Genomic DNA, 144,179 nt, shown 5'->3' on the forward strand with positions numbered 1-144,179 from the left:
TCAGATGAAAAAGAAATAACCCTTATATGAGTCTTCCCTGTTTTGTATTCTCTGCTTTGTTAGTGATTTTTCACTTTTCTGAAGGGTTAGAGAGCCAATTACACTGAAAAAGTGAGCCATTATGTGTATATTTAAGATACTTCAGACCAGAACCTAGCTGTTCACTTTCTTCTTCAAATTTCCTGTCAGCCTTGGCTATTAATGATTCCACCAAGAGAATGCCTCACATTACAAATTAGACTCCAGTAATCTCGAGACTTGTAGAATATTAGAAGTGGACAGAAATTTAGAGGTCACTGAGTACAACCTCCTCATTTTACAGAATATGAGGCTTGATTTTTAAGAAAACACTTTCCTTCTTTCTTAGAATTGATACTAAGTATTGGCTCCAAGGCAAAAGAGCAGTATGGGATAGGCAAATGGGATTAAGTGACTTGCCTAGAGTCATATAGTTAGAAAGGTCAGATTTGAATTCAGGTCCTCCTGTCTCCAAGTCTGGCTTCCTATCCCTTGAGACACTTAGTTGCCCCTCCACTGTGCCACCCAGCTGCCCCTGAAACTTAATTGTTCTTTCTGAATCATGGGTCTTTTTATAATTGGATTTTCCAAATGAGTCACATTCTTGCTTCCCCTCAAAGATGCTGGATCTGATGGAACACTGATTCAAAATAGAAAGTAAGCCCAACAAGTACATTTAAAAGTAATTGTGCTTTTATTAAAAAAAATACAATCAGACACTGTCCTGCTGTGTTTTGGAAAGCATGGATCTCTTTAAAAACACTTAGTTTATTATTATTATTATCATCATCATCATCATTATTATTATAATATTAATCATATTAATTTCATCCTTACAGTTGAAATGGTATTGTTTTTCTGGTCTCTTGTCTGAAATGTAAAAAAAAAAGCCTTCCAATGACACGCTTTTAATTATAGCTAATAATAATGATAATTAATTGTACAGTTCTGTGTAAAATATGGCTGGTTCTAAAACAAACTACCAATGTACAACCTGCTCCCTGTGCTTCCCCAGAGCCACCCAAGAGAAAGATCATGTGAAACTGTCACTGGAAGAATTTTGCAGAAACAAAGAAACAAACAAAAAGCCCCTAATAAAACCCAAAAGAAAACCTTTCAGATCATTGTCTTTGGTGTGAAGGATTTTACCGAAGAGCAAGTGAGATCAGCACGATTGCTCATGATGTCATCAACATTGTGGCCCTGGCTGTGGTTGGGGCCAGTGGCTTTGATGCTTTGGTAAGATCCTCTGTATTTCTCTGGGTCTCCCTCCCCTCCCATAGATGGTCTTCCTTCTTGTCCATGAAGTATTTATGCCCGTTTTCTTCTGCCTTCTAGGTTCCGGAAGTTGCTGGGTCTTAGCTTCATTTCGGCAAACTGAATTGAGTGCTCGTGGCCCTTCCAGTGGAACCAGTTAACTCCCTGAGGAAGAGAAAATGGTCCAAGTTGGTTTCCATTGGGAAAACAATCACTCTATTACCACATAATTCACTATTTGATTTAGAGGTGGAAAACACCTTAGGGAGCATCAAATCCAATCCACCCCCCTCCTCACATTATATTTCAGTAATTGTGGCCCAGAAAGGAGATGTAGTTGCATTAAGGTGACATAGGTAGTAAGCCACAGAGTTAGAATGTAGAGCCTTGTCCTCTAAATGTCCTCTTTTTTTTTTTTTAATACTGGAAGTTCACGGATTGAACAGAGTGAGGTAGTCCATACTAAGCATTTCCTTCTACAAAGTAAGGATGGAAGGAGAAGATAGAACTAAAAGTGGTAATGTTTACTTTGTACATGGCTCAGAAAACATTTCATGCCAGGATAACTTGGTGGAGACCATTCAGGATAATTATTCCATATAGTAAATCTCACCTTGAGCTGCATCAATTCAAAAGTCCTACCCTGTCCACTGCTTGCCATCATTGCCTATCTATAGTGGGCAATACCAAGAAGTTATTGAGAGAGAACTCTGGGCTTTCAGGTCTTCAAAAACCTGTATATTCCTGTTACCTAGTCCTTGTATCATTCTTGTTGGGTTCACTTAGAAACTGCAGCCCAGAGAAGGGAAGTAAATTACCAAAAATTATACAGCTACTTAGTGATAGAGCTGGGACTATCATCCATAAACCTTCCCATTATATTATTTTGCCAGGACCTAGATTCAAAGTCATGGCTTTACTGATTATTAGCTTATGATCTTAGGTAAGTCACTTGATGTATTCAGGTCCTAGATTTCTTATCTCTAAATTGGATAAGTTAGTTGAATGCGCTATTTTTGGGGTCCCCTTTACGTTCTCCTATTCCATGTTCTATTTCTTTCAAATATAACATCCTCGATTCTAAAGTCTCTTCCAGCTCTGATATTCAACTTTGAGATACCTCTAAGATAAGCTCTAAAATCCCTCTCAACTCTCCTATTCTGTTTTTTAATCTCAGACCTTCCAAGCTCTGATATTCTCTCTTCTAAGATTCCTCCCAATGCCAATTCTATGTCCTGAAGTCATTTGAATGTAAAATCATAGAGCATTTATAAAACAAGCAACTATCCTGTTATTGCACTGATGCTAGAAGACAAGGTAAGGCAATGACTTTCTCTTGGATATGGTAGGATTATGCTTAATCTCAGTGAGTTGAAGTAGAACGAGCGCTGGCCAAACACTTGGGAGATCTAGACTCTAGAATCCTAACTATACCAATACTTCAGTGTGCATCTCTGCAGAAATCATTTTTCTTTTCTGGGGCTCAGTTTCTCAATCTATAAAATGAAGGGATTTAGGTAGATGATTATATAAGTTCTCTTCTGGCTTTTTTACCTCACTAAGGAGTATGAGCTGGCCAGCAAAGTCATTGAAGTCCTGAGATCCTGAAACACTTTTAAAATAAGTTTCCTTAACTAATACATTCTATCTTGTGCTAAGTATTTTCACTGGCTGGCTGCCATGCCTGGTGTGCTCTCCTTCCTCAGCTCTACCTTTGGACTTTACCAGTTGCCTTCATGCCCAAGCTAAAATCTCACCTTCTACATGAAACCTTTCCAGTCCCCCTTGGTTCTCATGTCTTCCCTCAATGGATTATCTCGTTTATCCTATATCTATCTTCTTTGTCCATAGGTGTTTTCATGTTGTCTCCCTCATTATCCTATATTAACGTATCCTTCATTATGAGCTCCTTGAGAGAAGAGGACAGTTTTTGCCTTTCTTTGTTACCTTAGCACTTGGTATAATGTCTGACATCTAAGAGGTAATTAATAAATGCTAATTGTTTCTAAATGAGTATCTCCTTTTTACATTTGAGAAAATTAAAGCCACAAGATAGGAAGGGATTTCCAGAGCCACAAATCCAGTAAGTAATAAAGCCTGAAGTCAAAGTGTGGTCTTATGATTTCCAGTTTAATGTTCTTTCTATTCTGATTCAGCACTTATTTCATCAGGCTCTCCTAGTGGAGGACACTGTGTCAGGTACCTCCATCTCCCTAAGGGTCATGGCTTTCTAGGAAAACTCACCTGACTATGATTGTTGTCACCATAGCGGCCCATAAGGTTGACTCGGTGGCAATTCTTGTACCAGAAAGCTCCTTTGTAGGACAGAGCACAATTTGTGATGGCTGAATCTGTGTCCTTATCATATGTAGAGAAGAACCTTCCATTGTGGTAGGCCATGGAATCACCTGCATGGGACAAAAAAAGATGAAATGAAAAATCTGAGCACACATTTCTCATTTTAATGGTGAATGACAAATTTTGGCACAGTTAGTTAGAGAAGCAGACAGATAGTTGACATCTGGGATAACTGGGTGGCACAGTGGAGAGCACTGGGCTTGGAATCAGGAAGACTCATTTTCTTGAGTTCTAATTCAACGTCAAATAATTAGTAGTTGTGTGACCCTGAGCAAGTCATTTAACCCTGTCTGCTTCAGTTTGAATGAACTGGTGAAGGAAATGGCAAACCTCTCCAGTTTCTTTGCCAAAAACACCCCAATCAGGTCATGAAGCGTCAGACAGACTGAAAATAACTGAATAAGTAAAGGTACTCATTTACCCAAGGTAGTAAGTGAAAGGCAAAATGTGAATCCAGGCATCCATGTAGCTAGTATCTTGGCTTAGTCAGAAAGGACTAGAGTTAAAGGTCATCTTTGAGGCTTATTATCTGTGTGACCCTGAATAAGTCATTTTAAAAAATAACTCATACTTCCCCCCCTAAAACCCCTACTTTCAGTCTTAGAATCAATACTGTGTATTGGTTCCTAGGCAGAAGAGTGGTATGGGCTAGGCCATGGGGGTTAAGTGACTTGCCCAAGGTCACACAGCTAGGAAGTGCCTGAGGTCAGATTTAAACTCCTAATTCTAGACCTGGTACTCTATCCACTCTACCACCTATCTACATCCTAATAAACTACTTTTTGTGCCATCAAGTCTATGGACTAAGTCTTAGATAAATTGCCAATTGGTTTTGGTATAAGGGATTCCCCATGAGCCTGCAGTCAGAGTACTTTTACATATTTGTCAGTGTATCAGATATATTTATTTATTTTATTACTATATCCTTATTGACAGTGCCTTGAGTTAGTAGACACTTATTAAGTGTTTGTTGAATTCATTTAAGACTCTGGTTTGTGGTTTCATCATTGTGGGCCTCCTTTCCACCAATGTGGATAACAGCGGAGTTCAAGCGAGCAAACATTCAAGTTGCTGTGGCTGAAAAGAATTTTCATCCTCCTGTGGTTAATCTGAGGTCGGTTCATCCACAGTTAACAGACATACATTTTGTAACTGGGCTCATGTGAGACTGTACCTGGCAGAATTTACAGTCTGATGTGCTATATAGTCTTGGGGAACTCATCAGAGTCCTCATCACACTCTGACCTGGAAGAGGATGTCCATCAATGAGAGAGTTTTGCAGGGAGCCATCTCTCAGCTCTCTCTGCTGATGCATTTGGTTACTGTTATTTTAAAACATCACACTCGCTAGATGATCTGTTTTAGAAGTTGATTGATGTGATATCAACCTCATCGACATGTGTGTCCTATTAGCGACTTGGGGGTCTCTCGTTTAATTCGTTATTTTCTAGTTAAATGCATCGATTTCTACAGACGCACCAGCTTCTCTTCTTGGTTCCACATAAAATGCCTGCAAACTCAATGATTTCAAGATGTGAGACGCTCTCCGTTGAAGTGATTGAGCAAGTTGTAACAGGGATTCGTAGACATTCTTAATAGCTGATGCCATGGAAAGCATGTGAATGACAGGCAGATATTGACGGAATAAGGGTCTGCTTGTGTCTGGTATATGCTTAAAAAAATTTTTCAATAGTTGTTCTGGAAAAAGCAGCCTTATGAGACTTAGCTTTATGAATGGAAACAATGCCGTGCATTTTCTTGTAGCTGCAGAATTGAAAAGACAAAGACAAAGAGCTAGGTGGAGGCTATATTTCTGTCTGCTCTGAACATTATACCTCCTGGGTAATGCTTCTTTATCATGCCTTAAGCCTGAAAATTTTCCATTAAAAAAAGATTTTCAGGGAGCAAAGCTAAGGGTACTTGGTTTAATTCTGTTGTTCTCAGTCTTTTTGAAGAGGACCTCTGACGTCATGGGGTGATGTCTTGACCTGCTCATGAATTGGATTTAAGTGAAGGTGAGCTGCACAAAGTCATCAGTTTTGATCTTTCTTCCAGAGTTATTAAAGCAAGACAAAAGCCAGGATGACGGCCATGGCCTGGGATGCAGCAGATGACCTTGGCCTCTTCCATGTCTGGCCAACTCTAAGCACTTCACAGCACTTGCTTCAACCGCTTTCATGGCTCTTGGAACAAATCTTTCTCATCTGACCCATTCCACAAGTCTTCACATTCTCTGGGTAAACACCTCCCTAATTTGCCAATGGTTTTGAGCTCTTTTAGTTAGCCTCCACCTATCTCCTAAGATAGTTTTACTAGGGTATGGCTACAGTTTCTTAGAGCCACATGTGGGAGAGAAGGTGGACACAAAAAGAGAATGAGCATCCCTGAAAAGGGCTCCACAAATCCTTACACCTGAGGTTCGAGTCCTCCCCCAATACCCTATACACTCTGGTGTAATGCTAGCACCAGAACGTCTCCTACTTTGGTCTTTAGTTATGACAGGGTACTATAGTGAAGTCTAATCCCCTCATTTCTTTCCACCCAACTGAATTCATCTTTGTATTTGCTCCCCAGCTAATATGCATAGGAACACTCTGTACACACCAAGAATATGGCTTTCCTTTTTTGGGGTTATAAAGTTCCAGTAGTACAAAAATAAGGCATTTCATCAGCCTACCAAATTCTTTTCATGCTGCAAAGAGGATCCAATGGAACCAGTTTTTACTGGAAACATGCATTTAACTTGAATTTTTTTTAAGACTGTTACCTTCTGCTTTAGAACCAATACCACGTATTGGTCCCAAGGTGAAAGAGTGGTAAGGGCTTGGCGATGGAGGTGAAGTGACTTGCCCAGGGTCATATAGCTGGGAAGTATCTGAGGCCAGATTTGAACCTAGGACCTCCCATCTCTAGGCCTGACTCTCCACTGAGCTACCCAGCTGCCCCTTTGAACTTGTTTTTTTTTTTTTCTAATGGGGGATGGCTTGTATGGTACCATCTATTAGATTCCTTTGTAATACCCATTGTGATTGCTGGCATACATTCTTCATTGTCCTTTGATTCACCATGCAACAGAATGAAGGCTGCTTCAAACCTCAGAAAACTTCCTCTGGCATTAAATGGTGTAAGATGCTTCTGTTGAATCTTTCAGGGAAGAACTTTTATCCTAAGTTCATTGGCTTGCAAAGTAAGTTCTCACTAGCTAAGTCACCCTAAGATTATAATTCTGAGTCTTAAGGTCTTAAAATGGCACTGCTCTTTGCCATTATAATATACTGTATATTCTTAAATGTCAATCTTAGTTTCTCTGGATTGAAAGGTTGAAAAGTTCTGCCCAGAAGTCATCCTTGTTTATGCATTAAAATCCACCACTTGGGGCTTACCTGCTGTTCCACTGTATCCATCCACTTTTAGCTTATAGCGGGACTTGGCATCTCCAACACTGAATTTATCATAGATGGCATAAGCTGTCTCACCACGATCCCGGAGGTCCACCCTTAATTCATACTGTCCCTGGTTAGTGATTTTGTGAATGTTATCCAGCCCTGTTGGATAAGAAAGGTTAAATGAATAAGCAGGAAATTAGAGGACTATCCTCTTTCCTATAATTTCTTTTACCTTCTAATGGAAGAAGAAGATGGCCAGTACTCTTAGAAATTTTAAGCCTTGGTCTCTGCACATATCAGGTATTCAATACAAGCATAAACGAATGGATTTAAGGCTGAATTCACTTTAAAAATCCCTAACCTTCTGCCTTAGAATGAATATTGCAAGGGTTGGGCAATCAGAGTTAAGTGACTTGCCTAGATCACAGCTAGGAAGCATCTGAGGCCAGATTTGAAACCTGGTCCTCCTGAATCCTGATTTGATTATCTATCAGCTGTACTACCTAGTTGCCCCTGAATTCACTATTAGGACTCTTTAAATGGCACTTTTAATTCTCAGTGGCTTTTAAATGGACTTGTTTTTAAAGGGATGTTTAGTCTTTGAATATTCTTTAGTGGTGGTATATTCCTTTTAGTAAACTTCTGTCTCAATACAGCAAATTGAAAAAAAAAAAGGTAAAAGGAAGATAGTATGAGATTTTTTGATGATAGTTGATATTCTCAGACATTAATCACACGATGTTCAGGGAAAGTTTACCAAGCCAAAATTCATCTCCGAGTTTCCCGAATCCAGTAGCATAGGTCCTCCAATTTTGGTAGAAATCTTGATGTCCATTACTACGTCTCAGAAATACCTATACAGGGAGTAAAAGTATCTTTGAATTTGTTTGCAATTGAAGGAAAGAGCTCACAATTATACAGTGTTTAAAGATTAATATAGGGCTTTTCTTAACAATCCCATGAGATGTATAGGTACTTTCATTCCCATTTACAGAAAAAAAATGAAGGCTCCAAAATATTGTGATTTATCCTTAGTCACAGAGTTCTTTCCTCTTTCAAGAAGGGGAAGAACTGAGATTTAAACCCACTTTTTCTGTTTCCAAAACCTCTCTTTTCTCTGTACCATGTTCCTCTCAAGAGACTCTCATTTTCTCATCTGTGGATTAGGAATGATAATACCTGATCTATCTCATGAATGGGGATGTTGTGAAACTCGTATGATATAATATATGTGAAAGCCTTTTGGAAAGCATAAACTGTAATATGAAAGTCACTTGATCAATCAGTCAAGTATTTATTAAGTACCTATTCTGTGCCAGGCACTGTGCTACATTATTGTCATTTCTATTGATTCTGAATTTGTGATAAAAGATGTGATTGAAGCCTTAGCCAAAAGAAAGCCAACTGCTCTCTTCCTGAAGAGCCATGACTTATATTGGCCCTTATTTAGGCATGAGCATCAAAACCCTATAAAGTGCTTTGTGCTATATCCAGGCATCTTTTCCTCAAATGACTGTAAAACTATGTTGACCCTGACTGACAAAGGTCCCTACCAATCTATGTCCTGTTTGTTTGTCCTTGACTCAGCATCATTGAGCTAAGTGCATAAAGTGATCCCTCCTCCTCTTCCTCTTATCTCAAGTTACCTCTCCCCACCTCACCAAGGCAAGAGTTTATTCAATAATTCAATAGTTACTATTCATAATTTTCTAATTAGAAATGTTTAGAGATGTGACTTTATTGGAATTTTTTGTAAATTTATTGCTATGGTTTTTAACTTCTACAATTCTCAGGGCAAATAGTTCTCTTGCTGTGTGTATATGTATGTGTTTTTAACCCTCTGAGAAGGACAAGCAGGTTTATTAATCTTTCAACTGCTTCCTTATGACTAAAATGAAATTTTATTCTGTGAACAATTGAGTCTGCTTCCCCAGAGTCTAAGCTATTCTAGTGTCACAAGGAGACCTTGGAGAGCCCATATGGATCAACCACTTGATCTGAGAATAAGAAAGCTCTCTGGGAAGTTTCAAAATGGATGTGGAAGATTCATTGGGAAGTAAACCCAGGAGAATAAGGTTCAGGGTTTCCTTCCTGACATCTTTCTGGGTCCCAGATGGCCTTCCCTTCAACTCCTGTGAAGATTGCTGTTGTCAGCTGGAACTTCATTATTCCTCTTGGCTTCTAATTATGGTGGCCATTTTTCAATTTCCTTTCTTCATCCTCCCTATCCCTCTGTTGTGGGAGCCTGTCCACCTAAAATTATCTTGTTTCTATTTTGTATGTAGTCATACCTGTACATTTGTCTCCTTTTGTCTCTCCCAACTGAAGAAATTTAAGTTCCTTGAGGATGGGGGATTTTTTTCTTTCTTTTTTTTTTGGTCTTTGCATCACAGTATCAACAACAGCACTTGACATCTACTAGGTGCTTAATAATTGCTTTCTGATGGATTGGTTAGTTTCTTTTCCCAGGCTATTATTTAGGATTAAAATTCTTTTAGCAGCTGAATAGTGGTTGTAGGGTCTCCTGGACACATCTGCATTGATAGCATGGCATTTCCCTGATGCCATTGCAGCCGGGAAAGCAGAGGTGAGATGTCATCTGTTTCATTTATTTTATTTAAAAAAATTTTCCCACGGTTGCATGACTCTTGTTCTCTCCCTCTCCTATTTCCTCCCCCCTCCTAGAGCTGACAAGCAATACCACTGGGTTATAAATGTATCATCACTCAAAACCTATTTCCATAGTATTCATTTTTGTAATCAAGTAATCGTTTAAAACCAAAATCCCCAAATCATGTACTCATATAAACAATGATCGTCTGTTTTATTTATACTCACAATCCATCCACCTCCATCAGAGCTCATGTCGCAGAAGACATTTAGTGCCTGGGTCTTATCCCCATTAATATAGATAGTATAGAGGCCAGAGGCTGTTTCTCCATTCAGCATTGTTTGTGAACAGTCCTTGGGATATGGGTAGAGGAGTCCAACTGTGAAGCAAGAACACAAAAGAAGTTCTTATGGAATGGATTGATTTAGATGAAGTGAGAAGACAGACGAACTAGGATGCATTTAACCACCTTAAATGTGGTTTATCATAGAATGAGAAAAATCTTCTTGGAAGAAACGTTAAAAGTCATCTAGTTCAACTTCTTACCCAATGATGAAATCCTTCCCCAAACCTCATTAATTCATGGAATCTTAGAGCAGAAATCATCCTGTCTGACACATGCCTAACCAATTATAATTTACAATATTTACAGTATCCCCAAAGAGTGAACACATGGCTTCTGCTTAAAGACCCCAAGGGAGGGGAGACCTTTTGCTTCTGAAGGTAGTACACACATTCTCCTTTTGGATAGCTCTGACTATTAGGAGGTTTTTCCTTACATCAAGCCAAATTCTGCCTTCCTGCAACTCATTGCTCATAGTTATGCCTTCTGGGCTTAGCCAGAGCAAGTCTAATCCTTCTGCTTTATGAGGCAGCTTATTCTATTTCTGAATAACTAATTGATAGAAAGCTGTTTATGCTGGAACAGAGGAACACCAACAGAATTAACCCCATCCTGCACACTCTTCTTTCCATTTGCATGAAATCTCCTTACTTGTTGTGAAAATGGTCTGAATGAGCTTGCTCCTTAGGGCTCCCTTCAAGGCCTGGATCTTGGCTGTATAGTGTGTGGAAGGGCTCAGCTCTGTGAGGCTGTAGGTGTCTGTGTCAGGTCCCAAGATGACTTCCTAAGGATTGCATGGAAGACAGGAAAACAACATGAGGCTTTCCCCCTTTTTCTTTTTCAAAGCAGATCTCTAATGAATAGAACTGATCATTAACTTGTGTTCCTAGAAGAATTTTTCTTTGATTATTGATAGCATTTTCTAGCTCTTTGTTTTCATTTTTAAGTTCCTGAGGCTTTAATTTTGTTGTTTCCCCTTGAAAGCATGTGTGGATATATACACAGATAGAGAGAGAGATTGTATACATAAATATATGTGCTCATGAATGCAGGTGTGGGTCTGTTATTTCATTTGTGTAAGGGAAATTCATTCATTGATGGAAATCAGCAATCCAAACATTCAATCACTCTTTCATCGGTTCTTTTCTCCCCATTCACACAGTCTATACCATACTTTAGTCCATTATTACCTTTTTCTTAAAACCTTTTTTTTTAAACCTTTACCTTCTGTCTTAGTGTCAATTCTAAGGCAGAAGAGAGGTAAGGGCTAGGCAATTGGGGTTAAGAGATTTGCCCAGGGTCATACAGCTAGGAAGTGTCTGAGGCCAGATTTGTCCTTATCATCACTTGCCTGGACTACTTTCATACAATCTCACCATGCTACCCTTTTCTGAAAAACTAGTGATTTCTTTCCATTTTTAGGATGAAATGCAAACTTCATAATTCTCTATAATCTAGTTCCAACATATATTTCTAGATTTCTTTCATATCATTCCCCTTCATCATATACTCTTAAAAAAACACTTACCTTCCATCTTAGAATCAATACCATGTAGTAGTTCAAGGCAGAAGAGTGATAAGAGCTAGGCAATGGGGATTAAGTGACTTGCCTGGGGTCACACATTTGGGAAGTATATGAGATCAGATTTGAATTTAGGACCTCCCAACTCCAGAATTGGCTCTTAATCTTCTAAGCCACATAGCTGCTCTTATACTCTGCAGTGTATCCCTACTAGATTGCTAGTTGTTTTTCCTGACCTTCACATTCTATGTCCCATTTCCAGGCCTTTGTACTGTCTGTTGCACCATGCCTGCAGTGTATTCTCTCCTCATTCTAGCATTGAGTGATGTGCAACTACCAATGATCTTGCATTCATCTGGTTCATGTTGTACTCTTTCTTAGTAGCTTTTAAGCTCCCTAAAGGCAGGCACAATTTTAATTTTTATCTTGTTGGTTTTATTTTCATATTTGCATTTCTCTGTGCCTATCACCTAGCTAGGATGTATAAATGTATACATAATTGAAGGATAAAAAGAGAGAAATAAAGTGAGAGGCAGAGACAGAAAGAGAGAAACAGAAAGAGACTTAAATAGTAGATTGCACACAGTCAGTGATCAATAAATGTCTGTTGAATGACTGAGTTTTCCAGCTGATTTTTTAAATACTAAAAGCTCTACTTTATATTTGCATAGCCTTTTCCATTTTTCAAAATACCTCATATAGTATCGTTTTTCACTTTCAAAACCCCCTCTGTGGTAAAAATGTAGCAATGCACAGCTAGTTGCCAAATCTCTTGACTCTAAATCGCTCTTAAAAAAAATCTTATTTTCTGTCTTCATAAAAACTCTAAGACAGAGAGGCAGGGGCTAAGCAATGAGGTCAAGTGATTTGCCCAGGATCACACAGCCAGGAAGTGTCTGAGGCCATATTTGAACCCAGTTCATCTCAATTCCAGGCCTGGTATTCTATTCACTGTGCCACCTAGCTTCCCCTTCTAATGCCCTTTCTACTGTATCCCACAGCTTGGGACCCCAATAAAATTTCTGTGAAGCCTGTCCTATCCCTAGAAATTATTTTGAAGGTTCTTCCCCCTCCAAAGACACTCTTCCTACAGGGACTGATTGGTCAGTAGTTGACTTGTTGCTCACTACAGAAACCATTCAAATGATTCCAATAACTAGTGATTATTTATAAAATTCTGGGCTATACTTAATTCAAACTCCATATACAAAAAATTAATTCTACTCCATTGGAACATAGATCTAGAAATGGAAGGATCATCAGAGGTCATATAGCCCAATATTTTTATTTTACAGATTAGAAAAGTGGCATCCAGGGTACATAACTTTTCCAAGGTCACCAAATTAGGCAGCATCAGAGGTGACATTTGAACCCAATTTCTCTGACTCTAGTTAGTTCTTTTTACACATTCAGTTCTGTATATATCATGGTTAAAAGGGGGAAAAAGGTATTTTGAAAACAAACAAATGAACTCAGCAGAGGTCATGGAGATAGTACTGTAATAATTCATGTTCAAATTATAGTGGCAGGGAAATGTTGCTAGAAAGAGTAGTCATCTTTGCCAAAGAGCTACCAGTCCTGATTGTGACTCCAAGTTTAGAAATAAGATGCCCTGTCACTTGGAATCCATGGCCACCGCCAATGCAAGCCCATATCACCACTTTCTCATTAGCCCTTAACTAGACTTCAATAGTTTCCTTAGTAAGTTCTATTGTCTCTTATCTTTCAAATCCAGTCTACACATACTTTCAGAGGAATCTCCTTGAAGGGCCACTATCCAGGATGTGAATCATTCACTTAGTTCTGTACCTTCTACTAGTCTGCAGAATCCATCTTTTTCTACCCTTCTACTCTTATCTCCTATTACTGTCCTCAATGCCTCCTCTATACCAACCTACATGCAAACCAATATAATTTATCCAATTACATTTCTTGACTAAAAGAATGCCGTTTTTGCTTTTCAAAACCCTACTTATCATTTCAGAGGTGAAATTTCAAATAAACTATAGCTTATTTTTCACTAATGCTATGGCTGTTCCCTCAAGAGATTGTTTTGTGACAGATGACTATCTAGATAAATATAGTGAATGGATTTGAGATCTTTCCAAGACTGGCTGAGTACTTCAGGAATGATGCTGGGGGGTAATATACCAGGAGGAGAATGAGCCATTGGCCCATCTCATTTGGTTTATTTTAATGTCCTTTGCTGTGATAATTGGCAATATCTAACAAATGCCAGTGATTGAATGTCTGTTGCATAAGTGCTAATGAATAACTTAATATAACTCTAGAGATGCTTTCGAGAAGTAAATCATCAGGTTGATGAAATTTTATCTCTGTCTTCTCCCTCCCCTCAAAAGAAAAAAAAAAACCAAAGGCTCAGAGGATTTTCCTAGGACTGCTGTGAAGCTCCTCTAAGAAATCACCCTATGTTATTCATTCATTATTCATTTATTCATTCATTCATCTACAATTCATTAAGCACTGAGTCTGTGGTAGGTGTTAGAGAGATAAAAACAAATTTAGAGAGGATAATGTCTCTACTCTCATGTTTCTTAGTTTAGTAGAGTAATAAGACAAATCCATATAGATAACTATAATGTAAAATATTATAGGAAATATATATTAGAGTTGATTCACACCATAGAAATCCTTTTTTCTAGTGTTTTTAAAAATTCATACTCATTAGCCTTTTCTGTTGTATAGAAATGATACACTATAGTTTCCTTCATATGTTATTTTTTTTTTCTGAATAAGATTTGCAACAGTGGGTCTTCTATATACCTGGTATAGGTTAGGAATAAGTAGAAAATGTTCCTGGCTATTCATTTAATATCCATGAACTTCCTGAGTCCCTCATGTCTGTTACCTTGGAGGTACAGGAATAAGCCACTCTGGTCTCATCATACTTATTACATTGTAATTGGATAGTTACTTATGAGTGGTCCATAGCTGTTTATAAAAAGTTTTTCTAAGCAGTTTATGGACAAGTTGACATTAGGATAATGGCCAAATGAAAAAATGACTCACTGACTGAATATTATTCTTTTTCATATGATTTTGTGTTACATGGATCTTGAAAACCATCTCTAGGTGTGGGATCTTATATAGCTTGGGTTACTGATATTCTTAGACTTTTAGCAACATTGACCTGTGGAAGAAAATTAGATGGGGGGAAAAGGCAATGGAAAGATGCATGATGGGTATAATAAGCTGAAGCATATAACCAATGATGCCCTTTCTGCATCAAAAGACAACATCAAAGGCATGTTTGATTGAAAAGGAGGTGGCCTGCCCATATAGCAAATATGAATGCAAACAGATGGACAGTTTCAACTAGAGGAAGGCTGCTAGGGCATTGGGTAAGATCCATTGACTGAATCCTGTAAGGAAAGGAAAATATTGCCATCCTCACAATTATCCTGATATTTATCTAATTGTATCATACCTTCTCTGGTTATAAAATTTTAAATAAGCAAAATAAGTAAAATAAAATAAGTAAATTTAAAAATAAGTAATAATTTTACTTAAAGTAAGTAAAATTATTATTTTACCTTAAAATCAATTAGCAATTTCCCCCTTAAAAATACATTTTAAAATTAGTGAAATTTCTTTTTAACAGCTTAAAAATATAAGCATGCATTTCTATAAAGGGGCAGAAGGAAAAAGTATTTGTCTTTTCTCAACAAAACATAAAGTGCCCAAGAGGGACCACAGATCCAAGGAGGACCCACAGGATCTGGAGTTGGGTAGGATGGAGAGTGCACTAGATTTTGAGTCAAGAGATTTGTGTCTGAGTCCTATTTCCAATACTTATTGGTTATGGGGACTTTAGCAAATCACTTAAATTTTCTGTGCTCCAGATTGGGGAGGATAGTTCTAAGGCTGGGGATGATGCTACTTATATTGCCTACTTCAAAGAGTTGCAGTAGTAATTATGATGATGATGATAGCTAGCATTTATATAGCTCTACAATGCACCAAACAGTTCTAAGTGCTCTACAATATTAACTCATTTCATCTTCTTAACAGCCCTAGGAGATATGTGCTATTATTATTCCCATTTTTATTTGAGGAAACAGAATCAGTTAAGTGACTTGCAGGTAAGTGACTTGCCTAAATTTGTAAGTGTCTATAGCTAGATTGAAATTCAAGTTTTCTTGACTCTAGTTCTAGCACTCCATTGACTACCACCTGGCTGCCTCAAGATAAGGAAAGTACTTTTTCTTAGTACTCTATAGAAGGATGAGTTACTGTTTCATAATAATAATAACATATTTTATAGAGTTTTAAGATTTGCGAACTGCTTTGCATATAGTGTATTATTTGGGTCTTACAACAACCCTGTGAAATAGGTATTATTCTTATCTCCATTTTCTAGATGAATTAACTGAAGATGAGAGAAGTTAAGTGATTTGCCTTGGGCTACACAGCTAGGAAGTATCTGAAACAGGATTTAAACTCAAGTGTTCTGACTCCAAGTAAATAATCTATCCACTCTATCCACAGCCTAACTGATTATTTCTATTTTATGTATGAAATGATCCAAAAGTTAAGTAATGTGAGTGATAAGTCATTCAGAAAATCCAAATCAAATTGTACCTTGATGGTTCCATCCACAGACTCATAGATGAGGAGATAACCGGTGACTGGTGCACGAGGAGCCCTCCATTTTAACAGTGCTGTTTCTGATTGAACCTCAGTTGCCACCAAATCTCTTGGAGAATCTAGGTCTAGAAAAAGATGAGGCATTTAATAACAAGGAAATTCATCCAAACAAATGAACCTGTGCCCTAGGTCTCATCTTGGTGGCTTTGATTAGTATCTAGTACCAAAAGGAATAATTGGCAGGACACTCACATGATTCCCTGGTTTAACTTTGCATTTCCAGAAATATATAGAATAGTAGGATCTTGGATCATATGAAGTACATGATATCTTAGAAATATCTTATTGAAATCCCTTGATTCTGCAAATGTAAAACATAAAGCCCAGAGAAGGAAAGGGCTTATCCAGGGTCATAGAAGGAGTCATGGAGGAGTCAGGACTAGACTTATCTGAGTTCCATGAATCCCTGTAACTACCAGAGGAGGAAATTCTTGAAACTTGGAATAATTAGTCTTTTGGGGGTCTTACTATATACATGTACAAATGGAGACATGAATTAAAATCTCCTTGAGTTCTTTCAGGAGCTTTACTACTTGCTACTTCTATGACCATAGGTCACTAACAACATCTTTGGACTTTAGTTTTCCTCATCTGTAACGTGAAGGGTTTGAGTTTAGTCATCCCTAAGGTCCCTTTCAGCCCTAAGCCCTCCAATACTGTGAGTCTATGGTGTTAAGGGCGGTGGAAATTGGCATTGTTACTTACCCCCAATGAATAAGAGGTAGGAGTCACCATTTTTATTAAAGTTCGTAAAAAGATTGTAATGTATAAAGGTCTAATGGGCATCTGGGAAAACTTGCTTGCAAAGATCCCTTAAAATGTTTTCCTGCATATAATATAAGTCTTTAAAATGCTAGTTTTAGGGTCAAAGTGGCTGGTTTTCTACTTAAAGGGCTTTTCCACTTATAAAGTTTCCCTAGTCCATTGAGAGAACAAGGTTATTTCAGCCAAAAGGTGAATAGATCTGTAGTGTATTTTTAATGTGTTTACAGAATAGTCATTAGTGATTTCAGTTGCTGCTGGTGTGTGCAGTTTAATATTGGATACAAGGAAGGATTGGTCTCTAGGCAAGGCTGTTGACATTAATTAGTACCTGTTGTGAAATGAGTGGTGATTATGGAACTTTTCTGAGGCCCCTTCTCTGCAAAGATCCTTAGCGTGTACTCTGTTGCAGGCTCAAGGTCATTCAAAGCATATTCCACTGTGTTTCCAGATACTGTTTGAGTCACTTCTGGCACTAAACATCAAAGACATGAATAGGGACAGTTAAAGTGAAGTTTGATACATTAACTCTACTGGGAAGCAGAAAACTCAGCTCCTTCGAAGATGAAAACCTTTAGTGACCCTCTGGGGAAATCCAATTTGATTTCTGAAGGGACTCATATGCCTACATCTCTCTCAAGTCAGATACAAAGGATTTATCGTAATAAAATTGGATTTTTCTGGGCATGAAATCAGAAGGTGAATTTGGGGACAGAAGATCCTTTCCACATGTTACAGTCCTGACTAACTCTTTAACCAGTAAAAAAAGGAAGGAAGACAGTAGAAAAACCTTTGAAAAAGATTTCCTAGTTCTTAGGTCCACTACATTTCAACTATTTCTTGCCTTCTCCCATGAGCCAATTCCTTCACCCTCCTTAATTATGAATATTATCTAATGGTTTGCCACTCTTAAATCAGCACAATAAATAGAAGCATCATAAACATCTTCTTGTGGAGATGGAAAGTCATCTGCCTTCATCTCCTCCAACTAAAAGCAAACCAACATGACATGAATGCTAGAGATGTATATTTACTCCTGCTCCCTGATATCTATTAGGTTCATCTTGATTTTTTTGGGTCTTGGTTATTATAATAAATATTTATTCTCTTAGTTTGGATTTCTGGGATTATGAAAAAATACCTCAGGCATTCAGAAATATCTCCCTTTTCCTGCTTGCACAGACCTTTCTCTTTTTGTTTTTCTTGGTCAGTCATTTCAGTTATATCTTGTTCTTTATGACCCCATTTGGGGTTTTCTTGTCGGATACTGGAGTAGTTTGCTATTTCCTTCTCTAGCTCATTTTACAGATAAAGAAACTGAGGCAAATAGGATTAAGTAGCTAGTAAATGAGGCTAGATTTGAACTCAGGAAGATGGGTCTTACTGACTCTAGGCTCAGCGCACTATGCTACCTAGCTGCCTCAGTTGCAAAGAGAAAGAAATAAATTTTTTTAACTCTTACCTTCCGTCTTGGAGTCAATACTATGTATTGGCTCCAAGGCAGAAGAGTGGTAAGGGCTAGGCCATGGGGGTCACGGGACTTGCCAAGGGTCACACAGCTGGGAAGTGTCTGAGGCCAGATTTGAACCCTTCTCTAGGCCTGACTCTCAATCCACTGAGCTACCCAGCTGCCCTGAAAGAAAAAATTTAAAAAAATTCAAAATTAAAGCTTTTTGCCATTGAATTCTTCTGGGGACTCCATCTGGGGCTGTAGTATAGTCTGGCTTTCCCAGATCAGCTTGGGATTGTGGGTCAAGCTTTTGGGTCTTCTACTTCCTTCACTGGAGTTGAGAGTTATCCAGAAAACTATGTTCCTTAAAGGGGTCCCTTCACTTTGATGAAGTGACATGATGCCCGAGAAGAAACTGGAAAACCCAAACAATTAGAGAGATGCTAGAGATATTCCTTTCTTTTATTCACCAATATGAAATGTTCCCACTGAATCCACGTGATGGAACCACAATATTATTCTACTTTGCGTTACAGAATGCAGAGTATGGATAAGATGCTCTTATCTTCGGATGGCCTTAGCCAGAGTTATTAAAAAAAATTGACTCAGGACCAATGTCCTATAATGCAAAATTACTACTGAACTCGGTGCACCAATTTCTTGTCCTCTCCTAAATATGGCAGTGAGGAGATGAAATTTGGGGGGTGATAAGAGAATTAAATTTGAAGTGCTATGGAAAGAAGGCTGAGAAACTCTGAAACCTGAAGTTACCTCTGTCCCCTGTGTAAGAGATGACATAGCTGTCCACAGTAGCAATGGCTGGCTGCCACATGGCCAGGGCTTCAGAGTCAGTGATATTGGCTGCTACCAAGCCTGATGGGCCATCCAGAGCTGAAAAAGAAAGAGGAAGCTTTATGAGGGACAACTGGAGAGTTATGGGCCTTTAGTGTCTGTCAAGTGAAGAGGTTGGATTTAACGTGATGTCTACTGGTCTTTTTGGGTTCGAGTATTCTCTGTCCTTGGGTTCCTTCCAGCCCTAATATTCTAAATGAGCAATATTTATAGAACTCTTTAAGGTTTCCAAAGCACTTGACATGTAGGATCACACTTGATCTACACAACAATCCCATGAGGCAGGTGTTATTGTTACCCCATTTGAAATGTGAGGAAACTGTTAACAGTCAATAAATATGTACTAAGAGCTACTATGTGCCAGGCACAAGAGCTGGAGAAACAAATACAAGTAAAAAGGAGAGTTGCCATCCTTAAGGAACTTATAATCAAATGGCAGATGAGGTGGAGTTCTTTACAGAAAGGAAAGCTGAAAAGGTTAGGGAGAGGGAAACATGAGAAGCCATTAGAGGTTAAGTGACTTACCCGGGGTGATAGAACCCTTAAGAGTCTAAGACATGATTTGAATTATTTTTTCTATCTCTCTAATTATTCCTGAAGGCAACTATCAATAAAGTGCTAGACCTGGAGTTAGGAAGATTTGGAGTTTAAATCTGGATTTATATCCATAGCAACTATGTGAGCCTGGGCAAATCACTTACCTCTCTCTGTCTCAGTTTTCTAAGCTGTAAAGTGGAAATAATAATAGCATCTACCCCAAGGTTGTTGTGAGGACAAAATGAAACATTATTTGTAAGGTTCTTAGCTCAGTGCCTGGCACATAGTAGGCACTTAATAAAGGTGTGTAATTAAAAGAACCCTATGCCTCGTAGCTGCCTTGTAGACTTCTCTGTGTCAGTTATGGTACTAAAAGCACATTTTTCTTCCCTGTAGTAAGCTTAGCCTTTTATGGAATACTGAAGTTGCAGTGGAATCTTGAGCCCAGTATGTTACCTATATTAGGGGTCTAATAAATGCCATTTGTTAAAATTTAAGGGTACAGTGAAGAGTTAAGGAATGAAAGATGTACTGGGTGGAAAATAGCCTCTTCTTTATGATATGGGAGAGGAAACTGTCAGAAAAAGGAGGCTAGAACCATGCTTGATGAAATGGTACCTGTTGTGAGAGTCCCTGTTACAGGCTCACTTTCCTCAAAGCCTTTGATTGAGATGATGCTGACAAGATACTCCACTCCAGGCATCAGTCTCACCAGCCCAGTCTGAGTCTTGCTTCCATCCACTGTCACCATCGAAGGCGTTCCTGGAACATGGCAAAAGACACAGGCATCAGATGAGCCCTGGTGGAATGGGTGGGCAGGATTTTGCAGTCTCTGATCCCTTTTAAAATAATTGTTCACACACACACACATACACACACATGCAGACCATTCTATCTTGGAAATGGAAATACATATTTATTTATTTATTTTTAGAAAAAAGTATTTTGTTGCTACATCTTCATCATATAATAGAACTACATTAACTCTCACTATGTAAATGTTTATTTTTCAACAGAAAAGAGGTATTTAATTTTTATCCCCAAAAGGATATTTGGAAATACATTAAAAAAAGAGAAATTATTTCCTTAAACTCCCATTTGCTCCCAGCTTCTCAGTAAATAAACTTTAGTTTCTTAAAATGATTTTCCATTGGTAGAGATGCCAAATAAACTTAGATTAGAGAGGAAAAAACTACAAAGTTACAGCAGTCTTAAAATGGCAAGTCTTCTTTGAGGAGTCGGCTGGCATGTGGTACAGTTTATTTTTTCTCACCCGCATGTCCTCCAAACTGGGTGTTTGCAGTAGATCTTCTCTCCACCCTATCCTGGGTCACACAGCTAAGAAGGCTAGATTTGCTATGGAGTTATTCTGTAAAAGTGGAATGGCTCTTTCTCCTATAGGTGGTCCTGTGAGTTGATAGGCTTTACAAGGACTAAAGAACAGAGTGATATCTAGGGAGATAAAACTGGTCTCCATTTAGGGATTTCCTAGAGAATTCTACTCATTGAGACAAATACAGTTTCCTTAGGTTAGGGGTCTTTAGGGAGACGGGAACCAAAATTAGTACCAAATTAATATCATAATTAATGGGTCCCATAATTAATACCAAAGCCCTTTTCTTACTAGTTTTTTTTTTTTTTTAATAAACCCTTATCTTCCGCCTTGGAATCAGTACTGTGTATTGGCTCCAAGGCAGAAGAGTGGTCAGGGCTAGGCAATGGGGGTTAAGTGACTTGCCCAGGGTCACACAGCTAGGAAGTATCTGAGGTCACATTTGAACCCAAGTCTTCCTGTCTCTAGGCCTGGCTACCAATTATTTAACTGCTCCCTTCTTACTAGTTTTAAATCATTGTAGTTTGGGTGTTTTGAATGGAAGCCTGTCATACATTCAACCTGTGAGATGCATGAGAAAAAGGTTGTAGTATCAGATCATATGCTGGGTAGAGGTTAGATTAAATGACTTTTATATAATTTTGAAATTACCCCCTAATCCTTGGCTTTCCTTAGTCTCTCCCTTGACCCAGGATTGCCCAGACTGGGGGCCTTACTTGGAAGACTGGCATGGCTGCTCACACCACTTTTCTGAGCTGGGAGTCACCAATTGTGGTGAAGAGGAGGATGACCAAACCCAGGCTCTTCTGGGTCTTACCATCTATAACATGCTTAGTTCCTCTAGACCCACAAACACTGAACACTGCCATCTAACCTGCTGATGTACCCTAACGATTCCTGGACCTTGCAATCTGCTCTGTAACTGAATCCTTTTAAATTTTTTATTTCTCTCGATTAGAGTATGAACTCCTTGAAAAGAGGGGTTAGCTTACTTTTTCTATGTTTCCCCCCAGTCCTTAACATAATTCTTGGCCCCTGGTAAGCTTTAATAAGTGCTTTTCACTCATTCATTCATTTACTCATTCATTCATCCTAAGATTCTAGTGTTTACCAAAGACCATTTTAATATTCGTTCTCTCAGAGTTAGTTTCAAAAGTAGGGGAACAAAAGGGACTTTCTTCCCTTTGGTAAAGATGGGAGGATGTGAGATCAAAAAAACATCAGTTCCTTTTACTGATTCACCCCAAATTTCCAGAGTCCCTCAACTTTTTCCTCTTTGCCCCAGCCTCTCTCACCTCCTTCCACAGGGACATATGTAATCCTGAAGCTCTCCACCAGTGAAGTGGGTGCTGTCCAGCTAACAGTGGCAGAGTTTTCAGTGATGTCCGAGAAAGAGATTTCTTTTGGTGAACCCATGGCTAGAAAAGAGAGAGCAGAACAGCAAATGCAAAAATAGTCTGACACACTGCTTGGCAGCCATTCTTCCTGTGACAGCTATCATTCTTAGCCTTTTTATCCTGTAAAAGTGAGCCATTAGAGATTTCTGTCCATTCAAGTCCTACAGATGCAAAATTTTATAACCTGATAATTGTACAAGGATTTTATCAAAATTATGGTTCCTTAGTTACAATTTGATGTTCATTTTTATTCAGGGAAAATGAATTCTATTACTATCCCATACATATATCTAAGAAAGGGAGGAAAATTTCAGGATTATATGGGAACACGTTTTGCTGAGTCCATGCATAGAATTTGCTTTTTTTTTGGTCTTAACATCTATGTTTGTTTCTTTTGTAATTTATTCTTCAAAGTTATTGACTTAGCTAGCAGAAGACACCCTTAGGTGATTAAAGGACGTATTCATCTTTCCCTTTGAAAAGTAACAGTAATAATAACAATGACAATGATCATGAAAAACTGTCTGTTTTAATAGTCCACCAAATATTAAACATAAAAGAATGATAGCATAGAGACTTAAGCTAGGACCATTTGTATCTGAAGTAAGATGAGAAGAATAATTTTCTAAAATAATAATAAGACATTATTGTCTTTTATGTTTTTTATTATTGTTAAGTTGTTTTGGTCATGGCAACTCTTTATGAACCCATTTGGGGTTTTCTTGGCAAAGATATTGGAGTGGTTTGACATGTTCTTCTCCAGGGGATGAAGGAAAATAAGTGACTTGACCAGGATCACACAGATAGTAAGTGTCTGAGATAGGATTTGGACTCAGGTCTTCCATATATGTGTGAACACCTCCTTTTGCTCTGTGAATTACTAGAATATGACTACAGCAACACTCAGGGGGCTAAGGCATAGGCTGGGCCCCCTGGATCCTTTAGAAATTATGTACTATGTGTTCAAGTCATTTTCACATGCCTCAGTTTCATCATTTGTAAAATGAAGCACAGTCTTTAAGAGTACTTCCAATTTTATTGCTGTGTGTTTGATGCTCTAAACTTATTTGTTCTAGGATCCCTTCTAGCTTTACTATCCCCCAGTAACTAATAAAACTTGTGTTGTTAAAAAAAAAATACCACCAAGTGGTAAAAGAGGCCCTTTTCTTTCTCTTTGTCCAAGTAAGGCCGCACAGAAGTTGGCCTGCGTGTCATTTACTTTGTGGCCTCGGCCACTATGCTTCCTTGGGGAAAAACAAAACCCAAACACCACAGGGAGAGTCTGGCTTGGAATCACCCCTAGAGAACAAAAGGCCACAGGTCGATATGGAAGGGAGGGTTGATCTAGCAAGTAGATTCTTGCAGAGCAGTCATTGGATTTAGTGACTGCCTGTCCCAGGCTTTATGTTGCAGGCACTACTTGTGCATTTCCCATTCTTCTCAACTTGGCTTACAGATACGGCAAGTTGTCATTTGTAGAAAAGTTTAAAAAATTGATTGGAAATGTCAGGGAGGTCGGGAGAGACAGAGCTTTCAGAATGGGAAAAGTGACTCCCTCTGATATCAGCTACCTGTATTTCACTGAGTGGAGTGAAGCAGCAGGTTTGAGGTAAATACTTAAAAAATAAAACAAAAAACGCCAACCCTTACCTTCTGTCATAGAATCAATACTGCATATTGGTTCCAAGGCAAAAGAGCAGTAAAGGCTAGTTAGGGGGGTTAAAGTGACTTGCCTAGGGTCACACAGCTGGGAAATATCTGAGGCTAAATTTGAACCCAGGCCTCTTGCCTTCTGGTCTGGCTCTCAATCCCTTGAGCCACCTCGCTGCCACAGTAAATACCTTTATCTGACCCTCAGGGGCTACCAGAAAAGAGCTGGTAACTTTTGAGAACTCACTTCCCAAAATTGGGAACTCAACTAAGACCTTTTTTTTTTTTTGCCTTCCACCCCCAATAATATGTGTTCTAGAGCTCCCTTCTGGGTCCTGAAAAGTTCAGTCAGGAGCCCGCTGGTCCAAGATCCTCACATCCTGGGCTCACCAAAGGGTGTCAGAAGTTTGGGGAGGGAAGGGAGACGGCACAAAATGGCCAGGGGAGGGAGTGAAAGCTAAAATGAATGGATTTGATAGAAAGGACTGGTGTGCTTCCTTGGTTCTTCTCAGGTCCATGATCAAAGACACACACACACACACACACACACACAAAGACCTCATATTCTAAAGAAAGATAGTACTGCTGTAGGTAAGTATAATGAACTATGGGAGGATCAAAAGTAAGGCTGTCCCTCAAAGGGTCAAAGAGAAGATGAGCTCCAAGGATAGAAACAGCTTCGTTAAATCTACTTTTTAAAATGCCTTGGGGGGAAAAAGAAAAAGAGACATAGACAGACAGATGAGGTAGACCAAAGCAAGAAAGAATGGGGAAAAAAAGCCGAGGAAGAGGGAAAATGGTAATTATATCTTAGACTTTCTGAGACTCCCTCACTCCCTCTTCTTGCCAATGCATGCACACACATATTCTCTGGTTGTTGTCTGATACCCTCTGGTGGGCCCAGGAAGTGAGGCTCCTGGACCAGGTGGCTTGGCACCAGCCACACAGAACTTCTGACCTTTCAGAGCCCAGGAGAGAGATCTAGAACACATCTTATTCTGCCTCTGGTATGCACATTTGTGGTCTCAGAGAGACAAATCAGATCGATCTTCTAAATAGTAGTTTCAATCTTCTTCAAAATCTCATTATTCTCTCTTTAGAAGTGTGAGACCTCTCTCTTGAAAACAAACACTTGAAGCAAAAATGGCAATCAAAAACAAACTCAAAAATGGCCTGTTTATGAATTGGGGTAAAAATGTTGATCTGGTACCTTTTTTTGGGGGGTGCAGGTGGGGAACTAGAATTAGAACTGAGACTTTTCCAAAAGGCTCTGGTAAGGGAGCTAATACCTTTTATGAATGCTTAAACCTCATCAAATTAATCTTAGAGCACTATCTAAACCTGAATTATTTTTTGCAAAACCTATTCCATACTTAGTCATATCATGTAAAGAGTAATAGTATGCCCATTTTACAGATGAGGGAAATGAAGCTCAGGTGACGCTGATGAATATGTCCACAATGATCCCCTCAAAAAGCCTAACAGTCAGGAATGAATTAATGTTTTCTGGCTCCAAATCTAGGACATTTTCCCCTGTCCCACACTGCCATTTTTATGAATGAATCTGCACCAAAGTGTTCAAGGGCTCTGTATTTCTTCTGTTCTCATGAGCACATGGACATTGAGCAGAGCATAACTTTTCTGTAGTGAACTCTTAGGAGAATCCTGGAAATTTCTAATCAAAAGTAAGATCTCCGGTGCAGGGATAATTTAAATGTTTTTCTTTCTATCCCCAGTACAGTGTCTTACACATAGTAGACCCTTAGTCTATGTTTATTGAATTAAATTCATCAGAAGAGAGCCCACAGTTAGAAAGGGAAAGGACCTTAGCTTAGAGATCATATCCAGTCCAATGTCATCATTTTATAGATGAGGGAAATGAGGCCCAGAAAGATTAAAACACTTGCCCAGTGCCACACAAGGAGGGAGAAACAGTTTATTAATTTCATAATCAATAAAGACTAATTTTTTCAGGTGAAGTTCTATTCCTCAGACAAGGGAGTAATGTCTGAAAATGTCTCTTTGACATTTTCTGAAAATGTCCTCTTTGGGTTTGTTCTGTGATTCCCAGATTAGAACCCCCTTTGGCGAATCCCTTCTGAGTTGTTTATTGAGTTGGGAGCCTTAAAAGCAGTCAATTTTAGCATGAGATGAGAAAGAATCAGCTGTGATAAATGTCATTCTTCTAAGGTCAATAGAGAAAAGAAGCCATAACCCCCAGCCATTTACCATAAATAGCTTGTGAGTCAGTCAAGGTACAGAAGTGAATCACTCTATGGTTTTGTTATGTAGCTTTTTCCTTTCAAGAGAATTGGTGGGGTGAGGTTGAGAGATGGATTGAGTGAAAGGCAAAAGCCTAGGCTTGAAGCCTGAGTCTGTCATTGACCATGAGTCATTTTATCTCCCTGAGCCTATGTTACTTCATCTATAAAATGGGAGGGTTGGAATTAGTTGAATTCTAAGGTTATTTCCACTTGCAAATTCTAAGATCCTTTGCTTATTTACTATAGGCATAGACTAGGGAAAACCTCTTGAAGATAAGTTTAGTTAAAAAATGCACCAATAACAAGAATAATAACTCATTTACATAGTATTTCAAATTTGACAGAATGCTTCTTCACAACGACCTCATGAGCTAAAGAAAGTATTACTCTCTTCCCTCTCCACCTCAGTGTCCTTGTCTAGAATAGGAGTGAAAATGACTCCATGACCTTTAAGGTCCCTTTTGATGCCAAGTCCTCAAATATTCATTTGATAGATGAAGAAACTAAGCATTAGAAACTGAAGGTGGGCAGCCTAATGGATAGAGCACTGGGCTTGGAATCAGGAAGACTCATCTTTGTGAGTTCAAACCTGGTTGTGGGACCCTAGGCAAGTCACTTAACCTTTTGCCTCAGATTTCTTCACTGTAAAAGGAGTTGGAGAAGGAAATGGTAAACCACTTTAGTATAACCCCAAATGGGGTCACATGGAATTGTACAGCACTGAAAATGACTGAACAAGAAGTAAGTTAGAGCCAGGCATCCTCATTTATAATTCATTCACTTTAGAACAAACCAGAACAAAATGACTACTGTCACAGAATTCAGAACTTGTAATATGAAACTGTCTACCTCACCTCTGTATTAAAACTTCACTTAAAAAAAAGTGCTCACAGTAGTGCTTTATCATCAGTTTATTCATTTAAGACATAACCCTTTGTGAGCGGGTATTTATATAATATTTGTATTTTTTGTTTAATATTGTTCCCATTTTACAAATGAGAAAACCAAGGCCCAGAGAGTTTAAACGACTTTCCTTGGGATACACAGATAACACATAGCAGAGCCAGCATTTGAACACAGATCTTCTAATTCTCTGCATAATATTTTTTCCCTGTATCACACTATCTTCCAAGCTGCTACAGTAGAATAGTTAGAGCTATACCATGGGTTTCTTGAACTAGTTTTAATTTTGGATGTGGAAAATAGTGATAGAATGAGGTAGTCTTGTAATAAAGGCAGATATGTTACTTTGCTTTTCTTCTACCCAGTGTAGATATGACTCTAGAGAGTCTAGACACTGAAAAAGAACCTTACTAAAGGCTGTTTTTAGAGATACCCTCAATTTATTATTGTTCCCTCCAAATTCCCACCTCTCTCCATGATGGTAATAATGCTAACATTAATATTTATAGGGAGCTTCAAAGTTTACAGAGAACTTTATAAACATTATTTCATTTGATCCTTACAACTCTCTTGTGAAGAAATGCTTTAACTAGAGGGATTAAGTGGACTTAAGTGGACCCATGCTCAAGTAACTCATGAGTGTAGGACCCAAGATTTGAACCCTTCTCCTGAGTCAAAGTTCAGTGCTCTTTTCACTCTAATAAAGTAATTCTCTAATATTACTTTTCTCCATAAAGGAAGTTGGTGGCACAGTGGATAGAGCATTGATACTGGAGTTTGTTATAAGGAAAGTGTGGGAGTCTGCAGAGAGAAATGGCATGAGACCAGCAGGAAGATTCTGGAGCTCTAAATTAATATCCAATCCCATCCCCCAAACCCTACCATTATTTCAAGTTCAAATACTTGCACTTTGACCCTGAGCAAATCACTTAACCTCTGTTTGCCTCAGTTTCTTTAATTGTTAAATGAGGACAATAATAGCACCTACCTTGCAGGGTTGTTGTGAGGATCAAATGAGATAATATTTGAAGAAAGCACTTAGTGTGTCTGGCACATAGTAGATATTATAGAAATGATTATTCCTTTCTTTCATTCCTGTTTACTTATAACACTACACAAACATATAAACCACTTCTATTAACATTGTGTGATTTTAAAACATAGGAAAGAAAATAGCCCCTTCTCCATTGCTCTCCCACCACCTCAAAATGAAAATCTTTACTTAATAATCAGAATGAGTGATGCTATTTGTAATAATGAACCACAAAACATAACACAATGTCTCTCCTCTCTCCATATTAGTCATAATACCTGTGGTTGCAATGGCATTGATTGGCTGGGATCGTCGTCCACTGATTAATCCGTAGAGTTCAATGTCATATTCTGTGCCCTCTTTGAGACCTGTTATGTCCCTGGTACGCTCATGGGTTGGTACACTTATTTCCAGTGGATCAGACTGCTTTTTAGTATCCCTGATTTTAAGAACAAAACTGTCGAAGACCCCTTCATCTGCCGTCCAAGATAGACGGAAACCATCTGGGGTGGCATCTGAAACCAGAAGGTTGTCAACTTCTGGTTCTGCTTCTAGAGGAGGAAAAAGAGTGGAAGAGGGAGGAAAGAGAAAGTCATTTTTAAACAGCCAATGCTACTCTTCTGTTCAATGGAGATGTCAATGTGCAGTGATGCCCCAGGTCAGAGAAATGAAAATCTCCTGAGTTACCAAAAATACATATTTTTAAACAGAAAAAAGTTCCATTAGAGGTAAAGTTAGTAGAAGTGCCTGTATGCATGTGTGATTTTTCCCCCCAAATTGATGACATTAAGCTACATCTGGACACATACCATTTATTCTTTCCATGCAATATTAAGCAAGTTAAAAGTAAGTGAATTATTTCTGTTAATTCTTCATCTTCCAGTGGCTCTGTATCCATCCTTTGTGAAACCTTTCTGTTAAAATACAAATAAGCTCATGCTAATGAGCTGTGCAAAGCTCTCCGTGATTATCTTGCTTATTGTGATTTTTTTTTTACGTTTGAGCAAAATAGTTTTTAGAAGTCCTTCCTCTTTTCACTTTGTTCTAGGGAGTGTTTGAATAAAGACTGAGAGACAGACAGTCCTTTTTAGAGTCAGTGCTGAGTCTTTTCCTGGTACTGTAAAGCACTATGTCTTTGGACCTACAACCTTAGGACTCACAAGGGGCTCACCTTGACTCACCCTAAAAGGGAAAGATTTCCTCCTTGGAAAAGCAAATTTGGACTGAGATAATGATTAATGCTGTATTCCTCAGGCAAGACCTCTGAATCATGAGACAGTTATGGATTTAGTCTGTGGTTAAGAATATCTCCAATAAGTCCATTTTTCCCAATGAAAGTATTTCAATGCCCAGGAACTATTATACCTGACAATGTTCTATCAGTTAAGACTTTAAAGATGGAAGATGTTATTGACAAGGTTTTTAGAAATATATCAGTCAAATATATTTCTTTGAGAAGGCTGAAATGCATCTGGGGTCTGGGAAGGATGAGGCTGGATGAATATAATGTAGAATAAACATTTGGCTGAGAACTTCTAAAGGATTTGGGAGACAACATGGGGACATTTCGACCTTCTCGTGTCAGGAATGGAAGATGGAACAGAAGACAAGGGAAAATGCAAAGGATGTATGAATGAAATGGTCCCACCTGTGAAATGTATAGCTGTGATGAGGACAGAAATGCAGAAGCCATGGTGATTTGGCATATGGACTACATGAAATGTCTCCCGAATGAAAAACACAAGAATGGAAGAGAAGACTGAGCAATGGAAAAGAATGGCTCACTTGAATGGAAATACCTGTAATAGCCACAGCACTCAAGGGCTTTGTTTGGTGCCCTTGGGCCAAGCCGAAAAGCATAACCTCATAGCCAATGCCAGTTATGAGGCCTTTAAGCTCCAGTTTCCTCTGGGCTCCTGAAAGTGTGAACTCCTGGGGGTCCAGCAGCTTGCCAGAATCCACCACGATTACTAGAAAGCTGTCAAAGGCATTCTCCGATGCCATCCAGGAAACAGTGAACCCATGGGGATTAATGTCGGAAATGGTTAAGTTTTCCAGTAGGGGCAGAGCCTCTGAAAGAAGGGAGGGTTGAAAACAGTGCAGATTAATGTCATAGAGTCCACCAAAATAGCCTTAAATCTTCACAAAGGAGAATGAATGGCAAATCTTTAAAGGTCTCTAGATGACAAGTGTTGACAGAGTAGCTTAGGATAACTTTCAGAGATTGAATCCATCTCCAACCACCCACCAGAATTTTGGTTTTGAATCCAGTTGACCAAAACAAGTCTGGTTTCTATGAGCATTTTTTTTTTTGTTTTCCCTTTCAAATTTGTATTTTCTTTCCCTTCACATTCTAAATAAAGTACTATTGATACAACTACAGATAGCATATTTTCATAGACTAAGGTATACATTTTGAGGGAACATTAGTTCATAATAGTCAGATTTGTACCCTGTTCAGTTGCATGCAATATATGGTAAGCATGTATTATATACTTGGCATATAGTTCATAATGAACGACATAATTTTAAGAGAAAGACTTTCTCACAAAAGTTACGATTACTGTCCTTTTCTCTCTCATAATGACAATTTAAGAGATTCCATTTCAAAAACTAGCTGGAGGGTCAGTTATTAAACGTCTAAAGTACTTGGAAATAGTCATACTTTAGGAGAACAAGAAGAAAGCATGGGGAAGAACCTCTTCAATATACTCAAGAAAAATTTGAAAGGAAAAAGTATCTTTAGTTATGTATTTTTAATTTACCTGAGTCAACAAAAAATGCTGTGTTTTGTTTCAAAATCTGGTTATTGAAAAACCTTCCTAGAATGTTTGAGTTTGCCTTGTCTTTCTTGTTATGTATAGACTAGGGAAACATGGTTGAATTTTTGAGGATGGAGTACATCTCTGGACCTCGGTGTTTTCCTGAATATTAATTCTCATTGCCAAAGGTAGTTAATATAGAAAGTGTATGATTGTATAATTTACAGCAAGAAAGGACCATCAAGGTCATCTGGTTCAATTTCCTCATTTTTGAAATTAGCAAATTTAGGCCAAAGAAGGGAAAGGAATGGCCCAGTATCACATAGGTAGTAAGCCGAAGAGCTAAGTTGTGAATTAAGGTCCTCTCATCTGAAATCCAGTATGATTTTTCCATCCTAAATCCGTATCTGTATTGAACCTATGGCATCCCGTGGAAGTGTTTTTTTTTCCCCTAAAGAATTTTGGTTCTTTTTTGAGGGGACAGGGAATTTCCTATTTGTTCTAAAAATATAGGTTAGCAACAAAATGGGGAAAAATCTTTATAACAAAACTCTCTGACAAAGGTTTAATTTCCCAAATATATAAGGAACTAAATCAAACTTACAAAAAATCAATCCATTTCCCAATTAACAAATGGTCAAGGGATATGAATAGGCAGTTCTCAGATAAAGAAATCAAAACTATCAATAATCATATGAAAAAGTGTTCTAAATCCCTCCTGATTAGAGAAATGCTAATTAAAACAAGTCTGAGGTACCACCTGGCACCTAGCAGATTGGCCAATATGGCAGCAAAGGAAAGTGATAAATATTGGAGGGGATGTGGCAAAGTTGGGACATTAATGCATTGCTGGTGGAGTTGTAAATTGATCCAACCATTCTGGAGGGCAATGTGGAACTACACCCAAAGGGCTTTAAAAGATTGCCTGCCCTTTTATTCAACCATATCACTGCTGGGTTTATACCCCAAAGAGATAATAAAGAAAAAAAAACTTGTACAAAAATATTTATAGCCTCACTCTCTGTGGTGGCAAAAAATTGGAAAATGAGGGGGTATCCCTCGATTGAGGAATGGCTAAACAAATTGTGGTATCTGATGGTGATGGAATATTATAGTGCTGAAAGGAATGATGGACTGGAAGAATTCCATGTGAACAGGAAAGATCTCCAGGAATTGATACAGAGTGAAAGAAGCAGAACCCGGAGAACTTTGTACATAGAAACTGAAATATTGTGGCACAATCAAATGTAAGAGACTTTTCTATCCAGGATAACATTGAGGAACTTGTGAAAATGATGTTATCCTATCCAGAGAAAGAACTGTGGGAGCAGAAATGGAGAAGAAAAATATATGATTGATCACATGGTTTGATGGGCATATGATTGGGGTATTGGCGTTAAAAAATCACTCTATTGCAAATAAGAACAATATATGAATAGGTTTTGAATAATGATACATGTATAACCCAGTGGAATTGCTTGTCAGCTCTGGGAGGGGGGAGAAAAATAATGAATCATGTAACCATGCAAAAATATTCTAAATAAATAATTATAAGAAAAATATTAAAAAATATATGGCCTGGCAACAACTCTTGGTTAATTGAAGTGTATTTTATTGGGGTGTGGAAGGTTTAGTGGATATTGAGGGCAATTTTAGACCTATGATTCCATGGCTATAGGGAATATTTAGTGATGGTGGCTAGGGTCGCGAGATAGGGTAGGGCAGGGAAGGATAGGTCAAAATGATCACTAAGGTAATGGTTTTCCAACTTTTGGGTCTCAGTACCCCTTTATAGTCTAAAAAATCACTGATCACCCCAAAGGGGATTATATACATATCATTTTAGCATTATTATGAAAACAAATTTGACTTCATGGACCACCTAAAAGGATCTCATAATTGTTGCCCTAAAACATCCTTAGCCATGTTCAATTTGGAGTACTCTCCATTCATAGTTGAGTGGAAACACTGAAAGAAATATTTCTTAATTCTCAAGACAGTCTTAAAGGCTTTGCCTAAAAGAAAAAAAGAGTTAAGTGTACTTTTTTCCTTTATGAAGACACATATCCCCAACCCTCCCATCCCTCCTTTTTTTCCTGAAACTGTATTGCCTGTATTTATTTTGAAATTGGATGTTGATTTTGAAATATTTTGCATAAGGATATTTAAAAGAAGTAATGTTTCTGATAAAGGCTAAACGAAACTCATGTACCACTATGAAAACATAATTTTTCCTGGAGGACATAACAGTCATTCTCTTCCTCTTGATGAATGGGATGTTACCTCTTTTGGAGGTCATGACTGTCATTTTATATAATTTTTCACCATTGACCTTGATGGTGGTCCATCTTTAGGGAATTTTTATAAAAGGTCTTGAGTTTCTTCATATTTAACACTCATAGTGGACAATCTAATAATTTGGTCTTGAATATACCAACTGAAAACTTTTCCTAACCTATTTTTTGTTCTTAATTCTTCCTGGGAGGTTTGCATGAAGCAACATGTAAAGGGAAGGTCTCTTTGATAGGATCCATTTTCATTAATAATCAACCTCCACCCTACCCACCAACCCTAGGAATTTTGTTCATTACTCATCTTATATATATGATGTTTTCCTAAGGGATTATCATTTTCTGAGTTTAGAGGATTATCTGTACAATGAATATATATATCAGATAAATGGCAAGGAAAAAACCCCTATTTGTTAGATTATGTTTTTAGAAAAGTGTTCTTTTCAATTGTGGGAAAATCATTATGTTCATTGCATAGAACTGTGCCTGGAAGGCCCTTTAAATTTAAATAATGAACCTAAATTTCCCTTAGACATGAAAAAACTTATTGGAGCTTCCACAGATGTATAATTTAGAACAGGCACTGGGAGAGAATCTGGTGCAGCATGTGTGAATTAGATGATGGCTTTCTTCTTCCTCTTACTTCCCTTTTCCCCCAATAGTATTTAGTTGAGATTTCTGATGGTCCCTGAGTAGGTCTACTCTTGAAGTTTGTATGATCCCATTGCCAGTATAAGGAACTAGCCCACTATCTACTTAAAAAAAATCGGAGAAGTAATTCCTAGCAAGTGGATAAGGGTATGTTAATGAGGTCCAAGTTAGTTCAGCTATTTTCAAATTCTGATCCTAGATGACCTCTTCTAGGTGTCTGTTTTAGAGAGAAATAATTTTCCTGCTACTAAAAATGGGGAAATCATTATCTTTCTGGAATAATTTAGTTTGAAATCACCTTTAGGCAGAGCTATAAATTAAAGTCCTTTTCACTCTTAGGGTTCATTATTATTTATTTTTATAAATATTTAAATATATTTGTATTGATTATTTCATCATGTTCCTAGTACGATTCAAACCCTCCACAAATCACACTGGGGAAATTTGACATCCTAATGGTATGCCCCAAGAGGTATTCTCCCAAAATTGATTTTGAAGAGTAAAATTTATTGCCTAATCACCAAGAAAGGGATATTTGGGCTAAACAAGCCTAAACAGATTCTAGATATTAAATATACAATGAATCATGTTGAGTTTCTGTCTGGAATGTACATAATGGCATTCCATTTCCTACAAGCTGGAATTGCAGCTGGAAATACCATCATATTAAAGACATTGGAACTAGTACCTGTTGTCACAAAGGCAGTGAGTGGCTCGGTCTGGTCACCAGCCCACGTCGTTCCCCTAATGCTAATGTCATAGCCAGTATTATCTACTAAGCCTGTGATGTAAGCGTGCTGCGTGTCTCCTGAGACTGTGTGCTGCTGGGGTTCATACAGAGAGTGGGAATCGCTAACATTGATGACAAACTTTGCAAAGAGCCCAGCACTTGTGGTCCATGACATGTTGAAGCTGTCAGGGGTAACATTGGTAAGAATTAGCTGGCCCACCTGTAGCTCTGGTTCTGAAGGAAAAGGAACAAAGGCAGAGAGAATATTACTTTAGGAAGGGATAGAGTAATGGGAAGCATTGTCATGACATCAGAAAACATCATTCCATTCCCAGTTTGTGTCACACTATAAAAGGCATCTTTAGGTTGTTTCTATACCTATAAAGCAGAAGTATATTGTTTATGAAATGCTAAAGAATACCATGATTTCCAATTGGTAACAGGTTTTTATATTGGAGCATATGACATAACTTCCCTATCTATGTAGAAAAAGCCATGTTCTAGTTCTTTAAACATAATAAAAATGGATTGGCTGCACACAAATGGGTATGAATAATACATGCATCACTAGTTAGAAATATTTAAATATCTGTACATAGTTACATACATATATAGATATATCTATATTTTATATAGGGATTTTTATATATTGCACAATATTCTTCAATAAAAGTCCTATTCTGATGCCTTATGGTGGCATGGATGCGATCCTGGCCAGCAGACTGCAAGTTCTGGCAGGCCCTACTGAGCTTGAAAAACTTTACATAGAGCCCAGCCACAAACTATATAGCTTTCGGGAAAATATCAGCCTACTGAAGTTGAGAGATGATTATGATTTTGTTGCTAACAGGATAATGGAGTTTTTGGCCACTACAACCTGTAAGTCCCTCTATTCAAATGATATGAATTGGTGGAAGGTATACCCTAACTGATGAAATCATAGAGCTTTGAAGTGATAAAATAGTCCATTAATTCATGCTTTTTAAGTCTTATAGGTAACCTGAAAGTCATGTTCCCATGGCACAAATTCTCTTTCTTATTCAGTCATAACTAGAGAACTCCATTTTTCTACAGTGCCTTGTATTTATATATGTATATACATTCTATATGTATACTTATATAGAGTATTTCATAAATATTTGCTAAATTATTGAATTAAATAGTTTATGTTAGAGGAACAATATCTTATAAGGAAAATGATATAAATTAAAATTGGAATGTCTTTGATGAAAAGAAAAAAAAACCCTTAAATATAATCATAGATTTAGAGCTAGAAGAAACCTTAAAGGTCACAGTTTTTCCCCCTTATTTTATAGATGGGGAAACCAAGATTCAGACAAAGAGGAGCCGCTGACCCAAGATTACCTAGGTAGTAAATATCAAGGCCAAAAGTTGAGTTTTGCTTCTCTGATTACAAATCCAGTGTTTTCCTGCTAAAGCACACCCATCAAATGTAATAGGAAAACAAGAACTTTTAGATATGGTTGTGGCATCTGTATTACTTTCCTATAGCTATGGACAAAAATGGCATTGAAACTTAAGCCCTAAACTCACCAAATACAAAGTTGTCTCATTCCATGGAACTACTGGATCCAGGGATGATTCATTTCCCTGTTGTTAGTTTCCCCTTCATCAGCATATAGTATGCAGGCTTTCTGAATATCCTATTATATCATGGGGGAGTCGCTGAGTTATTTCCCATTTGGGACTATGTGGGCTCTTGCCTCTTGGATGGTTGTTTATATAACAGTCTGGAAAATGGCCACCACTGAATGAATTCCATTTAGACTGTGCCCTGGAGAGAAGCGATGAATAAAATGGCCCTAGATGATTGAGGTGATAGAGGAGGTGATATGGGTCAGGGGACGGGAGAGATTAAAGGTATGATGGTAATATCATTCTTCCAAGTGGCTGGAAAGAAGCCTACTTCAATTTCAGGCAGTAGTATAAGTGGGAACTCTATTTTCTCTACTCTAGCAAAAAGTTATCAGGTTTTATAGGACCATTTAATAGCATAAATCTATAAGCCAGTCACGAAATTATCTTTTGGGAAAATAAAATCTCTAGCCACCAAAGGATATGATTCAAATACTTTAGATAGCTATAAACAATTACATGCGGTTTCTAAAAGTTTCTTCATTTTCAGAACTTAGTTGTGTCATGATTTCTAGAAATAGCATGGAGGAGTTATAACCATAAACATGCCCAAAATGACAATTGGAATCAGGGGCTTATTTTCTCTTTCTTTGCATTTTACTATGGTGCCTCAATTAAGGATTCATGTTGGAACTATCATCATGTTGCCAAATCAAGGCTGGCAGTGCCAACATTTCTGAAATGTAGGACCAGTCTTGTATCTCTGCTTCCAAGATATCTTGTAAATGCTCATATTGGTGGAATGGAGTTAGAAAGTGCTGAGATGTGAAAAGATTCAGAGAAGGGACTGCGAAGAAATCAGTATCCATGCAAGGGAGAAAAATCATCTTCCATATATTATATATCACCACTCTCTCATCTCCCCAAAACACATTCCTGTACATGCTGCTTACATCCAAGAAAGACAGATTTCATAGGATATGTATGGGTATGGGAGGATGCTACATGCCCCGCTACAATCTTAGAGATAGAGACTGGTATAAGAAAGGTTTTGAGACCTTAAGAAAATTCTGATGGATGCAAGGCCGTGCTTGCTAGAAAAAGAGAAGTCTCTCTCATGAAACAGACTCACTGTTGGACAGTTAAATATACAAAGGCCAGGCAAAAAGAAGTCTTGGTCACAGCACAAGCCTAACTGGCTCAGTCCATGCAATTGGTTTTGTTGTGTATGTTTTCTTAGCATGCCATGTGAGATACCAGGCTGTAGTCCAAAGGCCTAGTAGAGAAATGACTATCCAAATGAGACATCAGAGTGACATGCACGCATCTTTTTTGTGTATGAGATTTGCCCATCACCATGATTAGAAAGACCACAAGCAGATGAAGATGGATTGTATTGGAAGGATTATGGAGAATATTCACAATCAGATGCAAAGATGTTTGAGAAATTCAACTGGAGCAAGTCAGGTTAAGTACTCCCAAATGCAAAGAGCCTCTCCAGATGTGTGGACATAGTTAGGAAAGAAAAGTTGCCAGTGGATTTCCTTAATTCTTGGACACTTAAAGATTTTTTTTTTAGAATTTTTAGCTTATCTGTTTTCAAAGAATGATTGAACAAGTCTGTCAGTCCTTCATATTCTTTTTCTTCTGCTTTTTCATAGAGAAGAGTCTTGTAGAAACAATATAGGGCAAGTGGGTCATGGATATCTATTGGAGCTATATCCAAGAAAAGGTCAACAGACAGTGAAGAAAAACAAGAGATAATCCAGTAAAGTGAAATACCTGTGGTTGCCTGGGCCATCAGGGTCTGACCACTCTGCCCGCCAATCAGCCCATGAAGTTGGACAGTGTAATTAGTGGAAGCTCTAAGGTTGGTGATTACAGAGCTTCTCAAGGCCCCAGGCACTGTGTAGACCACAGAGTCCAGAGGGAGGTCAGAATTCCTAACTTCTAAAACAAAGTTCTCAAAGGCTGCCTCCTGAGCTTTCCACGAGAGGGATACACTGCCCGAGGTAATGTTTGAGACAGTGAGATGGCTAAGAAGAGGTTCAGCTACTATAGAAAGGGGAGAAAAAATAGAAAAATATGTGAATTAAAGCACCACCATAAGATCTAAGTTCCAAACACAAAGACTAAATCCATAAAACTCTGGACATTTTTTCCCTCAAAAGGAGAAAATCATCCTCTGTTGAAAAATTTTACAATGCTGAATAACAAATATGCATAACATACAATTCTTGTGTTTTTATGATTTTTTAGATGATATTTTACTTTTAGAATAAAATATCATTAACCATTTATTGGGAGTAAAGGATCATTCCTAGAACCCTGTTACTTTCTCACTGTGTTCAAGAACTCCTGGGTTAACCACTTTAATGAGAAATACTTCATATACCTTTGAATTCCCAGGAGTGAAATACTGACATACATAGAATTACTTAAATTGCATGAATTATTGTTAAGGACTGTGGAGTTAAAAGCCCTGGGATATGTAGGCAAAAGAAATTTCTTGAGTGCAAGTACTACTATCCATGTTTTACAGTTAAGGAAACTCAATGTTCGAGGTCAGTGACTTGCCAAAGGTCACTTGGTTGTTCACATGGTGTTAGAATCAAAACTCAAACCCAGGTCTTGTAAATCCAAGTCCAGCAATCTTTCCACTATACCATGTGTCTCCATGGGCAAATAAGCACTTTAACACTCTTTCTGTTCAATGGGAAAATTCTACTTTATGACCATTCCACTGGAACATCAGTATCCAGACAATGGTTACTTTGGGGCCCTACATTTTCCAGTTGGTGGCCTGTCCTGTGGTTTTGACTGGGAAGGAGATTCTGTGGGACTTCACTGTTAGGAGAAAAAAATGCAATGGTCTATGAGTTTGGAGCCCCATCCTGTTTCATATGAACCTAATCAGGGATTTAAAACTTCACCATTAACTCTCTGTTGGGTGGAGGGGCACAATGAGGTAGACAGAGCAGAGCTGAGCCCAGCCAAATAAGCATAAAGTCCTGTAAATAAAAATGGGGAGAAAAAATTGTTAGAAGCAGAGGTAGGTGCATATACCTGTTGTAGTTGCCATACTTATGGTTTGAATACCGACACCAGATGCTAATCCAGAGAGGTAGACAATAAAGTCAGTATTGGGGAAGAGCCCTGAGATATGAGCAGTCCTTAAAGTGCCAGAGATATTGTATTCCAGAGGCTCCAACAACCTATTGGAATCAATAATTTCAATGGTAAACATCTCAAAAGCTCCATCTGTTGCTGTCCAGGAGAGGTTGAAGCTATCAGGGGTGATGCTGGACACCTTTAAGTCCCCAATTTCTAGTTTCTTTGCTAAACAGGGAAAGAAAGGGGGGAAAAAGATTTTCAGTTAAGTACTCCATCTTAGAGCCACTTGGGTCCTGATAGCAAGCTTACTTAAAATGGCTGCAAGTGAAATAGAGAGACTGAATAGTTCATAGTTCAGTGGAAAAAAAAAAAGTTATTTTTTAAAAGAATAGGGAAGTTGGAAGAGGAAAAAAAAAGGGGCATAAGAAAGATAAGTTCAGCAATATTCCATGCCCTATGTAATACTAGGTCTTGCCATAAGGACTTCTGGGAAATGGAGAACACAGTTAAGATTCTTAAGTACCAGGAACTGATCCTGGAGCTCCACATTTTTCAGTTTCTCCATCCAGAGATGGATCTCTGCTATCTTTTAAAAGATAGAAGTTGCATCCAAGCTACTAAGCTTCAACCTAGATACAGAGACTTTCTTGTCCCAGGCCTTATTCCCTGTTCCAAGGCTTCCTTAGCTTTGAAAAAAAGATAACGTTTTAGATGTTCTGACACCATTACCCCCCTAATGATAGTATCTTCAGATGGAATCAATAATCTTATCAGAATACGTTCTCCTTTTTCCATCAGAGTCATACAGACAAGACAACCTAAACCTCTCTTAACCAGGAGATAAAATCCAGCCCCTTTCTTCTTCCCAAGTGCCTTTAAAATATCCTTTCTTCTCATCTTTCCTAAGTGTTACTAAGAAAGCATCAAGTTGCAAGCCAAGTTAGTTAAGCTCAATCTAGGCTATTTCTTTCAGCCAATGGGGTAAATATCTCTCTTACTAAGGCTCCCACTAACTTTTTTCTGTGCAGAAAAAGGAGAATCTTTTCACAGGGGAATGTCTGGAGTGATAAAGCGGTGGATCTTAAGGCTCAGGGAGAAATTCCCAGTAGTTTTGGTGAGGCACAGATCAAATCAGCTATGGTTTTCCCCTGTCACTACAGCTCATTAAGAATGGAAACACTGACATTTTTTGAAAATAAAACAGAACAAAACACTTTAGGGTCTATACAGTGAACAGATCTGAAATAGCCCTTGTGACCTGTGACCTCATGGACTGCCGGGAGGAAATGGATTGTAGGTAGCACTGAAAATAAACATCTGGGTAGGGCTGCTTGGCATACATGGTGCTTCCCTGATAAGAGCCTTGTGCGATAGGTGGCATCTCTGGGAATGGCACCCTGGTGGATCTGAATCAGGTGGGTCCAGATGTCAGCGTTCCCTGGCTGGGGGAAGACAAAGTGTACAAGCCGGAGAGCTTCGCTAGATTTTTATCCGAATTACTCATACCACGGTGGATGTACAGGCTTGCTCTCAGAGACCAATTCCGATAGGTATGATGATCTAGTGTGAAGATCAGAGCAAATGAAAAAAAAAAGTCACGCCAAACCCCAGGAGCGGGTATCAAACCACCCGGGGGTAAGAAGGAGATAAGGAGCAAGGCTGAAGAGAATCACTGTTTTGTGTGATCAGGCCACCCAGGGAGCCCCGAGGCCCCTGAAACAGTTCCAGAGGGAGATACGGAGCTTCCCCGGGGGGCCTGGCACTGTGACCCAGGAACTATTGATCCTTTGATGCTCCCGACCTGGTAGGGGCTTTGTGGCTGATGCTGATGGAGGCACTTATGCTAAGCAATGACATTTCACTCAGGTACAGGCTTGAGTCATAATTAGTTAGATATTCCAGTAGCTGTTCACTGCTGGGGATGGCTCAGCAGAGAAGATCCTACTTCTTCTATGGGGGTATTCAGTTCTCTATTAAACTTGGTACATAGTAAAGAAACACGTCTTACATTTGAGAATCATGGCCTCCACATCCCTGAGGGCTCCCCAGAGATTTTCCCCTTGCAGAAGGGTTTTTAAGAACCATCTGTGCCTCACCCGAACTTACTGGTGGGAGCATGATAAAGGTTCTTGATCTCTGTGTAGGGTTAGTCCGTACTCTGAGATGCTTCCCCCTAAAGCTGGCTCTGTTTACCCTTGATCTTAAGCTTAAATGCAGAGTACGGAGGGGTCAGAAAGCATCATGCCTCCTTCCTTCTAGCCTCCTTGCAATGGCAACGGTGCCAAGACACATGCAATGCATCACGCTCCCACTCGGATCGCAGGGCTTTTCACATCTTCAACCAAAGGGGGAAAAGGATTAAGTTCACTTATGCATCCCGAAAGGAAGAGAGATTTGCTTGACCCTTCCCTGCCGAAAAAGAAGGCAGGTTTCTGAATGAGGAGAATAGTGTAGTGAGAAAAAGGTACCTGTAGAAGCTTCAGCAGAAAGGGGGCGGGTTCTGTAGGCCTGAATCACCCCAGAGATGGTGATTCTATAAGGAGTGGCAGCTTGGAGGCCTGTGATATCCACAGCTCTCAGGCTGCCAGACACCGTGAGATTCTGAACCTCTTCCAACTTGTTGGCCTCCTGCACCTGAATGACAAAGCTGTCATAGGCTTCCTCTGCTGTGGTCCAGTGGAGTTTGAGGGCATCCCAGCTAATATTTGTCACAGTTAACTCTCCCAGCTTAGGGAGTTCCTCTGAAGAAGGACAGAGAATCATTGTCAGTCACATACATTTGAGAGAACCAGAGCATCTGAGTGGGAAGGGATCTCCGAGGTGATGGAGTCAAACTGAACAGGAATGTCCCTCACATGATGCCCTCAATGGTCATCTACCTATTTCTTGAAGACCTCAAGCAACAGAGAAGCTACTATTTCTTGAGGCAACTTCATTCCATTGTTAGAGAGCTCTGATGGGTGGAAATATTTTTTTTCTCAAAAATATATCTAGCCAAAAGCTGCCTTTGGGTTACCAACTTCTTTATGACAAAACTTTTAAATGTTTAAATGATTACTTCTCCCCCATTTCTTCTCTTCTCTAAACTAAACAGCCCTGGTTCCTCCAACCTCTCCTCCAATGGTAGAGTTTCCATGCTTCAAGAAATGTCTCACAGTCTGATAGATGGAGGTCAAGCTTTCAGTAAGTTAATTTTGTTGCATGTGAGCAGGATTTCTTAAATATATTTGTTTCTATTTAAATCTGGTACTATACTACATCTTCCCATAGGGATTTGAAATTAGATGTACCCCAGATTGGAAAAAAAGCAGAAACGTGAGTCATTCTAATGTGTGTTCTTATGCGGGACTTTTTTTGGGTATTATCCAGTGGCATTAAAAGATCTAGTCCTTTACTTGAGATATTGTCTTGTTTTTTATATTGACGTCTATTGATTTTTAAAAAACTGGGTTTGTAAAACTGATTTGCATAAAACTTGACAAAAGTTAGGATTTGTTTCATTTTTTCCCCTTTAGCTTGAAGTGGAAGGAACAATCAGGCATAGTGGCCTTGATTCAATCCTCATCGATTGCCTTCAGGCCCCTTTTCACCTGAGTTGTGATAATATTTGGGGTTTTAGTGAAGAATTTCATGTCAATAAATTCCTTAGTAACTTAAGGCGATCTGATTTGGTTTCTACTCTGATTTAGAAATAATAATAACATGGGGGCAGATGGGTGGTTCAATGGACTGAGAGCCAGGCCCAGAGATGTAGATTCTGGGTTCAAATCTGATCTCAGACATTTCCTAGCTGTGTGACCCTGGACAGGTCACTTAACCCCCATTGCCTAGTCCTTATCACTCTTCTGCCTTGGAACCGATACACAGTATTGATTCTAAGATGGAAGGTAAGGGTGCAAATATATATTATATATATGTATATATGTATGTATATTTATACCAGGCACTTTGCTAAGTGTTTTACAATTATCTCATTTGATTCTCACATCAACGGTGGGAGGTAGATGCTATTATTATTATTATCCCCATTCTATAGATGAGAAAACTGAGGCAAGCAACAGTTAAGTGACTTGCCCAGCATCACAAAGCTAGTGACTATTTGAGGCTGGACTTGAACTAAGTTTTTCTAAACCCTAACTCTTAAGTTTGCCACCTCATTGCCCCAGAGAGTTTTGAGAGAGTATTTATTAACGTGTAGTAGAAGGCTCTGTTCTAAGGCTAAAGGAAATTTCTGAATCATTTTAGGTTTGTTCCTTTTTTTGAAGGCAAGACTAATTGTCCTCTTTAAGGAGGCATTACCTAAGAATGAGGAATTTCAAAGGCAGTACCTGTGGAGGCCTCAGCAGAAAGGGGCTCAGTGCGATAGCCTCCAGTCACACCAGTGATGGTGATTCTGTAAGGGGTGGCTGGCTTGAGCCCTGTCACTTCCACAGAATTCCGCACACTAGCCACTGTGAGATTGTGCAGTTCTTCAGGTTGATCAACTTCTTGAACCCAAATGACAAAGTTCTCATAGGGCCCATTTGCCACCGTCCAATTGAGTGTGAAGGCATCCCAGGTAATTTCTGAAACTGTTAAGCCTCTGAGCTTAGGTGCCTCCTCTAAATAAGGACAGAAAGCCAGTTAGTTACTTAAATCTGAAAAATCATTGAAAGGGACTAGGGAATGGTCTACTAGGGACCATTTTTCCCCCCTGTATGAAAAATAGTTTCTATTTTTGGAATACTCTTATAGGGACATAATAATATTAACATGAAAGCAAGAAATTCAGTATTTAAACTTTAAATTATGAAATACCAGGGTGTGAGTGTCCCATGGAATTTAAACCAGAAAATTAATCCAATAAATGTGTGTTTTAAAGGTCAAGTGATCCATTAGATGCCAACTTCTCTTCTAAAGCTGGTCCTACGACCCTGAATAAGCAGCTAACTTTAGGCAACAAATAATACTTTGCATTTTAAAGGAAAAGTTGAGTTTTCTTTCTCAGCAAAATTAGGATAGTTACAGTTCAATAGAATATGACTTCATGTTCACTGACCAATTAGAATTTTCTTTGGGAGTGAGTTTTGGATTCTCTTTGGGAAGATGAATACATTCTCCAAAGGTGGTGGCAGGAAACTTAAACACCAAATACAAGAAAAGTGTGGGATGGAAAGAGAACAGGAGAGCTCTTTTATCTAATGAGTATGTAGGGGAGAATGTTCTGCCCCAAAGTCTGACTATGGTCTGTTTCAAGGGGAAGCTGAAGACTTGATTTCCCCATTTCTCCCCCATGCACCCTAGTAATAGACTGATTTGTGACCCTATCACTGAAATGGCCAACTTTGGGGACAGGACACTCTTTGGTACCTGTGGTGGCTTCAGCAGAAAGAGGCTCAGTAGTGTAGCCCCTGATCACACCATACAAGGTAATGGTGTAAGGGGTTTCAGCTTGGAGGTCAAGAACATCAGCAGAATGAAGTTTGCCAGACACTGTGAGATTCTGGGCTTCCTCCAAATTGTTAGCCTCCTGCACCTTAATGACAAAGGTCTCATAGGCCCCATCGGCCGCAGTCCAGTTGAGTTTAAAGGAATCCCAGCTAACCTTGGCCACTGTGAGATTCCCCAGCTCTGGAACCTCTTCTGAAGAAGGATAGAGAGTTATTGAGTTAATGAAATGGTAAATCCACACAAGCCCAAGGATTCAGGTGAGATGGAAATCTGGCTTTTTCTAAGGAGAAATAAGTCTGGTGTGTGTGTGTGTGTGTGTGTGTGTGTGTGTGTGTGTGTGTGTGTGTGTGTGTGTATGCTGCTCTTCAACATACAACTGTCAGCAAGAATTAAGCACTCTGTAAATGTTGGTATTAAAGGATCCTGCTTTCTTACCAACAATTAAAATGGAAAGACTTTTAGGATTTGCTTGTGACTCCCATTCTCTGTAGACTTTTGTGTTTATTGTAGCTTTGGGCTCACCTCCCTGCTCTTAGAACCCCCTGAAGGCTTTTTCCTTAAATTAGAAATTGTCTTAAACTCTTTGTGAAGCCTTTGTGAAGCCTTCCCCTTGGAGACTGATCTTGAGTCATGCCTTGGTGGAAAAAGGTGCCCCATTTCTGAAGAGGAGGAGGAATATATGTAATTTTATAATGTTTCTTGTTAATTAAGACTCCATACTAAATTCTTCAAATAAGGGAATGGTAGAAAGTAGATATTCATTGAAGGTCCTCCAAGGAAACCTAATGCAACTCATTAACTGTGGAGCCTGGTGCAGAGTACCTTTATTGACTGCTTCCCAAATTAGAGATTGTCCTTTAAGAAGAAAAACAAAGGGGGCAGCTAAAATGTCTCAGTGCATAGAGAGCCAGACTTGGAGATGGGAGGTCCTGGGATCAAACTGGACATTGGACACTTTCTAGCTGTGTGACCCTGGGCAAGTCACTTAACCCCAATTGCCTAGCCCTTACCTCTCTTTTCCCTTGGAACCAATATTTAATACTGTTTCTAAGACAGAAAGTAAGGATTAAAAAAAAAAAGAATAATAGCAAAGAATGTTAAGTGGATTAGTGAGTGAGTCCAGGATACCTGTGGTGGCTTGAATAGAAAGAGGGTGTGTGCTAAAGCCTCGAATCACCCCATGGATGGTGATTCTATAAAGGGTGGCGGCTGTGAGGCCAGTCACATGCAGGGATCTTTGTCCTCCTGGGATGGTAAGAGTCCGGTTAGCCTCTTGCACCTGAATAACAAAGTTCTCATAGTCTCCATCAGTGGTGGTCCAGTTGAGTTTGAGGGAATCCCAGCTAACCTCTGATACAGTTAACTCTGCCACCTTGGGAGTTTTTTCTGAAGAAAAACAGATAGTTAGCCAAGTTCTCAAGTTACAAACCAAAGTGAACATGATCTGATCCATTCAAGGAGATCTTTGACATTACATTCAGGGAAACAAAATCCATCAAGATTATTATTGTTATTTTTTTGCCTTTGGTAATAAACTTCCATGTCATGGATTCCTAAGAAGAGTTTATCGGAGTAACAAACTGGGTGAGGGTTGAGATGAGCAATTGGTTTCCTAGCTAGAGGGAATGACTCTTTATTGCTTTCACGTGTGTAAATTTAATACCATAACTCCTTCTACAAAGAAGACAGTAAATTATTGAGTGGTCGAGGTTATCGTATCAGTAAGGGGTAGGGGATTGGGGAAGAAACCACGTTTTCAATGCTGGTCCCAGCTGATCAACCTACGTTCTTAGTAATGATGGAAGAGATACATTTGCACAAAGAGAGAAGGTTGGTAAGTGAAAAAGTACCTGTGGAGATTTCAGCAGAAAGGGGGCGGGTTCTGTAGGCCTGAATCACCCCAGAGATGGTGATTCTATAAGGAGTGGCAGCTTGGAGGCCTGTGATATCCACAGCTCTCAGGCTGCCAGACACTGTGAGATTCTGAACCTCTTCCAACTTGTTGGCCTCCTGCACCTGAATGACAAAGTTGTCAAAAGCCCCATCTGCTGCTGTCCAGTGGAGTTTGAGGGCATCCCAGCTAACATCTGTCACGGTAAGGTTTCCGAGCCCTGGTGCCTCCTCTGAAGAAGGACAGAAAGTCAAGCAGTTAAGAGATGAACAAAAGCATTTGGAAGTAAAGAAATCAGAAAACAGAATACTGTGGCTACTTTTCCGTATCACATCTAGGAGTGAGTTGTTCTGTCAAATCTAACTTTTCTGCCTATGTGTGTATGTGATATTTTTGTTCCTCTGTGCCTTGCCCTGATTAAAAGGTAGAAAGCAGAAAGCCTTTGACATACTCTCTTATTAGTTGCAATAGGATCTTGGGCATGGGGCAAATGTCCTGTTTAGTATATCTTAGCCTTAATGCTTCATTTTCATTTACCTGGGGAACACACAGGCAGGAAGTATTATAAGACCTCATTAACTCAGAATCCACTAACAGAGTGATTATTTTCCCTAGACAGTGCTCAAGAGAGTGTGCTACCTATGAAGAAAGGGTTTGCTAAGGAAATTTATAATGCAAACAAGATTGGAGGGGAAACCTTTAAATCAGTGGAGAGAATGTTTTGAAATAGACGACCACACATTATTTTCAGACCCAACTTTTCTGCTAAGTACAAATGAGTCTTATCTAATTTGATTCACCACATTTATTAGGGCTCTGAGCCTTCAAGAAGTAAAAACAACAATGTCAATTAAAGCACCTATTTTGAAAGAAGTAAAATCTTTCTGCATTTTAGTTCTGATCTGATGTAAAGGGGGAGTTGGGCGGAGGTCCTTACTATAGTTTAATGGAGCTAGCAATTTCTCTATGACATCATCTCTTTCTACGTGCTTTATGTAGAAAAATAATTTCACTCTCACGAAATTTTTTTTACCTTCACCCCATCTAAAGTAGAGAATGCAGCTAAAAGGTAACTCCTCAATAGTCTCAATGAGGAATGAACACTAATAATAATAATGAGCATTTTTATTGTAGTTTAATGTTTGTGAAGCTTTTTGTATACATTATTTAATTTGATCTTCACAACAGCAATGTGGGGTAGGTGGTATCATTATTTGCATTTAATAAACGGGGAAACTGAGGTCATGAGACATTATGTGACTTGTCCCAGTTCAAAGGAAGTATCATGGCAGGGTACTGATCTCAGACTTTCTTGATTCCATTGACCAACCCTTATCCACTATATCACCTAGTTGCATCATTATGAAATCCTGAGCATAAATGATGCTATTTACTTTGAAATGGAGGGACAAAAGGGGGAGATGGAGATAATATTTCTTAAACCTCTTTGGGGACCACTGCAATGGGCAGACTCTGTAGCTACCATAGGCAGAAATTCTTGCTTCGTTTTATTTTTAATATTAACTGAGAACTTTTGTCTCAGCTCCCTGTCTCTCTATGATTATGCATTGTTTTCAATGTCACAAGAAGGGCAAAATACAAATTAGAATAAGGTTGACTCCATGCAGATTCCAAGCAACTAAGATTGAGCTCTCCTTTACTTCTCTTTTAGTTTCCTCCTCATTCTCTTCCAGTCTGTTCCCCAACTAAACTTGGTCTCAGGAGTGGGTCAGGAGCAGTGTGGACTAGAAGAGGTAAGAGCACTGGATTTATGAGTCAGAAGAGCTGGGTTTAAAGTCAGATTCTGTTGGTTGCTGGCAAGCCCCCTAACCTTCCTCATTTCAGTTTACTCATCTGGAAAATAAGGATGCTAGGGTAGATCATTTCTAAGGTCCATGCCATCTCTAAAGCCAATATCTTAGTGTAAATTTAGGGTAAAGTTTTCTAGATCAGGGAGCCAGTCATTTGTCTTTTTATCTCCCTTAGAATTCAGTATAAGCAAATGAACATAGTAGGTGCTTAATAAATATTAAGATGACTGAAGTCAGTGGGATCTCTTCCCTGACAGCATTTGCATTGTAAGACTTGTAAGACTTGGCTCTCAGGAATGGAATCGGCTCCCATTAAAGGGATTATAGCTATGGGGCCACCAGTACATATTTGAACAGATCTTTTTGCTATGAAGTAGGCTGAATCTGTCCCTGAAGAGGTCAAAGGAGAGGTAAGGGAGAAGAGTTGAAAATTTCTATTCCTGATGAACAATGTCTTTCTCATAATCACTTTCTATATCCAAATTGCAACATGCCCAAAGCTTGGTTTATCTGAATAAGCAGAGGAAAAGGATGTAGTTTCATGGTATATTATATTACAGTGGATATAGAATTTCATGGATATAGTCACTCTTGCCATCAGGAGATATCACTCCCCCTCCTTTAATAAAATTTAAAACAATCCTTAGCTTCTATCAATATTAGTTCGATGTAGAAGAGAAGCAAGGATTAGGTAATCATGGTTAAGTGACTTGTTCATGGAAACACAACTAGGAAATGTCTGAGGCTAGATTTGAACCCAGGTCCTCCTAAATCCAGGCCTGGTGCTCTATCCACTGTGCTACCTACCTGCCCCTCCCTCTTCCTCCTGGTCCATCACTTCTTGGTTATTTCCTCCCATAAATCTCCAAAAAGCAGATCTATCTATTCAATGAGATAGAGACTTGTTTTGATATTTTGTGGTATCCCCCAATAATAAAAGCTTCCTTTTAATATAAAGGAAGTGTTGGTTTTGCTAAGATTATTCTGGTATAATGCAGGCTCTAACAGGTCTGACAAAGTTGGAAAAGCTTTGAGTGAACCCTGTGGCTTGCCATTGTGGCTCAATCCATGCTTGTTATTCAGTCACTCTTATTTAATGATAGTAGCATGATGCCTGAAAATTTATGAACTTCTTCTTTTACATATAGACTGCTATGGAGCAAAGAGAGACCTTGGGATAGACTAAAGATAGATGGAGAGATAGATAGAGATAAGCAGGGAGGGAGACAGAGGCAGAAGAGAATCAAAAACAGAGATAGAGAAATAAAGATAGGGACAGATAAAACAGAGAGACCAACACTGAGAAAGATACACTGAGACAAATAAACAGAGAAAGACAAAGAAATAAAGACATATTGAGACAAAGGAAATAAAAAATAAATAAGAGACAGAGGAAGACAGAAGAAAAACTAAGAGAATGAGATATGAAAATGAGATAAAAGATAAAATAAATGAGACAAAGAAATAAAAATGCAGAGATATTTCAACTTATTAGTTCTATTACCTGCCCTAAAAGCACAAGTTTATATGTTTAAATTCTGTCCTTGTTGCCCTCCAAAACCAGACCTTTTTCTACATAGATTGTCTTAAAAGGAACTCTAGATAGAAACCCAAAAGAAACCTAACATTTTAAATAAGGAGATTAGATGATTTGACCTTCAAGTTTTCTTCCTACTCTAAATCCCATGGTTTTATATAAAATCAGAAGTCTTGCCATTTTCAAAACAAAAAATTAAAGTTTTATATACCAAAAAGGCCAGGACTAGAATAGATTTTATAAAAGTTTTAGTTTTAGAGAGAACGGGAATTTATTTCTGATGCACCATATGTTATTCTAAGTCTTCTCAGAAGTAGGTAATTTGTGCTTGGCGATCACTTAATGGTTTCCAAGTCACTCTCATTGTCACTCATTGTTCTTTCAAATTTATAATTTGAATCTGTTACCCTAGCAAAACAAAAATGATCCCTAGCACAACTTTGATTTCTAGCACCCTACTCTCTTCCTGTCATTATGTGCTGATATAGACAGGAGATAAATTCCAAGGAGTTCTGTCTCCTGGCCTTTTTTCCTTCCTGTCATGGCTTTGGTGAAGGGGGCTTTTTGAACAGGTAGAAAAAAACTTAGTCATGTGGTTCTATTTTGTCAGATAATAAACTTCATAAATATAATACTTGAAATATTAGATATTAATTTAATTCGTACATTTACTTTGCACTCTCTCTTCTATTTCCCTCTTATCTCTAACTATTGTAGTTTCTTTTTAGAAGGTACAATATTGTAAGATTTTTAGAGGTATATGCCAATTATGTTAAATGATCAATTGGGGAGACTAGTTTCCCAAACGATCACAAGAGGAATTGTGATGATGGGATTAACTCTCCCTTGCCCATTTTTAGATTTAATCACTAGAAGCATATATACCCCACTTATCTTTAAGTATGGGGAGGTCTGTGACCCACATGGGCTATAGTGAGTGACAAATCAGAATTGACTGACTGCCTTGGCAGTCCTAAGCAAAGCTATAGCTTCAATTGGTCCATGTAAAGTGGAAGGAAGGCACAAGAAGTGACGAAAAGAAGGGTCTTTAAAAATGGCAAGAACTTCTTGTGGCCAGCTCTTTTACCTTGGGACTTGACCCTGAGGGAGCACTGGCTTGGGACTTTGGACTGCTCTTTGATTTTCCCTTAGAACTACCATGTGCATGAATGAAAAAGGCTGACTCCCTTTCTTGGCTTTTCTGGAGGTACTAGTCTCCAGAGAGGCCCCTTGTCTTAGAGGAGATCTCATGGCTAGAACCCTTCTTTAACTTGCCTCTGGGCCCCCTTTACTGAGGCCTCTGAAGCCCTGCCTGGTTCAGACCAGGCTGGAGTAAATATCTACTCTCTCTCATTTCCTTACTTTCACTCTTTCCCTCTATTTTTAAAATAAATTGCTATAAAGTCATTGTGACTTGAGTAGTAAGTTCTGGCGACCACACTCATGAATTTAGTCCAACCCTTTAATTTTTAACCCTTACACTAAGGAATAAAAAATGATCAGATAACTCATCATGGCCAGCTTGAAAACCTCCATTACATAGCAGTGGTGGTTGAAGAGATATAAGCAGGCAGGATGAAGTGCTGGAAGGGTTGATGGAGCAAATGGCAGAGGGGTGTGTGAGGTATAGAGGAGTAAATAAATGTGTAGATAAAAGGAAACGAATAAATTTAAAAAAAGTGGTAGGGAAAAGGAGGGATGGAAGGATGGATAAATTAAATAAAAGGTAAGGTAACACTGAAGTAGCTGAAGGAGTGATGTCCAACTCAATGATAATGAGCAACAGATAATATCCTGGATGAAGGAAAGACAAACATGTCTGGGGTAACAACATTCCAATCATAAATTACATATCTGTGTGCTTCCTACCCTCTGGGCAAAATGTTTCCTTTGTGTTGTATGGTTCTCTGACAATGGACTGCTTGGCATTTCTGGATGAAAAGGGCCTTTCTTGGGTACTTCCCCAAAAGGTTTTTTCTGTAGCTTTGTATTGCTTTATTCTATGGGCAATATGAGTAGGGGTGAGAGGTCTAAGTTCTATTTTGCTACATTTGCCCTTTAGAGAATCTATAGCCTTAATGGAACCATTCTTAAGGATCTCCCTCAATTGTGAGAACTGAGTTTTGCTTCTCTTCCTTCTCCAGTGAATGGCTGGCTGAGAAACCAGCTTTCTCTCAACTAAAGAAAGAAATGATAGCAATTTTGCATTATGAGGACTGAAGCATTTGAAAAAATACAGGACTTGGGGGGAGGATGAGACAAAGTATCAGAACCAGGAGCAAAAAATAATATACACAATGACTACCATAATATAAATGGAAAGCAACAACCACAAAAGGAAAAAAAAGAATGTTGGGTAATGGAAATGCCCAAGCTTGACCCTGAAGAACTATGGGAATGCACTAATGTACTTCTCTACCTTCTATGAAGAGGTGGAGGACCAGGGAGGTGGAACACTGTACCATAGAACTTGACATGTTGGCTAAATTTACTGAACTAGTTTCCCACTTTTCTTTATTTTCTATATAAGGAAAGGTTCTCAGAATGAGAAAGGGGGAGAGATTTAGGAACAATGAAGGAGATATTAATAAAGATAACTTTTTAAAGAAAGAAAATCATTGAGTGTCATGAATAAATCACAATGCCTATTAAAGAGAAATAAAAACCTGGACCTGAGTTCATATTCCACCTCAGGCACTTGTTATTTGTGTGACTCTGGGTGTCATTTAATCTGTTACCTCAGTTTCCTCATCCATAAAATTAGGAGATTGCACTAAATGATTTCTGAGGTCTCTTCCAGCCCTAATTCTTTGTTATACTATAATCCTAGGGAAAAAAAATCACCTTGAGTGGACAGTAATAGTAGCAAGACTGAGAGTTCCTATTGGAAATGGGAATTCTTAATGCCTACTAAATTTCAGAGGGTAGATTAGGGCTCTTTCACTTCTTTCTCTCATGAGACTCTCATGAGAGAGGTATGGAGGAGCACTGAGAAAATGAACTGAGAGGTAGAATAGCTTGCTAAAATTTTCAGTATGAATTCTCAGTCTGTTATTTTCCCTACTATATTTGACCCAGCCCAAAAGAGAGTTAGTTTAATAGTAGAACAGAATATTTTTGGTGTCCTGTTCCAGTTAGGCATCCCTTTTTCTCTGAATGGGCAAGAAAAAGTCTTCCCTCTATTTAATAAACTCTAGTTGCTCTCTGTCACCTCTAGAATAAAATATAAAATCCACTGGCATTCAAAGTCATTTATAACCTAACCTTGGCTCCTCTATCTTTCCAGTGATTTTATGTTTTATATCCCTGCTACCCGGTAGTACTGGCCTCCATGCTGTTCTTAGAATAAAATACTCTATCTTCCACCTTCAGGCATTATCACTAACAGTCCCCCATACCTAGAATTCTCTCCTTCCTCACCTACTCCTTTTGGCTTCTCTAAATATCAACTAAAATTCTATTTTCTGCAAGAAGTCCTTCCTGGTCCCCTTTAATGCTACTGCTTACTCTTTGAGATAGTTTCCAATTTTTCCTGTTTATAGCTTGTTTGTCCATAGTTGTTTCCAAATTGTCTCCCCCATTAGATTAATTGACTCTTTGAGAGATGGGACTGTTTTTCATTGTATCTTCAGTAGTTGGCACAGGGTCCAGCACATAGTAGGTAGTTAATAAATATCTGCTGATTGAATGGTGTTCTATTCTGATAATATATGTAGTCATTGTAGCACCTGTAGAAATTGCTGGAATGTCATGGCAGAACCATGTATCCAAAAGGTGGATGCTGATATAGCCTTTCTACTGTCTACTGCTTTGTTTGAAGATGTCATCCTTTACTACCATCTTCCTCCAGCAAGGTTGATGTTATGTTTATCAGAGAAGACTCTAAAATGGGAAAAAATGCCTGACCAAAGAATATAGACTGTGCTCTTGGTATGGATGGCCTCCTTCAACGTCTTCATTGCTAGCATATATGGATTAGTTGCTTTAGTTTCCATTGTAAGCTATTTTAGACATGTTCGGAAGTAAATATTGCCCTTCCCTATTTTAAAAATCTTTTAAGGTAGAGAAGAGTGATTTTGACAACAGAGATGTGGTAGAGGATGGGCTACATGGAAAATTTGAACTTGAGGTGGTGTGCTCTATATTAGGCACAGGCTGGTCTTCCTTCTTGGATGCTTTCTCTCTTCACTTCTGTCTGTGGAAATCCCTAGGTCCCTTCAAAGCTCAGTTCAGGTGTTGCCTCCTACATGAGGTCTTTCATCTCTTGTAGTTATGCGTGTTTCCCTATTCCTTGTCTCTAATTTACTTAGCATTTACATAGTATGATTTTATAATGGTTTCTCTGTGTATGGGTGATTTTCCTCTAGTAGAACATTAGATCCTTGGATCATTTTGCCTCTAGCACAGAGCCAGGAATGCAGGAAGACACTAAATATTTGCTACTTTATATTAATCAGGCACACCCAGGTAAGGAGGTCCTCTGATCCTCTCCTCCTTGATCAGCTGTCAGTTTCCTTTTGGTTTTAGAGCTTATGGATTACCCACACCAGACAGGCTTGAAGTAATCATCTCCTCTTCAAACAGATAAAGTTATTCACAGTTACAGGGGCAGGTGTGATTTATCTCTGCTCAGAAGTCTGCTACCCCAGGACATTGCAATCAGGGGAAGCAATTCTGTTGTCAAGGTATTTATGTATAACTATTGATTGTTTTCTTTTTTTTTGTAGTGAAATATCCAAATCTTTCTTTCTCTTTTGTCATCTCTTAGATAATAATAATAATAATAATAATAGTTAACCTTTATATAGACCTTAAAGACTTGCAAAATATTTTACATCTATTTCCCCTTATTCCATTTGAGTCTCACAACAATCCTAGGAAGCAGATAATATTACTATTATTGTCCCATTTTACAGCTGAGGAAACTAAGGCTTGATTGTATGAAATATTTTGCCAATGGTTACAAAGCTACCAAAATGGGAAGGAAATGTGTGTCTCTCTGGTCTGCAAATCTAGCACTCTTTCTATGACTATGCCATGCCACCTTTCTCTTTTTTCATCTTTTCTTTCTTTTCCCTTTCCTCACTTCATTTGACTTAGCCTTTTATTTCTCCCCCGCTAATTCTTTCACTTTCATCTTTATGGAAGCTTTCATAGGCTAGGGAACATACCATCTACTTTTTATCCAGCATAGCTCCTTGCTGGTGCTCAAGAAATATTTATTGATTATTGCACAGTTCCTGACCACGCTTCTGAACACATTAAGCCTACCAGCAGGGTGATGAGAGGCTCAAATCAGCAGACACCTTGTCTCCTTTTCAGTGAGGCTGCCAAAAGGCCTGAGAGGAAATGGGGTTGGAAATACTGATTAAAATGGAATTTGGAGTTATCTGGGGATTTCCATTATTCAGATTTGGGAAAACTAAATCATTTTTTTTAATTAGGTTTCCAAAAAGGAAGAAGTGAATACTATGGATTATTTTTCTTTTCTTCTTCCTTTTTTAGAAAGCTTCATTGATCAGTTAATCATAGCCTAAATCTTTAGAAGTGAGCTCTAAATGGGGATGGGGGTATCTTGCATTGAAGAAAAGAATCTTAGCCAAAACATCAATCATAATCTAAATTGTGGAAAGCCATCCAATATAGCAGTTCTTGAGTTAAGAGGCTAAACTGCTGAGAAATTAAGATCAGGAAAAGAGCATTCCAGATGTGAAAGAGACGTGAAACTTTCTTCTGCCCTGAAGGATGATTAATTAATATATCAAAAAAGACATCTTAATTCCTTTTAAATGAGTAATGAGTTATTGCTGTGCAAATAAAAGTACTCTATTCAAAATGTGCCTTCAGGATCTGATTTTTAATTTCTTTTAAACCCCTATCTTTTGTCTTAGAATCAATACTGTATATCAATTCCAAGGCAGAAGTAGTAAGGGCAAGGCAATGGGGGTTAAGTGACTTGCCCAGGGTCACACAGCTGGGAAGTGTCTGAGGTCAGATTTGAACCTAGGACCTCCTGTCTCTAGGCCTGGCTCTCAATCCACTGAGCCACCCAAATGCCCCCTGATTTTTAGTTAAAAACAAAACAAAACAAAACAACTCTTATCTTCTGCCTTTGAATCATTGGTTCCAAGGTAGAAAAAGAGTAAGAGCTAGTCAGCTGGGTCAGTGACTTGCCCAAGATCAATAACTAGGAAGTGTCTGAGGCCAAATTTGATTCCAGGACCTCCTGTCTCCAGTCATGGCTCTCTATCCACTGAGCCACTTAGCTTCCTCTGCCTTTAGGATTTTTAAAAAAGCTGGCCAACAGGAAATACGGAGTGACTTCAGGCATAATCTTGTGTTACTATTTAATTGGCTTTTTTCCTGGCTCTGCTGAGGTCTAGTCTTCTCCAGTAAGGACGGGCGGGGGAGTCAATTGCTGCTTAGTAATTTTGCACAGCAAGTCAGTCAACTAGCATTTCTTAAATTCTTGCTATGTGCCAGGCACTGTGCTAAAAATCTCTGCTCTCAAGGAGTTCATAGTCTAGTGGGGATGATACACCAGGAAAGGCAAACAAACAAACAAAAAGCAAAAAGCACATAGAAATTTAGAGGACAAATAGGGGATGATTTACAGGGAAACTGCTAAAATTCAAGAAGACTGGGAAAGGGTTTGTAAGAAGTCAGATTTTCAGCTGACACTTGAAGGAAGCCAAGGAAACTAGGAGACAGATGAGGAGGGAGAGTGTTCCAGGCGTGGGGGACAGCCAGACTTAGGAGATTGAGTGTCTTGTGAAAGGAAGAGTAAGGAGGTCAGGGTCACTGATTTGTAGAGGATATGGGAGAGAGTGAGCTAGAAGCAGACTGAGAGGTAGGAGGGACCAGGTAAGACAACAAACTGTGCTATGTCTAATTTTTGACCTAGAGACTCACACGTTCTCTCTCCCCTCTCTTCCTCTCTCCACTTCTGTCTGTCTCTTTGTCTGTCTCTCTGTCTCTGTCTCTCATTTCACAAACACAGCAGTTATCAAAATAAAGGAGGAAAATAAATTGGAGACATGAGAAGTGTGTGTGTATGTGTAAGAGTGTGTGAGTGTGAGTGTGTGTGTGTTTGGCTAATCTTGGGGTTCTCCCAATTTCAAAGGAGGCTTAATGTCTCTGATCTGACCTCTTTTGATCTCTAACATATAGAGCTTGTTCTCTGACTTTAGACCTGGAAGGTACTTTCAAGATTAATTGATTTAGGGGACAGCTGAATTGAGTGTCAGGTCCTGGGTTTAAATCTGGCCTCAGATACTTCCCAGCTGTGTGACCCTGGGTAAGTCCCTTAACCCCCATTGCCTAGCCCTTACTGCTCTTCTACCTTGGAACCAATACACAGTATTGATTCTAAAATGGAAGACAAGAGTTTAAAGAAAAGACTAATTGATTTAAAACATCAAAGCATTAGAGCTGGAAGGGACCTTAGATCATCTAAATGAAATTATATATGTAAAATATTTTGAAAGTTTTCAGCACTACATAAGCATCAGTATCATTATTATTTACAGATGAGGAAACTGAGGCTCAGGAAAGGTGAGTGACTTGTCTAACATCATATAGGTAATAAGCCTCAAAAGTGAGTTCTGAACCCAAGTCCTCTGATTCCAGAGCCAATAATATTTTCACTATTCCCTGCTGCTTTTCGTTTTACAGAGGAGGTAAAGTAACTTATCCCCTCATGATCAAAGTAGCAGACAGCAGGGCAGGAATATGGAACCACAGCCTTGCTTCTTCCATTATACTAAACTGTCTGCCCTTCATTATTCCTCTTAACTTATGAATGACCTTTGAAAAGGTCTTGAAACTCCCACAGGTCAAATGTACTTAGAAAGAAATTCCACATGTTGCTCCCTAGAAAAGGAAGTGGGATGCCCTCCCAAGTCCGCTAAAACACTACACATGTTTAGTCTAATTTACACAAATACGGCAGTAGGCTCCTTCAGACCTAGCCACCTGCCTCTCATCTTGTCTTCTAATAATCCAAACCTTAAAGTCCTTAAAGGTGCACTTGAATTCCATCTCTTCCAGTGAGCCTTTTCATATTTCATTCACACACGCTGATTTATTCTTTTCTTTTATCAGATTATTGGTTAAGAGAACACAGAGCAGGAAGGGACCTCAGAGATCATTTAAGGTCCTTCTCCTTCATTTTATTTTATTTTAATTAAAAAACCCCTGTGCCTTTCACATCAAAATTAATATTAAATATCAAGGATAGCTAAGTGTCTTAGTGGGTTGAGAGCCAGGCCTAGAAATAGGAGATCCTGGGTTCAAATTTGATCTCAGATACTTCTTAGCCATGTGATCCTGGGCAAGTCACTTAACCCTTACTACTCTACTGCCTTGGAACCAATCCTTTGTTTTAAATACTTACCTTCTATCTTAGAATCAATTTGTTCCAAGACAGAAGAGTGGTAAGGGCTAGACCATGGGGTTAAGTGACTTGCCCAGAGTCACATGGCTAGGAAGTGTCTGAGGCCAGACTTGAACCCAGGACCTCCTGTCTCCAGACTTGGCTCTCTATCTACTATGTTACCTAGCTTCCCCCCTCTTCTTCATTTTAGAGATGGAGAAACTATCAACCAGTCTGGCAGAAAGGATTTGTCTAAAGTCACAGGAGGAGTAAACCACAGAGCTTAACTTTGAACTCAGGTCTTCCAACTCCAATCCAGCGCCCCTTCTACAATACCATGCTCTGATTTTCTTTTGCTTTATTTGTATCAAATATTTTGCCTTTTGAAATACACAGTCTTATGTTATACTGAAGGCAAAATAAATGTTGTGTCTTTATCTTGTCGCCTCAATGGGTCTGTAAGTTGAAAGACAGGGACCAAATAACTGATTGAACACCTGATAAGCACTGAGCATTATCACAAATCCCTTCGGCCACAGCCTGCCATTCATCATTAAGTGCACTGTAGGTCCCCAATGAGGCTAAGATGAATTTTCATTAAGAACAAAAACATATTATTGCTAAAACTCTGAAGATAGTGAAAACTCCTCCAAATTGGGAGGAACAAATGTGTGCTTTGTATAGAAATTCTTGAAGATTCTGATTCTTGTAGTTTAATATACTTCAATATTTTTTTTATCATTGCTAGAGAAATGTGTCAGCAATAGCAGGGAGAAATGTGGTTCTGAAATCATTAGCCTGGGAAAAAATAGCCTCATCTTTTTAGCTGCTGTGGGAAGAGATTAGAGGAAAAGGGAGTTATAGAAAGCTCAGGACTGTACGCATCTCTGCTGTGATGATCCAGGAAGAAGAAAGGAACCTGTAATGAGAATGGAGGCAGGAAAAAAGATATCCAAAGGATTACTACCCTCCTCTTGGGCTTCCTTAAAAAGAGAGAAAGAAAAATGTAACAGGCAATATGTAACTGCTAGAATTGATGGGGAGAAGAAAGAAAATAAAGAAATCATTAGCTGAAAACTTTTGAAAATCACACCTTAAAAACACATCATGAGGTAGTAAGTTTCCTGAGGAAGCAATAATTAATGCAACGATGTTCATTTAAACAGCCAATGATGCTAAAGGAAAGAGAAAGTATCAGGCTGGGGACATGGAATATGGTTAGTTTGCTTTTAGGAGAATTTGTATAATGGAGAAGGCAGAACATTTCAGATCTTCAAAATAAAATAGCATATCCTCAAGTTCTTGGAGATGAGAGAGAACGTGTCTGAATGGAGAAGCTTACACAGAACTTTATCATGACTCACTTGTTGAACCTTTCACACGGCTTGGCTTACTCTTATGCCGCCCTTTTTCAACCACAAGGTGGATGGCATACTCGGTGCCAGGATTCAGACCTCTCAGAATATAAGAGGTGGTGTCTGCTGGCAACTGGACTTCCTTCTGCTGTCCTGTGGAAGAACTGTAGGTCAGGCGGTAGCGGTCAAATTTGGCCAGAGGTCGTCTCCAGAGCAGGGGCAAAGTGGTTTCTGTAGGCTCTGAAATCTGAAGGTCCTTGGGGGCATCCATGTCTGCGGGAGAGATGTGAGAGCACAAATCAGGCCTTTTGTTGTCGAGCAGCTGCTCTGGGTTGGATCTATTTGCCATGCTATCCATTGGCTTCTCCTTTCTGTATCCTCAAAGTCCTAAGCTAGTAGGGAAATAGGATCAACCAGTTAATCCCAAAACATTTGTTAAATACACACTATGTACAGCTAAGTGGTGCAGAGTCTGGAAGGACGTTTTGGGTTCAAATCTACTTTTAGACCCTAGTTGTGTGACCCTGGCCAAGGTGTTTAACCTTGTTTGCTGCCTCAGTTCCCTCATTTGTAAAAGGAGCTGGAGAAAGAAATGGCAAACCACTCTAGTATTTTTGCCAAGAAAATCCAAAATGGGATCATTGAAGATTCAGACATGACTGAAACAACAGAACGACAACAACTTGTGCTGGGCATTGTGTTATCTTGTGTTATCTGCCATGTGCCAGGCACTGTGCTGACATTTGTTAAATGCTTATTATATGCTAGGAACTGTGCTGACATTTCTTAAGTTCCTACTAGATGCCAAGCTGGGCTTACAAGTACCAAAGTTGAAAGCAATTCCTACTTTCAATGAGCTTTCACTCTAATGGGGAAAGAATTGTTTTATTCCAATTAAAGATTTATAGGGGGAAAAAATCTGGGGAATAAAGTAACTTGTGGATTCCAGATCATCATTTAAAAAATAGAAAGAAATATAATATAAATGTGAACTGTCATGTCATCATATCATAATATATAGATCTCCGCTGGAGCCCCATTTTGATGTCCCCTTGGGGTGTGAAGGAGATTCTGGGTCCTCAAAGGCTTTGTTAGTGAAGTACAAGCTTGGGCTGATCCTCTCAAACTGGTCAGGTTCCAAGAATGGGCCTCTGGAGAGTCTCTCTCTACCATCCTGATATCATTCAAGATAAGTGTGGACCAGAGAGGGCTGGCTACCACACACCGATTTAGTTTGGTGGAGGGCAGTGATGAATAGTAAATTTCAAAATATTTATTAAGTTTTGGAGAGAATGGAATGCATAGGTATAAAGGGTCTATTGCTGGGCTTGCAGTTATATGATTCTTGGCATTTAGGAAGTAGCACTATAAGCCTCAGGACCTTGCTCCTTGCTCCCCCTAATTCACTGATTTGTAAATTAGGAATACTAATCCTTGCCTTAACTGTGCCACTGAGTAGTTTGGAGGGAAGTGCTTACTGAACTCTAATGGGCCATAGAAATGTGGGTTTTTGTCACACATACACTCCCTCCTCCTTACCTGTGGCAGCATTGATGGTGGCAGGATTGCTTTCCTTATCGTCTTTCACGGCCGACACTCCAATGCCATATTCAGTTCCAGGTCTCAGACCTGAGAGAAAAAGGAGAGAACTGCAAATCACCTGTGGTTAAGGAAAGTGTTCAAAAGTAAGATCAGGTACCCCTGAGCAGAAGTATTTGTTTGGCCCATAGCAGCACAGGCAGGACTTCAGTTCTCTATTCCAGCCTAGCATGATCTTCATGAAGGCCTACTAAGGGGTCAGAAGATGATAGGGATGTTTGATCAGTGATGAAAGGAACCCCAGAGGCCTCCTAATTCAATCCTTATTTTTTAAATGAGGAAACTGAGGCCTTGGGAGATTGTATGATCTGGCCAAGGTCATGCACTATGTCTTTGACAGAGATAGGATCTGAACTGCAGTTCCTCTGACTCTAGAGACAGTGCTTTTTCAACAGAACCTCAAATAAGCCAGAAAGGCTTTGAGTTTGAGTGCAGTGGCAGGGTGTGAGTCTACTCTAGTAGGAACACCCATGCTCTGGTATCCTCATTAGAGGCTTGCCTACCACCAATTTCTGACTGAAAATCATATAGTGAGGCATGGAGAGGATGCTATCTGCACCTGGGGAGAGGGTACCCTCATTGGAATAATCATGGATTCTGGAGATTGTTTGTCCAGTGAAATTTAGCAATTTCTCAGCATCTGTGATAATTAAGAAGTGTCTTAAATTCTGTTTTACAAAGCAAATGCCCAATGTCTAGGTTGAATGGGATGGAATGGTACTGTGTTATAAGAAATATGAAAAACAGAGGGAAACATTAAGTTTCTAATTAAGAGAACTAATCCAGGGTGAAGTTAAACCAGAACCAGAGAAACAAAAGAACCAATGAAAATTACAATGTAAATGGTGAAAACAAATAAAAGTCAAATTCTGAGTAATTATAATTATAATTCTGCTCTCTAAAGGAGAGAAATAAAAACAGATCTCCCTTCTTTGTATGAAGAAATGGGGAATTATGAATATGGAACACTCTACTGATTTTTAACTAACCTTGGTTCCACCCCCAACACCTTTTAAAACTGCTTTGTTTTAAGAGATAGGTCTAACCCATATCTTCCAAAATATAGCAACTCTCTTTGTGGTTGCAAAGAACAGGAAATTGAGAGAAAATCCATCCTTTGGAGAATGGCTGAATAACTTGTGGCATACTATTATGATGGAATGTCGCTGTTTCATAAGAAATGATGAGCAGGCTAATTTTTAAAAGGCTCGGAAAGAACTACATGACACAATAAACAGTGAAATTAATAGAACCAAGGAAACTATACAACTAAAAAATTTCATGCTTGAAGAATACATATTGAATATCACCTCAAGGGAATGAACTGAAAATTGAAAACATGGAAGACTTAAACTGTCTCCCAGATGATGACTTCTATAATGTGGGGAGGAGAGGGAGAGGCTGAGACACCTGTAAATACATTTTATTAAAAAAAAATACAATCTATCACATTGTGAAGTTTTGGCTCCATCAAGGTAGGGCTGCCTCCAGGATGTTACTCTTACCTGTGAGTGTGGTTTTGGTTGTAGCCTGTTTGCTCTTTGGCACTTCAATCTCTGCATGGTCTCCTCCAGAAATGGGAGCAAACTTGATCCGATAATTGTCAATGTTGGCCTTGCCATTCTTCCACTCTAAGGTGATGCTGTTGTCAGTCTGGGAGATGCGTTTTAGATTTCGAGGGGCATCCAGACCTAAGGAAGAGAAGCAGTTTTGTTACTAAAATGTTATCTATTGGAAAGAAAATTCAATTCAACATACATTTATTGGTCATCAACTCTTACTTAATATTGTAATGGACATAAGTTTCAATGAATACAATTAATGGGCACAGGAGAAAACATGGGCAATGCTTTCTTTTAACTTACAACCTAGGTTTTCTCATTTTATCTTAGGGTAAGAAAGTAATTTAGTATTGCTGATAAAAAACCGAGAATCAGTGGTCCAACTTGCCATTGTCATGAGTTACTTCTGTTACCTGTTACAAAAGTTTCTTTGGCTGGGTTGCTTGACATGTCTCCTCTTCGAGAGATGAGGGATACTTCATATTCTGTATCAGGCTTCAGATTTCCAATGGAATACTGGTTGTCATCATGAGTGAGATCAATAGTTGTTCTGTCACCTGGAACATCTTTGATACCATAGGAGAGTTCAATGCCATCGATTTCAGCTAAGGGTTTAGACCAGCTGATTAGAGCAGTAGTGTCTGTGACATCTTTTACATCTAGCTGGCTAGGAGCATCCAGACCTGAAGGCACAGACAGAAATGCAATTAAAGGATATCAACATGCAGATAATATCAATAATGCAGAGATAGGGCATTTGTAGTCATGAAACAATTTAGCTGCCTAGAGACGAGGTCCTTTAAGGAAATTAAATATATATGTCATGAAATCTTGCACAAAATCCTACTGTGATCTCTCTCCAGTGGTGTGGCAATGACCCTTGGTTCTTTATTCTTTAAATCAATGTTGACAGAGAATAAGCTGTGGTAGGTTCTACCAGGTTGGAAAGGGTACAGGTATAGCTTTGGTAACATACTGAGTCTTTTTCAAGGATCACACTAGTACATATGGAGAGGCAATTGCAAATAAGTTTTTAATTGTCAATCTAATTGATGATATGGTAATAGATGAAACAAAGAAAAATACAAAAAAACCCTCTATTTCATGCAACCCTGCTTCCACTTCTGTAGTAACTATTGACAAAATGGTGGGAAAGGTGATGGAGGTATTAAAAATCATATTGTTTTTAGACTTAACTAAAGTGTATGTAAGATTCTTGTCTAATAACCAATACTAGGCAAACTGTTAGAGGAGGTGAATTAGCAGTTTTGATATTCTTAGTTTAAATAAAATCAAAAGAACAAAAAAAGTTGAAGATAAATGAAAAAGATGGTTCATAAGTATTCCTTGGAGAGGTGAAAAAAAAAAGGGTTGATAGAATGGAGCTTATTGTATTCCAGGAAGGAAAGAGAGGCATTATTTTATGGAAAATTTAACTACCATGTATTTCAATACTATTGATGAACAATTGTAAAAAGGCCATCATAAAATACTGGCAACTTGTGTATCAACATTTGGTATGAGTGATAAAGAAATTCTATGAAGAATGTGATGAAATTTAAATCAAAACAATTGAAACTTTTATACTAGTTAGCTTCATTATGATGCAGGGAATAATTGAAGATAGAAAGAGATAAAAATGAAAGCATGGCTCAGGAGGAATAAATGTAAAAATCTATAGGATTATACATGACACAGAAACTTCACATTTTTCTTATCAACATTTTCTTTAAAAAAAAAAAAGGAATTTATAAGCATTGGATATGTCAAGTCCAAAAAAATAGAGAATGAAATAGATTACATTTTAACAGACAGGAAAAGATTTGTTATTAATGTAGGTATTATCTCTGAGTCAGTTATCTGTGTAGAACCTCATTATAACAAGGATAAAAGTAAAAACAAGAATAACAAATAGTAATGAGAAAATGTATGGCATACAGTTGAAATGTTATATATTTTCTCATTACTATTGTAGTACTAAACCTTGGCCTATTTAATATATAAATTAGAAATGGCAAGTAAAATATAAAACTATAATTTTATAGTTTTTTTTATAAAAAATATTTTTCCAGGAGTTTAACCAATATAAATGCATTGCCACAAGAAGACTGAAATAGCCCAGAAAACACCTTAGTCAGCAAACATTTTACTTTCTTTCCAAGCAGGGAGATGATTGCCAAAAGCAACCCTGAGTTAGACTATTAACTTATTTTTAAGACATTAGGAAGGAGGAAGAAGGAAGATTATGATCAGTATCATCTCATAGAGATAATTGGTGGAAGGTAAAACCAGTTTAAAGAAAACTTGGCAAAATATCCAATTAAGCAAAGCCATTCAATGGACATAAAAGATGAAAATGGAAAGAGGATCACAAAGAAAAAAAGATGGAAAGCATTTGAAAAACAAACATTTTAAACAAACTTTTCATTCATTCAAGTACAATGGGATCCCCCCAAATGTGGACCCCACTTTAACAGTTTGTTCTGGAGGAAATAAAAATGGCTATATAGAAAACCAAGATGGGAAAAGCAGCCAGAGAAAATATACAAAAAAGAAGATTAATTTTGGAGGCAATACAATTGAGTATGGTGAGGGACCAATATACAAGTATGAAAGAGGAAAAGATACCATAGAAAAAAATTAAACCTTATTAATACTGAAAAAAAGTGTCAGAACCTATCAATCAATATAGCTATTCACTCATCCGTATAAAATCTTTATAAAATCATTTCTATATGAATCAAGGGCATCCTAGATGAGAGTATTAGTAGAGAACAGTCTTTTGCAAATGATATCTATCTTTACAATTTCACAATGAACTGAAAAATGTAGAGATTTTAAGAGCTTCTTATGCTTATAGCTTTTATAGATATATAAACATATAATCCACATATATGACATATATAGATATACATCTTACAGACCCCTTTTACATAGTTTCCCCCCATCTATTCATCAAGATCATTCAAGGTTCCATGAAGTTTTAACAATAGAAATAACACTGTTCAATAACCCTCTGTCAATGAATACCAGACAAACCAAATATATCTTTGCCAAAGGTATCACTGTGATGGAGGAGACAGTCTTCAATTTCAAGTCACAGAGAGACTTCTTGTGGACAATGAAGTTTTCTGAATACGTTTGTTTATGAATGACATTGTGCTTAAGGCATCAAGACCCAGACACTGCTGAGCCTCTTGGAAAAAATCTACAATCCCTCAAAGGAAGTCTGGCCAAATGGATGAAAAATGTCTGTTTCCAAGATCTTAACATGCAATTGGATGGAGACCCTATAGAATCTATCCAACAGTATGTAATTTTGGGATAGATAATATATAAGAACAAGTTGGGCCCAAGGCTAAATAGGAGGAGGAGAAGGTATGGGTTTGCTTCAAAGAAGAGCCAAAGCTCTTTTTACTTACTCTAAATTTCCCATGAAAGCAAAGATCCATTAAAAAAAATCAAACCAAACTAACAAACCCTCTTCCCCTAATTTCCCATCATTGTTAATATAAAATAGTAAGACCTGTAATAGAATTGTCTCTGAAGACTTAAATGAGGGAGAGAGATATGATGTATATAAGCAGGCTGCAACAGAAAACTAGTGAAGAACTTTGAAGAACAGAAGTATAAGATGTCTTCAAGGAATTGTATAATAACAAGGGAAAATGGTCTGGTCGTGTGGTAAGATTGAGAGCTGACAAAAGGACAGTCAGAGCATCTCATGGGATAGTGGAGAGTGATGGGCCTAGATTCAGCAAGATCGAAGTCTGGCCTCTATCACTTACTGACTTGTAGGCATAAAGAAAGATGGATTATGATCTGCATTGTTGGGGGAACTCTAGAACTGAAGAGTTTACCCATCTATTTGAATATTTGAGCATTATATATTTGATGTTGGAAAAGCCCATAGGAATCACACCCTTCATTTTACACAGGTGGAAAATAAAGCTCAAAAGGTTCATTGATTTGCCCAAGATCACACAAGTGTTAAGAGACAGAGCTAGGATTCCAGCCATGGTCTGGAAGGAGGCTTGGGGACATTGGGTTTCATTTTCTCTAGTGGCCAACCCGCAACCCTGGCTATCATTGATTATCTCTGATACAAGAAACTCAAGTAAACATGGTACATTCCTTTACTACTGTGACCACATCAATCTCAAAGAAATGGCTTCATTTGTAAGCATAATATTCATTATGTAGTGGTTGAAAACAGATGTTCAGGATTTGAAATTAGAGACAGAACGAGAGGAAAAGAGACTAGCGATTGGGATGAAGGACATATTTTTGTTTTCTAAAGTTTAGGTGTGTTCAGATAGGCACAATTCAGAAATGATGATTCCTTAAAAGACATTGTGAAATTCTAGATGTGTTCCTATGGGCAAGCTACCTCCCCTTTGTGAGCCTCAGTTTTCTTTTGTATTAAATAGAGATAATGACAAAGGTTAAGAAAATGTGAGTTGTCAATAATTTGAATTTCTATAAATCCTTTTTCTTCTTCTTTTTTAAATACTTACTTTCAATCTTAGAATCAATATGATGTGGTTCCAAGATGGAAGAGCAGTAAGGGCTAGGCAATGGGAATTAAATGACTTGCTCAGGGGCACATACAGCTAGGAGGTGTCTGAGGCCAGATTCAAAGTTCATGACATTTTCAATAACATTTCGGTGAAATAAGGAGGTAGAACAGAAGTGACTGCTGAATTCCACAGTTTATAAAATGGGTTAGAACGTAGAATACAGAATAGGAATAAACCCAGTCTAGATGACCAATCTCAGAACCAATGAGGGAGGGTAAGTCATTGTTACACAATGAGGAGATTGACTTAAGAACTGGAATGCACATACTCCCAAAATTTAGGCTGAAAAAGCTATAGGGTTCCCTGAAATTACATCATTCATATTTTCAGGAAAATTGCCTTGCAACTGGGAGAGTATTGGGATGATCTCAGCACATGTCTTTTGTGACCTAATGGTTTCTCCTGTTAGTACCTGCCCTTTACCTACCACATGTAGATAATGTCACGAAGGAGGAGAAAATCCTTGATTATTCAGAACACAAGTAGATTGAGTTGCTCTGAATGCCCGAATGCTCTGAGCTAAGCCAAATGGGGTCATATTAAATAAAAGCTGTTCTTTCTTGTCATTAATCAACAGTATAAGCCTTTCCAACTACTCCCTGTCAATGAGATTCAATAGAAGAGTGGTTAGTTCATATATTAGCTTAAGGGTTTGTTCAGATCAGCAGCTGCACAAGTTGTGCTAAGTGATATTCCAGGAAAATGTGTGTATGTAATATAGATAGATGTGTGTATATAGATATCTATTTGTCTGTACACACATATATTAACTAATTTTTATTTAATATTTTAACGTTTGCCAATATCTTCTCCTAGCTGATCCTCACAACAGCTTCATGAAGTATATACTATTATTATCCCCATTTTCACAAAGAAGAATACTGAGACTTGGAGAGCTTAAATGACTGGCCCAGTCATAACGTTAGTATCTAGAGCAGGATTTGAATTTAGATCTTCCTAACTCCAAGTCCAGCACTCTATCCAGTGTGCCATCTAGCTGCCTGAATCCTCCTGTTTACAAGGATAGTCTGGGTGGCTGGGGCTGAAAAATAAATCCCCTGGTGGGCATTTTATGATGATGAATCTCTCTAGCCTTAGCTCTCATGGTTCTTAAGTGACAGACCATTTTTAGACCCAAGTTTGCAGGGCTCAGACTTTCCAAATTGGTAGGACCTACCAGAGGTTGGGTTAAACCAGGGTCACCTCTGTGCCACCTTGAGGCATCAATAAAAATACATATAATATTCCTATATAATAAATATATTATCTTTGTATACAGATATAATATACAAACAAAAATAATTTAAAAAAATTTATATAATAAAACACATCACATAATAGTTCATATATACATACACATGAGCACATATGGTGGTTATATACCTGACTATATTCTAAAACATAGATGTGTGTATGCATTTGTGTGCATATCTGTATATCTGTATATTTATACCTTTATCACTTCTTGGCTCACCCTTGTCAAATGCATTTCTATACTAATTGTCAGATTTGTATTTCTATATACACCAGGAGTAATGAATGCTTCTCAAACCCTATAATCCATCATATCATGAACATTGCATTTGACTGAACTTCAATTTAACTAACGGCATTTGGGGATAGTGAAAAGAGAACCAGACGGAGTGTTAAAAGACCTGGACTTTACCCCTGGTTCCACCAATGACTTCCTGAGAGGCTTTAGTCAAGCCATTTGTGAAGGCATTTGATTAGATATTCTTTAGGGTCCCTTCCAGCTCTGACACTCTACAGTTTACTTGAGATCCATCAAAGGCTTCAGCTGAGTTTGTGTGACTAGATCTGAGGAACCTACCCTGAAGAATTAAATGTTTTTATATAAGGTGTTTGGGGGATGCCCAGGACTTCTCTGAGAAGTCTCTCCCTTGGAATTTCTATGATCCTGTTGATATACCTCTTCACCATTTCCAGGGCCGTATTATCATAAACATTTTATATATGGCCCTGGAATCATCAGAAGATTGTGTTGGAAATGATCTAACTTCATAGATCCCAAGTAGCCCCGGGTCCCTGCTCTCTCCCAGAGTTTACCATGAAGGCTATTATCAGAACTAAGAATAAATACTCACGGGTGGTTGCTATTTTCTTTAGGCCTGGGCCACGGGTGTTGTTTTTCACAATATGCAGAGATATCTCATACTCCTGTCCTGGAGCCAGGCCAGTCTGTCTGAAAGTTGTTTCTGGCCTCCTCAGGCTTTGGGTGATTTCTGCTCCATCATCCTTATTCTGAAAGCCAGAAAGAACTTGGTGATGAGTGCAGTAACATAAAGGTATATTGTTTGAATGTCTACTCACTCCTAAAAAAAGTTTCTTTTCATCAGAATTAGGCAAAAATATGTGTCCTCCTTTTCCAGAGAGATGGATACTTCAGATGAGACAATTGGGGAGTAACTCTCCTCTGAAAAAACATCATTTTTTTTCTCTTCTTTTCAGAGCATATAATTCAGGCCTTTGAGTTTTATGTAGGGCCAAGATATCATTATCCTTGTGGTAATGCTTTCCATATGTTTATTCTCTCTTTATCCCCTACAGTTAGTCTCACAGAGCCAAATTCAACATAAGAGGAGGACTCAATTCATTTATTTATTTTAATAGCAAAAAAAGTGCTTTCAAAGTACACAGATGTTAATTTTTGTATCCTTCTTAAAATAAAAAAATGGTTGAAGGAACAAGTTTTATTTTTTCAAAATATGGGAAATTGAACTAGATGATCTCTAAGGGCCAACCCAATTTGAACATCCTAAATTCTGAGACCCCTTACAGTTTTGGTAGTCTTTGTGTGCCAACAACCTAAACCTTAAGGCATTGTTGTAGATCCTTAGAAGATGCATACTGACAGAAAACCACAAATTAACATTATCTATACTTTAGTGTATTTTTATTTATTGGGTTAAACATTTAATCTGGATACACCTGGGAGTTTTGCCAGTCCCTGTGGTCCTGGAGGCTGTGAGTTTGACACCATCTGCTCTAAGGGGCTTTCCAGTTTTAACAATCTAGGTTCTGACATTCCTTTTAGCTCTAATGTTTTGGGATTGTAGGACTGGTTGCTAATTTTATAGACCCCAGGGAACTTGTATTTCTGAACATGCATGCTCTTTACCATGTTGCGGAAGATAATTTCCCAGGTTTCAAAAGCGATGTCTAGAGGATCCCACTCCACTTCCACTGATGTCTCTTTGATAGCTTTGAATTTCAAGCCTTCTGGAGCAGGCAGGTCTGTTGGAAAGAGAAAGAAACAGGCAAATGATGATCCTCAGATGAATAAAATGAAAGTGTAAGATGGGAGAAATCATGAGCTCAAGGGCACCAGGGAAGGCTTATGTATAGCCATGATTTTACCAACCTTCCAAGCATAGCAGAGTGCTGTCACCACTCCCAACACCTCTGGGAGATGGCTTGGTTATTAATTCTCTGGTGACATACAGTAATGCTCCCCCCCCACTCTTTTCCAGCTACAGCATGCAGTTACCTGTCTCTAGAGTTTTCCAAATAAAGCAGTGACTGCATTACTATATATTCATAATGTCTGAAAGAAATACTTAAACCGCAAATGTCTCCTTAAATTTTTTTTTTCTAAAATGTTGCCCAATTATCATCAGTCAATGAGCTCCTTTGTATGTGGCAAGAATGAAACGGGGAAAGGAGAAATGAGTCATTGTTAACAAGGAGGATTTCCTTTATGAAAATATACAATCATCTATCTGGATGTTTCCAAAATCAGGCTGGTGCTTGTGTGCTTACACTAGAGCAATTGAGGGAAGAAATCCCATTAGGCTTTGTTAAAGATCATTTAAAACTCGCCCTAGTCAAAGTTAAGGAGAGAAAGGCTCTGAACTGAGATAGGCTATTGATTTGCAGCAGAGGGGTTGAATAGGCAAAACCTTGACCTCAGAATCATGAAATAGAGGTTCAAGCCTCAGCTCTGCTGCTCACTATTTTGAGGAAAGGACTTCACTGTATTTCTCCTTCCCTACACCCCTCAGCCTCATTTTCCTCATTTAGAAAATAACGCTAATAATATATAGGCTACCTAGGGCAGGTAGGTGGCCCAGTGGATAGAATACCAGGCTGGGGTCTGGAAAACTCATCTTCCTGAGTTCAAATCTAACCTTACACACTTTTTAGCTGTGTGATTCTGAGCAAGCCACTTAACCCTGTTTGCTTCTGTTTCCTGATCTATAAAATAAATCAAAGAAGGGAATGGCAAATCATTCTAGTGTCTCTGCCAAGAAAACCCCTAATGGGGTCAAGAAGAGTTGGATACAACTGAACAACAGCAACAACAAAGGGCTACCTACTCCATATGTTTGGGGCAAGGAGAGTATTTTATAATCCTTAAAGAACTACAGCAATGCTAGTTATTAATGATTCCATATTTAGTTGACTTTCCTAAGGCAATGCCTCCTTTCACTAAAGGAGGCTTCCCTTTTTTGTTGTTCACTATCTGCTCTTCTGAATTAGAAGCTGACTTTGAGCTTATGAGGCAGGTGAATAACTTTTATTTTTCCTCTTTATTATGCCATTTTATTGACCAGCAGTCTGATCTAGTGGGAAAAGCACTAGATTCAGAATCAGAATCAGAACCTGAGTTCTAGTCCTGGCTATGCCACAGAACCAATATTTTACTTCTCCTGGCTTTAATTAGTTCACTTTTTAAGTGAACTTTGCTTCAAGGTTATTGTGATAAAGAAACAATTCATATAAAAGTGCTTTGTAAACTACTAAGCATTCTAAACATACAAATTGCTGGTATTATTGGAAATGGGATGGGATTGGACCTGTGATTTCATGGGCATATGAAACTTCTAGGGAAAAGCCTTTCTCTTACCGTTGGAGGTTGGCACCATCTCTTCAGTCTTCCTTAATGTTAGTGCCTTCCTTCTCAGATTATTTCCACTTTATCATATATGTATATTATCTCATATATATGTATTGTTTGTATGTATTTTCCCCTGTTAGACTGTAAGCTTCTTGAGGGCTTTTCTTGTATCTTCAGTGTCTAGGACAGTGTCTGGCACATGGAAGGCATTTAACAAATGCTTGTTTACTTGACTTCAAGTGAGCAGTGCTTGGAAACAGTGAGAGATAAAGCAACTGGCCCAGGGTTATATATGTGTTAGTACATATTAGAGATGAGATTTGAACTCAATAGCTTCAGACTCTGCAGCCAGCCCTTAACTACTATACTATACTGCTCCTTGATATTTATTTTTGTTGTCATTTCTGAATGCTCCTATGCCTATTACTACTATGAGTAATGATAATAGTAGTAATAATAATAATAGCAATATTCGCAAAGGACTACTTTCCCCAAATCTCCAGGATATCAGTATAGACTAAGGTTTTTCCAAACAGCCTTAGCTTTCATTAGAATCTCATTATGAGAGGCCCTAAGGTTACATCAAGAGGCCATTTCTGTGTGCCATGGGCAGGACAACAGCCTCACTGTCAGATTTCCCACAGAGGACTGGAATTTTAACCCATGACATCATGTTTCATGGCTAAGAGAGGTCTTGACACATATGTTGTGGGTGGAATAAGAGAAGCTGATGATTGATAGAAAAGCAAAAGTCCTTTTACATTTACTTACAAGTAGCCACCCTTGCGCTGACAGGGATGCTTTTCTTGTTCTCAAGGATAGCAAAGACTCGAATAAAGTATTCTACCCCTGGCTCTAATTCACGAATGATGGTGGATGTCTGGTCCCCAGGGACACGGAACTGCATTTCCAGACCATCTGAGTTTGTCGGGGTGTAGGTGACAAGGTACTCCGTGACCCTCATTTCATTGTCCCATGCCAGGTTTACAGTTTCTTCTGTCACTTCAGTCACTATGAGGTCCTTTGGTGGGGACACTGCCAGGAAAGAGAAACAATGCTCCTCTGTCAGTAAATTGCCACTGTTTAGCTTTCTAAAATAACAGTAATTTCCTTTGGAGTTCTCTTCCTCCCTTTCTCTTTCAATCTACCACCAACAGAGGCAGAAGTTATAGTTAAAGGTTTTTTCTTGCTCCTTTTGGTTGAATATCAAAGATAGAAGCCAAATAATGGGAAAGCCTAAAGAAAAGGTGGGACAAGTCTGATATGGAGCATGTGCAGTGGAGAGAGGATGGAAGCATAAAGAGAATGTGTCAACAAGCAATGTGGATAACTCTTTCTGAATTCACATGCTGTTTGAGAGCATGTTGAACAAATATATGAAAGCAGGACATTCTAGAAATATGAGTGTTCTTATATTGTGGCCTCTCAATATTATTTGTGTAGGGAAAAAAAAACCAAACTAACAAACAATAATCCAAATCCTGAATTACTGTTGTATTTATGAATTTATTTTATTTGGCAATCTTTGGATAGTTGAAATAAAACCCAGTGCTTTGTAATTATAAGTGTCAGGATAAAAAAGTATTTGGTCCCTACTATGGAATGTGATAGAAGAAATTTAATTCTCGAGTGACAGAAAACCTTCAGTATGTTGAAACACATCATTTTGTGTTTGTGAAACTTGTGAAACTTGGGGCCACTACTAGATTTCATGAAGATAGAGTATCTCAGGGAAACAAGTAATAGTTGAGGCAGACATATACATAAAGATGTTCATTAAAGACTATTAATTGTTCTCTTCTGATATGACTAATGGGTATCCTATAGTGGTAACATTTAGAAAAACTTAGTCTTGTGCAATGGAAGCATGGCCTTTTATTATTTATTAATTTAAAAACTGTTACCTTCTGCCTTATTATTAATTCTAAGACAGAAGAGCCACAAGGGCTGGGCTATGTGACAGAGGCTGGCACTAAAGGAAGAGTTTTCTCCTCATCAGGGGAGGGGCCCCAGGAGGATGGAATCAGTTGGGAGAAGCTGAAGAGGGAAGGTGGTTTAAGACTTTCTCCTGAGGGTTACCCACTTTTTCCTGCTTGAGACTGGAAATCCTTCCCCTCAACATTTCCCAATTATAAAGAGTGAAGAAAAACCTGAGAAAAGGCATTTTGAATCTGTCAGACTTTACCTCAGCTCCTGTTGCCCTGGGTCTAAACTGTGGCCAAGAGGTCAAACCCAGGGTCAGCCAACCTGACTTTCTCTCAGGGGGCCAGGCTGCCAAGGCCTGAGTTCCCCCTGAAACTCGAGGAGGGAGGAGATAGAGACAGGGACCCCCTTTTTCCCACTTTCCTTTCCCATTCTTTTCCTTGCCAGTTATTTATTCCTTTGTATCACCCTGATTGACTTGACATTAAAGAAGTTATATTTTCCCCAAGCTTTGAATCAAGTGTGAGTGAACAGATCGAGGGGAGAGACATCTTCCTAAGAAAAAAACCCATTGGTATCTAGTAGTGGAGGGGGGACAAGAGAGACAAGAGCAAATCTGGGAGAGCAGCCATTGCTAAGGAGGGAAGGCAGAAGGGGGAAAATCAAATCCCCTTTCCTCTCTCTGAGCCAACCCTAAACATCAGCTGTTCTCTCCTAGATCCTGTTCCTTTTATCATCCCCAAAAACCTTTTCTCCATTACTTCTGTTATCTCCCCTGGAACCCACTTTGAGAAGGGAGGTCTCCACTCTTTTTCTCTCTATATATACTGAAAGATTTAACCCTCGATTCCAGCAATAGGGGTTAAGTGACTTGCCCAAGATCACACAGCTAGGACATATCTGAGGACAAATTTGAACATAGGTCCTCCCAACTCCAGACCCAATGCTCTATCTACTGTCTCTTCTTGCTGCCTCAGAATCTTGATCTTTTAGTCTCTCTCTATCCCTGGTGCCTGTGGTGCCTAGAACACAGTAGATGCATAACAATTCTCTGTTGAATTGAATTGAATTTTGGGGATATGAAGAACATCTGGATTTTAAGTCTTAGGCAAGCCACTTAATTTCTCCTGTTTTCTATTTCTCACTTATGAAATGAGGGAACTGAATTTAAAGGATCTTTAAATTCCCTTCCAGTTATCACCAGTTCTTTTTAAAAAAATAGTCATTGTGCATTGATAAGAAAAAGTGTCCCAAGGATCCTTATAAAGGCCCATCTCATTGTTGATAATAATTATAATGTAGTAAAATAAACCCCTGGTCAGGGAACTGGATTCAGATCTTGACTCAGACACTTTGACTTTGTGCTAGTTATTGAACCTCTCTGGGAAAAGAATATTTGCTTTACTTACTTTCTAATGCTATTATGGAGAAATCTCTTTGTAAATAGTGGGGCCACATTATCTTTGAGATCCCCTCCAGTTCTAAAGTTTCATTATTCTACTTACTGTTCCTTGAATATGACATGTCACTAATCATGTCAAAACATTTCTTTGCTCTCTTGCTCTCCTTCTTTCCCTCTCTGTCTCTGTCTCTTTCTCCTGTCTCTCTGTCTCCGTCTCAGCTATTTCTATCTCTTCTTCACTTTTCTCTCTCTCTCTCTCTCTCTCTCTCTCTCTCTCTCTCTCTCTCTCTCTCTCTCTCTCTCTCTCTCTCATTCTCTCTCTCTCTCTTTCTCTCTCTCTCTCTCTCTCTCTCTCTCTCTCTCTCTCTCTCTCTCTCACCTACCTCACATCTCAATTTTTAATGTACCTACTTATTTACAAATTGTCTCTCCCATTAGAGTATAAATCTCTTGAGGGCAGAGCTTGTGTTTGCCTTTCTCGGAATCCCCAGCCCTTTTCACTGCTCCTGGCTTAGTAAATACTTGTTGGTTGGCGGAGTGATCATGGAAATGTGAGTTGTTCATCATCACTTACCCTCTGAACAATCTTCGCCAGTGTAGCCTTCATTGCAGATGCAGCGCCCGCCGACACACTGACCCCAGTCATTACAGTTGTTCAGGCAGGAAAGCTGACTGCAGTCATCTCCTCCAAATCCCTCATGGCAGATGCATTTGCCTTCCACACAGCGCCCTTGGTTGTTACAGTCGTTTGGACATCTTAGGTCGCTGCAGTCTCTCCCCATGAAACCCTCGTTGCAAACGCATTGTCCATTCACGCAACGGCCCCGGTTATTGCAGTTATTTAAGCAAGCTAACTCTCCGCAGGCTTCCCCAGCGAAGCCCTCTTGGCATTTACATTTCCCAGCCACGCAAATCCCCCGGTGGTTACAGTCTTTGGGGCATCGCAAATCCCTGCAATCTTCCCCCATGAAGCCATCATCACACACGCACATTCCATTCACACAGCGCCCCTGATGGTGGCAGTCGTTGGGACAGCTCATGTCTCCACAGTCATAACCTGTGAAGCCTTGCTCACACACACATTTCCCATGGACACAGCGCCCGCGGTTGTTACAGTCATTGAGGCACCGGCGGTTGGCACAATCCTCTCCAGTGTAGCCCTCATCGCAAACGCACTGCCCATTGACACAGCGGCCGTGCCTGCTGCAGTCCCGGGGACACTTGAGTTCCCCACAGTCTTCCCCTGTGAACCCATCATCACACTCACACTGCCCGTCAATGCAGCGACCGTGGTTGTGACAGTCCTCGGGACACCGCTTTTCACTACAGTCATCACCAGCAAAGCCCTCATCACAAACACACTGCCCTTCCTCACACTGGCCCTGGTTGTTACAGCCATTCGGGCAGGTGAGCTGCCCACAGTCTTCTCCAGTGAAGCCTAACTCACAGTAGCAGGTCCCATTGACACAGCGGCCCCGGTCATAGCAGTCATTGGGGCAGATGAGCTCGCTACAGTCCTCACCAGTGAAACCCTCATCACACACACACTCGTTCTCCACACAGCGCCCGCGGTTGTAGCAGTTGTTAAGGCACAGAGGCTCTTTGCAGTCCTCACCAGCAAAGCCCTCATCACAAACGCATTGCCCGTTCATGCATTTGCCATGCTCACTGCAGGGCACAGGGCAGAGCTCCTCGCTGCAGTCCTCCCCGGTATACCCCTCGAAACAGACACAGGCGCCATGGACGCACTTGCCTTGGTCGTTGCAGTCACTAGGACAGGCCAGTTGGCCACAGTCCTCACCAGTGAAGCCCTCATCACAGACACACTGTCCATCGATACACTGACCCCTGTTGTTGCAATTTCCTGGACATTCTGGCTCAGAGCAGTTAGGACCCTTCCAACCTGGTTCACACACACAACCACAGCTGTCAGTGCTGTAGTTGCCCCTACCATTGCAGAAAGGTGCTGTGTCCAGGCGACCTGCAACAACCAAGAAGTCAGACTGTTAGACAAAATAATTGTAATAACTATAAGGCACAAGAGTAACCTGAGGAGGACTGGACTATCCCATTGGAATATTTATTTGTATTCAGTTCAGTAGTAAATGTAACTAAACGTGAGTCATATTTGGTTTCTGATGTAGGGTGAGTGGAAAAAGAATAAAAGAATCTTTGGACTTAAAGGATCTTCTTAGATTATTGAGTTGACCCTATGCTTGAACAGGAATCCACTATGTAATAACTCCAAAAGAAAAGTTCTCTATCTTCTGCTTTAATATTTCCAATCTTCAAGAAGAAACTATTATTTTTTTTAAATGACCCATTCCTTTTTTTGGCAGTTAAGTGGTGTAGAGCACTGATCCTGGAATCAGGAATATCTGAGGCCAAATCTGGCCCCAGATATTTACTCATATAGCTGTGTGACCTTGGGCAATTCACCTTACCCTGTATGACTCAGTTCCTCCTCTGTCAAATGAGTTGGAGAAGGAAATAGCAAACCACTCCAGTACCTTTGCCAAGAAAACCCCAAATGGGGTCATGAAGAGTCAGACACAACTGAACAACAACATTCCATTTTTTGGATAGCTCCTTTGGGGGAAGTTTTTCCTTCAATCAAGCTGAAATTTGAATCTCTGCAACTTTCATCCATTGCTACTGATTTTGGCCTCTGGGACTATTGCAGAATAAATCTATTCCCTTGATCATCTGATAGAGCTTTAAATACTTGAAAACAACAATCATATTTCTCATCCTATCCAAAACAAAACCAAAAACCTTTCTGGCCAAAAATTCTTATTTCCTTCAATGGATTCTGTCAAGAGACAGTTTCCAACCCTTTTCCATCCTGTCACCACCCTCTGTGTAATTTCCAGGTTTTCTTTAATGTTCTTTAAGAAATGAGTTAACCCAAACTGAACCCAATACTCCAGATGTGGTCAGACCCAGAGCAAGTAGTCAGATTCTCAATTCTCTCATTCTGAACATATCACTGAATACTTCCCTCCAGTTCATTATTGACCAATTATTATTAACTACTCGTCACAGCCAATTACTTAAGGAGTTCTAAATCTACCTAATCATAATCATCTTGGCCACTCCTATCCACCTCCTCCCTAAGGATACTATTGTTATGTCTCGTAGTAGTTCATATATATATATATATGTATATATGTATATATATATATTTTTTGGAAGCTAATATTATACACTACTTGGAAGGTGAGATTAATTATAAGCAAGTCATTTCAAATCCTTTGCTTGCAATGATTTTACAGCATTGCATCATACCTACATTTTGTTGGACAGTTGCCAGAAGAAGAAAACTAGTCTGAATGCAAAGGAATAATTTAATTTAAATTTATTTAATATATATATATATATATAATAAAATAAAATAATTTAATTCTCTACCCTCCTCCTCTTTATGAGTTAAAATGTTTTGAGAAGTCTGCACACTGACATTTGAAGATATTCTTCTTTTCTTTGTTGAGTTCTCTGGGGAGAGATAGCATAAGGCTATTTGGATTTCCTAATGACTCTTAGCTTTAAGAACAGGATTTGTAGCTTCAATAATCATGCAGCTTGGCCCTCTGTAATAGGGATGGTAGAACACTTGCCTGGATTCCTACAGATTTCATGAGGAACTTAAATCTGGAGAATTAGCAGATAGAGGCTAGGGAATGCTTATCAGCATGGAGGCATCATGGTGTGGTTGCACAAAAAGAAGTGATTAACAGATGATTTAGGTTTAGGTGCTGGCTCTGCTATATGACCTTGGGAAAAAATATTTATTAACTTTGCATATTGGTTTTTGTATCTGAAAATTTATAGAATTGAACTAGGTCACCTCTATTCTCTAGTACAAATGATCAGAAACCTTTCTTTGTATAACTTAGCTCCGTTTCCCTGACCAGAGATATACAGTAACCCAACAAGTTCCCACATACCTTCTGCAGGTTGGAGACAGCAGCCAGCCCCACTGGAACACTGCTCCCGTAGTGAGGACACCAGTCCCTCCAGCTCCTCCAGTCGATTTAACAGTTCCTTGATGTCGGGAGCTGGTGCACAACCACATGCCCGCCGGGGGATGTTGATTCGGTGTGTGAAAATGATTTGATTCTCCTCATTAAGAGTGTGTTCTTGGAAATGTTCACCTAGTTCAGTTGCGGGGTTCAATTCTTTGTCCCCACTGGCTGATTCTAGGTCTACTGAGCAGTGGGAACCCATGGGCATCTTGATGTTATAGACATGGTTAAACACGACTGGCTGGTTCTCTTCTGGCAATGTGACATTGATGCCACTCTGCCTCTTGTGGCGGATAACTCTCTTAAGAACTCCTGCTTGGGTAGAGTGGGACAACAGAGCTACAATTGTGTAGGCCAACACCTGGGTCAGAGGCCCCATGGTGAAGTTTAGTTAGGTGGTGGCAGCACTTTGGAAGTATGATGGCTAATATACCTTTACAGTTCAAATCTGGAAATGGGGAAAATGTAGCCTAAGCAAGATCCAGTGTCCTTTTCTCTTCTTGAGACAATTTTCTTCCTATAAATAATATAAAAAGACAGCTATTATGTTATTGAATTATTTCCTTTTTATTGAACACGAATGAGGACTAGAATCTTTGCATAATATGTTTTTAAACCCTTATCTTCCATCTCAGAGTCAATATTCTGTATTTGTTCCAAGGCAGGAGTAGAGTAAGGGCTAGTCATTGGGGGTTAAGTGACTTGCCCAGGGTCACATAGCTAGGTGATCCTAGGACCTCCCATCTCTAGGCCTGGTTCTCAATCTACTGAACCACCTGGTTGTTCCTCAAAGTATTTAATATTGTATAGTTGGACATCAATTCTTCAATTCAATTTAGTCAATATTTAAGCATCAATAATGTGAAGGGGTTTCTTGAGAATTTCCTAATGATCCTCAGCTTTAAGAACAATATTTGAGGTTCTGTAGATAGAGATACAGCTAGGTCCTTATTAGTGCAAATAATAAATCCCATGAAGTGATTACATGTTTTCAAATTCATAGTCTTCTAAGTCAAAATTATCTAAAATATGACAATTAGTTACAATTCAATGGACTAAAATAGCAGTACAAATTGGAGTAATGAGACAATTTCACAGGATTCTTTATTTGCACTAATTGGGACCTAGTTAAACAACCCTTCTCTTTAGGTCTTTGCATTCTAGTGGGGAATATATATATATATATATATATATATATATATATATATATATACATACAAATAAGTATTATGTAAGGTAAAATGTGAAAAATGCAAAGGAAAGCTGTAGACAGGGAAATTTAAAGAAGGTGTCTTCCTTTGACCAATGTTCAGGTAGCAGGTGGTGGGGTGAGGGTAAGACCTCAAGAAGGAAGTCTTGCAGAAAGGAAGAAATATCAAAAATGAAGACATAGGGAAACAAGGACTTAAGGCTATAGTTTTTGGAGTACGAAGACCTGGGCTTAATTCCTAGCACTATCATTTATGACTTGTGTGATCTTGGACAAAACATTTACCCTCATTAGGATGTACTTTCCTCTTCTGTAAAATGAAAGAATTGGATGAACTGACCTCCAGAATCCCTTCTAATTCAACCAATAAAGCTATGATTCTATGATCCTATTTCCTACAAGGAAGACCATGTCAACCAAGGCCAGCAATGAGATGGATAAGGACACGACCTGAATGGGGAGTTGACTAGTTTGATTAGAACACAGAATGCTTGAAAGGGAGTAGGAGAATACAGTACATTCCTTTCCACTCATTGTGGAAGTGAGAAAGGGATAGTTTTCTCCAAAGACTCTAAACCAAAGGATCACAGGACTCCAAGGGACCTTAGAGGCAATCTAATCCACCCTCTTCATTTTAAAGCAAAGAAACTGAAGCTCTGAAAGGTTATCTATTTTAACCAAGATCACAGAGGCTGTTAAATGACAGAGTCCAGATTCAGATTCAGCCCCTCTGCTTCGAATATCAGTGCTCACCCCTCTAGATCATGCTGCTCCTCTTTCACAATCAGTGAAATGATGTATATAAAATTCTTTGCAAACCCTAGACTGCTATACATGTTAACTGCTGCCATCATCATTCTTCTTCTTCTATATTAATTCATCTTTTTGCCTTGGATAAGTTTATTACATTCTCTTCTTAATGAATTCTTACATACATAGAGGGTTTAAGGTGTTTGGACTTGACATTGGGGCCCAAAGCCATTATTTGCTATGTTCTGGCCCCAGGAGAAAAGAGATTTCTGCTCATTGCCATTGGTCCCCACCCATGTAAACATGTTTTTTGTTTTCTATAGTATCTCCAATCCTATTCTTACCTTTGCATTTGTTACAAAATAAACATGAGACTTGGCATCTACCTTCATAGAATGTCTAAGCCAGTCAAGGAGATAAGGCCAATATAAATATTAGAGAATAATGTAAAAACAACTGGATTTTGCCAACTTGTGTATCACAGATTCAGGTCAGGATGATCATGAGCCACGTCAAAAGGCATTTATTAAGTGTCTACTTTCTGTCAGCTCTTGTGATAAGAAATTGAAAGGCAAAACAGAAAGAGAAAAAAAACACAGAGATACTCTATAGGATTAATTGGACATTATCAACAAAGGAAAGACACTCAAATTAATGGGAATCAGAGAAGGTTCCTTGTAGGAGGTGGGATTTTAGTTGGATCTTGAATGAAGCCAGTAATTGGAGATGGGGAGGGAGAACATTTTAGCCATAGAGGACACTGAGGAAAAATACACATAGTAAAGAGATGGACTGTCTAGTATGGAGAGAGCAAGGAAGTCAGTATCATTAGATCAAAGAATAGAAAAGAAGTAAGATGTGGAGGGATGTTATGAAGACCTTTAAAAGCCAAACAATAGATTTTATATTTTATCCTGGAGGTATAATAGAATTTTCTAAAAATAGTGGATGACTTGGTCACTCCTAAGCTTTAGGAATATTAATTTGACAACTGATGTAGAATGAGCTGTAGCAGGGAGAGACTTGAGGCATCAAGAGTAGCCAGAAAGTCAAGGATGGCACCTAGTTTGTGAGCCTTGGCGAATATCTTTAAAATTAAGAGGCAAGTTAGCTTCATAGCTATAGGGCTAGAGTGACTGATGATATGGAGGAATTGGTTCTTGAGCTGATCCTTGAGTTTGAATAGGATTGGGAGAAGGATAATTATTGGAAAGGCATTCCAGGCAAGAGGAATATCTCAGTTTTATTATTGCTATGTCTTTGTGATATAAGGACATAAGGAACTGAAAAGAAAAAGATAAGAAGTGGCTGATTTGGGTGTTATTATTTTAGCTCAAAAATATACCTCAGGCATGAATGCATATTATATCCAAGTATATAGGAATTATCTACAAATCATTTTCATTGTCATAAGACCCTCCTCAACTACTTCTTTTTCCTTAATGTAACTGAGGGAAAGGAAGTTGTGGGCATTTGTTTCTAAATTATATCAGTCAGTTGACTCATGGCATCTCTCTTTTCCATCTCTTTTTCCTGGACAAGTTCCTATTACATTAGTGTCTCAAGTCAATTAGCTGTGTAGGCTGGTTATTCTGTAGGTGGCTTCCTGACATTTTCCAGCAGTATCTTGCCCTAAGAGTTAGATGAGTTAATAAGAGGAAAGCCGATCTCTCCTTTTATGTTTACAGAGAACTTTAGTAAACTAGGTTGATCAGGAAAAGAAATGAGAACAATAAAAATCAACTGAAATGCTTCATGAGCTGTGTTAGCTCCTTTGAAAAAGGTGGGGTAGGCAGGTGTCAGGGACAATGGGATTGAGAAACATTTCTTTAGTCACCCTGAGCTTTGTAGGAGTAAGAAAAAGATGTGGATGCCACCGAGTCTTAGAAGCAATAGGTATGTTATCTTTGGAAGAGATGCTTTCTCCTGTCTTTTCATGTTTGATCTTTCATTGCTATTCATCTATCAATTTATGGTTATCTGCCTCATGGAGAAGATTGAACCTTCTTAAATATATTCTGGTTCCCTAAATGAGAATCTACAAATGGCCAGGCTAAATTATTTTCACCTTGAAGAGAAAGAACATCTTTGTGTTTGGAATGAAGGAAGAGAAAATAACACTAAACATGTGGGGAAATGGCTCCTTCTTTCTTCCTTTCTCTCCCTTTCAAATACACTAGTGTGTCTACTAGATTTGAATACTTTTTTTTGGAATCAAGTTGAATAAACATTTACTAAGAACCTATTCTTTTCTAGGCACTATACTAAGTGTCAAGGATACAAAATAAAAGGCAAAAAATCCCTCTCAATCTCTGACCGAAAGTTTATATTCCAGTCTAGACCAATATGCATTGATTAGGGGATGCTTATCTTCTAAGCTCTGTAAATACAAAGACAAAACTAAGACTAGTCCCTCCCCTCTAAAAATTTACCTTTCTGCTTTACAAAGTTTCTAAGCTTCTGACCCATTATTTAAAAAGAAAAGTTCTACATAGTATATACTTATAAATATTACTGAATTAATAATTGGAGAATCAGTATTTGCTAAATGCTGACTATATGCAAGGCACTATGCTAAGTACTAGTTATTCAAAACAAAAATTATATAATACCTGCTCTTCAAAAGCTTACACTCCTGGAGAGGAGTTTCCATTCTGTAAGAATGAATTAAAGGTGGTTAGTCAGGCTTTAGTGGGCAGCTAGGTGGTACACTGGTTAGAGCCCTGGGCTTGGAAACAAAAAGCCCTGAGTTTAATTGACCTCAGACACTAGTTGTATAACCCTGCTCAAGTCACTTTATTCTGTTTACTTTAGTTTCCTCATCTGTCAAATAAGCTGGGGAAGGAAATTGTAAGCCACCATAGTATCTTTTCCAGGAAGATCCAAGTGGAGTATGAAGCCTCAGAGGCAACTGTAATGACTGATCAACAGGCTTCCTTTTCCTACTTGTTTCTGTAAATGTCCTAAAGTAAAAAACTCATTCCACATCCCACCCTCCACCAAGATTTTTGCTAGTTACCCTTTCAAGGCAATGACTTTGTGAAAAAGAACTAGGAACAAGATATGAAGTTTTCCTTCCTTCCTTCCTTCCTTCCTTCCTTCCTTCCTTCTTTCCTTCCTTCCTTCCTTCCTTCCTTCCTTCCTTCCTTCCTTCCTTCCTTCCTTCCTTCCTTCCTTCCTTCCTTCCTTCCTTCCTTCCTTCCTTCCTTCCTTCCTTCCTTCCTTCCTTCCTTCCTTCCTTCCTTCCTTCCTTCCTTCCTTCCTTCCTTCCTTCCTTCCCTTTCTAAATTTAGTAGAAAAGGATAACATAATTAGCTTCATTCTGTCATTCCCTTCCCCTTTTCCTCCCCTCTCAGAGTCTATTTATGACTTTTATTTCATTTTAACTTCCTAATGGAGAGAAAAATTATAGTAATTAAGAATTTATTTCTTACCAACAGCTGGGACTTTGGCTTTTTTTCCTAGACTTTTTGACCTTCTTTACTTTTTTCCCATTTTGGCCATTGAAGGATGACTCAGTAAGTTAAATGTATTTCTTCTGAAATCTTTTTCTTCAGTCTCAGAGGGTGGCCTCAAAACCCATCCCCTCGTTGACCCATCCCCTCGTTGGCCTCTAGCTGGGAGTCCTAGGATCCAACCTGCCTGAAATACAGTTGAATTCTGGTGCTTCTGTGGTTGCCTGAGCGATTTTCCCTTGTCTATTGGATGATCTGAGTTCCCTCTATAAGATTAATTGTTTATTGTGGCCACTTGGAATCATGACAGCACAAATAATGCTTCTACTTTTCCTATCTTCTTATAGACCACCCAAGCTCTGGTTTTTCCACTTGATGAGGTAGAGCCTGAATCCACCTGCTGCTCTCTTCCTTCCATCCATTCCTTTGTCTATGAATCCCTTTCCCACCTTTGACCTCAAGGTCAGCTACTTCAGTTTTTCTCTCAGTTTCAAATTCCTTTGCCTTCTTAACATTCCAGAACAATTACTGAATTGCAGAACCAGAAAGAGACCTTAGAGATGATCTTTTCCAATGACTTCTTTTTTACAGATATGGGAAATGAAATCCAGAGAGGGGAATAAGATCTTAGGTTTTAAACCTTTTCAAGATAATGTTTTGTGACTACATTCATAATTAAAGGACAGGATACATTTCAGTTAGAAGTTAGAGAAAATGAAGGTATAGTTTTTCCCCTCTTATACTTTCATGGTTTCCTTGAAATAACAGACCCCAAGTTAAGAATCCTTATACTATAACATTCTGCTTATTTAATATATCCCACAGTATCTCACAGATCTCTCTCTTTCTTTGGTATGGCTCCAGGGCTAAAGAATACTGCTAGAGGAAAGCAGGAAACCATAGAAATCTGATATATTACAAAAATCATACAAAGACCTTTTAGCCTTTCATTGGACTCTTAGATAGTTCCAACTCTGGAGGGGTAGCTTCATGGCTCAGTGAATAGAGTGCTGGACTTGGAATCAAGAAGATTCATGTTCATGAGTTCAAATATAGACTAATACTTAATACCTGTGTGACTCTGGACAAGTCATTTAACCCTGTTTGCCTCAGTTTCGTCATCTGTTAAATGAACTGGAGAAGGAAATGTGAAAACAGACATCTATAAAATAAGCCAGAGAAGGCAAATAATTCTAGTATCTTTCCCAAGAAAATCCCCAAATGGGGTCACAAAGAGTCAAACAATTGAAATAGCTGAACAAGAAAAATAAAACATAGTTCCAGTTTCTTTCTCCTACTGGTCATTTCTAAGTTTTCTTTCTCTTCAAGCTACCACTAGGTAGCTAGTCATCCTTATTAATCACTACTCTTGATACAAACCATGGTCAAATTAATTTTCTTTTTTTCCTCTTTCCAGTAATGCCATTCTCAGCCCTGTTTTTTGTTTGTCCCAACTTTCTACTACCCTAGTGTGAAATTTTCTTCATTTTCCTTACCTTCCAAATCTTCAAGGCTTACCTTTATGAATTAGGGTGGTGACTTCAACCAACACTGATCTCTCATTTTCAATTTCTTTTACATGTTTTGTCATTGCTATTCAATTCCATATGTTGTTTTATTCTGTTTGTACCTCACCATTTATTACATAGCTATAGCAAAATCTATTAAAATAATTCTTTATTTAGAGCTGCCAAATGCAGCATTTTGTATGGTACTTTAAATTTTGAAAAGTGCTTTACATATGTTATCTTGTTGATCCTTTCAACACGATTAATTAGGTGCTATTACTATCCCAAGTTTATAAGTGGGAAACTGAGGTTGAGATGGATTAAATGACTTGTCACATGGGTAGCACATGTCTGAGACTAGATTGAATTCAGGTCTCTCTGACTCCAAGGACTCTCCCTTTCACCACTTAATTTCTTTTCATGTGCATTCCCCTCTTTGAGCTTTTCAAATCCTTAAAGCACTTAATAAATGCTATAACTTTTTTTAACAGATAGAATAATTAAGCGTTAGAGAGGTTATGAGCCTTGTCCAAGGGTGAGTTGAGATTTTTTTAAACCCTTGTCTTTCATCTTAAAATCAATATTGTACATTGGTTCCATGGCAGAAGAGCAATAAGGGCTAGGCAATGCTTAGCATCACACAGCTAGGGAGTATCTGAGGCCAAATCTGAGCCCAAGACCTCCCATCTCTAGGCCTGGCTGTCAATCCACTGAGCCTCCTAGCTGCTGCCATTAATAAAACTGAGTTTTGAGACCAGATCACAGAGATTAAGATTGTTAGAGGTGAAAGGGACCATAGGGATCTGCTAGTCCAAGCTCCATGTTTTATAGATTAGAAAATAAAGGCTCAGAGAAGTTAAATAATTTTTGTCTAGAGTTCTCCCATTTGGTCAGTAGGAAAGTCATCATTATAATCCATTTCCTCTGATTCCTAATCCAGTGATCTTGCCACTAGTTATAGCTATATAGTTCTTCCTCATTTACTTATCACTTGTGATCTATATCCCTGGATGAGTTTAGCTTGTCTTAAAATAAAGGGCTAACAATAGGGAATAACTTTACACTGTGGTTACTATGATTCTACCTTGCCTCTTACAGGTAGTTCATTATTTGCTATCATTCAAAGCAATGAAAATATCTGATAAGTAATTGTTTTCAAAAGAGACAGAATTTTTTTCCTATTAGTTTCCATAGATTCTGATTTTAAATCCAAAGCATTTGGAATTGAGAACAGAATTGTTCTCTATTGAGAACATTCCCCTCTTTGAGCTTTTCAACTCCTTAAAGCTCTTAATAAATGTTATACTTTTTTTTTTTTAACAGATTTGCAATCACCTTATCAGGCAGTGAGGTCTCATTTCCAGGAGGCATTTCTAGATCAGTAGATGAATCATATGTACCAGAATTTCTTTCTTTTGTCTTTACATGTAATAAGCAGTAGAAGAAGGAATAGAGAAATTTAGTGGTTTTTGTAACCCATCCAAGCAAAATCAGATATTTAGTGTTGTGGGAAGAGCATCCAGTTTGGAATCAGAGAACTTAAACTTGATGTTTAGTTCAGTACTGACTTATTGGGTAAGTCATTTCATTTCTTAGCTCTAAATCCCTTATTTGTAAAAATGAAGGGTTTGGACTAGATAATCTCTAAATTCCAGTTACTACATAAATTCTACAAAAATACCCTTCTGTCTGTCTAGGAGAGTTATTGAAAATAGCCCCCCCCTTAATTTCATTGCTTCTGTAGAAGGATTAAGTCAATAATTGATTTTTTTCCTGAATATACATCAATTCTTGCTTTGACCATCCTATTTTAAAACTTATAACTTCCTCCTTAGAAGAGTTTTCTAATGTGTCTTCCTTCCTTCAGTCTAACTTTTCAAGTCATCCTTTATGCCACATGCTCTCCAAGAAATGCTTCTAATAGACTTCTATGATCTTTTATTTCCTCTACTCACTTTGAATGATACCCTATTGCCGATCAAAAAAATCAAACATTCCTGTTGTTTGTATTCACAGTGCTCCATAATCTGGCTCTAGTCTTTCTTTCCAGATTTATCTCACAGTACTCCCCTTCCCAGAGTTTATATTTCAGCCAAATTGGACTACTTTCCATTCTGTCCATCTCTGGGTCTTGGCTCAGATTATCTACCCACTCTACCTAGTCTATGGAGCCTTTGTTGACTCTCCTCTTCCTCCCTAAGTGAAAGTGATCACTCCTTCAGATCTCATATTACTCTGTCATCTCTCCATCATTGTATTTCTCCCTCTCTGTGTGCATGTCTTTTATTCATTATTTTATTAATGCCTTGAAATAAGGAGTAGGCCATGTGTGTCTTTGTACCCCAAATGCCAAGCACAATGCTTTAAAAACAAAATATATATATATATGTATATATATATATATATAGTTTTGTTGAATGAATGAATGAATGGCATTTTCCTGCTTACATCTATAATTGTACCAAGGAAGGGAATTCTTCAGCAGCCTCAAGAGTCTGCCCTACAGGGCATAGGATTGAGTTGAGTCTGCAGAAGGATCCTCATTACTCGATCCTGATACATATGTGTGTAGTATAAAGATTTCATTAACTCTGCTCTTTATTTTGACAAATTACTTCCCCTCTCTGGGCTTCAGGCTTCCTTCTTTATAAAATGTGGGAGTTGGACTAGATGATTTCTAAGTGTAGACTCACTCAAAATCCTGTGATCTGATGCCTAGAATTCTCTATTTCTGTTTTCTGTCCCTTTTGGCAGGGTGCTGCCAACACTTTTAACAGATGGCACAGTTGAATGTAGTCTTTTCTTCCTTCTCTTCCACAACAAAAATTGTATTTACTTGCTAAACCATTAACTTTCTTTTTCTTCTTCCCTTGAATACTTGATTAATGGTTCCATATATCTTTCTTCTGGTTAATCATCCCTCCCATCCCTTTGCTTTCCATTTCTCGGGTTCTGCATATAACTGTCAATTCTCTATCTCTGCCTATTCAAATCCTTGTCTTATTTGAGAACCAGTATATTTTTCATCTATTTCATGATTCTTTTTTTCAGTCATGTGATAATGGAATTTAGCAATAGAAAAGACTTTAAGATCATACAGCCCAGCTTTTTCATTTTAGTGAAACTGAAGACCAGAGATGTTAATTTTAATTAACTTACCAATGAACACAAAATACTTTTAGAATTGGAATTTGAACTCAAATCATCTGACGTAAAATTCTGTGCTCTTTTCATTGCATTGCCACTCTAACCACATCCCCACCTTCAATCTGCTGAGTTATATATGAATATTAAAGCCTCTTCATGCCTCAATTTCCATATCAATTTTAATATACTATTTAAATGTGAATTATAAATACAATGATGTAAAATGTTTTTAAAATACTTATCTTCTGTCTTTGAACCAGTATTGGTTCTAAGTTAAGATTTGAACCCAGGGCCTACCATCTCCAGGCCTGACTCTTTATCTACTCTTTTCTTTTCTACAATGTTTTCTTTAAGTGGTATCCAAGTTTCCTAACACTTCTGAGATCATCTGAACTCCCCTATGGAATAAATGCTCTTTTCCCCGATGAGCAAATTTCACCAATTACCCTCTTTTTGACCTTGAGGAAACTACTTCTCAGCTCTGGGGCTCCATTTCCTTATCTAGGAGATGAAGGAGTTGGCCTAGATGATCTCTAGAACATTTTCTAGCTTTAAATTGCGTTTCTCTCTGTTATTCATTAATTAACAGTCATCTAGATTTCTTCAAGATCCATAGTGGAATTGATGCCCTTGTTCTTTTTCTAGGTAATTTCAACACTATAGCTGAGGATTCTGTCCCCAGTATTACATTCCCCGGTGATCTAGGAAAGGGAGGTTAAATTGCTTGACACAACCTTAGAACACTTCATTTATCTCACATAAGCAATATCCTTACTGGCTGCAAGTCCTGAAATCTAAAATACAGTAATTTTAAATCATGGTCTGTGATAAGCTTGAAGTATCTAGGGAGTAAACTTCTTGGAAGCATTTGCCCATCTAGTAAACAAGGGCCAAATTGGCAGCTGATACCATGACTCAGGGTGCTACTGTGGATGGGATGTAACAGATAAAACTTTGAAATTCAAACAATGATACATCTTAGAGACTTATTGAGTAGAGTTCAATACATTCTGGTATGAATGTTATTTTTTTAATTACCTTATAGTAAAATGGACTGATAGAGAGGAATGGGTAGAATTTTGGGCTGTCTGGACAAAAATTTCAGAAGGGCCTCTTCTCCCGGTCTTTGTTAAGCATAAAATAGTTATTTGGCTCTTTAAAAAACAAACAAACTCCATAAATGACATTTCACTCTTTACATTTTTCCATCTTGGTCAAGACCAGTTCTTATTTAAATCTTAATAAACTGGGCAACTGATGCTCTTCAATGCCTTTGGAATGGAAATAGAAATAATATGTAAAGAATATTCGATGGATTTGTTGTACACTAAACACTACTGATGCAGCCCAAGACCGTATTAGCCTTTTCTTTGGTCAGAAATGGGGGGGGGGCACAGGAGGGTAAGGTCTCATAGCACACTCCTAACTCACACTAAAATTATTAAATCTTTTTTCCATCTAGCTATATTTCATGAAATTGATTTTTTAAAAACTAAATGTAAACTGCTTGATCACATGTGTTAGTGGGGATATGATTGAGGTTATAAACCCTAAATGATCACCCTAATGCAAATATCACTAATATGGAAATAGGTCTTGACCAATGACACATGTAAAACCCAGTGGAATTGTGCGTCGGGAGGGGATTTGGGGGAGGGGAGGGAAAGAACATGATTTTTGTAATTCTGGAAAAATACTCTAATCAATTAAATAAAATTAAAAAACCTCAATGTAAGATTTTACTTCTATTATATTAAACATAATCTTATTAGATTTGGCCCAGTGTTCTGACCTGTTAAGAATTATCTGCTTCCCAGTTCCATTATCCAATGTATTAATTTTTTAGTTTTATGTCAGCTGATGTTTTGACAAGAAGGTCATCTATGCTTTTATTCAAGCCCTTAGTAAACATTAGACTCCCTAGAATCAAGCATGCATCCCTATGACCGTTCACTAGGATCTTTATTTCATGTAGACAGAGAGCCATCAATGACAACTCTTGGGGTATAGTCATTTAACCAATTCCTAATTCACTCAATTATACTATCATTTAGTCCTCATATCTCCACATTATCCACAAAAATATCATGAGATACTTCATCAAACATTTTGCTATATTCCAGGCAAAAACATATCTATAACATTCACCTAGATTGATTGACTTAGGAATCCCAATGGTTGCTCATGACTCTTCAGCTCCTAATCAAACTTTGCTGTGCTTCTGGATGAAATCTTCCATGTTAGTATGGCTGTTTTATATTTCATTTTCAGGGGAGGAACATGAAATATACTTGGTTATTTTTAGTCACCATTACTAAATCCTGGAATCGAGGTCATTGTTCTTCACTTAGCCCTTACTGGGAAAAAACCATTCCATTTTGGATAAATAAAGATAACTACTAAATGCCTAGAGATATATTTCAGACTTATGAGAGCACAAAATATGTTGAGTATACAGTTTGAAATAGACATATGACATATCCCTAATTGGTTGAAAAGAAGAACAATATTTTTTCCCCATTGTTAGGAGATAGCAGTTGGATTTCTTTCAATGTCATCCTGGCAGTTACTCAGGAAGCTAATACCAAATATGCCTGTTGCTTGCAGGGTAAAGTTTTATTGTGCGTACTTACTGGAGTGTGGAGATGCATACATGGATATTTTCAAAGGTTCTAGAAATTCCTTACTCCTAGTCCCTCTTAACATCCATAAATTCCACCTTGGAATGTGTCAGGAAGAAAAAAAGAAGTTGGGAGGCAGACTCTGGGTGAATATTTTCCAAAGACATCTGATCCTGACAGTTGAGTGAGACGGTTGCAATGTGTATCCTCCACTGCCAAGAGAAAGTAAGCCCAACCAAGGCTTCCACCAGACCCAGAACAGTGGTGTCCAAGCTTCATGAGCAGCATTTATCTTGGCCTTTCAGTTTGTTTTCCTTTGACATCACATTCTCAAAAGAGTCTAGGAGCCTTTTTTTTTTTTTGAAAGCTCAGTGCTCAGGATGGTAAGTTCAGAAAGACTGACTGCCATCCCAGGGGCCTAAATAGGTGTGATTGCTATAGTGAGTGGATGACATCTGGTGGGCTTCAGAAAGGCACAGGGGATTCTGATTGCTACTGACGTCCTAGGAACCGCTTTCTGACCCAAAAATTTTAGATGAGAGATTCAAAGGACAGAAACAGAATTCAGGATAAGGAATCAGAAAACTTTTGGTGCAAGTCACAACTTTTCATTTGTGAGTTGTATGATTATGTTCAAGTGCCCTTCTCTTCTTGAAGATCATTTAAAAAAATTATACAGTGAAAAAGTTAGCATAGATGATTCCCTAATGTCCCTTCCGGACTGATAATTCTTGTTTTCTGCCTTGAAGGGAAGGGTGTCTAAAAGAACATTCTTTGGAAGAAATGAGAGACAGAGGCCATGAGAGATGCTGCATCTTACCCATTATGTGTATTGGTAGTAGGGGCAGGCTTATAGGCAAGTGTTACTGAAGAATCAATAATAAAACTGTTTTTCTCCCAGATGAAAATGAGGTTTTGAAATCCAGGTAGAAAAAAAGTCTTTTGAATGTTTCTCATTTTTTCTCTTCTATACTAAAACTAGTAATTGATATTTATATAGCACTTTAAATTTTACAAAGAACTTCACATACGCAATGTCCCATAACTCTTAGTACAATTTCATCCTTTAATAGCTTAAAATGGCATTGAGATTTTCATGCCCCATGACATTTCTGGGAGAGAAGTGCTATAGGAATTAGCATGTCCATGTGATAGATGAAGGTCCTGCATTTGACTTATGTGATTAAGTGACTGACTCAGAGTAATGCAATGTTTTAGGTATCAGAGATGGGATTTGAACCAAAGTCCTGACTCCAAGTCTATCACTACCAAGTATTCTAATTTGGGGGTGGGGTGGGTAGTGGAGTATGGTAGAAATATCACAGTCAGGAAGCCTTGATTCAAATCATGGTTCTGGCCATGACCATGAGCAAGTTATCCCCAACTCTATGGTCTTTGTTTTCTCCATCTGTTAAACAGAGATAATTTGAGCCAGTGATCTGGTCCCCTTTGAAACTTAGTTTCTTCATCTATAAAATGGGAAAATCATATCACATTTGGACCACATAGGTTTGTTGTGAACAAACTATTTTGTAAACCTTTGCAGACTAGTAATCAAAATAGTGGATGAAAGAAAGCTCCCCCAGAATGAAAAGCTTGTGTTGCTGGTCTAGTAGGAACTTGAATGGAAACATAGGATTTAGAGTTGGAAGTGACCTTAGAGATCATGTAGGTCAATCCCCTTATTTCATAGATGAGGAAATTGAGGATCACAATGGTTTTAGGACTTGCCACAGGCCACACAGGTAGTAGGTAGCACCGTTGGGCTTTGACCCTAAATCTAGGGCTCTTTCCTCAACACTACACTGCTTACAGAATAGAAAACATATCAGTTAAAATAACATCATTACTCATTAGACACAAGTTGATTGAAAAAAAGGATTGGGTCCTACTCTTGGTCCTCTCTCAGGGAGTAGTAGAATGCATTGCACATAGTTGTCCCTTAATAAATGGATGAATGAATAATTTTTAAGGTGATGTTCATAATAAAAGGAACTTGGTTGAGTTCACAAACTATTTTTTCCCTAAAATCATTACCTTGAAACTCCTGCAAAGTCTCCAATTCTCTCCTGGAACCAAAGTAAGAACCTCAGATTCACAGATGAAAAGGAACCCTAAAGAGCACCTGGTCTAACTCTTTCTTTACTTCTGTCCTAATAATTGAATCACTTCTGAGGTAATACATACTAAGGAGGTCACTGCTTCAAGAGATACTGTTTGGTGGCCATATAGGAAGGTGATCCCCCCTTCTGTCTTTGCTTTTCCTCTTGCTCTGCCCTGCAATTCCCCCAGGACACTTAAGAACTGTCAACCCCTGTGCCAGAGCTATATCCACCCACTTTACCACAAGCTAGCTTGATGACTGAAAAGTAAACTCCTCTGTGGCATTTGGCAGGAAGCATATTTATTTGGCACAACTTGTGACAAACAGACATAAGACACTGTTTTTGGTGAGGAGAAAGCACATGGGGGCCATTAAAGTCTACAAACTATCCAGTTTCAGTGGCATTATTGTGTGCTGTAGTTGGGTCATTCTTCATTTTGAATCTTGACCTTCATTACTTAAAGCACTTATTTTAAAATCTGGAGTATGATTCAAGGAGTTTTGGTCCATTGTTAGTTTCATCCCATGACTTGATTCAGCAATTTTTATCTGTTCAGCTTAATTTTGAATTTCAAAATGCTAAAGTCAGATGGCCAAGTTTAGTGGCCTGAGGAATTGAGGAAATTGCCTAGCTGAATGTTGGGAATTGTTCTGCTCTGGCTGAAGGCTTAGTTAGGGGTCTCAGAGTCAGATCATGTTTGTTTTAAGTTTATAGCACTCACCTGTTTACACCACTATCTTAGTGTCTATTTCTCTTCACTAGGATTTGTTAATTTGATTCTAAAGTCCTCTGAACAAAGGGACAGAAAGCCATATAACATGATTTATTCTCCCTCCCCTCAGCTCAGTAACGTGGCTTAAAAATTTTTAGCCTATTCAATTGAAGAGTATCCCAGTCCTTTTTCCCCCTTATTTTTTTCTTAGTAGAAGTTTCATTACCAACCAAATTTAATCCACAAATCTTATTCCATAAAATATTTCCATCCAGATACAATAATAAGATTCATATTTGTGGTTTAGCTATACTGAAGAAATGCTTAGGTATTTGACTAGATCCATTGATACATTCAAGCCACAAACTCTTCAAGTCTGGTATGGTTTCAATTTTTGAAATAAGACTTTTGAAAAGTACTTGCCTTTAAAAAAACACCATTTCTTCCCTAGGTAGGGAGGAGGGAGGTATGGAGCACATCAAAGAATCAGCATCTTTCATATTTTTCTTCTACCTGCTCTGAAACTTTACATCTTGTGATATTATAAAATTAAATTTTTGAGAAAAAAATTGTCAAGAATTTTTAAAAATTTGGTTTGACTTAGTATGCCAAGACTAAGAAATGGATTTATAAACTTCTCAGTTATGGCTGGATTACAAAAAGAAATTATCCTAAGGGAAGAGGCTTTTATATTATATTATTATATATTATATTCAGTATACCTATAATATACCTATTATATTTAGTAGTTTCAAGCTAACAAACTCAACAAAATAGGGAAAGTAAAAACAAAAATAAAAACAAAAAACAGTCCAAGTGAGTTCCTGAAGCACTGACAGAAGATAGGGAAATGGACAAAAGAATATTTTAGTATAGACTGGACAGTACTGTTTGTTGCATGCTCTAGAAGCTTTCTTTCTGTTGTAATTGATGCTTAGAGATCATCTACTTCAATTACCTCATTTTTACAGAGGAGGAAAGTTAAAGCTCATAGAGATTATGTGACTTACACAAAGTCACAAGGTATTAAGAGGTAGACTGAGGATTCAGACTCAGATCCTTTAACCTCAAGTCCAAAGCTCTTTTTGTTGTTCCCAGCTGAACTGGAATTAGGTCTCAAGCCAAATGTGATGCACTGATCATTTGAAATATCCTGCACTGAACCCAGTACATCCATGCTTGAAAGGCAACTGGATTCATCATCTCCCTTCTCATTTGAAACAGAATGGGTTTAACATTTCTCTAAAGAAACAAACTCAGCTAATTTGCTTTCATATTTGAACTAAATCCATTCCTAGTAGGTAAGTAACTCTAGGTGAGGAAAAAAGTTCCCTACCCATGTTTTGCATCTGATGTAGTATTTGCAGCCACTATCCAAAACAGAAGAGAAATGGTATTCAGTTCTAACAAAGGAGGGTGGACTTAAAGTACCAGTAATTAAAAACTGCTTTGATGCCATATGAGGACTGTTTGGGAGAGTGTTATATGTATGGTAACCATGGGAGGTGATTCAAACCATTTGCCATTCCTTCTCTTCACTCCTCTGCTAACTGCTTTGAAAATTGATGGCTAACAAACAGACAATATTAATTGAATATTTGTTTATACTTCCATAAGTAAACAGCTTTGAATTCCTATGGCAAAGTCATCATTTGTCTTGCACTGCTTGAGTTTTGACTATTCTCTCTGGTATTCAAATATTTCAACTCAATTAAATTTAATAAGAATCATTAAATTCTTCATATGTGGAAAGCACAGCTTTAGGCACCGAAAATTCAAAGAAAAAAATTAAATGATCTCTTAGTCTTACCACATACTCTTCCCTTCTATATATTTTGTCCTAGAAACAAACCAGTTCTCCCTCTCCCCCTCAAGTGGCCTTTACCCTTATTTCTTTATGTTTTTCTCACATTATTTCTTGTGCCTGTTCTTCTCTTTTATACCCCTGGAATTTCTGTCAATCATGTAAAGACCAGGTCCAATGCCTTTGTACCACTAGAGATCCTATCCTCATCTTTGGTGCTGCTATTAACCATTTCTTCTGGATGTCCCTTAGGGCTTTGCTTTGAAATTCTGTAAGGCATGTCTCAAGTAACAGTGCATGTTAGAGTTATCTCTGCCTGTCTGATCCTGTTACTAAACTATACACACCACACGAGCAGGGATTGTGTTTGAACCGATGTTTGCATCTTCCTTGACCTGGAAATTCTGGGCTTTGCACCACCAGGTTGGCCCTGAAAACATGCTTGTGAATGAAGGGATGCAAGTATCTTATTCAGATTGAAGAAGAGCCTGAAACAAATAAGGAGTCTTTCAGCACAGTTGTGAGATGAAGTTTATCAGTGCTCCTTTCCTAGCTAGAGACAGCATATTAGAAGTAACAAGGGTGAGCTGAGACAGACTTTTGGAGATATTGAGGATAGAAGAGCCTGGAGTGCAGTGGTCCATCGGGTCATGGAGAATCAGTCATGACTGAACAACTCATCAACAACAACAAAAGTTTTCCACTTCCTCTTTCCAGGCTCTTCTCTAGCTTCCTGCTGCCCAGTGACCTGTCTGGGTAGGAGGATATTTTGGGATAAGGAGATGTGTGAGCTCTTTGAATGACATTGTTGGTGTCCCATAGCTCAGATGAGAGGTTTTGTTTTTTGGATGTAGCAAAAAGAGTACCGGACTTAGAGTCAAGAGTCCTGACAGAGTCCTGAGTTTGCTACTTCTTACCGAGCTGAATGATTAGGAGCAAACTCTGAGCCTCCTTTAACTCATCTATAAAATGGAATAGTAAGTAATATTTGTAGTACTTCAGTGTTCCTATGAGGACAAAATAACATCTTGCATATGAAATACCTTCTGAATGTTAAAACACCATGCAAATGGCAGCTATCATAGTGATCATCCCTGGCTGGAGTTATATATCCATTTCTGCATGTAGAGCCATTTTACAGTATAGATCTATAGTTATAGTATCCAAACACTATATATAACAACTAGTATGTAGACATTTACCTATGGTATCCAAACATTATATAGTATACTATACACATATTTATAGAGTAACTATGTACCACATGTATGTATATTTTAAAAATCTTTAGAATAGGCCTACTATAGATTTATATTAGATATCCATTTCTAGTAAATAAATATATGCTCTCTAAAAGTTTGGAAGTGAATAAAAACACAGTTTTGCTGTCTTCTCAAAGAACCTCAATGGAAAGCACTCCTATAGGACAAAAATCTCAAGGAATCTCACTCTGCCAGGTTTGATAGGTAGGCTCTCCCAAAGGCCACATATTGTAAAGGCTGATAGATAGCATCAACTGCAAGCTAAGATCAATAGCTGGAAGGATAAATTGGGATTTATAAGGATAATTGGCTAGTTCAATAACTGGCTAATACTAAGGTCCTTTCTTTGTATCTGTCAAATGGGTGTATTGATATGATATCACAGAACAGTGTGCGTAAAAATTAGGACAAAAGATAAAAAGAACTGAAATTTAATTGTATCACAAAAACAGTGTGTCTATCTGGGACCAACATTTCTCCAGAAAGTTTAAGCAATAAAAGTAGGTGTTTCTGATAAGTGGGGTAAGAGAGGAACACTTCACAGTGTAGTAAGAAACCAAACTATTTCTTTTAGCTCTAACTTTGAAAAATAAACTGTATCTCTCTCTTTTTTTCTCCCTCCAAAATGAGTATAATGTTGTGATTCGCCCTCTACCCACATGTGAAGTACTACAGTTTGGAGGCTTTGATATAAGTCCTCTGTATTTTTCATAATGTTTTGGCTTTCATATCTCTTACCTCATTTCGTCCTCCCAACAACCCTACAGAGGAAATTGTGCCCATATTATTACCCCTCTTGGCAGGTGAGGAAACTAGGATTCCAAGAGGGGAAATGACTAGTTATCCAATTGGCAGTACTCTGAGCAACTTGGGGGAAAAAAGGTGCTGCATTCGTGAAAAGTGTTACTATTTACATAACTAGCAAGGTTGGAAAATTCAGGGTCATTTACTTAACCGTCATTCCTTCCATTTCTAAAATGCAGACACCACTAATGTGGAAGCCATGGGGCAGATGCCTGGCTACATTGATTCCTATTTGAAATTCCAGTACTGACATAAGGGAAAAAAACATTGATTAAGTGCCTATTGTGTGCTGGGCACTATGTGTCCTTTGTGAATCTCAGAGGAAACATTTTGTCAGGTAACTCTGCATCATAGATGTCTTTATTCTTTGAGATATTGACCTGGAGTGCATGTTGGTCAATGAAGATGGAGGTCTGACAGAGACAGGGACTTGCCTGCCATGGGATAGTCAGAGATCCAGGAGGGAGAGATTACCAAAGTATCTTGAGTGAATGAGAGCCCCCATGCTAACTCTCTCTCTCTCTCTCTCTCTCTCTCTCTCTCTCTCTCTCTCTCTCTCTCTCTGTCTCTCTTTCTTTGTTTCTCTCTCTCTGTCTGCCTGTCTGTCTCTCTCTCTCCCTCTCTCTCTTTCTTTGTTTCTCTCTCTGTGTCTGTGTCTGTCTGTCTGTCTGTCTGTTTCTTCCTCTCTCTTTCCCTCTCCCTCTGTCTCTCTATTTCTGTTTCTCTCTGTCTCTTTCTCTGTTTCTCTCTCTCTCTCTCTCTCTCTCTCTCTCTCTCTCTCTCTCTCTCTGTATGAGACAGACATACAGACTGACAGAGAGATAGAAATAGAGAAAGAGAAAGAAGCAGAGAGAGACAGATAGATGGAGATAGAGACAGAGAAACAGACAAAGACAAAGAGAAACAGAAAAAGAGACAGACAGAAACAGAGAGATAGAGAAGGAGAGATGCAAAAAGGATCAGAGACAGGCAAGGAGACAAATAAAGAGACAGAGTCAGTCAGAGATTCAGAGGCAGAGAGAGACAAAAAAAATAGTAACACAGAAATAAAGAGCTCCAGAGACAGAGAGATAGAAACAGAGATAGTGAAAAAGAGATAGAGAGATAGTCAGAATCAGAGAAACAGAGAGAGAGAGAGAGACAAAGGGAGAGAAATTCTGTAGACATTAGTTAGGACATGAAATCATTTCAGAAGGTCTGAAGATTTCAATTTTCTTGGAACATTAATTTATGAAAAAGAAAAGCAATCCCTAGGTAGGGTAGCTCTGTTTTGGTCGCATTTGATGTCTCCAAAGAGATACTTGGAATAATAGCATTAGAATTGGACAGTTAGATGTTAGATGTTAGAATATAGAACATTTAATGCCAGAGCTAAAAGTGACCTTGGAATATAGAATTCTGGAAGCATGATGATCATTCAAACATGCAAGGCTAGAGTATAGCATATTACCCTTGAAAGAGCCCTCGCTCATAGAATGTCTGAGCTAGAGGAAATTTGAAAGATCATGCAGTTCATTTTACAGACGAAGGCCCTGAGGCTCAGAGAAGGTCACTTGTGTACAGCTGATGAGTGGCAGAATTGGGAACAGAACCTCCGTCTCCTGACTCCCAGGCTAGGTTTCTTTCTTCTATCCTGTCACTTCTGAGATATTATTTTGTACTCGGCATTTTTATGTCACTACAAAGTACTATTCAAATATTTGTTTGGAATCATTTGAGTAAGAAAGCTGATCAGAAATAGAAGACTATGTCAGCAAAGAAAGCAGCTCTCCTATTGAATAAGGAAAAGGGAATCGCTTGAAGGAATCCCCCTTGTCCCCAAGTCAGAAGTGGGGATGGCAGAAACTGAGCTAGTAAATAGATCATCTCCATGATAAAAAAAAAAAGAGAAAAAAGATAGGGATTTTGTGTAAAACTTTTGGCATTCCAGATTACCATTGCTCTTGGTCTTTTTCTTGTAAAATTTAGGTCGCCTGGTTTGGTCTACATTCATAGTTTATGTTTCCCCTTCTCTGGGAATGTAGAATGCATGTCAGTCTTTATAAGGTGAATTCTTCAATTAGTGCAGTTCCCATAAAGAGTCAAGCACTAAACTAAAGGGGCTTTTATGCCAAATCATGCTGGAAAATCACCCATCATGCCTTAGACCCTGGGAGAGTTTGGAATGGTAAAATGCCTGACCCCTCTGCACTTCCCAAAGGCATCCACTGGGCCTTCCCTTTTGTAAACTTCCCCTCAGGAAAAGGCTTGTGCCAGGCTTTTCTGTGTGTAAAGCTGGTTAGCTCCTGGGCAGATGTCAATGATTTCAACTTGGCCTCTGATGAGCTTCCAATAGAGGCCCAGGCACAGTTGGGCCAGCAGGTCTTTTAATGATCTCCACTGTGAATAGGAGCTAATGGAGGCAATAAAATGTGCGTTGCCAGCCTTGAGCTCTATACTTCTAAGGCAAATTGTCCTTGGCTTTTTAGGTGTGGACCCTCCCAACCTGGTGGCAGTGTTCTGTAATGAAATTAGTGAAGGATGGAGGCAAGAGGGACCTACATTCAAATCCTCCCTCTGATACTTATTAGGGGGATGACCAAGAATGAGTCATTTTACTCCCTTAAGCCTCAGTTTACCCATCCCTAAACAGGAAAAATTTTCAGGTAGCTATCTAAAATGATAAAGTGCAGATTTTGAGGTGATAATTGATATTGGTAGTGTGAGTCCTCACCTTCTTGATATCAATGAAATCATAAATCGGTTCCCTCCCCGACCTCAACTATAGGAATTAAGTTTCATGGGTTGCTTACTATTTTTTACATTGCCTATGTGTCTCTGCATTGTCCAATTCAAGCCCCCAACCTTCTATGCTACTTATTGATCTCAGCAGTTTGAATTGTTCCCGTTATTTGGTCATTTCAGTTGTGTCCGACTCCCTATGGCCCCATTTGGAGTTTTCTTGGCAAAGATACCAAAGTAGTTTGCCATTTCCTTCTCCAGTTCATTGTATAGATGAGGAAACAGAGGCAAATAGGGTTAAATGATTTGCCCAGGGCCACGTAACCAGTGTCTGAGGTCAGATTTGATGTCAGGAGGATTCTCCTGATTGTGAGCCTGGCACTTCATCCACTGTGCCATCTAATTGCATTCCTGGATACAACATCCCACCCTAGGCCTGTGCTTCGGAGAGACAGTTGCTGATAGGCAGCGACTGAGGACAGTTAAGAGACAGAAGACACTTAAGGAGGTAACAGAAAAGGGGGTGACTCCTCGCTCCCCTGTTCCTAGATTGCAAACTACTGAGGGCAAGGGCAATTGCTATTTGTCATCCTTGAATCACAGACATAGAGGACAGGGCTGTGATGAGCATGGTCAGCTCATCACAAATGTTTGTTGATCGAACTGCAATTCACCCCTTTTCTTCTTTGCTTTGTGGAATTTCTATGCTTTCAAGCCCAACTAAAACACCTCCTCTCTCTACTTCTGGAGAATCTTCCCTTATCCCACCTGTTGTTAAGAATCTTCCATCTTGGACATCACCTCATGCTTGTGTTTGTTTTATAACTAACCTATGCTAATAGAATAAGAGAATCTATAATCTATAGTTATCAGTTTAATTAACATCAGGGCATAGATAGAAGTTGTAATTGTTTGTAAATATTTTGTACATAGACAGAGTATGTAAAAATAAATACACCTAGTGCTAAATGAAGGAGGGACAAAAGAGCCCTGTAATTAATTTACCCAAAGGTTATTTTTATACACCAATACATCAAGAATCCCTGATTTCATTGGTGTGACTGTTCCTTCCATTGCCACAGAACCCAAGCCTTTGCATGTGGTCTTGAAGAGGGGTTGGGTCTGAAATATTTATCAGCCTGCAGCCAACCTAGTGATCAGCCTTTCCATAATTAAGCTAGGCTTTTCCTTGGACAACAGATACACATTCTGTTACAAGGCCTATATTTGAAGAATAGGTTAGTAGAAATATGGGTAGACTTGGAGTGATGAGATTGGATTTGAAGCCCAATGGAGACACTTCTGTCAATCAATCAAATCACAGAAAAAGCACTTATGAAGTGCTTGCTATGTTGTGTGCTAGACACTTGAGCTAAGTGCTGAGGTTACAAAGACAAGGCTGAAATAGTTCCTGTCCTCCTGGAGCTTACATGTCAGGGAAAGGGGGGAGACATGGACAGCAGCCAGTTACACAAAATATGAACAGTATTGGGAGATGATAAATTGGGTGGTGAGAGTGATTTTAGGGGGTAAGACACAAATGGCTGATGGGATGAGAAAGAGTTCCATGTGGAAGCTACTCTAGCTCTTGAACTAGATTTTGAGGGAAATTAGATTTGGCAAGAGGTTGAGGCAAAGAGAGAGTGTGTTCTGGGTAAATGGGACAGTCATGTAAGACACAGGGAGGGGAAATGGAGTGACATGAATGAGGAATAGAAAAAAAAAACATCAGTTAATCCAGACTACTGAAAGACAATGGGATAGGTGGGGGCAGCTGGGTGGCTCAATAGATTAAGAGCCAAGTCTAGAGATAGGAAGTCCTAGGTTCAAATCTAGCTCCAGACACTGTGTGACCCTGAGCAAGTTACTTAATCTCTATTTCCTAGCTGTTACCACTCTTAAACACAGTAATAATTCTAAGTTAAAAGGTAAGGGAAAGAAAGAAAGAAAGAGAGAGAGGAAGAAAGAGAGAAAGAAAGTAAATGAGAGAAAAAGAAAGACAGACTATGGACAAATAATATGGATTCTCTGAGATTCTGTTTTATTATCTATAAAATGATAATAATACTTGAATTACTCACCTCAAAGGGTGTTTGTGAGGAAAGTGCTTTGAAGATGTTAAAGGAATATGCTATCATGAGTTATAATTTTTAGCTTAATAGAATCTATCAAAGCTTGTGATCTGTTGCCAAGGATCTGGAGAATTCAGTCCCTTTCATGATATAATGAGGTAAAAGAATTATTAACCAGAAGATTGAACATAGAGAGCATATAATCGTAGGACCATGAAATGTCAGAGTTGGAAGAATAGCTAGAGATCTTCTAGAAGGAAGCTCTCTTTTCAAGGATAAATTGAATTTTCCAGATATAAATTATCTTGTTCAAATTCCCATGGGCAATTAGGTGTGAAAGAGAATAAATCTCTGGACCTGGTGTAAGAAAGACCCGAGTTCAAGTTTGACCTCAGACACCTGCTAGCTGAGACTCTGGTTGAGTCATTTAACTTCTTTTTGCTTTAGTTTATGCATCTGTAAAATGGGAGTAATAATAGCAGGTGTTGAGTTAATGCTTATTCTCTTCACTCCACTCTTCCATATAATGGATTAGTAACAGATCTAGAACCCAGGCCTCCCAAATCTCTGTCCAATGCTGTTTTCATTACATCATGTCACTAATTATCTATGTGTACTTGAGGAAGTCACTTCATCTCTGTGGACCAATGTTCCCCATCTCTAAAATGAGGAGGTTATACTAAGCCTTCCCACCTAGTCATGTAGGTCTCCACCTCTGGGGTACATGCTCACATTCAAAGCTACTCTCTGTCTTGATGTCTATTATTGAGAAATGTTATTTCTATAGGACTTTATGGTTTATAAAGTGCTTTTCTAACAGCGAGCCATGAAGAAGGCAGCACAAGTATTATCTTCCTATTTTACAAATGAGGAAATTGAGATGTGTCACCTTCATTATTGGAGCAGGGTTTGGAACCTAGATTTATTCACTTCAGATTCTGTACCTTCCCCACCACATAACTCTTGTTCCTTGGATCTTGATTACAGTTGAATACAAATATTGAGGAGGGGAAGATATAATTTTCTCTGGCCTCCAAACCCCACAGTGGGAGCCCTGTTGTTGCCATTTCCTGTTTTCCAGAAAGTCCTATCAGGAATGGGAGCTTTATGCTTCCCTGGGGAATGAATGAATGAATGAATGAATGGTTCTTATTTTCAATCCTCCCTGGAAGCTTTTGCTGTTTCTCACTAGGTGATGACTTCCTGCCTGGTCTACCTGTGCCAGCTTCTCAGCAGCTTGTGGTTATTCAGACAGCCATCAAATCCCTGGCCAGACATCCTCTGTCCTTGGTACTGGCTTTCCAAAAATCACCAGGAGGGCCTGCTTTGCTTGCCTCCACTAACACCATGGAGAACAAGGACTGTTCCTTGAAGTCATTCTCCTGAGATACTTGCCTATCCTACTGCCTGCCTTGGCTTCCTGGGGGTTGCTATGACATCACCCCACATTACTTGTGAGCACCAAGAGGGTAAAGCAGGAACCTGCCCTTTGCCACTCAGTTTTATGCACAAACACTACAGTAAGAGGAGGAGAGCTGGAAAATGCTGTTAGTAGATTCCTCAGACCAAAAACTTTTTCCCTGAAAAAAAAAAATCACTTATGCTGGCTGGAAAATCTCTCTCTCTCTCTCTCTCTCTCTCTCTCTGTCTCTCTCTCTCTCTCTGTCTCTCTCTCTCTCTCTCTCTCTCTCTCTTTCTTTCTCTCTCTCTCTTTCTTCCTTTCTTCCTTCCTTTCTTTCTTCCTTCCTTCCTTCCTTCCTTCCTTCCTTCCTTCCTTCCTTCCTTCCTTCCTTCCTTCCTTCCTTCCTTCCTTCCTTCCTTCCTTCCTTCCTTCCTTCCTTCCTTCCTTCCTTTCTTCCTTTCTTTCTTCCTTTCTTTCTTCCTTTCTTTCTTTCTTTCTTCTTTCTTTCTTTCTTTCTTTCTTTCTTTCTTTCTTTCTTTCTTTCTTTCTTTCTTTCTTTCTTTCTTTCTTTCTTTCTTTCTTTCTTTCTTTCTTTCTTTCTTTCTTTCTTTCTTTCTTTCTTTCTTTCTTTCTTTCTTTCTTTCTTTCTTTCTTTCTTTCTTTCTTTCTTTCTTTCTTTCTTTCTTTCTTTCTTTTTTTCCCTGGGGTGGGGTTAGAGGATAGACTAGGCAATGATCTTGAAATAAAAAGAAATGTCTGACCTCTACCAACTCCACAATTGTAGAGCAGCTTTGATGTAAAGCACATGCATTTATTATCAAATGCAATGGGAGACTTAAACACAGAGGCAATTTTCCTTAAGTGGCTGGTATTTTCAGCTATTCCTTTGAACTAGAAATATTCCTGCTCATGAAATGATCTGCCCCTACATAACAAGTAAAACACATTTTAAAATGAGCATCTACAAATGAAAAATTAATCAACAATCGCATCAAATGGTAAAGCTAAAAATTCAGGGTTGCTAACTAAAATTATTTGCAATTTTATGTGCATTTACTTTTCTATCACATAGTCAAGGCCATCTTTTTCCTCTTCATAAAATTCTTAAACTCTTCACACCCTTAATATTTATCTGCATTATTCTTCTCTACTTTGTTAGCTAAGTGACCTCACAGAATCATTTTACCTCTGTGGACTTCAATATCTTTCTTCATAAAATTAATTGGTTAAATTAGATGATCTCATATGTAGTTTTATAGGATCTAGGGTTGTTAAAGATTATTTATTTTATAGAGGAGGAATTGAGTCATAGAGAAGATTCCTGCCGGTCCCTCAATCCTCTCCTCATTCCTACTAACTAGTACTAGAAACATCCAAGTAGATAAACACACTTTCCCCTTCTTCTGATTAAAAGGAGAAATTGCTTTCCTAATGTTCCCTTTCTCCAGGAAGGCTCCTTACATCCTGAACAATGTGATTACTGCTCCTTGTAGCCTAATCCCTCATTCCCTCCAGCTCTCATGCAGAGGTGAGCTCCTTCACTCTTTGGGGGATTTCACTTTCTGGAAGGCAGCCCAAGCCTAACTTTTCCCACATGTGGAGGGTGTTTAAGTTGGCAGGGGATTGTATTGGAGGGGATTCCCTGGAATGGCTGGTAGGTTGTTTGAAAGGGAGTGGGCTGGGAGTAGGTAGATAGATAAGTAGGTGGCCAGAGATTCTATTAGAACCTGAACAATTCAGCTGCAGCTATCTTTAAAGGTTTGTTTCTTAAATGAAGTCCTTTCCTTTTCGTCCTGGCTTCTCTCTTTCCTCAGTCTGAAGAATCCATTAAATACCTTTTTTTTTCCAACAAACAAACACATTTTTTTTGTCAAAGTAATTCCTTGGTAGTTTCAGGGAAGGCAGAGAGTATTTGCTTTTTTTTTCCCCCATCCCATTTTTGGCCCTCTGTGAGTGAGAAATCTTTAGAATCCTAGTACTTGCTTTTCAGGATTGAAACTCGTCACTGACCTGACTGTCCCAGCCAATTTCATCCTCAGGTCTCCGACTTGAAATTTGAACTTTCCCCATCTCCAGACTGAGTTGGACCAACTTGACCCGACCTTCCACAAACACCAGTGTAAGGTGATAGCAGCAGGGGCATTCTGCGAAAGTACAAGCATCCAATCCCTGTCCAGTAGCCTTCTGTCCCTGAGCCAATCCCACTGAATAGCCTCTGGAACACCAGATACCACTGTTTGCAATTCTAGAAGAGATCAGAATGGCTAAAAGGAAACTCCCAATTTTCATTCTTTAATAACCTGTGACCCTGGTCAAGACACTTAATCTTATTGAACCTCAGTTTCCTCATCTGTCAAGTGGTAATATTAACATGTTATTCCTGCTGGGAAAAGTTTCTTGTTGCTTTTCAGGAGCCCCCTATGATGATGAAATCCCAGGTTTTGGAAAAAGTAACGATATAATAGATTTCACATATATTGCCATAAATATGTGTATATATATATACACACAATACATACAACATACATATATAGTCATAACGTTCCTCACAAACTTATGAGAAAGGTGAGATAACATTAATATGTGTGACCTTGGATAAGTCTCTTACCTGCCTCTAGACCTCAGTTTACTTATCTTTAAATTTAAGGAGTTTTGCTGGATGATTTCTAAGGTCTCTTTCAGTCATAAATTTTATGATCCTAAGTAGGAAATCAATGGCCTTATTACCATTCTTCAGTTCAGGAAACTGAAGCCTGGATAGATGAAGTGAATTGCTGAAGTCTAGGTGGGTATGTAAGGACAAAGTCAGATCTGGAGCCAGATCTCTGGACTGCTTGTCTAAGAGCGTCACCCTAAAAAAGTGGCCTGTATATGACTATGCCAAACAGAGTTGAGTGGATATTTGTGAGGTTTCCTTTGTGGAGAAGGAGGGAGAAGGGAAGCTTTCTCTTTCTTGATAGCTGCAAAAGTGTATCCTCATGCTATCAAATCACATTCTTCATCCTGAAATAGGGTTATCAGCCATTTTACTTTATTGGTCAGATACAAAGTCTGGGTCTTTTTCTCGCATCAGAAAACATTGCCATCTATCAGGTAACATTTTGTGTCTGGGATGAAGAATCCTGTCTTGGACAATCTATTTCCCAAGGTTGAAATTAATGAGGAAATGATCTAATGGCTGACTAGTAAGTTACTGAGAAGAATGAATCATGTGGGGCCAAGTGTATATGCTTGTCTCCCTGAACCCCTTCTGACTCATGCCAACCTGAAGGATGATTTCAAATGAAGCTTCAGTAAGACGATGGGCACGTAGAATGCCAGGCTTTAATAACCAGGCAGTGGATTCAGATACTGCAGAAAGCAAAGGGATACTTCTCCCCACCCTTTTTTTCCAAGTAGCCTTTCTTTGTAGTTGACCATTATATATATTCATCAGCCCTTTATCCTGACCCAACTTGCTATTGAGGAAAGCACTAGGTATCCTATTAATGTGTGCCCCCAAGCCAAGAAAACTCAACACACAAAGCAACCATGTAAGAAGCTTCACTCCATTCTCAAAAGCTGGGGGGGGGGCACCAACAATAAAATCGTTTTCAAAGGGACCCAGATGGCAAAGGATGCCAACATACTTTCCACTAATTTATTCAGCCTTCCAAAGCCTGGGCAAGCCCCCAAAATGACTATCCAGTCAAACTACAGAGTTCCAAACAGGACCTAACTAATTGCCTGGATAAGCGGAAAGCTGTCTTCTGCAAGCAGTTTTTATTCATCCAGTACATATGGTGAAACTCCATAAAAGAAAAAAAAGAAGAAAAAAAAGACAGAGAGACATTCATTTTACCTCAGGGCTCTCTGCCTGGGTCTCACATACAATATAATGCTTTCCCAGTGAACTACCAAGGACTATCCCATTTAGTAAATGTCCTTCTGGATTGAATGTCTTTACAAGCAAAGAAAACAAGCCAGAGTGTTCCCAGAAGCAGGAGCAGCATCAGAGCCCACAAAGTGGTAGCTCAAAAAAAAAATGCTGTTAAGGCAGGAAAGTCTTGAAGTTGAAGTCAGCTGTTTAAACAAAGCCTTGTGCCACTACTACCTTTTCCAAGCCTGCTATCACTCATGTACAGCATGCACACACACACACACACACACACACACACACACACACACACACACACACACACAGATCCACTTAAGTCTAGCCTAGAGAGCTGGAAACCTTCAAAAAACAGAGAAGGTAAAAGAAAAGACATGGAGATGGGGTAGGGATAGAGGACAGAGCATAAGAAATACCCGTGAATATGCAAAATAACTCCTTTGACTTTTGTGTTAATAGTAAATGGAAACAAACAATGGAGAAGTAAAAGTCCTTGTTAGCAGCTCACAAGTAGATTTAAGAATCTCTTTTTGATTCTTGGCCACAATTCAGAAGGAAGTGAGCATCCCATAGAAGGAAAAGAAAAGGTGAAAAGAAATTTGAGGTAAGAGATTAGCAGCAAGAATATAGGAGCAATAGAAGCCTTAACTCTCAGGCACTATACATTAACCAAGTTCATTGGAAATCTATACAGTAGCATCATTTAATCAAGACTTAATGGGTCAGTGAACTGTGAACTATTATGCTCACTTATTCACACTGTATTTTAGAATTGATTCTGTCTCCAGCTCCATCAAGGCTTAAACAGTCATTCATTGCCTAGATCTGCCACTCTCCATTTCATTCATTCATTCATTTATTCATTCATCCCTTCCTCCCTTTCTGAAAAGTGCTAAAGAAACGATGCTTTCCTTATAGAGGAGATTAGGGAAATCGCCGAGAGAAAAAAAAAGAAATTAAAAAAGAAAAAACTATCAAACATCACTCTCATAATTTCCACTGAAAAGGGCACCCAGAAAAAATTTATAGCTGACATAATTCTATAGAAACTTCAAAAAAAAGTTCCCTTAAAGACACATTTAAACTCATTGAACGAAATGCACACACACAAACACACATTTATATACACACGTGATTTTTTGGTAATAATAATGGAATGTGCTTACCTTCTAGTCTTGAATATAAGTTAGATCCTACAGTGAACAGCCTCATTAAATAAATAAAGTTAGCAAGGGGTCTCCCACTTTCTTGCTCTCCTCTTGTCAAAACTGAGTAAAGTTTTCTTTATACTCTGAGATCCGTGTGTGTATGAGTGTGAGTGAGCGCGTGTGTGTGTGTGCAAGAGAGGTTTGACAGCAGGGGAGGCTGCGGCCAATGCAGCCAGCTTTTGCAGGGTTTATATAGCAGTCCTGATCCTTGGCTCATTCCCCTGTAATGGGATGCCTTCAGGCAGCCTTTTCCACTTTTCAGTTGGTGAATTAAAGGAGCAGCCTCCCAGAGGAGTAGCGAGTACGGTTAGCTCATGGAAGACACACTCACTCCCATGCAGGCTGCCAGAAACGAAACCCTATTTGCAAACAATTTATGGCTAAAGAAGGAAATCCCCCCTCACATTCTGTTCCCCTCCCCCAAAGCTTGTACCAGCGTCAGGAAAATGATTCAGTGAAGAATTGCATATCTGGAATCTCCTGTAGGGTTGTTTCCTTTTTTTTTTTGAATGAAGTTTTCTATTTGGGAATTAGAAGGAAAGTTAGAGCTAGACAACCTTTGGTGCTGTTAGTCAAACTCATTTGTAACTATTACCCATTGACCTAAAGGGGTAACATCTAGAACTGGGGCTGACATTTATTCAGTGAGAAATGAAGACAGGGATGGGGCTCTTTGGAGATGGCCAAGTCTTCAAAAAGAAGGCATAAAATATAACCAATCTGAGGACTTTCAGGTTTTTTTTTTATTTTGAGCAGACAGATTAATTAGTATTCTGTATGTGTGGCCATTTCCCACATCAGGTGAGAAAATAACCTTTTTTCTGTTACCTTTTGGAATGTACTTAACCATCTTTTTATTTAAGGGAGGTGAGCTCTTGGGAGTCAGCATAACCTTCCAGTGGACACTTTTTTTATGGGATTGTTAGTTGTAGATCTAGAAGGGTGTTTCAAGCTTATCTTGACAGATGCCATAATTTGGGGGCCAAGGTAGCTTAGGCCCCAAGAGGCCAAGAGGTCACAGAGGTAAGAGGAAAGACAGCACAGGAATTTGACCCAAGGTCCTCCCACTTCAAATTCAAAGCTCTTTCCACACCATACTGCCTCAAATTTCCAAAGCTTCTGCTTTTAGCCTATTCAAAACAAACAAACAAACAAACAAACAAACATTTGCTGGCTAGTTCCAGTTATTTCTAGCCTGTTTCCCAAGAACAGATGTCTCATTTGTAGCTTTCCTGATAGGTGCTGATAGGTGGTCAGACCCTAAGCTCTTTTAAAGTGACTCAGATGAAGAAGCTTGGTTCAGAAGACTGAACTTGGAGAGAGGAGACAAGCTGGGGCCTTGCCTCTCTTGCTTACTAGTTTTATGGTAATGGACAGCTCACTTTATCTCTTTTAGTAGCAGTTTCCTCTTCTGAAAAACTTGGATAATTGTACTTGCACAACCTTTTGGACTTGTGAGGAAAGTGGAGTCTAAACTGTAAAATGGCATGTAGGGAGGGCATCCCCCAAACCTTAGCTACCAAAGCTTCAAATTGTGCTCAGATTTTAGAGACACCCTATATGAAACGTGAACTGTTATTATTTTAATATTTTAAGGATTCATGCTTTGGACAGTATGGATACCCCTATTGAGGCAGATGACAATGTTGGTATAATTTCATAGTGCTCTTCATGAGTTTCTTTGGTCAGTTAGTCAATAAATATTTATTAATTATCAACTATATACCAGGCACTTTGCTAAATGCTGAAGAAAAAGGGAAAGACAAAAGACAGTTCCTGCCTTCAAGGAGCTTACAATCTAATTTGGGAAGGCAGAATATAAAAGGAAACAGAAAGAGATGAGGAGTATGTCATATGGGAAAGGCATAGAGAGCTGACCTGGTTACTCTTCTTAAATGGAGGTTCTGGGAAGAACTCTGCTCTTCATTCTTTATTCTACAATTAGAGGAAGAGAGATGCTGCAGAGGAAGACAGGACTGTGAGTTCCATGGCTGATTTAAAAAAATGTATCACCTGATAGCCAACCTGGTGAGTTTCTCCGAATGTTGCTAGACTGGTATTTGGACACACAGCCCATATTCAAAACTTCACAAGCTTAAGCAGACCCCCTAAAGTATGAGTTGTGATAGCAGAACCCAAGAAAATCCAGTACAATTCTCACCATGATGAAGGCATTGAAGGAAGACTTTAATGGAAACTCCATTAAATAATCAAAGAAAACTGAAGTAGCCCCAGGGGTAACAAGTGTGATATTTCTGTAAAATAAGGTATATCTTCTACTCAAGAGGAGATATTGAAAAAAAGGAATGATAAACAATGGAATGGTATTAGGATAGGCTTCTTGATTAGGCAACCTTAGTCACCTGAATCTTAAGAGAAATATTTAGACTATGAATTGACAGAGAAGTAGGGAAAGAGCAAGAGCTATTAACTGGAGATCTGGGAACTTAAAAAAAAAGTTTTGATAGCCATATTTTAATGTTATTGGTTTCCTTTGTAATCTCAAGCATTTTATTTTGTGTGTTTAAAACTATACTGAGAAAGAGACTTCACCAGAGTGAAAGAGGGAATACAACACATACTAAAAATAGTAGGGGAACCCCTGCCTAAAGCCAAAATAGGATGTTTTCAGTCATATTACTATTACTCTAGCCTAAGCTCTTTAAGATTTAAATTAATATCCAATAATTCCAAGTATTATATTTTATAAGATATATCAATAATCACTTGAAGTAGAAGAAATAAAAGGACAAAAGTAAAAGCCTGAGTAAAGAAAAGTTTTCCCAGTCACTTTCACAGGAAAAGAGAGAGAGGGGCGGGGCTACACACAGACTTTATCTCCAAAATGGATGTAATGTATGGATGAACATGGGAAACTGGGATTTAGAATCCTGGGGAGCAGATTCGAATTATACAACCCCAAACCAATTCCTTCTGATGCCATTGGCATCTCTAGGTGTAATGGGATACTTGTTAGTTAACTAAGAATTTATTAGGAAATTGGGTTAATTAGTAAAGTCTTTTATAAGAAGGTCTCCCATGTTTTCAATCTGGATATTGTAGCTGATAAATCCCCCCTTTTCACCTCTATTCTATCAGTTATTGTTTAGTTATTTTTACCTTTACATTAAATATTATATGCATTCCTTCTTCTTTTAGTATAGGCCTTCATTATTTCTTGCCTAAACAATTTCAGTAGCATCCTAATAGCTCTTCCACGTGTTCACTCTTTTTTTCCCTCTCTAAACCATTATTTTTCTTACTCATAGAATTGGTCATGTCATAGTCTTCTCAGAATTCTTTAATTACTTCAATTGCCTAATGAATAAACTTAAAACTCTGAAATTTCATGTACTGAATTAATCTAGGGAGATTCTCTAAACTCTTTGTTGATTAACAACTTTCTCCTGTAGAACCCACATCATTCCCCCTCCCCCACCCTCCTTCTAGATCTCTCTAATGTACTTTTCATGGAATTTTGTATTCTGGTTATTCCTTATTCTTATTCTGGACTTTAAGCTCCTTTAGGGCAAGGATTGTATCTCATTTAAACTTTGTATACCCCTCTACCAAAGGGTTCTGTGATCAGTAGGAAATTAATACAGGTTTGTTGACCAAATGAATGAATCCTAAGATAAGGGAGACTAATTTTAAATAAAAACAGGTGCATTGAGTATAAGGAAAACCTTGAAATATTTGTGAAGGAGCCAGATTTATAACTGCTGGTCTTCTACTTCCCCTTCCTTAGGGAATTTGCACTTATTTCTGTCATTTTAACCTTAAATCACTTGCTTCCTCCTCTGTGAAGCTTCTTCTGATCTTCCTGACCAATAATGACCTTTTTCCTCAGACCTCAAATAATATTTTATTATATAACCTTGTAACACACTTATTGTGAATTGTTTGGCATTAAGTTTATTCCTGTTTGTCCCATATTCCTCTACTAGACCGAGTTTCACAATGGGAGGGACTATGTCTTACCTAGATTTCGTTTTTCCTCAGTCTCTAATATTAGAAACAGTGCATAGATAGTAAATATATATATTGATTTGAATATGAGAGCAAAACATAGGATCACGAGAATTGGGAAATTTAGAGTTGGGAAGAGTCTCAAATGGTTCCACCTCCCTGTTTTACACTTGAGAAGATAGTTAGGTTAATGCCTTGTTCAAGTTCACACAGGGAGTTAGTCAGTGACAGGGATAAATTCTGAACCCAGATCATCCTCATGTTTTAAATCCAGCATGTTTTCTATTGTACCACATTCACTCTATGCTGTTTTCTACCTCATGGTTACTCTGAAAAGTCTTATATACCTACTGCTACTACTGGAAGATTCTGCTGGTAAACTCTGACCTGTTGTTTTTCTCCTTGTCTATGGTAGTGACTGTGATGGTATCAGACAAAAGGAGAGTCCTTAAATAGGCCTAGTATAAAAGTCTGTTTAAATTTTGCAACTATTTTTGGCTGAATAAATCATTGACTCTTTGGGAACTTTCAGTTCTCCATGTCTGGGTAGAATAGTTTGCAATAGGAAGGGAATTATCTCCAACAACCATTAGAGAATCTTCCTGGTTTTCTTGTCCCTCCAAGTTAGACAAAAAATTTATTCCTTGAAATATGAATTGAAAAATATTTTTATTACTCCTGAACATCATTGAATTTTGTCCAGGGGACATGGAAGAAAGAGCAACTGATTTGGAATCACAAAACCCTCGGGCAAATTCCAGTTATGACATTGGGGAAATTATGAGACCTCTCTGGGCATCAGTTTCTTAATTGGTAAAATTGGGGCTTGAACTAGGGGACCTCTAAAACCTAACACCTATAATCCTGTGAACTGTATCCAGGTCACCAATTTATCAATTATTCTATTTCTGTTGAGGACCCATAGAAGAGGCATCATTTTTCAGAAATCTTTCATTAGCTATATGTGGCCCCCCAGAATGGTAACACATTGGAAAGATCATTAGTGCAGAAGTCAGGAAACTGGGTTCTTGTCCCAACTGAGTCCATATAGTACATTTAAAAGAGATTTGGAATCAAAGCCTCTGGGTTCAAATGCTGTTTCCAGTTGTTTGTTTCCTAGGTTACTATGGGCAAATTCTTTCTTTCCCTCACTAAAAAAGGATGAAATTAAAGCAATAGATTAAAACAGGACCCCTTTGGCAGGTAAAGTCAATTGATCAATTCTCAGAATAACATTTTTAAATGCATAAAATAAAAGACATTAGATGGATTACAAAGGAAGTACCAAAATATATCTATCAATGTATTAAAAAATTCATGGACTCTAGGTGAGGAGGTCCTGAACTAAAATATTTTTAAATTCTCTTTCAGATAAAAAAAATCCTATGATTTTACTGAGTTTGCAAAACTAGTAACTTGACCTTTTTGTGCCTCAGTTTACTCATTTGAAAAGTGGAAATGATGATATTTGTTGTTCCTATCTTACTGAATTCTGGGACTAGGGAACAGTAGTGAATATATATATATATGTATATATATATATGTATGTATATATATATGAAAGTTTTATGAAAAACTAAAAATTCCCAAGTTAAAAAATGACAGTTGACAAATGTATACATCCTTCACTATTTTTGTGTATTTGGGTTAAATTTGGACAGTATCAGGGAGCCATCTTCTACAAACCTCTGAGTCACAGGCTAATATATTTCAAGTATCAGAGAACAAAAGGTAGATGGGAGAGACATAAAGACTAGGTGTAACTCAGCATTTACTAAAATCTAGTGGGAAATTTTCACTTATTCATTCAATAAGCATAGAAGAACAATAAAATCAAAAACTTCTACTTGTCCCCTCCTCTGACCTACCAGGCCCCACTCACTCTTAAAACAATAATTCACAAATTTATGGCACTTTACAAATTACAATATGCATTCATCAGAACAACTCTATAAGTTAATAGGACAAGTGCTGATATTCCCATTTTGCAGACAGAAAAACAGATACTCAGAGACACCAAGAATCTTGCCCAAAGTCATACAGCTGGTATGTGAGTGGGAACTGAAAACAGGACTTTCTGCTTTATCTTTTCTGATCCTTAATCCTGTTAGATTGTCCTTTTTGGTATTTTTCATATACAGTTACTCCCAACTTTATCCATTTGCACTAGTTATTCCGCATACTGGGCATGTTCTCCTTCACCTCTGAGTCCTCACTTATTTGGCTCCCTTTAAGACTCAGCTCAAATCCCTCTCTCCTATTCCCCAATAGCTCACTAACTGATGCTCTGTACATATACATACATACATGTACACATGCTTATATATACATATTATTTATATAAACACACACACAAATATACATATATGTAGTTTAAAACTACATTAAGACTTTTAGTATTCCCTGTATGGACACATAGACGTGTATGTTGCCAGAAAGATACATAGATGATCGATGGAAAGACAGATAAGTAGAAAGATAGGTGACTGAAAGATAGCTAAATGGAAGGAAAGATGGAAAGTTAGATAAATTTTTAGATAAATAGACAGACAGATAAGGAAAGGGAATAAACATTTATATAGTGTCTACTATGGTCTAAGTACTCTATTAAGCTCTTTTCATAATATTGTTTCATTTGATTCTCACAACAGCCCTCATGGAGGGTGCTATTATTATTTTTATCCCTATTTCACAGTTGAAACTGAAGCATATTCTCTTCCTCTCTTAGAATGTGAGCTTCTCGAAGGCAGGGATTATTTTTTCCTTTCTTTTGTTCCCCGCCCTTATTATAGTGCCTGGCATGTAATAAGCAATGAATAAATTTTTGCAACTGACTGAGCCAGTATTTCATATTAGCCATATATGTCAAGAATAGGGTGGTGGGTAAGTATGATCTGCTTTAGCATAGATATTGTATTGCTCTCTTCAACTTAATAATAAATAAACTTAAGCTCAGGAAGGTTAGGTAGTTTGTCCAAAGTTGCACAGTTATAAAGTGAACAAAATAGAAATCCAAGACTTGAATCTAATTGTGTCTAGTGGTATTTCTAAGGGACCAAACTTATTTTTTTTAAGGAAATCATAACTAATTGGTTGAACATTCAGTCTATTTCACTAACTGGTGTCACAGCTAGGTGGCTCAGTGCTTAGAACACTGGCTTGGGATCAGGAAGACTCATTTTCCCAAGTTCAAATTCAGCACCAGATTTTTAACTATCTGTGAGATCTTAGGCAAGTTATATAGAATACTTACTAGCTATGTAATCTTAGACAAGTCATTTAACTCTGTTTCCTCATTTGAAAAATAAGCTGGAGAAAGAAATGGCAAATTACTCCAGGATCTTCTTCAAGAAAGCCATAAAGAGTCAGACATGGCTGAAAAATGAGCCAAGACTTTAAAAGCACAGATAAGAATATATCTTTTTGCTAGGTTTTATCACAGGGTATCATATAGCTGTATAACATATTAAGAGAAGGAAAAGTCGGTCAGAGATGTGAGTGTGAAGAAATGAACTATGCTAAACCAGAGATCATTTAGAATGAGACAAAAGAGGCCAGTGAGGGGACTGCAGTTCATGTAATAGAGGGATCTGTTGAAGGAATGAGGGACATTTACTTTGGAGAAGAGAAGGTGAGTGTATAAGTGGTTGGCCATCTTATCTATCTTTAAGTAGTTGATGGGGTTTGCTGTAGAAGAACAACTAACCTTGCTCTACTTTGTTCCTGGAAAAAGAAGTGGAATCAATGGAAAAGAGGCAGATTTGGGGTCCAATGAAAAATAAGCAAAAAACAATTTCCTGATAATTTGAGCAGCCCAAAATTAGAATGATCTTCCTTAGAAGAAGGGAGTTTTCCTTCTTTGGAGGTCTTAAGATGGAGACTAAGTGAAAACTCATCAGGGATATCATAGTAGGGAATCCTGTTCAGATATAAGTTGATCTAAATAAAGATTTATAGTTTCTAAATATGTGAGATTTTGTGATTCTGTGAGGTTCTAGTCCTAGCTTTAAGAACATTCACTTAACAAAATTTTTGTACTATTTCTTTTTTCAAAAAGTAAGATTGATAATACTTGTGCAACAATGTGGACTTGAAGGATAATAAGAGAAAGGGGCATTGAGAGGAAAAGAAATCATTGAGGAATGGAGATGTTTTCAAATGTAGGCTCAATTGAGAAGCGTTTACTTTTAAGGATGGTATAATTTCCTTGGAGGTAAGTAGAAAGAGATTTTGGGGTATGAAGATCTGGTCTGGAATCTTTGACATTGATTATCTGTATAACTTTGGGAAAATCACTGAACTTTTTTTGGTACCTCAGAGTCCTCCTTTGTAAAATGGGGATTATCATCCTTGCCCTACAAAAGGTCACAAAAGAAGTAAATACTAGAGTTTGAATTTGAACTCAGGTCTTTTGCCTTCAAATCCTAGGTACCATTTCAAAACATTCTTGTATAAAAGATGAAGAAGTATGAGTTAGATAATAGTGCAATCAGATGAATTAGGAACTTGTTGAATGACCAAATGGCTTGGTGTCAACATGGCAGGAGGATTGTCATGGGAAACACCAGGGATCTGTGATAGTTCCTCCATTATTTAATAATTTTTATCAGTGACTTTGGAAAAGGCATAGATGACAATCTCATTAAATTTGTCAATGACACAAAGTATTCCCTTCAAACAAGTTTAAGAAAAGTCATACTGAGAGGGAAGCTAGGTGTCTCATTGGACAGAGAGCCTCATCTAGAGACAGGAGGTCCTGGGTTTGAATCTGTCTTCAGACTAGTTGAGTGAACCTGGGCAAATCTCTTAATCCTCACTGCTCCTCTCTCTTGGAACCAATATTCAGTATTGATTTTAAGACAGAAGGAAAGGGTTTAAAAATTCTCAAACTGATGTTTTAGATAATTACAAGATCGAATTTTTATCTTTTGCTTTCTTTGGCATAGACTATCTCTTATGCCTGGAATGCTCTCACTCCTCACTTCTGTCTCTTGATTCTCTAGTTCCTTTTGGTATTTAGCACACGTATCACCTTCTTTTACCTGCCATATCCTAGCCCACCCCCTTTGATTATAGTATTCACTTGCACCTCAGTAACTGGTATGTTGTACTTCTCACACCTCCAGGAGAATGTAAGCTTCTTGAGGGCAGGGATTGTTTGTTTTTTGACTTGGTTTCCTAACTGCCCAGCTCTGTGCCTGACACATAGTAGATGCTTAATAATTATCTCCTGAGTTGAATTATCTACTCCACAGGGCTATTATAAGGAAATACAGGATTCCTACAGAAGTAGGAATGAGAAGTTCTCTCTGACCCCAGTGGGCAGAATCTCTACACTCCATTGCCAATACTGAGTATCTATGATTTCTTTGTATTCTACTGTGCCTAGGTGATAATCATTTGAAATGAGGTAATGAGCATCATTATGGCACCTTAGTTTTATGGTATGATTGTCATCCAGCTCCACCAAGATTTTGTAATCTATAATATTTATAACTGGATTATTCCTTCTCTTGCTGAGCTTCATTGGAAGATGTCTATTCAAGTTAAGCTTAAGTAATTGTGCTGTAGCATTCCAAAAAAGCATGTTTATAGAATTAATAACAATTTATCTTTCTTCCTGGCACAGGCTGTGCCCCCTTGGCACCAGATTTTGCATGACTGCAGCCTTCTCAATATAAGTACTGCCTTCCATGTGAGAGAGCAGAAAGAGCCCTAACCATTATCTTCTGCCTTTGGAACCAACTCACTGCTTATTTATTTGGTTCCAGGCACTGTAGTCAGTGTTGAGGTTTGGAAAGGAAGCAGGCCAGCCAGTGGGAATTAGCCTCAGGTAGGCCTGTACTCATATCCTTCAAGGCCAACTACATGGCAACAAATCTTTCCTCCGCCAGGGAGCAGGAATTGGTCAGGACTACTATTACCATGGGAAGGTTAATATTCTTCTGAGGGTTCTGGTTCCCAACTTCCTAAGGAATGTTCATTTTATTTTCTCCCTGCAGTACAAACAATTTTCATCTGCCATTGTCTGAAAGATTCATGTGTGACTTAATCCTCATGACTGCCAGATGACCCTCTATGGCAATTAATTAATCAAAATTAAACACAGTGAATCAGCCATTATATTAGAGGATTTTCTCAAGTGGCTCAGACATTTTTTAGAATTATGTACTCAGCCTTTAAAAAAATAACAGTGCATCCTCTTTCTGGAGGTCAGATTCTGTCTTCTCTCTCCCACTTTCCTCTTCTCCATCTCCCTTCTTCCCTCCCAGCAGCTCTTATTTTCTATGGAAATCTGTTTTAAAACATATTAATTCCCCATGTGACCTTGTAAAACTCATTCTCTCTCTGGGACTCAAACATGACACTTCATCTTCCATCCCTATGCCCTTCCATTAACTATTACCATGCCTGAAATGTTTTGACCTCTCATTTCCACTTCTTGACTTCTCTGGCTTCCTTCAAGGTGTAGCTTAAATCCTTCTGTCTGCAGCCTTATTCCATCTGTATTTTGCCCCTTTTTGTAACCTCAGAACTTAACATAGTGTCTGACACATGGTAGGTGTTTAATTAATGTTTGACTGACAGAAGACCTTTTCTGATTTTTCTAGCTTCTAATGCCTTCTCTGAAATTATCTTCCATCTACTTTGCATATATATTGGATTACATATTGTTTTCCCCTGCAGGATGTGATTTCTTTAAGGATATAGACTCTTTTTGTCTTTACCTGTGTTCCCAATTTGTAGCATAGTGCTTGCCATAAAGCAAGTCCTTGTTGACTGACTAACTGAATGACTGTGTTCCAGAACTGTGGTCCCTTTGGATTTACACGTACCAGGTTCAATCGTGGAGTTGTTTCAATAACCATACTCATTGTCTTATGCCTCCACCCTGGGTTTTTCCTGGGTACATCAGGATTTGACTTTTGTTTAGATCTCTACAGAATAGGGAAAGGGCTCTTTCCTGCTCTCCCTGGAGCACCTGGGCTAACAAAACATTGGCTACGGTACAGCTTAAATTAGCTCAGTGGAATTAGAGATGATTCTATATATAATCAAAACAAAGTTCCTTCACTTTCCAGGAAGCCTCACTTTCGCCAGTGACCTTTGTAATTATCCTTGTTTATAATATGAGGTTGAACTCCCACTTCACAAGGGGGAACTATTAGGAGCCATCACAAAATTGACCTCTCTCCTGGGTCCACAGAAATTACTATGAAGAGTAAAATATGACATTGTTCCTCTAAAACTTTTCCAAACCTTGTTATTCTCCAATTCCTTTTTGACCCAAGACCTTCACTATTGGGTTCAGGAGCTCGAGGTTTGGAAAGATCCAAGAACTCCCCAGGTGCTCCATTCTTGCCTCTCCACCACTGCTTGTTTGTGTTTCTACAGATTTTAAACTTGGATCCCTTTACTGTTTGCTGCTTCCATGTGGTCTGAGGCCCACCTGGTTCCCTACGTAGGTTTCTTCCAAGTCTCCTAGTAGCGTCTCTCCTAGATGTCCTCTGTGTTCTCTTAGCTTTGGTTCTCTCCATCTCACTGCTTCTGCTCTCTCTTTTTTATACCTACTCCAAAGGTCCATAGATAGTCTAGGCATAGACATCAATTAGTCATTTTTGATGTGGTATTAAAACAGTATGGGGCAAATCCAATGCCTAGCAGGTTTTCAACTTGTGAAACAACTAGCTTTGTCAAAGAGTTAATAACTCTTTAAGGAGGCACAAGAGGGAATCCAGAGGCTGCAGGTCCCTCCCAGTTGTATTCTCTGTAAGCCTAAGATTAGGACCTCCCAATTTTTTCCTTCCTTCCTTCCTTCCTTCCTTCCTTCCTTCCTTCCTTCCTTCCTTCCTTCCTTCCTTCCTTCCTTCCTTCCTTCCTTCCTTCCTTCCTTCCTTCCTTCCTTCCTTCCTTCCTTCTTTCTCTCCTTTTTAAAAATTAAACTCTTACCTTCCATTTTAGAATCAATACTCTATATTGGTTCTAAGGCAGAAGAATGGTAAAGGCTAGGCAATGGGAGTTTTGTGACTTGTTCAGGATCACACAATTAGGATGTGCCTAAGGTCAGTTTTGAACCTAAGAGCTCCTGCCTCCCAGCCTTGCACTTTATCCACTGAGCCTCCTTGCTGCTCCCATTCTAGTTCTCACATAACAGTCACAGTGCCTTTTTTGCATAGTACATATAGATTTATAAAGTACAGTCTTCATAGCTCCCCTGAAAGGTAGAAGTTACGAATATTGTTCTTATTTTATGGATGGGGAAACTGAAGTTCAGACAGGTAAATGGGCTTCTAACAAGAATCCTGATGGGGTTTGAACCCAGGCATCAGGACTCTAGATCCATTATTTTTGGTGTACTAATTCATATTATCTTCAGAGTAGCTCACCAGTAGTAATGGAAAGAGGGCCTGATTTTGGCTGAATGATAATTTAAAACAATCATTCAGGTCATAAATGAAGGAAGAAATTTTGCTAGGTCACTGAAGATCAGAACACAGAGGGCCATCTGGAGGACTACTGTATGTGCCAAGTGGTCCCCATGCTGCCCTTCAAGGACTACTGGTTGAAAGTATTATAATGATAAGAGAATTCCCAGTGGAAAACAGGGAGTCTGCCTCATAGCCATTCTTTCTCATAAGGAAGTTTCCAAGTATTCTGTCCTTCTTCATATTTTGCATAACTATTTCCCATATCATGACAGGATAAGGTACAGCTGTATAATTAGAACAGCATTGGCTTCTTTAGCCTTGGTGGTTAAAGAGTAGGAGTGAGTTGGACCCATCTCAGAATGTGCTAGCTGGCTAGCTGAGGCTGTGAGATTGCCAAGACCAAAGAGGGGAGGAAGGAGAAAATTTGAGATAGGCCCAAGTTAAATGAGAAGATTGGGGTATGCGAATTCCCTAGAGAAGGTTAGAGCTGTGGACTTAGTAATGCTAGACATGTTTACTGCCCTGAGCCTCCATGTTGTGGCAATGAATACTAAATGAGTTCAAATAGATTCAGGGCTTAATTCTTCTAATGCCCATTTTCAGGTCGTGGTGCAGGCCCCAGCTCCAAAATAAATAGAGAGCTTTTCTTTTTCTCCTGTGATGTGCGAAGCTCATGAAACGCCTTACCACTTGTTTTTGGTTTGTGTTCTCCTTAGTGGTTTTTTGGGTTCAAATTATGCTAGATGATGGACATGTATACCTTCTTCTATATAGAGAGTGCCTATGGATGTAACTTATAAGGGATTTGCTCTGCCTTTGTTTCAGCTCTGTGTGTTGAGGGCTAGGATAATTTGGTTTAGTAGAAAGAATACTGGGCAGGGACTTAGGGGCCATGTCATCATTTACTTTTATATTCACAGTTGCCTAGCTCATGGTTACATGTGATGTCAAATTTATTGGATTCAAATTTGGCCTGGACTCTAGTCCCAGCTTTGTCAGTCAATTGGTGCGGCTTTGGTCTTGTCATATGTTAAATGAAGGCTTTTGAAGATGTTCTTCAACTTTTTTGTGTCACAGATCTTTTGGCAATCTGGGAGTCTCTGGACCCCTTCTTCAAATCATGTTTTTGAATGCCTAAAATATAATGAATAGGATTATAAAAGAAACCAATTACATTGGATATAGTTATTAAATTAAAATTAATAATTAATATTTTTAAAAATTCACAATTTCAGGTCTCAAAAAGTCCTTTGACATTCTTTAAAAATAACAATAACATGGCATAATTTAGTATTAGATATGCCCCTCCTCACCTCTGACTCTAAGAATCATTTTCCTTCAGAATTCAGAGGTTTATCTCTATCCATTCTCCATCCCTTCCTCATCAGTAACAGAGACAAATTAGACCTAAAAAATGCTGAAAAGAGGGCAATGGAACTTCTCCATGTTTTTACATATGTCTACCATCTTCCCAGAAGTTACTTTGCTGCCCTTTGGAATCCTCTACATGAACCACTCCATCCCACTAACAGTTCTGAAATAATAACCAAATCAATACCAACAATGCTATGAAGGGGAAGCCAGGTGGCTCAGTGTAGAGAGACAGGATAGAAGACAGAAGTTCTTGAGGTCAAATCTGGCCTAGTTGTGTCAACCCTGGGCAAATCACTGAACCCCAATTGCCTATCCCTTACCACTCTTCTGCCTTGAAACTGACATATATGGATTCTAAGACAGAAGTTAAGGGTTTAAAAAACAAACAAAAACAATGCTTTGGAAAGGATGTATTGATCTACTCTATGGCTCCACTTAACTCTCTGTAAGCTTTAATCAAATATGTTCTTCCCCAGCTATCACTCCTCTGTTTTTACTCTTTTCTCTTAGAACAAGTAGTCTCTTTAAGATCTACCTTTGCTTTTGTTTCTGTATCTAGTATTTTATCATGGTGATTGGCACATAGTAAATGCTTAACAAATGCCTTTTTTGCTTCCCTCTCTCTCTCCCTTTTATTCCTTCCTTCCTTCCTTCCTTCCTTCCTTCCTTCCTTCCTCCCTTCCTCCCTTCCTCCCTTCCTCCCTTCCTTCCTCCCTTCCTCCCTTCCTCCCTTCCTCCCTTCCTCCCTTCCTTCCTTCCTTCCTTCCTTCCTTCCTTCCTTCCTTCCTTCCTCCCTTCCTCCCTTCCTTCCTTCCTTCCTTCCTTCCTCCCTTCCTTCCTTCCTTCCTTCCTTCCTTCCTTCCTTCCTTCCTTCCTTCCTTCCTTCCTTCCTTCCTTCCTTCCTTCCTTCCTTCCTTCCTTCCTTCCTTCCTTCCTTCCTTCCTTCCTTCCTTCCTTCCTTCCTTCCTTCCTTCCTTCCTTCCTTCCCCTTCTTCCCTCCCTGACTTCTTTATTGATTTGTACAGTTTTTAAAAAAAATATTAGCTTTAGAATTTAATGAGATTCAATAAATGTTTATTAATCACTTACTTTGTGCCAAGCATTGTACTAAGTATTGGGAAAGCATAATTAGAATGACCCCAGGTCTTAAATAGCTTATATTCTACTGGAGCTTAGGTAGGGGTAATATAACATTTTCACTTTTAAGTAAATATATGGTAATTTTAGGAGTGCGTATACTTTGCAGGATCAAGAAAGGATTTCCATGAGAAGTAGCACCTATACTTCACTTAGGCTCATGGACAGAGTGGTAGATGAAAGGAGGAAGTAGAGCAGTTTCCAAGACATGTGTGTGGGCACAGTGCATGATATAGAAAATCTGAGTAACAGAGAGACAGGCAGTTTGACTAATGTTTAGGCAATGAAAGTAGTTAATATAAATTTTGATATTGAGATACTGATAGGATACCCAGATAGTTGGGCTCAAGAAACTGATGGGAATGTGAAGAATAGAGTTCAGAAGAGAAAATAGAGCTGCCTTCCTCCCTGAGTGACACTGGACAAATTATTTAAACTCCCTGGTCCTCAATTTCCTCATCTCAAAAATATAGGTGCCATTTTATCTTGCTTTTTGAACATGTTCATTAATTTTATATTTTAAAAAGCCTCTAAAAACAAATAAAAAAAACCTAACAGCAGCAACAAAAAAGCATGAGAGAATTGGGCTGGATGATTTCTAAGGTTTCTTTCAATTCTATATCTATTATCCCATGAATTTGCTCAAGATCTCAAGACTGTAAGCACCAAAGCAGAGGGATTAGGACCTAGTCATCTGACTCTGAATCTACCTTTTTTGAGCATCCCTATAGTACTGTAGTGAAAGGGGACACAATCCCATAAAGGCTTGGCATAGTTTTGTGTTTTTCATTTCACTACAATAACTACACATTTAACAACTTTCTCATCTCCTTCTTTGGGTTACACATTGACTTGGCATATGGGATCTATCTGGTTTCCACCAAGAATCCTGCTCCCACTTTTTTCCCCCTTTTAAACATTATTTTATTTGGTCAATTTCAAACATTATTCCTTAGAAACAAAGATCATTTTCCTTTCCTCCCCCCCGCCTCCCACCACCCCTCCTATAGCTGACCCACAATTCCACTGGGTATTACATGTATCCTTGATTTGGTATTTGCATTAGAGTGTTCATTTAGAGTCTCTCCTCAGACATGTCCCCATAACCCCTGTAGTCAAGCAGTTGCCTTTCCTCGGTGTTTTTACTCCCACAATTTGTCCTCTGCTTGTGGATACTGTTTTTTCTCTTAGATCCCTGCAGAATGTTTAGGGACATTGTATTGACACTAATGGAGAAGTCCATTACGTTCAATTGTACCACAGTGTATCAGTCTCTGTGTACAATGTTTTCCTGGTTCTGCTCCTTTTGCTCTGCATCACTTCCTGAGGTTGTTCCAGTCTCCATGGAATTCCTCCACTTTATTATTCCTTTTAGCACAATAGTATTCCATCACCAACATATACCACAATTTGTTCAGCCATTCCCCAATTGAAGGGCATCCCCTCATTTTCCAATTTTTTGCCACCACAAAGAGCGCAGCTATGAATGTTCTTGTACAAGTCTTTTTCCTTATTATGTCTTTGGTGTACAAACCCAGCAGTGCTATGGCTGGATCAAAGGGCAGACAGTCTTTTATTGCCCTTTGGGCATACTTCCAAATTGCCCTCCAGAATGGTTGGATCAATTCATAACTCCATCAGCAATGAATTAATGTCCCAACTTTGCCACATCCCTTCCAGCATTCATTACTTTCCTTTGCTGTCACATTAGCCAATCTGCTAGGTGTGAGGTGATACCTCAGAGTTGTTTTGATTTGCATTTTTCTGATTATAAGAGATGTAGAACACTTTTTCATGTACTTAATAATAGTTTTGATTTCTTTGGCTGAAAACTGCCTGTTCATGTCCCTTGCCCGTTTATCAATTGGAAAATGGCTTGATTTTTTGTACAGCTGATTTAGCTCTTTATAAATTTTAGTAATTAGACCTTTGTCAGAGGTTTTTTATATGAAGATTATTTCCCAATTTGTTGCTTCCCTTCTCATTTTGGTTATATTGGTTTTGTTTGTACAAAACCTTTTTAATTTGATGTAATCAAAATTGTTTATTTTACATTTTGTGACTCTTTCTATGTCTTGTTTGGTATTAAAGTCTTTCCCTTCCCACAGGTCTGACATGTATACTATTCTGTGTTCTCCTAATTTGCTTATACTTTCCTTCTTCATGTTCAAGTCAATCACCCATTCTGAGTTTATCATGGTGTAGCATGTGAGGTGTTGATCCAAACCTAATCTCTCCCACACTGTCTTCCAATTTTCCCAGCAGTTTTTGTCAAATAGTGGGGTTTTGTCCCAAAAGCTGGGGTCTTTGGGTTTGTCATATACTGTCTTACTGAAGTCACTTACCCCAAGTCTATTCCACTGATCCTCCTTTCTGTCTCTTAGCCAGTACCAAATTGTTTTGATGACCACTGCTTTATAACAGAGTTTGAGATCTGGGACTGCAAGGCCACCTTCCTTTGTATTTTTTCATTATTTCCCTTGATATCCTTGATCCTTTCTTCTTCCAAATGAACTTTGTTATGTTTTTTTCTAAATCAGTAAAAAAATTTTTGGAAGTTCAATAGGTATAGCACTAAATAGATAAATAAGTTTGGGTAGGATGTTCATTTTTATTATATTGGCTCGTCCTACCCATGAGCAGTTAATGTTTTTCCAATTGCTCAAGTCTAGTTTTAGTTGTGTGGAAAGTGTTTTGTACTTGTGTTCATATAGTTCCTGTGTTTGTCTCAGCAGATAGATTCCTAAGTATTTTATTTTGTGTAAGGTGATTTTTAATGGGATTTCTCTTTCTAATTCTTGCTGCTGAGCTGTATTGGAAATATATAGAAATGCTGATGACTTATGAGGGTTTATTTTATATCCTTCAACTTTGCTAAAGTTGTTGATTATTTCGACTAGCTTTTTGGTTGATTCACTAGGATTCTTTAAGTAGACCATCATATTATCCACAAAGCATGATAACTTGGTCTCCTCCTTGCCTATTTTAATGCCTTCAATTTCTTTTTATTCTCTGATTGCTACCGCCAGTGTTTCTAGTACAATGTTAAATAATAGAGGTGATAATGGGCATCCTTGTTTCACTCCTGATCTTATTGGGAATGCATCTAGTTTATCCCCATTGCAGATGATGTTAGCTGATAATTTTAGATATATACTGTTTAGTATTTTTAGGAAAGAACCTTCTATTCCTATGCTTTCTAGTGTTTTTAATAGGAATGGGTGTTGTATATTATCAAAGGCTTTTTCTGAGTCTTTTGAGATAATCATGTGATTTTTGTTGGTTTGCTTGTTGATATGGTCAGTTATGTGGATGGTTTTCCTAATATTGAACCAGCCTTGCATTCCTGGTATAAATCCTACCTGGTCATAGTGAATAACCATTGTGATCACTTGCTGGAGTCTTTTTGCTAGTATCCTATTTAATATTTTTGCATCTATATTCATTAGGGAGATTGGTCTATAATTTTCTTTTTCTGTTTTTGACCAGCCTGGCTTTGGGATCAGTACCATGTTTGTGTCATAAAAGGAATTTGGTAGAACTCCCTCTTTGCTTATTATGTCAAAGAGTTTGCATAGTATTAGGATTAGCTGTTCTTTGAATGTTTAATAGAATTCACTTGTGAATCCATCCGGCCCTGGGGATTTTTTTCTTAGGGAGTTCTTTGCTGGCCTGTTGGATTTCTTGTTCTGATATGGGATTATTTAAGAATTCTATTTCTTCTTCTGTTAGTCTAGGCAATTTATATTTTTGTAAATATTCATCCATATCACCTAGATTGGTATATTTATTGCCATATAATTGGGAAAAGTAGTTTTTAATGATTGCCTTAATTTCCTCTTCATTGGAGGTGGAGTCCCCCTTTTCATCTATGATGCTGTTAATTTGCTTTTCTTCTTTCCTTTTTTTAAATTAGATTGACCAGTACTTTGTCTATTTTGTTTGTTTTTTCAAAGTACCAGCTTCTAGTCTTATTTATTAGTTCAATAGTTCTATCACTTTCAATTTTATTAATTTCTCCCTTAATTTTTAGGATCTCTGGTTTGGTCTTCTTCTGGGGGGTTTTAATTTGTTCGCTTTCAAGTTTTTTTATTTGTATTTCCAATTCATTGATCTCTGCCCTCCCTAATTTGTTAATATATGCACTCAGGGATATGGATTTTCCTCTGAGTACTGCTTTGGCTGCATCCCATCAGGTTTGAAAGGATGTCTCACTGTTGTCATTTTCCTCAATGAAATTATTAATTGTTTCTATGATTTGTTCTCTAACTAACTGATTTTGGAGTATCATATTATTTAATTTCCAATTAATTTTTGATTTGGATCTCCATGTACCCTTACTTATCATTATTTTTATTGCCCTATGATCTGAAAAGGTTGCATTTATTATTTCTGCTTTTCTGCATTTGTATGCCACTTTTCTGTGACCTAGTGTATGGTCGATCTTTGTGAATGTGCTATGTGGTACTGAGAAGAAGGTTTATTCCTTTTTGTCCCTATTTATTTTTTCTCCATATGTCTATTAACTCTAATTTTTCTAAGATTTCATTCACATCTTTTACCTCTTTCTTTATATTTTTTATTTTATTTCTCTAAATTTGATAATGGTTGGTTCAGGTCTCCCACTAATATGGTTTTACTGTCTATTTCCTCCTTCAATTCTCCTAGTTTCTCCATTAGAAATTTGGGTGTTATATTATTTGCTGCATACATGTTGATTAGTGATATTTCCTCATTGTCTATACTCCCTTTTAACAGAATATATTTACCTTCCCTATCCCTTTTAATCAGGTCTATTTTTTGCTTTGGCTTTGTCAGATATCATGATTGCAACTCCTGCCTTCTTTCTATCAGTTGAGGCCCAAAAGGTCTTACTCCAACCTTTAATTCTGACCTTGTGGGTATCTACCCACCTCATGTGTGTTTCTTGAAGACAACATATGGTAGGGTTTTGGATTCTAATCCATTTTGCTTTTCATCTACGTTTTGTCGGTGAGTTCATCCCATTCATGTTCAAAGTTATGATTGTCACTTGTGGATTCCCTGGCATTTTGATACCCTCCCCTAATTCTGAACTTTCTTCTTTAGCTATAACCATTTAAACCAGTGATTTACTTTAAATCAGTCCCCCTAGTCCCCTCCTTTCATATGCTTCCCTTTCTAGGCCCTCCCTTTTTGTTTGTTGGTTGTTTTTTTGGTTTGTTTGTTTGTTTTTTTTAGGGTCTGTTAACTTCCCTCCCCCCTCTCATTCCCTCCTTCCCTCCCTTTTTATACATCCTCTCACCCCCTCCTTAATTTCCTCTTCTTTCTTACCCTGTTGGATAAGATAGAATTCAATATCCCAATGGATCTAGATGTTCTTCCATCTCAGAGTTGATTTCACTGTGAGTAAGGTTTAAGTAAAACCAATTTGCACTCTCTTCTCCTTCTTATAGGAGTCTTCTTCCCCTCCCCTTCCCATGTGTATCTTCCTGTGAGAAAGATTATTCTATTTAATTTTTTTCTATTTCTTGAAGTATATCTTAGTACCATCAACGATTCCCCCCTCTGTTTTTCTTCCCCCCCCTTTCTCCATATCGTATTGATGCCCCAATCTTTCCCTATGCATGATTCTTCTAACTACTCTAGTGATGCATACAATTTTTGAGAGTTACACATTACATTTTCACCACATATTAATATATATAGTTTGATATAAATGTAGTGCTTATAGAAGAAAGTTGGAATAAAAGAAAAAGATAACATTTTTCTTCTTTTCCCTTTCCTTCATATTTACCTTTTCATGTTTCTCTTGCTCTGTGTTTGGATATCAAACTTTCCACAGAGCTCTGGTATTTTCTTTATAAAAACTTGGAAATCTTCTATTTTGTTGAATGCCCATACTTTCCTCTGGAAGTATATAGTCAGTTTTGATGGATAGCTGATTCTTGGTTGAAGATCCAGCTCTCTTGCCTTTCTGAATATCATGTTCCAGGACTTACAGTCATTCAGTGTGGAAATTGAAAGGTCTTGTGTGACCCTGATTGGCATTCCTTTATATCTAAATTGTCTTTTTCTGGCTTCTTGTAAGATTTTTTCTTTTGCTTGAAAGCTTTGGAATTTGACAATTACATTCCTGGGAGTTGTCTTTTGGGGATTTAGTCTAGAAGGTGTTCTATGAACTCTTTCAATGCCTATTCCCCCCCCCCCCCTTGTTCTAGAATCTCCAGAAGTTTTCTTGGATGATATCTTGTATTATGATATCCAGATTACAGTTTATTTCTGGCTTTTCTGATATACCAATGATTCTCAGATAGACTCTCCTTCCTCTGTTTTCCAGGTCTGTCACCTTGTCAGTGAGATATTTTCTGTTATCTTCTAATTTCTTAGTCTTTTTACTTTGCTTTATTCATTCTTGCTCTTTTGCAAGATCATTGCCTTCCAGTTGCCTGATTCTGACCTTTAAAGACTGGTTTTCCTTTTCACTTTGGTCTGTCCTGATTTTTGAGGCTTCAAGCTTTTTCTGCAATTGCATGTTTTCATCCTTCAGATTGCTGAGTTCCTTTTGCATTATTTCCCATTTTTCCTGCCAGAAGACTTCCATCTTTTTGATAACTTCCAATTATATTCTTCAAGAGCTTGTGGACAATTTCCATTTCCTTTGGAAGGTTATTTTCCCTCCATAAAATGTATCCAAAGTCACCCCCTTCTTGCTTTTCTTAGTGTTGGGAGGCTGTTGTTCCTGAGCACTGTTCGCCATCTCTATGTTTTTTTCTCCCCTTTCCAGTCAGAAATCTGAGTGAAGTGGGCTTGCTCTCAGTGTAAGGGTCTAATGATCAAGGCTTTAGCCTCGGGCTAATTCTCAGTTCTCCGCAGCTGCTCTGTCTTCCCGGGGAAGCCCAGGGTTTGCCCTCTCCTGCCTGCTGGCATTTTGGGTGTTACTGCTCTCAGGTGTAGGTCTTTGGTGGTCTTAGTTAATTCCCAAGACTTGTGGGTGCCCCTTGCTCACTTCAGGGGATCTCTTCATGCACTTGTTGATTATAGCGCTCTGGTTCTGGGCACCCGCAATCTGAGTTCCCCTTGCCCGCCTGCCAGCGTTTCGGGTGTTACTACTCTCAGGAGTGGGTCCTTGGTGGTCTTAGTCAGGTCCCCAGACCTGGGGCTGCCTATAGTTCAGTCCTGGGATGCCCCTCCCTCACTTGTTGATTCTGGCCAGTGTTGACTTTATCTCTGGCTCTGGATGTGTGGTGAGTGGCAGTAGGGTGGGTCAGCTTTTCGTTCCCTTATATTGTGAAAATGCCAGAATCCCACCTACCTTCAGTGCTGCGCTTTAGTGTGGGGTCCCTCAGATCTTATGAGGATAGTTGTTTTCTTTTGGGGGGGGGAGTCTTTTGAGGTCGTCTGTGTCATTGGGTCTGAGGAGAGGAAGCGAGCTGCGTCCACTCTGCAGCCTTGCATACTCAGAATTCTGCTCCCACTTTTTCTGATGGTGGTGAAGCATGTTCAAAACATCCTGGAAAACAATGTTCTAGGCTCTTTTTTTGTCATTTTTTCTTCCAAAGATTAGTGTTAAGTGTTTTTCCATAGTAGGGGTGGCAATGAAAAGAAAATAACACTACCATATGAAACACACACACACACATTCACACTCACAAAGTCTACAGACATATCTTGGAAACTTGGGCCAGAGTCTGAGCCCAGGATGCTGTTAATGTTCTAATTGCCCTAGGTTGAACCTAAGCTGCCAGTAGTAGCCCCTAGATAATGTATGAATGGAATCTCAGGAAGAAAAAGTATTCTCTTAGATACAATAAAGGAGTCACTAATGAAGTAATACCCAAAGCTAATGAATTTTGTCAAAGCCAGGATACTTTAGGTCCAAAGGATTTATCACTTTGCTTGCTGCTGGGAAAAATACAGGTTAAAGATGAATATTGTCTTGCATGGGTGGTTCTCATCCTTTGGGTTGGTGGGGAAGGAATTGTGGCATGAAGAAAAAGATTGTTGGGCTTGAAGTTAAGAAGACTTGAGTTGAAATCTTGTTTTGAAATTTAATTATCTTCTCTTACTTTTAGCTCATATACCATTTCCTTGTATTTAGTACGTAAATTGTGACCAGGCAGGCTAGATATAGTTAGGAAGATGGGGGACTAGAGGCAGATATCTAAGCTGAAGTTTGGCCCAAGGGGCTCCTTGGCATTGAAGAGACCTTGAACAGGCAGAGGGGAAGACCAACGAGATAGGATTAGTCTTAATATTCATACTTAATCTCATTATAGTTTTACATTTTACAGAAGTACTGCCACATTCATCATTTTGATCTTCACCATTGCTTTGTGAAAAAGGTAGGCAGGGTATGGGTTACTGTCCCTATTTTGCATTCAAGGAAATTTAAATCAAAGAGGTTAAATGAATGTTTTAGATATGGGGGGTCAACAGAATTCATACTCATTTGTTTGCTTTTATAGGATACTTGATTTATCTTTCACATGGTATCATGCTTTCTTTCCCAAGTTAGGATATAGCTTTTGGAGAGAAGGAACCTTATTTATGTTGCATCACCTGCCCGTCTCCCTAGCAATACAGGGTCTTGAATATTGAACTCAAAAAGTGTTCATTCTCCCACCTTGCTTCCTCTTTCTGTATTGTCTTCTGTTGAACTTCAACAATTGTATACTAAAATATTTGCTCTTCAGCACTGTGATAACCCAGGTGGTTTCAGCTCAGTTAGATGAATCTGAGTTTCTCTAGCTCTAGAGAGTGGCATTATCTTCTTACATCAGAGCTTACAAGAAGCCTCTTTATCAAGGCACAGTGGATCAGCTGTTGAGCTACCTGTGAGAACTTACAAGTCATTTCACTTAGTGAAGGGACCAAAAAGCAGGCACTGTTAATTGATGGAGTCATAGAATGTTAGAGCTGCAAGAAACCTTAGAATGTCAGAGAGAGATTGAGCTTCAAAGATCTTCTAATCCAACTCTTTTGTTTCAGATGAGTAAACAAAGAACAAGCCCAAGACTGCACATGACTTATTGAAGGTCCCAGGCCTGATTTTAACTCAGGTCTTCTGGTTCCAATCAGGATATATTCTTGCTTGACCTCCCAGGGAACAATCTTGTTCAGAGAGAGAACTAGCATGGGACGCCTAGGATAGTGTCCCAGATTCTGGACTCCTTGCTATATAATTTCAGACACATGGATCCCTTTCTCTATCCTGTGTTCAGTTGTGTCTGATTTTTCATGACACAATTTGGAGTTTCTTCATAATGATCCTGGAGAGTGGTTTGCCATTTACTTTTCTAGCTCATTTTACAGATGAGGAAAATGAGGCAAACAGAATTAAATGACTTGCTCAGGGTCACACAGCTAGAAAGTATCTGAGATCAGATTTGAACCCAGGAAGATGAGTTTTCCTGATGCCAGGCATGGCACTCTATCTCCTGTACCATCTAGCTGCCCTTCCTCATCCTACCTTATGATCCCCAGAAGTCCTTAGACACTTCTTTTTACTCTTCATCTTCCTCCCAGGATCTTGTGGCTTCCACGTCCCTCTCCCTGGGCATCTTTCTCTTGGAATAGGTTCATGCTTTTCGAACTTTACCCCAATTGAGTTGCCTGGCCTGAGAATCTATGCCACACAGGATAATTGGGATCAGAGTAGGACCATTCAAAGGGATTAGTAACAAAGAAAGAAGGAGCTTCAGCCCACACTGAGACTCCCTTAGTAAATACCACTCTAATATTCCCCTAGACACTCTCTTCCTCTGCTTTTTTGCTGACCTCCCTAAAACTGTCCTTTGCTGTGGTGTAGAAGTGAATGGATTGGTGGATTTAGAGTTAAGAGGAATCACCTGTGAATCCTGGTCCTACCATTTACTACCTGAGAGTCCTCAGATAAGTCACTTCAGCTCTGTCACCAGTTTCTTGATCAGAAAAATGGAAGAGGGGAAATTGATCTCTAATGTCCCTTTCAGTTCTAAATCTGTGATTCTAAGTCTGTATCCTCTTACATTCCTTCTATCTTCTGGTACTTAATGAAACCTTGCCTTCTTTTGAAGACATCCTATCTCTTGGCAGTCTTTCCAAGACTAGTTGTCTCCACTTCCAGCCACCCAGAGCTAGGAGGAGGAGGAGGAGCTGGCATATGCTTTGTTCCCTACTATCACTTTCATACTTGCCCTCTTCTACCATCACTCAGTAACTGAGTCCTTTAAAGTTACTACAAACAATTTCTACAATAACATCAACATTGTAAAGAAAAACAGCTTTGAAAGACTTAAGATCTCTGATTAATGCAATGACCAACTGGGGTTCTGGTGGAGCAATGGTGAACCACAAGACCTCCTGACAGAGAGGTGATGGACTCAATATAGAACAAGACATCTTTTGGACGTGACTGATGGGCTAGTGAGAGAAAATAGATTTTCATTAGTTGAAAAAAATTAAATAAAAATAATATTCACTTTAGTCTGTCCAGATATTTATTACTATTAATTGTGGACTTTGGAGTCTTTTCCCTCCCAATAAATAAAAAAAAGTGCCAGTTTTGAGTATTTTTCTCAACTCCAAACCTTGTCTTCCTTAAAGTCTCTGAGCCCCAGTTTCACAATTACTAGGACTCCCGTGCCTTACGTCTCCATACTTTAAGCATAAATAGTAATGATCATACACCAAGACACCTTCCCCTGGCAAACAAAACATACACACATTTATAAAAGCATATGCACATCAACTAAATTTGCCCCAGTTTTTATGATTTCTATTCATGACTTCTCTTTCTATACTACCAGAGGTCTTCTTCCTTCTATTGTCTCATACCAGAATAACAGCAATGTGACCAACAGGCGTTAAGGGGTAGGAGAAGAAGGAAAAAAGGGAATAGATATACTTGGAAATAATTGTGGTTAGACCAAGGACCCAGCATAGCTTTGGAGACTTCCTCGTTTTGAAGACAGGGGGTGTGTGTGTGTGTGTGTGTGTGTGTGTGTGTGTGTGTGTGTGTGTGTGTAAATTGTCATCCGATGTGTGTGATTTAGTCAATAAGAAGGACCTTTCTCATTGGCATCATTCCTTGGGGGTGAGTGACCCTAGCCAGTAGGTAGCAGATTTAATGTGTAGATCTTTCCATCTAGATTTTAAATATAGAAGTGGAATAAGGCATTCTGGGATATGTAAGATTCAGGATTTCCATAGACTTTTATTTTTAAAATGTTATTTTTATACTTAACTGGAAAAGTCTTAGTGAAAGAACACTCTAGTAGTAAGCCAACACATACCAGACTACCTGTTCCCTTGATGCCTTTATGAACAATGAGCAAGCTCCTAGTTTCTTTTCTTTTCTTTTTTTTCTTTCTTTCTGGTTTCCGTTCTTTTCAATGATCTCATATGTGGCTATGTTATCAGGGGACCGACTTAAACCCTTCAGTTGAAAACACAAAGTAAGCCTTTTCAGACATAGTCTCTGAGCCCATTCTTTTCAGGAGAAGTTCAAAGTCTATTTAAGTCCATTTGAACACCTGCCCAGTCATCAACTGGCCCTGACGCAGTGCAGAGGCCAGAGGCCCCAAGAGACCACATAAGTGTTCATGAATCCTGCTGTGTAATGATTGAAGAGGGATGATTTATCACCCAAGACAAATGATAAGAAATCCCCACACTGTGTTCTGATTTCTAAAGCATTTGTAGGCAAGATGTGACTAATTGGATTATTATTTTCTTTTGGAGGGGAGATTAATTGGGATAATTTGAACAAGTGAAATGTTTTCATTTTAAAATGGTTTAGGAAACAATTACACTCAGATACATAAAGATAATGAAGCATCTAAGTAACTTAACCTCCTTGAGGCTCAGTTTCCTTACTGGCAACATTGGGTTTTGTCCAGATTTCTTTTGAGAAAACTTCTCACTCCAGAACTATGATTACATGATCTTGTGAGTGAACAACCTTTATAAAATCACCTACACATAAACAGAAGTCTTAGGGAGCCTGCTTAGTGAGGTATTAGATAAGAAGCATTCTTTTCTACAAAATCTTTTAAAAATTACTACTTTTTAATGTATCAAAACAGTTTGTGTTTTTCTCTAAATTATACTTCAGCTCCTCATAATTGGTTTTACAATCCTGAGTAGCTATGATTATAGCTAGGAGAAAGGCAAACTTCAACATATCTCCTACCTACATTATTGAAATTTAATGAGAGTTAGCTTGGATGGAACCAGGACAGGACTATGTCTCTGGCTATACATACCTTATTGAAAAAGAACAGAATGAATAAACAGTCACTGGTAGACAAGTACTACTTATGAAAAAAAATATTGCTATGCAATTAAATCTGGGAATTCAAGAAGCAAAATGTTGGAGGATATTAGAGCAAGTAGCAAAGAAAAGAAGCACAACAGTGATATTGGGAGTCTACCAGTGACTACTTGATCAGAAGGAAGAAATCAAAGTTTCAGGAGAAAAAAATCAGAAACATGACACCAAAACACAGAAAATTCCAGCTCTGCACAGATATAGTTTTCTGTCAAGAACAGCACATCTAAAACATTTTTGACATATCAGAGAGATAATTTCATCTTTCAAAAAATATAATGAGAGCCAGGTCTAGAGAAGAGAGGTCCTGGAATCTGGCCTCTGACACTTTCAAGCATTTAATCCCCATTGCCTAGCCCTTACTACTCTTCTGCCTTGGAACCAATATATAGTATTGATTCTAAGGTGAAAGGTAAGGATTTAAAAAATATACAAGGAACTATAGATATATGAACAAATCCTCTAAATCACTATTGATTAGATAAATGAAAACCAAAACAATTCTGAGATATCATTTCACACCCATCAGATTCATCAGATTGCCTGAAATGACAAAAAGGCAAAATGAAAAATATTGGAGGGGATGTAAAAAAATACAGACACTAATACATTGTTGGTGGAGCTGTGAACTGATCCAACCATTTTGGAGAGCAGTTTGGAATTATGCAAAGAAAATTATACAATTGTTTATACATATACCCTTATATCCACCAGTACCATTGCTGGGTATCTTTCACAAGGAGATCATGAAAAAAGGAAGAGAATTTATGTGTTCAAAAATATTTATGGCAGTCTCCTTTGTTGTGTCAAAGAACTAGAAATTGAGGGGATATCCATCTTTTTTGGAATGGCCAAACAAATATTGGTATATGATTTTGATGTAATACTACTATACTAGAAGAAATGAGCAGACTAATTTTATATTTTTATTTTTCAAAAAACCCTTACCTTCTATCTTAGAATCAACACTGTGTATTGATTCCAAGGCAGATGAGTGGTAAGGACTAGGCAATGGGAGTTAAGTGACTTGCCCGGAGTTACACAGCTAGGAAGTATCTGAGGCCACAGTTGAGCCCAGAATCTTCAATTTCTAGGGCTGGCTCTCCTAGCTGAGCCACCTAGCTCTAGCAGGCTAATTAAAAAAAAGTTGGAAAGAACTATACAAAATAATGAACATTGAAATAAACAGAACCAAGAGAATGCTATACATAGGTACGAATAAATTTAATATTTGAAGAATAAATTGTGAATGTTATCACCAGCGAATAAACTTAAAAATGGAAGCAAAAAAGACACCATTTATTTATACATATCTGTCTTCCAGACGATGTCTTCTATGATGTGGTGAGAGGAGAGAAGGGCTGAGACACTTGCAAATAAATTCTATTAATTAAAAAAAGATATAAGAAACAATAATTGGAACTGCTCCTTTTGACCTGATTCTTCTCAACAAGGAGAACTTAGTTACTGAAGTGGAAAAGTAGGATGCTTGAGAACAAGTGACTATCTCCTCAGAAGGTTTTTTTTTTGTTGTTGTTTTGTTTTGTTTATAAAGTCATTGCAAATGGCCAGGTATAAACCGACAACTTAGTTTTAGGGAGAACATATTTTGAAAGGTTTGAAAAAAAATATGGCCTAATGAGGTAAGTCAGCTAAGATTCAAGCAGATATTTCAATAAAGTAAAAAAAAAAACTACCTCAAGAAGTTGATGCTGCTGCCCATTAGACATATAAAAGATGGAAGATATAACAAGTAACTGAGGATGAATACAGAAGTCACTATACTTTCACTTTCAATACTTTTAAAAAGCTTTCAAGTGAGGTATTTGTAAAGTGTTCAACACAGTGCCTGGCACATAGTAAGCAATATATAAATGTTAGCTATTAATTATTGACTGCTAAGGATCTGAAAGAGTTTAAAAAAATCTATCTAGAGGTTCAGATGATGTGAAGGACTGTTCACTGATGTTGATGTGATAATATTGATGGATGGATATGAGACAGCTTTTGTTTTTCTTGTTTTCTTTAAAAAAATTAAAATTCAAACAATTATTTTTCTTGTTTTCTTAAAAAAATTAAAATTCAAACAAATCATCTGTACATTTCTATATACCAAGATCATGAGTAGAACAAATTCTGTACATAACATACAGGAGGAAACAAGTATAATAGATTTTTCTCCAATTTATTTTTAAATTTTGTTTGGATCTTTTTGTTTTAAGTATATTTCTTATAAACAACATATAGTTTGATTTTGCTTTCTTTTGTTTCATGTATGAGGCATGCATATATTGCATGCCACTCTAATTCATAGTTATTAATTTCATGTTTCTATTTTATTATCTTATTTTCTTCCCTTTCTTTGCCCACTCCCTATTTACAAAGCAGAGCATTTTGATTTATGTGTGATCTATGTTTGATATAATATACTTTGATATATTTGTACTATTCTCTTTCCTCATCCTGACCCCAATCATATTTACTTTTGCTTTTTTTTCCATTATAAAACTCTCTTTATGATCTACCCACTGTGTTTGTAGTTTATTTTACTTTTGACTAATAACTACTGTTATTCATTCATCTTGTGAAGATTGGATTTAGCTATCTCCTGACTGTAACAATGAAGGTACTTAGCTCTTCCTTTATTGTGAAGATTGAATTGTAATCCCTTGTCTATTTTTTAGATTTTAATCCCCAAAGTGTTAACTAAGTATTTAAAGTAGATCTACCCATTTTAACCACAAAAGGGTATTAACTAACCAAAAAAAGGTGTTAACTAACCACAAAATGTATAACTAACTACAAAAGGTGTGAACACCCATTTCTTACATTGAGTGGGCAGGCCTGGAGAGGAGTGTCTGCTGTGATTGGTAGACATAAAATTTAGAGGAGGTGACACATGAGAAAAAGGTCTTGAAACAGAGGCACACAAGGATGAATGCATAGATCAAGATCTCTCAGTCACTTGGAGTTGGACTGGAAAACAGACACTTAAGGAGAGACTGGAAGACAGACACTCAGACCTGGTGTGAAGACACTTGGCTGTGGAACCGGATCCCTGGAGGAGCTCATGTAGGAGACCTCAGACTGCTTTTCTTTTAGATGATCACTTTAGTGGGTGAAAGGCTGACTTAGTTTCCTTGCCTTTCTGGAGGTGTGAACCTCTGAGAAAGGTCCATGGTCTTGAGACTCCTTTCCCTTGGCTGGGGCTTAGAATTTCTACCTGGCTCTGAAGAAGTAGAGCTCTCACTCTCTTTCTCCCCTCTATTGTAAAATAAGCTACCATAAATTCTTACTTTAGTAATTCATTTTGGGGTTTAGAAATTAAATTCCTGGAGACCACCAATAATATATTGAGTCCAACCATAAATTTAACAATCTTTAACTTCTTCTAGTTTTCTCCTTTTTTAAACTTTCCCTTGATTGGAATTCCTTGCATAGAGAACCAAGCTTTGATTCCTAGACTTCTCTGTGAGTGGCATTTTTAATACAACTCTTGGGTTACAGTACCATAGATACAGGATTGCCACTGGTATGCATTAAAAAATGCTCTAGTCTTGCAGATGATATCCCCCAGCCATCCCACCATGCTGTAAAGGATCTGAGATCTCTTTCTTGGATCAGAGGGAGACAGCTTTCAATTTGCATCCTCCTCTCCCTGTTGTGTCCTTCCTGGAATGATATACAACCATAAGCTTCAACCTTACTGTAAGGCTTTTCAGGAACCTTCCTGGACATTTCTCTTCCCTATAGCTATGTGCCCTTGGGCTAGCTCCCTATGCAGACCTGGATAGGAAAAAGAACTTACTGTGTTTTCTCTTGAATACACTGCCCACCATGTAGTCTGGTACTCCTTGTTGGAGTTACAGTGTAAGAGAACCAGGCTATTTTGCTTAATCTTACTCCACTATTTTTTGGGGTGTTATTGCTCATTTTCACTTCCAAAGATTGATCGTTGAAAGGACTAAGTTAAGGCAAATGATAAAACTGCAAGAAAACATTTAAATGCCCATATTGAAGTAAAATCACTAGATCTGGCAGAATTAGATCCTAAGGCCATGAAAGAACTGATAGGTATTATTACTAAGTCACTGTCAAAAACCATTAAAAATCAAGGGGCCACAAGATTAAAGGAGGAACAAGGGTTTACTAATTTTTTTGTTTTCAAAAGGGAAGATTAAGGCCTGAATACTGAAGGTTAGTAAGCTTGAATTCTGTTTCCAGAAAACTGTACAACTTATTGATAAAAAGATAGCTTATGAATGAAAAGTGATTTCTAAAAGCCAACATTGCTTCATCAAGCTAGAGTTTTGACTGACTATTCCAATTTACTTTCTAATATCTAGATTGGTATGTTAGGGAAATGGTGTTGTCACAGTATACTTGTAGTTCAGTAAAGAAGTTAACAACATCTCTCATGCTATCTTCAATTAAAAGTAAGCATTTATTTAATACATACTCTGATAAATATCACAGGTATAAGGGATACAAAGCCACCTTCCACCCCTACTTCACCAAAAACCCAACAACCTTATTTTCAAGGAATTTTCATTATATTTTAAATTATTTTATCCTTTTTCATTAATTTTTTAATTGTTTCTTGCTGTCTCATGAAGTTGTTAGGTTCCATTTGTCCAATTCTAATTTTGAGGAAGCCATTTTATTTTTTGAGGCTTTGTATTTCCTTTTTTAGGGAGTAATAGAAAACATGGTCAGATCTTTATTTAAGGAAAATTGCTTTGGGAGCTTATGGGAGAATAAAATGGAGAGGAGATGTACTTGAGACAGGGAATCAGATGAGGGATCTATCACAATGAACTAGACTAGAGGTGATAAAGACCTAAACTAAAGTGTGGCTGTGTGAGTGAAAAAGTGGTGTCAGATGAGAGAGTTGTGAAAGGAGACCTGGAAAGATTTGGCAACTTATTTGATATGTGGGATATGGAAGGGCCAACCTAACATCAAGGTCACAAATCTAGAAGTCTGGAAGAATTGTGGTGGTTTTGATAGAAATGGGGAAGTTTGGAAGTAGGATGGATTTTTGAGGGGGAAAATAATGAATTCAGCTTTGAACCTCTTGAGAGAGAGTTTTTCTTGGGCATCCAGTTAAATATGTCCAATAGGCAGCTGGTGGTGTTCAGATTGAAGCTCAGGAGAGAAACTGGTAGATCTGTGAATCATATGCAGTGCCATAATAACTGAACACACGGGAGCTGATGATATCACTAAGAGAGAGAATACAGAGAAAAGAAGGCCCATGAAAGAGTCACGGAGACACCCAGAGTTGGAGGTGGGTTGACTTGTGGATAATAAGGCAGCAAAACAAATTGAGAAGAAAGAGGGAGGGATGGGGAAAGGCAATTATTTCCAGAAACAACTCTCATACAAAAACAGAAGATAGAACTAAAACTTAGAGAAACAAATTGAGAACATGGTCCAGGTCCTCTTTGGAAGCTACCATACATATTCTCAGAGAGAAGCTTTTATATCACTGCCTGGGATTCAATTAATCAACTATTTCCTATGTGTAGACTCTCATGCCAGATGTTACTTCCTCAGAAGGAAAGGAAGGCAGAGATTATCAGGAAAACTGAGGAGAGTATCCTGAGCCTTGTGGAACTTTGTCACTGGAAAAATCAAATGAAAAAGGATTCTTTCCTCTGATAGGCCAGAAATAACACTAGAACAGGCATTGATGTGGTTTCTTCATATGGAGTGGCGGGAAGTATTTCTATTCAGGGTATAGCCTGGGCACCAAAAGAATCAACAACCAAAAGAAACAACAAACCAACACGATATGAGAGAATTAAGGGAAACTTGAAGAAATTTGAATGAATGAAAGCAAATTCCAGGCACTGTGCTAATCTCTGTGTGCATGCAGATCCAAAAGAATATTATATACAATTACAATAATAATATAAATTAAGAGATCACTAAATGGCAGCAGAATGCTGGATAATTGGGAATTTACTAGTAGCTCCAGATGATGGCTAATGAAAGACACCTCTGTCATCTTTGTGGAGAGGTGGGGAGGAGCTAGGGTAGAATGTTCAATACCTCCTCAGAATTGGTGTTTTTCCTTAAGTGATTTTCTTTGTTAAAAGGATGGGTTAATTTAGATGGGGGAAGGTGTTGGTGAATGTTTCCAGAAATGACTGATATGAAAAAATTTTTAAAACTACATATATGTAAGGCTAACACAACAGGAATAGACAAAAAGCACAGGAAAAAGAATACAAGGACCCAGATTATTCTGCTTTTGCTACTTATTTTTTGCATGGTCTCCAGCCACTCACTTTCTTTCTCTGCAACCTAATTTTCTTCAGTTAGGCATTGATCTACATGATATTGAAAGTCCTTTATATTTCCAAATCATAAGATGTCAATATAATAACAATTATGCTACTAATCACAATAACAAATCCATAAAACCTTCCTGTTTAAATATATGAGCTCTCCAATGTGCTATATTTTATGAAGGATAGCAT

General features: G+C 38.4%; 1 protein-coding gene across 4 annotated transcripts; it reads right to left on the reverse strand.

The window, feature by feature from the left end:
• Positions 1-689: 689 nt before the first annotated feature.
• On the reverse strand, positions 690-110,765 carry TNC (tenascin C). 4 transcript variants are annotated; one of them, XM_007474531.3, is made up of 31 exons: positions 110,449-110,765; positions 79,758-80,352; positions 76,385-77,791; positions 73,257-73,520; positions 70,767-70,882; positions 69,733-69,889; positions 63,461-63,730; positions 62,991-63,176; positions 61,426-61,515; positions 59,896-60,159; positions 46,769-47,041; positions 46,047-46,304; positions 44,838-45,110; positions 43,817-44,089; positions 41,957-42,229; positions 39,441-39,713; positions 38,157-38,429; positions 34,737-35,012; positions 30,144-30,416; positions 28,623-28,895; positions 22,393-22,515; positions 20,383-20,526; positions 19,147-19,266; positions 17,257-17,400; positions 16,098-16,228; positions 10,625-10,757; positions 9,858-10,009; positions 7,777-7,873; positions 7,017-7,178; positions 3,520-3,683; positions 690-1,440 (listed from the first exon to the last, which is right to left on the reverse strand). In XM_007474531.3, the coding sequence occupies exons 2-31, from the start codon at positions 80,212-80,214 to the stop codon at positions 1,330-1,332; spliced, it is 7,410 nt and encodes a 2,469-aa protein (XP_007474593.2). In that variant the 5' UTR covers positions 80,215-80,352; positions 110,449-110,765; the 3' UTR covers positions 690-1,329. The 4 variants fall into 4 exon arrangements, with proteins under 4 accessions (XP_007474593.2, XP_007474594.2, XP_056668003.1 ...); XM_007474532.3 differs by lacking the exon at positions 39,441-39,713; XM_056812025.1 differs by lacking the exons at positions 30,144-30,416; positions 34,737-35,012; positions 38,157-38,429.
• Positions 110,766-144,179: the final 33,414 nt, after the last annotated feature.

Source organism: Monodelphis domestica, chromosome 1 (genome assembly GCF_027887165.1).
Source record: "Monodelphis domestica isolate mMonDom1 chromosome 1, mMonDom1.pri, whole genome shotgun sequence".
Classification (NCBI taxonomy): Eukaryota; Metazoa; Chordata; class Mammalia; order Didelphimorphia; family Didelphidae; genus Monodelphis; species Monodelphis domestica.

Coding starts and splice junctions, on each gene's coding strand:
- TNC (XM_007474531.3), bottom strand. CDS start 80,214: ATGGGGCCTCTGACCCAGGTGTTGGCCTACACAATTGTAGCTCTGTTG. Junction 63,731..69,732: donor AAAGAAAATAGCAACCACCC/GTGAGTATTTAT, acceptor CTGTGCCTTCAG/GTCTGGATGCTCCTAGCCAG. Junction 28,896..30,143: donor GAGTGCTGTGGCTATTACAG/GTATTTCCATTC, acceptor TTCCTCCTCTAG/AAGCAGAACCAGAAGTTGAC.